Genomic DNA, 144,179 nt, shown 5'->3' with positions numbered 1-144,179 from the left:
TTTTGTGCCGAAAGTAAAGTTTCTTCCCTGTTTAACAGCTCCAAAATTTGAATTAATTTTTTTTTCTCGTGAGCTGCTCCAAATATGAATTTTATTGCTCTAAAACTAAGATTTTGCTGCTCCAAAATTCGCTACAAATCTTATTTGAGCTCTTGCACCCCTGAGTACATCCTGTTAATTAACCACAGTGTGAGTAATCAGTAGTCTTTCTTGAATGGTTAGTAATTGGGCTGGCTCACTATTTCCTTATCTCAGCATCATTCCACATTACAGCAATGTGGTGGGTTCGACTTCCACTTCCATCATCATCATCATCATCATCATCATCAGCCTGATTATACCCACTGCAGGGCGAAGGCCTCTCCCATATCTCTCCACTTAACCCGGTTCTGTGCTAGCTGCATCCACTTGACCCCTGCGAACTTCTTAATCTCATCCGCCCACCTAACTTTCTGCCGCCCCCTGCTACGCTTTCCTTCCCTTGGAATCCAGTTTGTTACCCTCAGCGACCATCGGTTATCCTCTCTTCGCACTACATGTCCTGCCCATGTCCATTTCTTCTTCTTAATTTCCACTAGAATGTCGTTAACTTGCGTTATTTCTCTGACCCACTCTGCACGCTTTCTATCTCTTAATGTTACCCCTACCATTTTTCGTTCCATAGCCCTCTGGGTTGTCCTCAACTTAAGTAGAACTCTCTTGGTTAGCCTCCACGTTTCAGCCCCATAGGTGAGTACAGGCAAGATGCAACTGTTGTATACTTTCCTCTTGAGCGATACCGGTAAGCTGCTAGTCATAATCTGCGAGTGCTTGCCAAATGCGCTCCATCCCAATCTTATTCTTCTTGTTATTTCCTTTTCATGGTCCGGATCTGCGGTTACTACCTGTCCTAAGTAGTTATATTCGCCTACTACTTCCAGTATTTCGCTACCTAATGTAAACTCCTGTTCCTTCTCGAGGCTGTTGAACATTACCTTAGTCTTCTGCATATTGATTTTCAAGCCTACCTTTCTACTTTTCCTGTCTAGGTCATCAATCATTATTTGCAGTTCATCTCCCGAGTTGCTTAGCAAGGCAATGTCATCAGCAAATCGCAGATTACTGAGGTATTCTCCATCTACCCTTATCCCTAACTGCTCCCATTCCAAGTCTCTGAATACTTCCTCTAAACAAGCTGTGAATAGTACTGGGGAGATTGTGTCTCCTTGCCTAACACCTTTCTTTATGGGAATTTTGTTACTTTCTTTATGCAGAACTATGGTTGCTGTGCAGCCACTATATATATCTTCCAGCACTTTCACGTACGGCTCGTCTACCCCCTGATTTCGTAATGCCTGCATCACCGCCGAGGTTTCAACTGAGTCAAATGCTTTTTCGTAATCAATGAATGCTATGTATAAGGGCTGATTATATTCCGAGCATTTTTCTATCACCTGATTGATGGCATGTATATGATCGATAGTAGAGTACCGTTTCCGAAACCCTGCTTGATCCTTTGCTTGATTGCAGTCTAAGGTTGTCCTGATTCTATTAGCGATTACCTTAGTAAATACCTTATACGTAACAGACAGTAAGCTGATTGGTCTGTAATTTTTAAGGTCCTTAGAGTCCCCTTTCTTGTGAATGAGGATAATGTTTGCATTCTTCCATGCTTCCGGTACCGTCGATGACACCAGGCACTGCGTATACAGGGTGGCCAGTTTTTCTAGCACGATATCCCCCCCGTCCTTCAGCAAATCTGTAGTTATCCGATCCTCTCCAGCTGATTTCCCCCTTTTCATAGTTTCTAGTGCTTTCTTGACCTCGTCCTTCGTCACTGGTGGAACGTCTGACTGTTTTTCCCTATCGCCAATCTCATTACGGTCCTGACTACTTTGGCTACTGTAGAGATCTGTATAGAACTCCTCGGCTACTTTGACTATCTTTTCCATATTAGTGATGACGTTGCCCGCCTTGTCCCTTATCGCATACATCTGGTTTTTGCCTATGCCCAATTTCTTCTTTACCGCTTTAAGGCTTCCCCCGTTCTTTACAGCATGCTCAATTTTCTCCATGTTATACTTCCTTATATCGGCCACCTTGCGCTTATTGATTAGCTTTGATATCTCGGCCAATTCGATCTGGTCTGTTGGATTGGAAGCTTTCATACTCTGCCGTTTCTTAATCAAATCTTTCGTCTCCTTAGACAGCTTACCGGTATCCTCTCTAACTATCCTACCGCCTACTTCTACCGCGCACTCAGTAATGATATCTCCGAAATTATTATTCCTTGCCTCTAGGGTAATGTCGCCATCCTCAGTTAGAGCTGAATACCTATTCTGTAGCGAGATCCTGAACTCTTCTGCCCTCCCCCTCACCGCTAATTCGTTGATGGGTTTCTTTCTTACTAATCTATTGCGTTCCTTCTTCAGATTTAGGCTAATTCGGGACCTCACCATCCTGTGGTCACTACATCGAACTTTCCCGATTACCTCTACATCCTGCACAATGGCGGGGGTTGAACACATTATGAAGTCGATTTCATTTTTAGTCTCTCCGTTAGGACTTTTCCATGTCCATTTTCGGTTCTTCCGTTTGCTGAAGAAGGTATTCATGATTCGTAAGTTATTGCGCTCTGCAAACTCAACTAGTAACTCCCCCCTGCTATTCCTAGAATCAATGCCATAGTCACCTACTGCCTTGCCTCCTGCCTGTTTTTTCCCTACCTTGGCATTAAAGTCGCCCATTAGTACAGTATACTGCGTCTTTACTTTTCGCATTGCCGATTCTACATCTTCATAGAAGCTTTCAACTGCCTGGTCATCGTAACTACATGTAGGTGCATAGGCCTGTACAACCTTCAGTTTATACCGCTTATTAAGCCTAATTACGATGCCTGCAACCCTCTCATTAATACTATAGAATTCGTCTATATTACCCGCTATATACTTATTGACAAGGAAACCTACTCCTAGTTGTCGCCTCTGTGGTAAACCTCGATAACACAGTACATGCCCTTCCTTCAGTACAGTATATGCCTCATTCGGCCTCCTAACCTCACTAAGCCCTATGACATCCCATTTCATGCCCTCTAGTTCCTCTAACAGCACTGCTAAACTAGCTTCACTAGCTAGGGTTCTAGCATTAAACGTTGCCAGGGTCAGTTTCCAATGGCGGCCTGTCCAGCGGAGCCAGGCTTTCTTAGCACCCCCTGCTGCGTCACAGGTCTGACCGCCGCCGTGGTCAGTTGTTCCGCAGCCGCTGGTGACTGAGGGCCGGGGTTTTATGGAGCTTATCATAGGAGGTTGTGGCCAATTACTGCACCAGGGTGGCCAACTCCTGTTCTGGTGAGGGAGTGCGTTGCCGGAGGTGTTCATCGGCATCAGGTCGCACCCCAAACCTGTATATGCAATTCCATCGACACGCGGATTTTTTTTTTTTTTTTTTTTTTTTTTTTTCATCCGGTGGAGAATTGCGCGGCACCGGGATTTGAACCCCGGTCCTCTTGCATGCGAGGCGGATGTTCTACCGCTACGCCACCGCTGCACTTCCACTTCCACTTCCAATTTTCTCAAATGTGTACCAGCTATGGCCCAGCCTGGTGCTTGGCTTACCAGGGCTCATGGCTTAGGAAAGGAGGAAAAAGGAACTGCATGTGGGCTTCTGCTGCACGAAGCGGACTTAGGGTTGTCTAATGGTAAAACGAAGCGAGAATTTTGGTTCATGACCCTTTTCCTGAAGTGAACTAGAATACCTCTCCCAAGCATCTTATCCCAGAAGAGCCCAGAATCAGGCAGGGAGAAATCTTGTACCCACCAGCACCAGGATTGAAACCGGTACCTCCTGAATGTGAGGCAGATTCTGTCACAAGGCCATCATGTCTTGGTGGGGTAGTAGCCCTTGCTCGGGTTCTTGTTCTAATGGTGTTCAACGTGGCTTTGGAAGATCTTAAAAAAGCTTAATGATCGTTCATGAATTCAGAAAGGCCTTGGTCAAAGGTGCGCTGGTGTATGCAGTACATTTTCGTCTTTTTTTTTTTTTTTTTTTTTTACAGGTGTCATTCCGTGATGATTATGGTTAAAGGATAATACTAAGTTTGTTCTTGAAAGAACTGACCAAGCTAGAAAAAATTTCATTGTAAGAAGACATCAGTGCTCAGCATACTTACCAATGTTCTTAAAAAAAAAATAATAATATACACTGAGACGAGCTGTCTGAAAATTTTCAGGAACCTCATAACTGTGCTTTTTATTTCTTAAACTTAGCCATTGTCAAATATGTTAAACTAGCATGTAGAACAATGTTTCTTTAACACTGATAGTCTTTACCTAAACACACTCACACACACACACAAAAACTGGATTGGTGAAATTTTGTGTTTTGCTCTGCACAAATTTAGTTAGGCGGCAACAAATTTCATGGATATATATTTTATAGACAAATAATGGCATGAAAACTAAAAGAACAGTGGGCAATTAGATTATGTACTGACCAAAAATATTTTGTCATTTTTGTTTTCTTGGGGTATTGTACTAAACTTAAATCTAAAATATTGGACCAGCCAAAGACACTGGAACACAAAAAAAAGAAATGCTGCGCATTCAGAAGGTACCAGGTTTGATTTCAGGTGCCGCCAGGTACTCAACAGTTTTCCAATTGGTACAGGATTTCCTCCGACCTGATGCTTGGCTCTTTTGGGGTGAAATGCTTTGGAAATGGGTCTCAGACCAAACAGTGTTGTCCCATGTACTTCTTTGTATTGAGTTCCCATGTCCTTGGCTTCCCATGTCCATGTCCAGCAAGTTAAGTTTGCACCAACTGGTCTACACTATGTAAAAAAATAGATATCAGGAAGCACTACAGATATGTCGCAATAATACTAGCTGTGCCCCCCCCCCCCCCCCCCCCAACAGGGTAGGCACCTGGATTCACCCCTGGTACCGTGGTAAATATGCTCTCAATGACCTCATTGGATTTTCTCCCTGTCCATTGCCCGGACAGACTGTTTCCATATTGGGACATAGATACATGTTTTAGTGAAGGCCTCCAGAAATTTCAACAACCTTGTCTTTAAATGTGTGTCAACATCGCACAGTTCACGGCATTGCTTTTCGCCTCCATTGTAAAGGGACTGCCGCAACCAGGATTTCATCCCGTGTCCTTGGGTTTAACAATTGAGCACTCTAATCCTGTGCCACCGCAGTGGCTATTACCTATGTGGGGACGGAATCAAGATGATGAACAAAAGCTGCAAATCGCCTCCAAGGGATTCCTGTTTCAGCACACGCGCCAGACAGGGAAGGGCCTGGAAATCAGAAGATTGCAATAAATGCCGGCTCCTGGTAAAGGTAAGACATGAATGATCCCGCTGCAACGCAGAAGGAAAGTATAATGCTAGTAGCTGTCGCATGGCACTCACATGGAAACATTTAATGTTCTATCAGTAAAATAAATTGGCCTCAACTAAAAAGAGCAAATAACATTTGCCCCTAGTGTCAGCAGTGCATTTGCTGTTTGCAAGATAACATATAGGAAAGCGTGAATATGATTTGGCAGTGTAAACCAAAGAAACACGCAGATGAAGAAATTACAAACTTGGCATTTCCATGTGCGTTCCTTTCGTCCTTGGCCTGTTCGCACAGCCAAACCACACTGCAGTGGTGTGCCAGCTAGCCCATCAAGACATGCTACTGGAAAGCTCTTCGAGCAATTATACAATTCTATTTCCTACCATGACAGGCCTACGTGGGCACTAGTATCTCCATATGGGACAGACTGGTTCAGCCTAGTCCCACCTTGTGCACCTGAATGCCCTCTCACTGTATTTGACAGCTACTCGAAAATATGCACCAGCATTCATTTTGTTAACGCGCTACAGCTGAAAGAAGCGATTTCACCAGCTCTAGTCAGGAATACAAAAAGGATCTATATAATAGCCACAGAAATAGCACTGTCACTGAGTAGATTTGCTGGTGAACATTGAAAAACGTATTTTTTTACCGTGCCCATGAACAGCAATTACCTTGTATGGTACACAAGACAATATACAGTCATAACTAGAAACAGAATTTGAATTCACCTGGAGTTGATGCAAAAATGTCAGCATTAATATTATCACGCTTAGCTAAAATGTTATACAACAATTGTAGTCGTATGACCGGGTTAGTCCTATCTAGTGGTTAGAACAATCCGGCAGATATGTACTGGCACCCCCACCCCCTTCCCCCTTTTCTACTGCTTTGGCTGTGACGGTGCTGACCGAAATGCATGCCCAGTGCCAGCTTCAGAAATAAGGTCACTTCGATGTCATATAGTAGCGCTCTTGTGGAGCAACCTGTTTTTGCCAGCACACACTTTGTACCCACCTTTCATGAGCCACAAGGCATTCATGGTGCAGGAGAGCCCGTGAGCAGAAGCTGCGACGTAGCCAAGATCCCAAAAACGCTGTGCAGCAAGAGTATTTCGGCACACACTGAAACAAAAAATAGAAATGGTTGCTCTTGCTAAGACAGGGCTATTCGGGAGCAAAACGGAGGCGCACTCGAAAATGAGCCGCCGGCGACCGATCGAAGCACGGATATTGAAGGGACTGCTTCCTGGCGCACGCAAAAGAGCTTCGTAGATCCTCTACGAAGCCACCGACTCACAGCAAGATGCCGAAAAAAGAATTGAGATCACTTAGCAATAACGCATCGATGCAGCAAAACTTTCCAGACAAGCTGTAACGTAAGAAGAGCGGCGCCATGAGCTCTCCTAAGTTGGCGAGGAAAGTACGGGATGCCGCCGTAAGTGGTTTGCGCTGCATTTTCGCTGTACTTACGAAAGTCTGAAGAAACTTGCAAGGATGGGTGCCGCCCAGTCTATTTTGCAGAATACATTCCAGTCTGGTCAATCTGAAACAACGCGGCGCGAACAAGCCTCCCGCTTGCTTGTACCACTGCGCGCCAAAATTGAAAACGGGGGAAAAAAAAAAAAGAAAAAAGAGCAACTGCGGCTGCGGAGGCGGCGATGAAAAAAAAAACGTCTGGGTACGAGAGTACACGCAAGCAAAAAACAAAAATAAGCAATTTATTACGTCACATCCGCCAGATTATAAACAAATTCTCCTCGCCTACCTTCTTTCTTCTCGCGCATGCGCAGCTTACCAAGATCGCGCGGTGGCGACCGGCGGAAGGCGAATATCGAGGATCGGGCCCCCGATAGCCGGCAATGGCGGCACAGAAACACGTGGTACGAAACTACGGCAGAAACATTCATGCGCAGAAATGAATTGGCCGTAATAAGTTAACACTATATTTTTACTGAATATTGTTAATTTCTTTAAATAGGAACCCTTTCTTGTAAGGATATTCAAGCAAAACCTACCATCCCCCCTCCTCCCCTCCAACACACACTGTGATGGAATACGCAACCTTCAACCAAACAGCACGGCCACCGGCCGGCGGGACTGGCGGGGATTTCAAACAGCAAAAAAAAAAACTTTTTGTAAAGACCCACAGTGCAAGGTAATCCGGCGCTTTCGTTCGCCAAGAGTGGTCGTGGACCATCGTGGATGGCGAAGCCGCGCAGGTGGTACATGTAGTACACACGTTCAGTCTCAACTAGAGTAACAATTGAAGACCACGACCGCCGCTACCAACGGATACAACGAATTGCGGCATGAAAGCTGAGAAATTAATGACAGTCGCCCCATACTGTGTATGTGCCAGAGTTTTTTAGGCCAACCAGCTAATCATTTGGTATATAATACAATTCGCTATCTCAGGGTCCGAATGGAAGTTGCAAACCTAATTGGATTTCCTATTGGAATTTTGAGTACCATTTGGAAAATCCGAATGGAATGTTACACGCAATTAAAACTATTTGGAATGCCCAATTGGTATTTGCAGAACCATTTGGCTAATCCAGCTGGACTAATCCATTAGAGAGGTGGTATCCAATATTGGGTCCAGATGTGACCATTTGCAGGTCCCAATTGGCCCCAATGTTTTTTTTTTTTTTGACTAGGCAGGACACATCTCGAGCATTGAAGACAAGCGTGAATGTTGAAACAGAATTTTGTCAGCGAGGAAATATGTCCTGGAAACATACTCGTCCGTACGTACATCGGACGTACACCTCGTCTCTCATGCGGATATACAAAAACGGACGTAGTCCGTACGTACATCGGACATACACCTCGTCTCTCATGCGGATATACAAAAACGGACGTAGTCTGTACCTCCGATGGACGTACGAATACGGATGTCCAAAACCGGAGGTTGTACGTATGTCCGACAGACGTACAATTTCGGCAAAGGACGTTCGGCTCTAGCTCGGACGTACAACGGACGTCGGTGGTTGCTTGGGGGGTCTAGACAAGGCATATCACTTAAAGAATGTTGCCAGTGTGCTACAGCGCCTACAAGAAGCAGGTCTCAAGCTCAAGCTTGCAAAGTGTTCATTCTTAGCTCAAGAAGTTGAGTATCTTGGCCATGTCATGAATGCAAATGGACTAAGGCCGACACCAAAGAAAGTAGAAGCTGTCGTTATAATGCTCCGAGTCCGAAGGACATCAAGCAACTTCAAAGCTACCTCGGACTAATTAATTTTTACAGGCGTTTTCTGCCTAACCTCTCGACAGTGCTTCACCCTTTGAACCTCCTGCTTAAAAAAGAAACTGCATGGAAGTGGACAAGCGTAGAGGAACAAGCATTCAGAAAAAGTAAACCTCTGCGCATGTACTACAACACTGATTCCTCAAGACAAATTGTTCTCAGTTGCGACGCCTCACCGTACGGAATTGGAGCAATCCTCGCACATCGAGATGAAATGGGGAACACCCCATTGCATTTTGCATCGAGAAGCCTTCCAGCAGAGAATTATAGTCAACTGGACAAAGAAGCCGTTGCCATGCTTTTCGGTGTTACAAAATTCCATCAGTACTTATGGGGTCAAGATTTCGAAGTGATAACCCAGACGGCCATAGACGTCCGACGGTCGACCGACGGACGTCCGTTTTCGGACCTTCGGACATCCGTCGGAAGTCCGGTTATGTTCGATATACGTACAGCGGACGTCCGTCGGACTATCGTTCGTGGATCCGGATCGCGTCCCACGGACGTCCGACGGGCAGCCGGAGGCGGACATTCGGACGTTTCCCGGAACATGCTTGCAGGGCCCGCTATTGGTGTAAAAATTTGCCAATAACATTCGTGTTAAGCTCAGCAAGCATGTGCCATGGAAATTTCAGTCACATACTAGTGCTCAATGCCTTTGTCGTGAGTAAAGCAGACAATAGAATATGCAACAGGTTCAAGTTTCCTGTTGTCTGCTTTACTTTCACACACAAAGCACTGAACAGTAGTGTGCAATTAAAACTTCTATCAAAGAGGCACATATGCTAGCTGAGCTTTACACAAATGCACCATTCCTGAAAACATGCTAAGTGCATAGGCATACCAGCATGCGAGGTTGTAAAAAAAGCATTTTTTTTGCTTTATTGCAAAAACTGCATGCATAAATAGTCTACACTAAAAAAATATCGATGTTAAGGAATGGCATGGTAAAATGCAGGCCAACTGGAGTATTAAGAATCTACTTGAATAATTTTTTTTAATTATCCTTGGCTGTGACAGCTCTTCCCTTGGGGAGGTGGTGGAGGAAAAGGTATTTATTGAAACCTAATATTTCGGAATTAGCGAGGAGATGAGCGAGTTCTCTGTGGACGGCCTCCGCAGGCCAGGATTACAGGAGCAGTTACTATCCTGTGCATTAGCTCGATCAGCTGTTGCTGGTCTTTCAGGCCTCAGATGGAAGAGCAGGTTGGGCTCCTCCTGCAATAGAAGGGAAAATGAAATTCAAGTTATCTGTGCTGAACTTTGATTACACATCTCCAAGGGCAACTGCCAGTTTCTCTCAATTGCTTTTTCCAGATGGCACTGTACGCATGCATCTCCATTCAGAACTGTCACATACTATATAGAAAGGTCATATAACTGCAGCAAAACCCATGCAGAATAAGGAAAGATACAAACGTAGTTTGACCAGAACCTGGCATTCAGTATTTTAATGTTTTATGTCGTCTTTTTGAACATGCCACTCTGACCAAACATGGCATGTTATGCTTGCTGCAATGCGCCCTCAGCAATGCCCAAGACATGGAGTGCACATGCAGAGAAACTAAGCATAAAGGATGCTGTATATGAACATAAAGTACAGTCAGAGCATTGCAGTATTACACAGGTACGCATTGGCGGCAGAAACCTGCATTTGAGCGGTTTAACAGGCAGATTTCTAAAGTCATTGTTCCTGCTCTGAAAAGAAGTGATCAATAATAACATCATTTAAAATTGTTACCTTTTTATTCTGTAAACTGCACATTTCGCTGGTTTCCATGTACCCTCTACCGAAGACATTCCCTGGGCGTGTCGGGGGTATATCGACATCAACATCTAGGCTACAAGCGTCTAGAAAGCGTCTCCTTAGAGCAGCTGCGACGAAGTAACTTATCTGATAACATGCAAGCTGCTGCAGCAGAATAAAGATAGACATTTGACATGTGGTTAAAGCCCAATGTGGAAGCATAGCCCGCCGCAGTGATTGCGCAGTGTTCATGCTTCTACAAGAGTTAAAAGTTATTTGTTTACCCACAGCGCTATATGTGACATTACAATAGCAAGGCTTATAGTTACACAAAACACAAAAAGCTGACAACCACAAGCTCTTGATGTATTACCGGCAGCATGCAGCATAGATGTTAGTTACTGAAATATGGTTGCATAATTCTGGCAACCAGCTGTGCATGTATGTCATGGATTTCTCAACTACGGACAACAAATTACAAAAAAAATAATGGTATTTTGAAATGCAGCCAGCTGTTTACAAGAAACATTGTAGCTTTTTTATGGGGAAGGTAGTGGGCGCCAAAGAAACTGCCCCTGTAAAGGCGCCTAATTTGCCCCTATGTAATATCGGGGACAAGTGTGTGGACTACACAAACTGCAATCAAAGCACATAACTTTCACATCGACCAGGAAACTCGGACCATACTTGTCGATGTGAAAGTTGAACGTTAGTTCTTTCATGTGTGCAAGAGAAATAAGGTCACAATTCGTTTACATCGCGATTCTAGTCCAAAATCTAGACATACTGTCCAGAGACTTTCGCCCCCACAGTATAAGCCACCACTTGGGTAAGAGATTAGTAAAAGAAGTGTGTAAAAGACATTAGTGCTGTTGGACAGCCATAGCTAATGGTATTGACATTGGAGTACTGCCTTAAGGCGGGGCCTAGGGCATTACAAAAGCAAGAGTTAGTGTCCGCTGGTCCTCATTTGAACGAACAAAAAGAGGGGGGGGAAGAAATCTACCTCAACTACATGTTTTGAGTGACACCAAGCCGCAGTTAGTATTAAAGATATCACACAGTTTTGTGGAAGATTTGGGAGCGCTTTGCTGCTTTTTTACAGGATTGGACAAAAGAGCTCACCATCTTCAGAAAGGCACATTATATAAGAAATGAAAATAGTGAATTTACTGCATCTGGCCACAACAACTTGCACACGGAGAGGAAGATGAACGGAAAATTTTATACATAAATGTACGTATTTACAACAGGTGAAACAATGACCATGATCTATGCCGAAGAGGAAAGAGATCAAAATCTAGCTCAGAACGAGTTCTCCAGGCCGCGGGGCCGTTTCATTAACTTCGGGACTCCGCCCACATTTCTCATCCCCAATGACAACGAACTCACACATGACTGGCTAACAAACATTTTGGCATGTCTTTCCACTTTCATAAGTTCTTCACCCTCTCCCTAATACAAGCAATGCAAAAGGGACAACAAATTCGTTTCACAACAAACGGAATTTAGAGAATGGACCTCGAAATGATTGGCTCACTAGGTCACATGCCAAACTCTCTTCCCTAGGAAAAAAAAAGAAAACAAAAATTAGACCCCATCAAAACGGTGTCCCACGTGCGCAACCATTGTTGCCCAAAGCTTGCTTGCATCCTTGGCGGCTCCTTTTACAGGGCAATTATTGCAATTATTGGCATCCGAGGCAGCACCATTGCGGACCACATCAGAAGAGCCAACCCACATCCTCCCGCTCCGCATCATACTGTCACTGTTACACACTTGCCCTTTTTCAACGCCGCCATTTCCCACCATTGTTGACATCCAGGGTTGGAATCCTCAACGAGACCCCACTCAGCGCGCCTGCACTGAATAATTGTCACTTTTATGGGCTCCCCAACAAGGAAGAGGGCCTCACACTTCAAGCTGACAGTGTTTTTTCTTTGAACGATAAGCAGTTCTTCCAAAAGAGGTGCTCGTTTCAAAGCTGTGCTGCCTCCGGGTGATGGGTCCAGTCAGCGTACTAAGGACCCCTTAGTTGTATACTGTTCGTAAAGCTCCTTAAATAAAAATGAGCCCCCTACATGACACAGCAACGAGAACAAACTGCCTGTCCCCGCGTCTTCGAGTGCGACAGCAAAGTCCTCGGAAGAGGGGACTTCTTTCCCTCTCTGCCTAAGTTTCCGTTAAGCACTGTAGCTGCTGTAGCTGCCTCTCTGCGCGTCTCTCCCGCCTCCTGTCCGAGGGCAAGTGGGAGACGGCCGCAGCTGGGCATTGAACAGGTGACCCAAAAAGAGCAGACTAATAATGGTGCCTAGCATACCCACCGATCCCTTACAGAAATCATTAAAGAAATGAAAGCAACACATCAGATAACGCTACAATGTTTCTAAGTGCGAAGTCGACAACTCCAGGTCATATAAATATATGTACATCTCCGCACATTAACTAGACAGAAACAGTGCAGAGTAAACTAATAATTCAGTGTCTAGCAACACTATTAAAAGGGGATAAAGGCCACGGGGGGCTGCGATTATTAGTACCGTTTTGCCTTTAAACTACAATAACATACTTGTTGCAAGCTTAAAATCAAAGATTCACACCTGTCCCACCCACAACAATGGAACACACATCTGACTCAAGTCTGCAGAGAAAGAGCAAGCTAGACTATTGCAGACGCACCCTTGGTTATTTTTCTTCATTTCTGAGGGTGAAGAATCTGACTTGTCAGTAGCATGCATATGAATAAGAATCCTATGACAGTAAATGCATCAGATTTTCTGGAGTGGCTTTTCTTTGCTGACCACATATGAGGTGAGCTATAATTTATCCAACTTGGCCTAGGTTTATTCTATGAATAACAAAGCTATAGCAGGTACACAGTCGTGCACTCAGGCTGAACATGCGAGTGCGTGGCATGCACTTTTTGAGATGCCACTGCATCCATCGCAGCTGCACACCGTAGCGAAGAGGCAGACAGCATGAAGTACCAGCCTCTAGTCCCTCTACCACCACTGGGGTCCCAAACTAGGGACCCCTTGTTTTTGTCAGGACAGGCCCCCTCAGGGTCCGCTAGTGAGTAACCTCCTGTATTTGTATGTGATGGCAATGTTTTCCACCACCACCCACAATACGCAGCTGCGCATCATTGCAGATGTGCAGCAACAGCTCCTGGTCCTTCTATGCATAAACCACTTTGCCTTGATGCATGCCTGCGCACCATAGTAAAGAGGCAGACGACATGACGCAGCAGCTCATGGTACCTTTACACATGAGCCCCCCCATTGTACTTCGATACGCACCATAGCAAATATACAGACTACGCCACACAGCAGCTCCTGGTCCCTCTATGCATAAGCCATTTTGCCTCAATACGCACCTGCGTACCTGAGCGAAGAGGCAGACGTGAAGCTGCAGCTCCTGGGCCCTCCATGCACAAGCCACTTAGCATCAATGCACGGCTGTGCACTGTAGTAAAGAGGCGAAGGACGTTAAGCAGATCCTGGTCCCTCTACACATCAGCCATTTTGCCTCGATGCGCATCTGCACACCATAACAAACAGCCAGATGTGACAAAGAAGCTCCTGGTTTCTCTACACATAAACCACTTTGCTTCAATGCACGTCTGCACACCGGAGCAAAGAGGCAGATGACGTGAAGCTGGAGCGGCTGGTCCCTCTACGCACAAGCCACTTAGCCTTGATGCATGGCTGTGACGGATGCATTGCTATTTTGCAAACTGCATGCCACACATTCCCATTCAAGCTAAGAGTGGACGACTGTGTAAACGTAAAATACTGGTTATTTACTTCAATGGACAATGACAAAAAGTAACATGGTGGACAATGTAAAAAGAATTTGCTGCATAAAGTTTGTTGAAACCAGCTCTACATCCTACATGTAAACAAGCTAAAACCTTAATGTCGAAGGGATGTCCTGTGTGTTTAAAATCGTCACGCTCAAACAACTTCAACACTGACAATCATGATTCAATATTTTAATAATATAGATAATGATACAATACTCACTTTTAGCCATACCAAAGAAATGATAATGCAAAGGGATGTTGCTGTTTTTCCCCCGTGGATGACAGTTTTCCATGCTCAAAGTGCTGCTTCCTGTTGGCCTACGAAATCGGCTACAGCAAATGGCATCTGAAAAATTTTTGGAAGCCTCATGCTAGTCTTCAACGAGAAAAGCATTGCCATACAGAAGCAGAACACAAATACTTTTACAACACACTAAAAGCACCAACTGCGGTGCTGTTTTTAGGATGACTAGGTACAGGTTTTGTTGTAGCAAGCCAAATGTTAGCCTTCAATAAGGAAAGCATTCCCATACAGAAATAGAACACAAAAACTTTTACAACACATTAAAAGCATCAATTGCACAAATGCTTGTAAGATGACCAGGTACAGGTTTCTGCTATAGCCCACATCATGTGACCAGCGGTTATCAGAAGCCTTGTATGTGAGCATGATGCCCTAGATTCAATTTATGGCTATCACTGTATTAACAAGCATGGGTTTAAAGCTACTTTAATATGATAATCTAAGAACATGGTAAGAGCTTTCAGTGCGAGACATAAGCTCAGTATCATGGACTATAAGGTGCTGCATGGCTCTAGTGTAGCTTTGGCATTATCTCGGTGTCAATAATGCAGTGAAGTTCTGAGGAGCCTTTGAATATCTGTAAGGACAAAGCAACAACAATTTTGTTTTCATCGCACTTTTGCTCAACTCGTGCTCTTTTTTTTTTTTTGAGCCCGCGGCTTGCATGGCCTTTCAGTATGCCTGTTTTGCATAAAAGAAGGCGTTGCAGGCACCAGAGCTCACAGCCCAACTGTATCGTGGCGGCGGTATGTCAAATTCGTGCCAGAACAGCGCAGAACAACGGGTCAAGAAAAAGACAAGTGCTGACTTTTTTTTTTCTCTTATCTCCTTGTCCGGTTGTTCTGCGCGGTTCGGTCCCACATGCATAACCAACATGCGCAAGGTGCTGTCCTGGTTTGTCAAAGCTGAAGGAGAGTACTAAACCTTTAGTTATTTAGTAGCTACAGCCGTTCCTTCTAGAAACTGTAGTTGCCGTAAAGCTCGAGAGAGAAAGATCAGCGGCTGTCCATTAAAAAAAAAAAAACGTCGCGACGTTTTCACAAGTGTAGGCATGTCGCACGATAGGCTCGAGGAGTGCAAAAGTTTTCTCGTATAGTTTTTACAACTCAGTACGTTGCGCATGGTTAACAAATTAACTCCTTTAAAGCTCGGGCAGGCACTCCTTTATCAGAGACAGAGAAGTTGCGCGGCTTACTGGCGCAGCGTCCAGTAATGCCGAAAAGATGGCCCTCAGACTTGAGGCTGCACTTTAGTTAGTCGGCGCGGAGCCATCCTGTCAGTCTCGCCTAAAACACTCGACCGTTCAGCTGCTGTACAGAGCTGTTTCCTTACCCAAAAAGCTCACCACTATCGGTGCATCGAAAAGTTCCACTAAAGAAACAAAAGTACGGTGAAATACTTACTTTGGAATCGGCGGGTGAACAAAGTGTGCCAGCCGCACCAAGCCACAGCAAAAACAATGCTAGCAGTGCATTACAGCAGTAGGTATTTGTAACTGCGCAGAAAATGCAGAACACGAAAACGTGAAACCATCTTCCATGAATAAACTTCAACTTGTCAGGTGGATTGGCTTGGCTCATTTCAGATTTTTTTGAGAATAGGTTCGGTTTCGTTCTTTTTGAGCTTGCTGCTTGCTGCGTCTATTCAGCCACTGATTAAAATTTCACCGAAGCATGATAGAAAAATGTTTAATGGTCATTTAACTTTCAATCAAAAATTTTTGATGGAAGAATTCAACGATGAAACAGGCGGAAAATAAAAAAAACTGTTTAATGGAAACGCTTTCTATCGCATCGATTCGCTCTGGCATCATATAATGCAGACTTGACGGCATTACTGATTTATACGCAGTTCAGACGAGCACGACGACTACAAACTATATCATAGCTGTGTAAAAGCAAATCCAGTGGCGGACGTACGGCGGCTGTCCGCTGGGCGAACGGATTCGACCATCCGCTTTCGTACGTACGCCGGAATTCCGGCGGACGTCCGAAATCGGCCGCCGAGTTGCGGCCGAGTTCGGTTGTCCGTCGGACGTCAGTGGCCGTCTGGGAACTGATCACAAGCCTCTTCTGGGACTCCTTGGGCAAGACAAGCCTAGAATTCCTGATAGATCATCACCCAGAATGATACGCTGGGCAATTACTCTGTCAGCGTACAAGTACAAGCTTGTGTACCGCCCTGACATCAGCAACGCCGACGCGCTGAGCCGTTTACCGCTTCCTACGGAGCCCGGCGCAGTGCCTGCTGAGATTTTCATGCTTGAAAATGCGTATCCACGACTTCTTTCGCCATTGCCAAAGCCACAGATCGTGATCCTAAATTTACGTCGTGCGCTACTTACTGGGGATGAGCTGCCAAAAGGAATTGTGAGTGGGCGATATTTCAGAAGAACCGCACAGAGTTTAGCGTGCACGAAAACTGCATTCTACGAGGAACGTTGTACGCGTCGTCGTTCCCAAGCAACTAAAGTTCTCGACCTACAATTCATGAAACCCACCCAGGCGTGGAGAAAATGAAAGCAGTTGCAAGAAGCACTCGACAGCAGCATCACAAAGAAGGTGCAACTCTGCAAAACCTGTCAAGAACATCAGAGAATGGGACGGAAAGCACAGTCGAATCCTTGGCCATTTCAAGGCCACTACTTCTTCGTCTTAGTCGACGCCTACTCTAAATGATTAGAGGTGGTTCCTGTTCGTACGTCTTCAGCGGACGCCACGATCCGATGCCTGAGAAACATATTTGCAACTCATGGGCTTCCAGACATCATTGTCTCTGACAACGGCACCGCATTCACCAGCGAGAAATACGCTGACTTCTTAAGCATGCGGCATTCGACGTATCCTGATCCGACCATCCAGCGTCCAACGGTGCAGCGGAACGTGTTGTACAAACAATTAAGGGGAAATTGAAAAAAGCGGCTCCTGGAGACTTCCAGACAAACATTGACAGGATCCTACTTTCATACAGAACCACGCCACACGCGTTTACAGGATCCCCTCCTGCAGAGCTTATGGGCAGGCAGCTACAAACTCCCATTCAACGAGTGCATCCCGACATGAGAGCACGCATGGAATTCAAGCAGTTAGGGCAAAAGGCCTGCGCTCCGACAGAAACGCACGGAGAAGCACTTTGCCTCCAGCAGGAGAGAGCGTCTTTGTTCGGAACTTCCGACCAGGCCCATCAATTGGTTTTCCGGTACCGTCAATTGTCCGTTCTTCGTCTATTCAGGTAGAGCTTGAAGACGGAACGCTGTGGAATAGACACGCGGACCATGTGCGACCGCAAACGACGCCTGCCATTACCTACGAGGATCATTTTCCGGCATCAGCCGCGACAGCGCGGTCAACGAGCCGCCGCCCCCGTCTTCCCCGTATCCCTGCTCGAGTATCGAGCCGCCGACAAAAGCATCGGCGCGCTTTCAAAGGTCAAGCGGCATCCCTCGGAACGCCAGCTTCGACGGTCTTCGCGGGTCCGGAAGCCTGTGGATTGGACTTTAGAAGACATTGTTGTGTGCTGTGCTGCAGGCTTCATAAGAGAGGGAGGAGTGTTCCCGCCAGAGCGTTTTCTCTACGGCAGCCGAACCGGTCTGCGTGGGGGAAGAAGCGGGAAGGGAAAGAGTTAATAAACGCTCTCCCCGCGTACAGCAAGGAGGGTCAGTTTGTCTCCCGCTAGCAATGTGTACAGTCTCCTTCCTGGGCGCCTCATCCCGCGCCCTTCTCAGGGCACGTTGGTGACCCGGGCATAGACGTCTTGGGGCTCGGCCCCTAACAACCCCATAACAGGTGGTTTACTAGCACGGATATACATGCAATGTTTACAGCTCATGTTTAGAAAAGCATTGCCTCCTGTAGCTTTGTTATACCATGCCTTGCCACGTTTAGCTAAGTACTTAAATAGTTCCTTGGGTTTTCATTAGGATTAAGGAGGCGTAATTATGTCTTTAGTGCCACTGTGTCATATAGGATGAAGCCAACGACCTTCGATCAAAGCGCAGCTTGAAAGACTGGCAGCTTAATACGTGAAAAAAAAAAAAGAAAAAAAAACTGGGCATTGAAATTGCGGAGTGGTCTATCTATCACTGTGGCCAGCAAAGTTAATCTTTTTACCTCGGCCTGTGTCTGGTGGCCCTTACTGGCGGCAAGTTTTTCTTGGAGTGATTGCTCAAAGGAGGTTTCAAAGCCACCCCAGCGAAATCCCGCTTAGAATGCTGGTTGTAATTCTTCCGCTTAAAAATGCCCGCTGCATAGAATAATAAAATTACATTGGCATGACTTAGATGGTTGACAAATAAATAAAGATGCCGTGTAAAAATGGAGGTCGCAGTAAGAGCAGAAAGTATGCATCGGATCTTGAAGCGATGTCTCAAACGCGGCTGATTAACCGCGCGGCGAGCAGACGACACGCAGTGAGCGGACTTGGATGGATGGATGGATGAATAAGGCTGAACCCTTTGAATCGGGCGGCGGCGCCACAGGCCGCCTAGCCGTGAATAGTAATATATAGTGTGGACCTATTCTTGCCTTCCTTTCAGCCACCAATCAGCTAACCTTCGTTTGGTTATTTCTACCCTTTTAAAGTCTATTTTCCCTTCATTATCCTTAAACCCCAATGCTTTGGCTAAATCTGGCCCGTTGCCTTGAACTATAGGGCGGAGCCCTTTACAGGAAATTATTAAGTGTTCAGGCGTTTCCTCATCCTCCCCACACACCCTGCACAGCGTGTCTATCTCTTGGTACTTGACTCGGTACGTCTTAGTCCGCAATACTCCTGTCCTAGCCTCGAACAACAATGGGCTGCCCCTAGAATTATCGTAAATGTTTTCTTTGGCTATTTCCTGCTTGAACGTTCGGTACATTTCTAATGCTGATTTAGTCTCCATCCCTGTTTTCCACAGACCCCTCTCTGTTTCCTTAACCTTTTTCTTAATTGATGATTCCTGGCTGGTCCCCCTACTGCTGTCCAAATATTTGCTTGCCAATTTTCTTGTCCGCCTTCTCCATCTTGTGTCAACATTCCTCATGTAGAGGTAGCTGAAGACTTTCCTAGCCCACCGCTTTTCTCCCATTTTTCTCAATCTTGTAAACGTTTGTCAGCGCCCCCTGGATCTCCCGCTCCGGAGCATCGCGGAAGGGCTTCAGAGCGCGGTCCGCCGCACACTTCCCCTATTCTAGCCGCTGTAACCGCGGATGAGCGGGCGGAATGTTACGCATGTGACGCACCGCTCACACAGTGCGCACGGAGTATAGCGTTTGAGGGTGTACTACGTAGGACTTGGGTATTATTTTGTACACTCTCACAAGACCACCTAGAAGATGGGAGCAGGTGTAGCTGCCGTCTCCATTGTAAGCGTCTTCTGGGTGATCGTTGGCGCTATCGTCCCATGGTTCGTCCGGAAAGGCTCGCATCGCAGGCGAGTTGCTGGCTCTTCAAGGGTTGTTGCGGCAGTTGATGCTTATGTCTGTTTTGACGCCAATGTTTTTATTTGCAGCCTTATTCAGGTCATGATTGTCACCACGTCAATATGCTGCTACCTTTTGTAAGTAGGCTTGTGGATCCATCCGTGACTGCCGTCGTAAAGCGCGCTTTCTTGCCCCGCACAGCTGGCTGTGCACCTACATGTCCCAAATGTACCCCATGGTCGGCCCAACGCTGAGCAACGGCACTGTAGTGCTCATGGAGCGCTATTGGCCAAGCAACGGGTCCCAGGCGTGATGGGTAAGTGGGCGAGGCTGTTTGCGTAGAGCGCTTCGTGTCTTTCCGCTATGAGCCCAAAGCGAAATCCTCTCGTGCTATATGCACTAGTTCGCCGTGGCTAGAAGGGAGGTGTGAAGCCCGCCTGGTTACTTTGTTGCTCCGCCGCCTCGTCACAGCAGAATTGGCGGACAATGCCCTGTCGCGAAGTTGTAGTTTCTTACCTTAACTGTCGTCTGTGCGAGTTTTATAAAGAGCACTTGAGCCTACGTGGGCGCTCTGCCGGTGCGCTACCGTCTTCAGAACAACTTTTGTCCTGACATTCAGTATTACCAGGGCCTCCTCTATATTTTCTGTACCTGGGAAAAGGAACGGAGAAAAAAGGGAGCCGGCCGTCGGCGCTAGTACGTCCTTTCGCCGCCACTAGAGTAGAATCAAGAGCCCAGTATACATGAACTCGACAGTCTGGTCAAGTAAGCCTAGTTGTCGGGTTCACGTATATGCGCAGTCGGGTCGAGTAAAATAGGCGGCGGAGCGGGTCGCGTTAACTCGCTTGACCCACTTATCTAGAAACATGTAGACGCTGTCGAGTCAGGAGCCCTCTGCATTCGTGCCTTATCAAGTATGATCAAAACATTTTTGAAAAGGACCCCTGAAATACTTGTCGCTCTTTGGTTTGGTAAAGCTTTATTTCCCACAGTAGGGGTCCTGAAGGACACTCGGCTAGGCGCCAGGTGTTGAGGGCAGCTCCCACGTCGGCACAGAGAACCCGAAGCTCTCCGCCGCCGCGCGGGCCTCCTGAACAGCCCTAAGCTGATCGTGTAGTAAAGCACTTTTTAGCACTTTGTCCCAATGTTCCTTGTTCTTGGTGTAAGCGTCGGTCGATGCACAACCACACAGCATATGGTTCAAGTCTACACCGTCACTGCACCATTAGCACACGTCCGTCGTAGTCTGGGGCGATGTGCTTCATGCGCCAGGGGTTGGGGTACGAGTTCGTTTGGAGCAAGCGTAACGTGACTGACCGGTTGCGGGTTAATTTCTTATTCGGGTGGGGAAATGCTCGTCTGCCTAGGTAAAAGTGCTTAGTGAGCTCGTTGTACGTGAATAATTGATCTCTGTACTCGATATGTGGACTAGCGGGGGAAACCGAAGGGACGCGGTCGATGAGTCTTCGCGCCGCCTCGTGTGCGATCTCGTTGAGATTCCGCAGGCCGCCCCCTAAGCTGCCCCTGTGTGCCGGGAACCATACGATGGAGTGATCAGTGATGTTACTTCCGCCTAAGATCCGTAGTGTCGTCTTATCTATCCCGCCCTTGGCGAAAGCTCGAGTGGCTGCTCTAGAGTCACTGTATACAGTTGTGAAGTTAGAGTCTTTTAGAGCTAGTGCTATCGCTGCTTATTCTCTGGCTTTTTGGTGTAAAGTGTGAGTGAGTTGCGCGTATGCCCGTGTCCGTCGACTACTGCTACAGAGTAGGCATGCTTTCCCGGTGTGTACGCTGCATCCACGAAAGCTGTGTGGTCGGGGAAACTCTGCCGCGTCCGCAGCGAGGTCTTTGGCGCGGGCGAGTTTTCTTCCTTGATTGTGGATCTGGTGTACGTGGAAGGGGGACACTGATTGCTTCTTGCACAACTTTAGGTAACTGCAGGACATTGTCCCTTTCTGCTATGGTGTTCAGACCGAGCTTGAAGAGAATCTCTCTGCCCGCTTTGGTGCTTGATAGGCGTGCAATCTGTGCCATGTGCTGTGCTTCGATTTTGGCAAGGGTATTGTGCACTCCTAGCTGTAAGAGTAGTTCAGTGGAGGCATTATCAGGGAGCCCCAACGCTGTCTTGAAAGCTCAGCATATGTGTGCTTCAAGCCTCCTCTGTTCTTTTTTTCAGTTGAGCATTGCAGCCACATATGTGATTTGACAGAGTACAAATGCGTGGACCATTTGAATGACGTCCTCACTCAGTCCCTTGTGTCTATTCATGATGCGCCGAAACATCCGGATCGCATTTGCAATCTTGATCGTGATGCTGTTGAGCATCGCCCAGTTGGAGCCGTTGCTTTGGATGATTAATCCTAGAATTCATGTTTTGTCAACCGTAGGTATGCGATTTCCATCCCTGTCGTGTAACTCTGTGCATGGTGTGTAGTGTCGGCGCCAGTCGTTGGACGGGCGCCCTGGTCTTGGGGGGTGGTGGATCGGATTTTCTAGAAGAGCAGCGAAGTCCCATTGGGGCAAGATGGGCCTCCCGTGATGGCTTCTTGCATGCAAGCTTCAAATTCCACATCGCTGCCATCGGTGCTCCAAATGGTAACGTCGTCTGTGTATACGCTCCACATCAGTAATTTCACCCAGTGCGCGAGAAAGCTTTGTCATCGCCAAGTTAAATAAGAATGGTGAAAGTACTGAGCCTTGTGGTGTTTCCTTGTCGCCCAGATTAATGCTCTGAGACGTGCTCGCCTATCCGGAGAGTGGCCGTTCCATCCTCCAGAAACACCTTGACGTAGTGGTAGAAGTGTCGCTCTTTGCAACAAGCCCATTTTACATGCATGTGTCATACTCCGCTACTGCTGTGCAGTGCGCTCGCGAGTCATTTGTTGCACCGATGTAGGAGCACGTGCCTGCTCAAATGCAAGGCTTCTAAAATTGTTCTATCACCGTTCACTGCCTGATCCCGCGTTCACTCCCTAACGCTTTCGACTTTTAGAATTGCCGCCGGTGAGAAAAAGTTAGAGCTGCTGTCAGAAAATGCGAATATATACCGTTTTTTCATAATTTGAGAATTTAAAGCAGGTTAAATTGTGATAGTAAAAAACAGCGCTCCCTGCCACATACTTCCTGCAACACTAGTCTCTGTGTGCGGGCAGACGCAGTGATTAGAATCTACAGTCTGAGTGTTGACCCTTAACTTCAGCCAAGTGGTACGCACGAAAAATGTGCCGTTCTGTCATTGCTGTCAGTTCAGTAACGATCTGCATGCAGATATCACAGCGCAAAGAGGATTATTTTTTTAAGATCAGTGAATTGTGAGTCAAAACAGCTTTACTCAAAAAAAAAAAAGAAAGCATTTATTGTGGAGGCTATAACTCCATGTCAGTGAAACGTTCTCGATTCTTTAAAAAGGAAAATACCTGATGATATATATATATATATACACATACATATGTACATACGAAATAAAGATGATCGAGGAGAAGTCGCCGTATACGCCTCCCTGACAGTTTCACATATTTTTGAGAAATGGGTTTTTTTGCGAAATGTTTAACTGCGTTATGCTTGTCGGTGACATTGAATGCGTAGTTGCAGACAAGAGGATGCAGGAAACGAACCGATATAAGGGTCATGTGTTTATGCCTGTGCTCGTCGCTGCAATAGCTCTTGCACATTAGCAGTTTTCATGCACAAAGAGCAGGGATGGCGTACTCGCCTAATGTGGTAAGTGGCTTAATTCTGCAGTACCATTGGCGGCTGGTATTTCATGGAAGGACAGCCCGGCATCTTTTTTCTTTCCATTCTATTTGCACAATGGCACACAACAGTATGACATACTGAGGCATGCGGGGCACATTTTTCAAAAAGCCTGAAAAATAAAAGTATAAGGGGAAGTTCAAGCTTCACCTTAAAATTTGACGCGATAGCCCCTTTAACTCTTTCCCTACCGTGGGCAAAATGGCCGTTTTCTGTAGGTTTCAGTAGATGTCTTTTTCTGTAAAAACTATCACGTCTAAAATTTTATGCAATACACGAAAAGGAAGCTAAATAAATTTGCTTTTTAGGCATACAACTTTGAATATGAAGTTGTGGGTTGTAACTCACAATATAATTTCCCAAAAACCAGATTTTAGAAAAAAATTGAACAAATCTTGACAAAATGCACTTGTAAATGAAACAACAAAAATTTAAAAATTTCTCGAGATATGCAAAATGCAGAGCATTATATCGGTCACTCCCTGTGAAATAATAAAAGTGCAGTATTGCATAGTTTTCTTGATGAGCAATCAACGAGGACCGCTGCAGAGCGGTTTCCTTCTTGGGCAAAACACCACTCCCTGTTTTGCGGGACGCTAGGGAATGAGAACAACACAAACAAAACATCCAAAGCAGTCCCAGACGCATGCAAAATAGGCCAACAAAGTGTGGCCGCCAGCTGGTTTGAATCGTCATTGGGGTCAGAACTGGCAGCATCTTCAGAGTCACTGCTGCTTGGGTCATCGATAATATCGGTCGTAGACAGTGCGCAATCGTCATATTTGTGACGTTTCGATGCGCGCGTCATTGATGCGGATGCCGCCATTCTCGCATGCGACTCAGACGCTGGCGCAGTGGTTACGGCGCTCGGCTACTGTTCCCAAGGACGCAGGATCGAATCCTGGCCTCGGCCGTCGCTTTTCGATGAAAGCGAAAAGCAAGGTGCCCGTGTGCTGTGTGATATCAGTGCACGTTAAAGAACCCCAGGTGGTCGAAATTTCCGGAGTCCTCCACTACGGCGTCTCTCATAGCCTGAGTCGCTTTGGGACGTTAAACGCCACAAACCAAACCAATCCGCGACGCTAGCGCGTGCTCGGAGTGCGTTCAAAAATAGCCACCTCGCGGGAAAAAAATGTAAACAGCGATAAAAACTAAGTTTCAGTTATTATCCGACTATGCGCTAGATAGCGAAGCGTATTCATGAGCGACACAGAAAGGTTCAAAACTTGCTCCCGAAGTCATCGTTAGCGAGCCGAAGTGCGACCGCCGGTGTTCCGGGCTGGTTGCGTCGTCAGCAGGGTCGGAACTGCATTCTGACTATAATTGGCAGCATCTTCAGAGTAGTTTCTGCTTGTGTCATCGATAACATCGATCGTAGATAGTGCGTAGTCATCAGATTTGCGACATTTCGAAGCGCGCGTCGCCGACGCGGATGCTGCCATTCTCGCATGCGACTGAGATGCTGGCGCATGTTCGGAGTGCCCTCAAAAATAGCCGCTTTGCGGGGAAAATGAAAACAGTATCAAAATCGAAACTTCGGTTATCAGACTACGCACTAGATAGTATACAGTGTCCGTGAGCGACTCGGAAGGGTTCGAAATCGGCGTGTGAACTCATTGTTAGCGGGCTAACGATGCTCAATGGGCACGGTAGGAAAAGAGTTAACACCACCTCTTCATTCCGTGAAATTTTTATATTTTGGTTTAGGTTGCTTTGGGAAAGGAAGCTAGGTGCAGTGTTGGTGGATGCCTACACTTACATTAACAACATACAGTCTGAGCCTTTGTCAAAACTGTAGAGCCCAGGGGGTCTGCTTCTGAGCCGTGTAAGGGGTACTGATTTATTATTGGAGGTCCTTACCATTGGAGAGGGTTGTACAAAAAATCTTGCCATTAAGAGATTGGGAATACTGGAAATTTATTACGAGCTGCACAAAGTTGCTCTTAGAAGCAGACCCTTTGGGCTCTGCTTCTTTCCAAGACTTTTTATTCCCCTGCTTCTCGCTGATTTTGGCATTACAACGACAACACCGACGCCAGCTTTTCTGCGACACGTACGCGTAAAACACGAATGCAAATTTCTCACTGTCAGCCTGGCTGGACAGACTGCATGCGGAACACGGGCATGCAATAGCCCTGAGAAAAGCACGAATGCAATCAAATATAAATGTTTCACATTGGCGGCACGATCGGACAGACTATGTGCGGAATATGTACTTACAGAAGCTTGAGAAAAGCGTGAATGCATATACGTGAGCAAGCTTCGTACTGCGCGCGACCTATCTCCGTCGAGTATACAGCGCCGCCTGGCAGCAGCTTCGAGCGGCGGTGGAGCCGGCACCCGACGGCCTGAGGAGAGCATTCTCCCAGGCACAGAAAGTATAGAGGAGGCACTGATATGACTGAATGTCAGGCGTGAATGACTCCATGCTTCCAGGCGGCACTGGCGTCACGCGGTCTACAGCGCCATTTCGCGGTCGTTCGCACACCCGAAGCACCTAGCTGCTCGCAGCCTCAAGTTCGCCATAGGATACAGACACCATCGGAAGTGACCCGCATGATAATTTTAAGGTATTAATTGTGCCCGCAACCACCTTCGTACGTGGAGCTTTCTGTGCTGAGCAAGTTGGCAGTGTATTGCGCCGCGTCGCCCAATGCGACTGCCGAGTGTCAGCAGTGGTGAACTGTGCTGTGTTTGGGTGTAGTAATCACTCAAAAAAGGGTCCGAGGACGAGAACGCTGTCCAGGTCACTTTTTTTTGCATTCTCAGAGTTGTTACCAACCAGTGTAAGAAAACTGAAAAGCTGACAAGACGAAGAGTGGAATGGTTTCGGCGTATCAATCGCAAAGGCTTGGACAGCCCAGTTATATATATAAAAAAAGAACGCCCGACACTGCGGCAACACATTTTTGGTAGCTGTAGTGGACTACCTGCACAAGCTTTACCGACACTGGTCCAGCACATTAATAAAACACTTTCGCTGCAGTATTTGAGCTGTAAAACAGTCCATAAAAAAACTTTCCGCACTCACAGCATGAATGCCACAGCGAAAACGTTTTCCATTCTGTGTCCACTATGCTACAAATGAACGAGCCAAGAATTCGGTCTTCGGTGAACTAGTACGCAGCAGTTCCGTTAGATCAATTTGTAGTTCCTCACTCAAAAGTAGATCGGAGTGGCAATATTTATAGTCTAGCTACATGAACAGCCATGCCGCAAATCCCTTACCTTTCAGAGAATGCCGCGTCGGCCGTCTGCAAGTACCTTGACGCATGGTTCTTGCACCCACCCACTCGTCAGAAAATTGTTTCCATAGATTTATAAGCATTTTAACTGGTTTCATGTCGCAAAACTTGTTCCGTGCACAAGATAGTCTTTTATGTCGGTGAATTCAACTCATGGCAGCAGTCCCACTTCTCGCACCACGTCGGAATCACTGTAGTAGTAAAGGTTGATATCGCTGAACAGCCAAACCTTTTCAAAATACCAGTGCTTCTCTGCTCCATGTAGATCACGCGCATATCCACAGAGTCTCATATTTACGGCGACACGTGCAAAACAATCTCGCCGCATATCACTGTCGCGCTACTACGCAGCAACTACGGCGTCTGCTACGATGACCGTGGCAATGGCAGGCTTCCCAGTAGATGCCAGCGCCCTTGTGGATGACGCAGCAACTAGAGAAGCACTGAGGTTTAAAAGTCTCACAAAATGAGGGCGTTCTCTCCCGGCGGCCGAATATAGTGTAGCATACTGTCGAGACCAATTTTTTTGCGCTTTCAACAAGCGCTTTTCAGGGGAAGCATTAAAAAAGGAACATTATGAGAGCTCTTTCTGTTGCCCTCGCAGAAACATTTCATTGCTGTTCTCAGCTTTTGCTACTGTGGTTGTTGCATACTTGTCTGTGCGTGCCCAAATAAAAACCTGAAATGAGAAGACCACATGCTCATGTTACCAAGTGTATGTGGATATGAATGAATGCACATAGTAGTGCGTGCACTGCTACCGTTTTGAAATCTGTGGGTACCTTGCGTTCATCATGCAGCCCATTCTGACTTCCCTCGTAGCATTATTTGGCAGCTTGAAAACACCCATTACAAAATGGGATTAACATGTCCTCTTTTGGTATGCAGGCACAGGCAGAACATTGGAGAGATTCAATATCAGATTAGGATCTAGATAAAACTGAATTTAAGACAGGAACAGGCTGAAAGAGCTATTTTGCGATGCCAGTGGAAGCTATAAAACAAGTGTTTATTTTAATTGTTTTTTTTTTCCAAGGGAATTCACATTGGCTGACTAGTTGCTTTGGAAAAGCTTAGAACAACCTTGCATGCCAACTACAAACCTGTCTGAACGAGTTGAAAAGGTAATTGGGAATACTTCTTACTGATACGGCGATGGTAAACACTGACAGATGTTTTCCCGTGGAACAAGGCTGGAGCATTTAGAGCTTATTGCTATGCACCCCAAGTTTAGCTTTCATAGAACCTCTTGAACTCTTTTTTTTTTTTCCAAAATGAAAGTTTGAGTTGGAAAAAGGTCAGACAAGGCTAAAAGGAAAAGTAGCAGGGAGGAAACTCCATGGCTTTGTAAAAGAACAAATTCCACAGGGGAAAAAAAAGGTAACTATACTAGGGGACAGGATATGGGTAGGTAATCATTCTCGACAGGCATCATGCTGCTGGGTATGGCATAGTTCTGCACTCAGTGAATGTGACATAGAATGAGGCTAAGGGTAATGAATAGTATAGTATGAATGAATGAAAAGTATAGTCACAAACATATTGAGCCGAGTTTTGGTAGGCTCATAGGGTCTTGAATTTTGACCACCTGAAATTCTACTGCACACAGGCGCTTTCGTCTCCATTGTCCTTCGGTCCAGCAGTTGAGCCACCACCAGAGCACCAGAGGCAAACGGCTGGCTCAGTTGCGCTGCACCCTACTAGTTTTTCATGCTGCAATCGCTCTAATAAATTATTAGTCTTCTACACAGGTTCTTCTGCCATCTCGGCATACTGGCCTTGGACGCGCAAAACATGCAGCCAGAATTGCAACTAAGTTGAAAACTGCCATATGGTAAAACAGGTCTGGCTTCCCAAAGGTGTCAGTCAAAATGGTCACCATTGAACAATTGGGAAAGAGCCAGTACTATCAAATATCTCAGTTTGTCAGGCATTTAGGGATGCACGAGTGCTTCTTTTTTTTTTTCTTGTTGCACTTTGCAGGCTGCAGACAATCCTAAGTGCAGTGCTTTTCACACCTACCCTTCTAGCCACCCTAGTAAAAAGTCTTCACAGAGCATCTTCTGTGTCTTATGCTTACAGACCAAAGATGAAGACCATGCAAGTGCCTCCAAGACTGCTATGCAACCTTCAAGTGCCTTCATCTTGTTAAATAAAAATCTTCGATCATTCAACAAGTGTCAAAAATGCCTGCTCAACAAGCGCCCTATGTGAGCCAGCCACGTAAACAGGGCTGTTGGTTTTATTCAAAAAGTATTTGTCTGATGAATACCGAGTGCATGCAGCTGTTTCTGATGAATGAGAAATGTCCAAGATTATCACGATGAGATTAAAACCACTCTTTCGTTCAGCATCGCCACAAAGACAAAGTGCATATTTGCCAAGCATGATTTTTAACGTTAATGGCTGTCTCACCTGCAGAAACTAAGCTAAAAGTCACGAGCATCTCTCGGGCGCTGTTTGGCAGGTCGTGTTCTTTAAAAATGCAATATCCGATCAAACTACTGGAAAGCTCCTTCATAAATATGAATATTATTTGACTTAAAAAATGTGGTACAATGCCTCATACCTGTATTGTATTACTTTATTGTATACAGTCAAACCACGATATAACGAACACGCATATAACGAATTATTGAATATATCGAACTCTTCCTAAATATTTTTGTCACACATGTATTTTTAACTTCCCATAGCGAACGCGGTTCGGCATAAAACGGATATTACGAACTTTTATTTATTTATTTATAGATACTGCGATCTGGTACAGATCATAGCAGGGTGGGAAAACCAAAAAGAAATAAAAGCATATAAACGCACTGAAATTCATAAAATTTGCAGGCACTTGTCAAACATTAGTAAAGAACTCTTAGTTACAGTCTCGCTATTAAGTTTATTCCATTACGTAATTGTCCTCTGAAAGAATGAATGTTTAAAACCGTTATTTCGCGCGTTCACAGGGGTTATTGTTAGTGCATGCCTTTGTCTCATATTATAACCTGAAGAGTAAGTAATATAATTGGAAGTGTTAATATTATAATGACCTTTTACGAGCTGGAAAAGAAACTAATCGGCAGATACGATTGCGCTTAGTTACAGAAGGTAATCCACTACGCTTCACAAGCTCGCTGACAGACGCACGGCCATATGAATTAAATACAAACTTAACGACCTTATGCTGTATGCGCTCAAGTTTGAATGTTAAGGTGAAAGGGTCCCATATAATTCCGGCATATTCTAACAGTGGACGGATGAGGGAGTTGTAAGCTAATAGGCGGACACTTCGCGACGCAGGGGGCAGGCTTCGTGTCACTGCGTGTGTGTTGTGCGGCGCAGCAAACGTTCAGGACTACCTCGCAGGCGCTGACAGTGCCACAGATGCCACGACGGCATTGGGAGTTAACCAAAAAAATCTTTGGCCTCCGAGATTAGGTGATCTCGGAGGCCATGCGAAATCGTTTGCATCTCACAATCGCCGACAAGGCCGCTGCTGCAATGGCGCGATCGAATGTTGCTTTTGCCTTTTTTTGGTTTGGCGGCGATTTGTGACACGCACCGCTTACTGAACAGTGTCAGCGTTGTCAAACAGTGTTTACTATCGATGGCAAGAGCGACGAGTGGGAGGTATGTGGTCTGGGCAGTCTGGCCGAATTACGGACTCCGCTCACAAGTTTGTGAGCGTGACGTCAAAATTATGGAGCTGTGACGCAGCCTTGAGACGTCAATCGTGACGAGTATGCGAAATCGTCGAATTACCAGTGACTTTTAGCGTGGCTCCGCCCCGGTAGTTCTGGGGGGGAATTCTGAATCCTCGGCAAACGCTGTTGCCACAGTTGGCAATTGTTGGCAATTGCAGTGCGGGAAACGAGATCCGACACACGACCCTCCACCACGGACTCCTCGTGCAAGCCACGGTGACAGTCACTCCTGTGCTTCGCAGTCAGTTGACTTCGGCCACATCGGGCTCCGTTCCCGATATTCCGTTGATGTTTTGATGTTGATCGTTTGGTCTGTATAAGGTACACAAATTGTGATGTTAATGCTTCCTTTGGTGTGTTCAAAGAAAATACTTTATTCAGAAATTTGTTATAGTGACCGAGGAGAGGACGAGCTGTTCAGCCAGGTCTGGACAGGGATGTGTAGTATGTTGTGTTTTGCGCAGCAGGCTGTGTTTGTTAGTGGCACATTGTTGGATCGTTGTCAGTGTCTGTTCATGTTGAACGGTATCTCCCCCCCCCCCTTTTCGACGGGAAAGGCAAACACATGACGCAAGCTTGGTGCGCGATGCCGGAGGCGAGCTGGTGAATCTGGTTAATTTCCCTAGTCCTATTATAAACAAGGGGCCCACCAGTGAGGTGTGCAGATTACCTTGAAGGCGAAGAATGTGTGCTACTTTTGAAGTGCCATCATGGAGTCTGTGTAGTGTTTCATAAAAGATGTTCATTTTACACACATTCCTCATTCTATTACCTTTCCATGTTGTGTGCATTATGTACAAACCATTTCAATTGAAAGGCCAGTTTGCACAAAAGATGCTTTTTCTGATTATTTGTTGAAAACAACTTGGAAAATAAATTTCAAGGTCAAAAGTAGGTGACAATTATGTAAAGGGGTGCTTATCACATGTTTATGGTGTATGAAAGAGCGCTGAACAAGGGTTGAGGGGAGCCTCAGTTTGCAAGCCGAGCCCACATTTCGATTTTGGCTAGCAAACCAAGGTTCCTCCTCAACCCTTGTTTAGTGCTGTTTTGTATTGAGTAGCCATCTTATTTCCCTCGTTCTACCATGTTTATGGTGTAAAATATTTTTGAATGCTCATTTTTTAGCTGCCTCTACTGTCTTCAAGCTGCTCAGCAGTCCCATTGCATTTTTACACGTTTTATTAGTGTACATAACATCTGCTCACACATTGCCTTAAGAATGTATGTGTGATGCTTATTTTATTTTCACTAGAATTTTGTAATCATTCAGCAATCATTGTGGGCACTGCAGCCTAGTATTTGTACACCATTCTCCTAACAGCTGTTACAGCATCTGATCTCTAGCAGTATACCATCCAGCTGGCATTTTTACCTCTGATATGTAAGCGTTTTGCACACTGCACCATGCATACAGTACCTATTTGTATAGGTAGCTTCAATATGTTGAAAGAGAATGGCTTCTTTGAGCCCAATAATTATTCTGCAATATACATGTCAATGTTGTATGGTCATTGTACATCAAGGTAAGTGTGCTGGTATGTATGATGTCTCTTTCTCAATAAAAACACTCGAGTGAAATACAGCGGCCAAGAAATAAGTGCTTCTACTGAGTATATGTGGCAGTAAAAAATCTTTGGTGCCATTTTCTGATTCCAATAAGCGTCATGGACATTTATTACCTTGCTGTAACGCTACACTTTTCGGTTTAAGCATGTTTACCACACAGCTAGTGACCACAGCCAACTGTGCCAGGCTGCAAGGTGATAGCAGAGAAGGGACAGCAAGTTCGGTCTGGGATGACTTGGCATTGGTGTAAGCAGCCATGACTCCAGTGGGTAGCCACTGTCTCCTGCATAACCAAACAATGACATCCACTTAAGTCCGCCTTTTACATGTTCTAGTATACAACCAAAGATCCATACCAACTAGCCCACAGTGAGGTGGTAAACATTCACAGGAATGTTGGCAACGTGTCACAGGGCTGTCCAAGCAAGCATCATTGTAAGGATAGCCTTGTAGCTTCACAGTGATATAAACAAAAGGCAGTGGCTAAAGGTACGTCGGACGGACCCGATCAATGGTCTTAAAGGTACGTCCGACGGACCCGGTGCGTTTCTTTTCGGGATACGTCTGACGGATCCGGGAAATATATTTCAGAGGTACGGCGGACGGACCCAACGCATTTTTCTCCGATACGGGCCTTGGGATCCGTCGGGAAAGCCGGACGGATCCGAGATCCCCAGATGTGGTTGTAGCAACAACATGGTAGCCATATGTAGCCACATCGAAGTTGGCATAAAGTGCACATGCGAGGTGCAAGAAGTATGTACTACATACTGCATGCGTGAAATGTGAAATTACAAAGAATAGTACAGTGGCAAGAATAGTGCCTAGATGATAGGTTTACGTGAGTTGGACCGTGGCAGGAGCGCAAGCGCATGTAATCGCGGTGTTGACGGCCAGCCCGCGGCCCGCACGCCCGCTCGTTTGGTCATCATGTGGATTAATGTCTACGACGGTCGTTGTGTAGTTATGTAGTTTTGATTCTTCAAAGTTTCCTCACTTCCATCTGTGATGTGATGCATCACGTAACGCATCGCTTTCTGCTCTCATTGAGGTTTGGTGCTGCAAGTTCTGGAGCTGAAAAAGCTGGGTACCGCCGTCGTGTCTCTAGCCCAAGCATCGCGTCATTCGTGTTTGTTGTACAACTGGAGGTGTGGTTTGTGCTTACCGAGAGATGCTGTGATGTACGGATTACGTCCTGCAAGAGTGCTGTGATGAGTGCGCCGATGTCCGGACGGACATCAATGTGTCCGTTTATGATAGGCGATGTTGCACGTGCATGTCAGTGTTTATTAGGTGCAGTGGTAATTTATTTACACGCGCTGTGCAACATTCAGACGAAAATAAGTCATCGACAATTTGTTAGCCTGCACTACAGAGCTCAAAACTCAGAAAATGGGAATGCACATGATGCAGTTTTCGCATGTTGGAGTGGACCGAAAAATAAGTGCCCAGCCCACACCGCCGGGATGCGCATTACTACAGGTGAAATGGTTCAGGTTTCTGTAAAATAGCTGCCTGGCACAGCACCTTCCTAAATGTTCAGGCTTTGTACTATTGTTGAAGGTCACTTTATCATTAATAAAGGAACGAATATGCTTTATGTGTTAATGACTAGTGCTTTTTCAACATATGTTCATTTTTTTTTCCGTTTTTCCTTAGTTTCCTTTGTTTTTCATGCTAGACAAAAACAAATAGTACACTTTTAAACTTGTCAGTCCAAAGCTGAACATGAATATCTGCCATCCATGTGACAGCTTTAATGCTAGAAAGGTTGACATGTATAGCATGTATGTACACGCTGCGACATCTTAGCGGCACGTTCGGCTACTTGCCCCAAGGTCGTGATGTTTAATGCCAGTGATGGCAGTCGCACTTTGGTGCAGGTGAAATGCAAATGCTTCTGTTTCCTGCAAGATGTCAATGCAAAGTACAAAGCCCGGGTAGTCAAATTAGTCTGGAGCTCTCCACTACAGTATTCTTCATAGCTACATATGTCACTTTAGGATGTGAAACCCTACATGCCACAGGTAGGCTGCATTGTTTTTTAGATTTTGTAACCTCTCATCTATGTTTTGCAACATTTGGCTAATTTTAGTTCTTAGTTCTCAAACAGTTGTTAAAGATGAAACCGAAGCAGTTCTTGGCATGGTTTCCTGCTTGGATTAATTTGCTAATTGCAGTTCTTTGAAACTTGCATCAATGCTGGACAGTTCAAATAGCAGGCAGTTGAATTACAGAAATGATGTGGATCATGCATTTCAGTTCTGACAAATGGAAAGTAACGGTCCCCTCCTTACATGCATAGGTGCCCTTAGACAAATACATACTCGGGTGTGTGATGGTGACGCATATCAAGGGTCAACAGAAGGCCATGTGGAGCCACTATGATATTCCTCATGAAGGCTAAAGTAAAATTATACAACAGCTGCTCTACCATGCAGAAAAAAGTTGGTCGTTTAGTGTATGATTAACTGACCATGAATAGCATCTTACTCAGAGTATGATGTGATATATAATATCTGGTTTAGCATCCCAAAATAACTACGGCTATGAGGAACACAATAGTTGAGGGCTCCGGTATAATTTCGACCACCTGGGGTCTTTTACATGCACTGACACCGCACGGTGCATGATGGCCTATTGTTTCTTCTCTACTGAAATGCTCCTGCTGTGGCTGGAACCAAATCTGCATCTTTGGGTTCAGCAGCCAAGTACTGAGCCAGCACAACGGGGCCAAGTATCAAAATGCATGTCATTACATTTCCTTCTAGCCTGTGGTTTCCTTCACAGAACTAATGCATACAAGGAAAAGTAAATAGCAAGAAAACACTATTTTTATTGCACATTATATTCACATTTCAGCAAACATTCTCTAGGCAAAAATTTCTCATAATGTTTGCATGGAAACCATAAACATCTTACAAAAACAAAACAATGCACTTACTGCACTCCAATTATTAATGGGCAAGGTTGCATCTATGCTACTACACTGCACTTATTACAAAACCACAAGCCCCATCTGCTTTGGCCAATCACTTGATGAAACTAATGAAGACAGATGTCGCACACCACAGACTGGTCGTCTCGCAACATATCTCTGCATATGTTGCATTTCAATTTCATGCCTTTCCACTTAGCTTCAACTGTTGCCAGCATTACTAGTCATCCATCTTTTCTGAAATTCCTTTTTACGCTGTTGGGATCAGCATCCTTGTTAACGATGGTCTCTGGAATTTTCGATGCTATCATTTTCACATCTTCCTCATCTGGAAGAACGAAGGAAATGACAAGCTTTGAGCAGACAAAAAATTAGGGAGACTCCTAATCTCCACCTGTAAGGGTATGGTGCGCCAGCGTTAATGGTTCTTGTCTGCAGATCCCACTGTGGATTCCCGTTAATTTACATGCCCTTTGATACAAACATAATTACTAATTCCTTAATTCATGTCTCTGTTATCTCAGATATACTCATTAGCATAATGTCGTAGGCTGCCCTGTTAGGTGATAGACAACCTGGCATAGACCTCTGTAAGCCTCACGTTAACCAAACTGTACAATCATGCCTCCATGGCCTAGGAGTAACCTTTCTTAATCGGAGCTGAAACGTCCCAGAACATATTTCAAATATAACTTTGTAAGCTTGACTTACAGCTCCTGCCATGTCATGTGACCTCGTGACATTTGGCTCGTGGCACTTTTGGCTTGTGCACAGGGTTCATCTGTTAAATACTGGTTAACACACATGAAAAATACATTTTCATACAAACTGATGGCAAATGGTCAAGTGGTGCACTGCAGATTCTGAAATGTGTACCTATATGCATGCAAGGATCGCATCATCACATAACATGATCAAGAGTTCTATCAGTACCTGTAGTTACATAGCATTTCAATGCCCATTAAAGGACCTCCTCAGACAATGGTTGTTGTTACCACAAGACCTGTTCTAACAGCGTACTGACACCATTCCACTGAGCGATGGACATGTATATGCATACCCTAGTTAGCTCATGATTGTGGATCTCATTTATTTCTATGACTTCCAAGGAGTTCCTGTCGTCAGAAACCCTACACTTTATGAAATCGGGACAGTTGTCTTGAAAGGTGATGAAAAGAGATAACCAGGTTACCTTGACGCAATGCTAAATTACAGAGGGTGAATGTGCTGCATGAAGATACCAAGAAGCTTGTACAAAGAAAAGTGAGAGTGAAATGGCAGGATTTTTGAAACATAGAAATAAACTACAAACTATACTTGTCAAACCTGTCATTGAGGAATGGAAATCATGCAGTAATCAAAAACACAACATGGAGGACATTTTAGGTCATCTTCACAAAACACATACCCACACCTCACACACAGCTTCATACTTATGAAAGAGGACAAACCAATATGCAAGGAGTGTGGAGATGAACTAACAATAAACCATATCTTACACGTGCGCCAGAGTCGAGAAAATAAGAGGCAAAACATTTTGTACAATTTTGCAACAGATCCCTTTCCATCCCAGCATGATCCTAGGAGAGACGTGCAAATTTCCTGCATTTTTGGTTTCCTAAAATGTTCCTAAACAAGCTACATCCTAAAAAACATTTTAGTCATTACACACAAAATAAATACATTAAACCTTGTTCTTGGTGCATGGCAGCATTAGTCGCTTATGCACCATAAAAATCAACACAATGCTGTAAGGTATACCTTAGTTAGCTCTGTTATATGAGACAAGCTTTCGGTCTGGTGTGGTCCTTATTCACGTGACAGCGCTGTCATGAGGGTCTATGTCCCAGCGATCGGAAAGTGACCTATTCCAATAATTTTAAAAACTGAAGGCGATTCTACAGATTTCTAAAGACTGGAGTGCTCAACTGTTTTATCAACGTCCGCCTGCTTGGACAGCCTAGAGTGAAACTGTTGAAGAGAATACAGTTTTGAACATTTAACGCGTTTCTGAAGGCGTTGCTTTCAATTACGGGGCCCACAAAAAGCAGCTGAATGTCAAACGCCGCCTAGGTAGGCTTTCTAGCAAGACAGCGGTGTAGCGTGGAAAATCGCTCCGCCAGTCCATCGCTGGCGCCGCTGACTTGACAGGCGAACTGTTCAAACTTATAGCTGCTGACCACACCTGAAACACTGAATTGCGCATGATCAAGGCAGAATAACACTGAGCACTGGTAGCTATCGATTTCGCGCCCAATATGTGAAAATATGTCCTCTCTTCGGTCATCGATACGTACACGGTTGAACATTTATGCGCCTCGGGGTAGGCCAGCCGTGGGAACATGGATGCGTGGTTGTAGCAACGATCACTTGCATGACACACTCTGCAAAATTCCAAGAGTCAGCTTCTGCAACGAAATGTGCAGCGCACATTTTCTACCGCATACCTAAGTCCGGCGACGCATGCATATCTCCCGCGTGCTCGAGCATGCGGGCGTTTAAACTGCATGTACGCAAAATCGAACGACGAGAAAAAGATGCACGCTGAGTACTTGTCTAGACTTCCTCTAAATACCAAAAAACATTGCTGTTTGTAGGGAAATGGATCATTCACGCATCTGGCTTTCCGGTTGTGCATCGCCGATGCCTTCCAACTTTGGCCGCCAGGGGCGCTGCTCATCGTAATAGTAATAAAATGGGAAAAAAAGGTGTCGAAGCCTGTAGAGGTAAAGAAGGGGCTTAGACAAGGATGTCCCCTGTCACCTTTGTTGTTCATGCTGTACCTGCAAGGATTAGAGGCTAAACTAGAGGGGAGTGGACTCGGCTTCAACCTTTCTTTATTCAAGCAAGGAGAATTTATCCCACAGTCATTACCAGGACTAATGTATGCAGATGATATAGTACTGATGGCTGACAACAGGGTAGATTTGCAGGAGTTGATGGATATCTGCGGTACAGAGGGAGATAAGTTAGGTCTGCAGTTTAGCAAGGAAAAATCGGCAGTCATGATTTTTAATGATAATGAGGCCGGCGAACATAGGATACAGGAGGACATGCTGGAAGTAGTGGATAAGTACAAGTATCTTGGGGTGTGGATAAATACTGGAGCTGAATACCTAACGGAGCATGAAAAATATGTGGCAGCTAAGGGAAGTAGAAATGCAGCCGTCATGAAAAACAGGGCGCTTTGGAATTACAATAGGTATGAAGTGGTGCGAGGGATTTGGAAAGGGGTGATGGTTCCTAGTCTGACTTTTGCCAACGCAGTCCTGTGTATGAGATCAGAGGTCCGAGCACGGTTGGAAATTAAACAGCGCGGGGTGGGTAGGCTTGCTTTGGGAGCTCATGGGAATACGCCAAACCAAGGTGTGCAGGGTGACCTGGGATGGTCTTCTTTTGAGAGCAGGGAAGCTGGCAGCAAGATAGCGTTTGAGCAACGATTGAGAAAAATGGGAGAAAAGCGGTGGGCTAGGAAAGTCTTCAGCTACCTCTACATGAGGAATGTTGACACAAGATGGAGAAGGCGGACAAGAAAATTGGCAAGCAAATATTTGGACAGCAGTAGGGGGACCAGCCAGGAATCATCAATTAAGAAAAAGGTTAAGGAAACAGAGAGGGGTCTGTGGAAAACAGGGATGGAGACTAAATCAGCATTAGAAATGTACCGAACGTTCAAGCAGGAAATAGCCAAAGAAAACATTTACGATAATTCTAGGGGCAGCCCATTGTTGTTCGAGGCTAGGACAGGAGTATTGCGGACTAAGACGTACCGAGTCAAGTACCAAGAGATAGACACGCTGTGCAGGGTGTGTGGGGAGGATGAGGAAACGCCTGAACACTTAATAATTTCCTGTAAAGGGCTCCGCCCTATAGTTCAAGGCAACGGGCCAGATTTAGCCAAAGCATTGGGGTTTAAGGATAATGAAGGGAAAATAGACTTTAAAAGGGTAGAAATAACCAAACGAAGGTTAGCTGATTGGTGGCTGAAAGGAAGGCAAGAATAGGTCCACACTATATATTACTATTCACGGCTAGGCGGCCTGTGGCGCCGCCGCCCGATTCAAAGGGTTCAGCCTTATCCATCCATCCATCCATCCGTTACGCCGCCAGCTGGGAAAGAACGCAGAGGTGAGGTGCATCTATGAGCGCCACATGTCAGTGACCGATGCGCAGCGGATACTGAGCGAGCATCAAGACGCCGGATTAAGCAACAGTCGCTTGCTAGTCCTACACGTAGGAGTAGCGGACATAATCGAAGACGCCCAGCCGGAAACAATCGTGCGGACAATCCACCAGCTCATTGCCTCATACAAGCAACAGCTTGTAGTCTGTTCTGTCCCAGAGATCGCGACACGCGGCAAAGAGGTAAAGGCAAGAGCGATGCTCCTAAACGCACAGCTCAAAAGGCTATGTACGGAGGCGAAGGCCGTGTTCGTCGATGTGTCTCGCGTACTCGAGGGCGACAGACGGCTGGCGAGGGATGGAGTTCACTACCTGGCCGACACAGCAAGGCAGGTAGCAAAAGAGGTGGCATCCGTGGTTCGCCCCTTTTTTAGGTTTACACCAGGCACCGCGGAAAGAGAACCACAGCTACATGGGGCCGGCCTCAAAGCGAGGTCGCCCCCCTCGAGGAAAACAGGGGCCACCCCAAGACAAAAGGAGCCCTGCCGACAGGAGCACCAGGGAGTCGGACCAGGCACACAGCCAGATGAACTTGGGGAATGCAGACACCCCAGCCTCTCGCACAGGCGCAACCCAGCGGGACACAGCTGCAACGATGGGACCAGCCAACCAACGGGGTGATGCTACATTCACACCAAATCGGTCTAGGGGCGGGGCCTCCGCTTTACACGTGACCAGTGACGTCATGAAGTAGGGAAAAAAAAAAACAAAAAAAGCTTTGCTCTGGCGCTGCGGCTACTGCGGCTGCGTGGAAAGCCTCGCCGAGCTAAGTCGTCTGCTTCAACTTTTGAGCCATAACGGCCGCTTGTGTACCCTGCACTCGTTGTGGCAAGCCAGCAGCGGGGACTTAAAATTCCTTATGCTAGCATAAGCAGTCTTTTCAGCTATTTATTCACTTTTTTTTTGCAAATCTTCGCCGAAAGAGCGCACGAATCTCGTTCAGTTTCACACTATAATATATCTGCGGCAACAGAAATGTGAGTGATGATTATACAAACTTACTATGTGCACTCGATGTGAGCTTAGAGATATTGTTCTTGAACGATAACTTTAATTGTGATCATTCGAACCGCGCATTTGCGGAGCTACGTCGATCATCAAAATATATAGGCTTATCGATCTATACCTGCATATCGCGCAACTTGATTCTATGCAGCTAATAAAATGGCACATTTTTAGCTAGCATTTAATCCAAGTGGCGTTTCGTCGGCATTTACCGCGATCATGCACAGAACCTTCATGAAGGGGTCGTCATTGAATTCACCAGCTGGCACATATATATATCCATTTTACTCTTGGGATCTTAATTTAATATTTCATTTTATACATATATTGTATACGGTCCTATACCTAATACCCCTTGTCCGTTCTTATGCTGTGCTCATCATATTTTCTTCTAGCTGCAGCTCAGGTGTTTCATGCAGTCTTCAATACCATAACCTGGGGCGAGAAAAATGTTTTGCTTCTACTTAATTAACAATATTAATTAAACTGTTAAGAAAAAGAAATAAAGAAAATAAGCTAACTATAACAGTAATGTTTACCATGTCTCTCACAGCAGCATTCATCAAAGCTGCATTTTTATTATGCCTGCTCTCATTCGATCATACCGTTCTAATTTAAACAATTCTATTTTTTTTAACTGGACAAAACCCTTTACCAGCTAGTTAAGCTCATGGGGCTATTCTGGACTTAACTGGCTCTAGCTGGCTCTAGCTGGAACCATCTGAGGATTTTTCCATAAACTATACCCTAAATGGTGAAGATTTTTGCTTGATATAGTTAAAAAAAAATTCTCAGAACTGAAAGCATAGCCCCATGCCCTTCATAAATTTCGCAGAACATACAGTACCTGCAGCTTTCACACCATGCATCAACTTTTCTATGCAAGTAAAAGCAATCGATACATTCATTTCCTCCAGGAAAAAATGAAGCCATGTGCAGGAATTAAAAGACAGAGATCAACTATGCATGCTATAAAAAATACATGAAAAACATACTCTAATTTCCAGATATATAGTCTGCGCTGTCTGTAAAAACCAGCTAAATAAAGGATAATCCGCACATGGCATACAGTGCGTGTGACTCAGGTGTATACATAGCAATAATGGCATAACATGGTAAACACTTTTTTTTTTTTGAAGTATTATGATGCTTTTAAATGCACACCGTTGCCATCAGGTTGACCGCACCCACGGCAGGGCAAAGGCCTCTGCCATATGCATCAGCTAATTAACCGTGTCTTGTGCCAGCTGCACCCGCCTAGTCCTCACAAACTTCCTGATCTCATCTGCCCACCTTTCTGCCTCCCTCTGTGACGTTTGCCTTCTCTTGAAATGCAGTCAGTTACCCTATAGCAACCATCGACTAGCTTACCTGATTATTAAATGCCCTGCCATGTCCATTTCTTCTTGGTTTCAACTAGAATATTAATACCTCACGTTTATTCCTGACCACTCTCTCTGCTCACTTACTGTCTCTTAGTATTAAACCTAACATTTTCTATATCAAAACTGTCTGCATTGTCTAAAAGTTATGTTGAAACCTTTTTATTAGCCTTCTCATTGCTGCCCAATAGGCAGTACCGAAAAGATACAGCTGTCACATATACTATTTATTTTTTGAGGTATACTACTGGGCAGCTGCCAATTATGATCTGAGAGCTTGTACCTGCCAAATGTACTCCAAGTCAATTTTATTTTTCTAGTTATTTGACTGCCATCGCAGAGACAGGCGGTTGCTATACCTGTACTTACAAGACATATTTCCTAACCACTTCCAGGTCCTTGCTACCTATTGTAAACTCCTATTTGCTATCCTAGCCTGTTAAGTGTTACTTTCATTTTCTCCATATAAAATGTTAAGTCTTATTGTTCTACCTTGCCTGTCTAAATTCGTCCCATGAGTTACTTTGCAAGGCACCATTATCAATACATCACAGGTTACTGAGGAATCGTCCTATACCCTTCAGTAAAAAGAAAAAAAAAACTGCTGAATTATTTGGTGAAATGAGAGATAGGTCAAAACTGTGCCTTTCTAAGCCAATGATTGTAATGGTGTCATTTGTCGTGCAGGTGCCTTCGTTTAGGGAGAGGCTTCAGAGATGAACAACTGGTGAACTTTGTACATGCAAGCCAGAACTCTCTGGCACAGAACTGGCTAGCCTTCTGAAAGCATAGTAAAAAAATAATTCATTTCGGAAAGAACTTCCTCGTCATGACAATGATAAATAATTGAACTGCACTTTTCCCAACCTTCCAGAATTTTTCTATGCATTCTGAAGACCCTGTAGGAACTGCTGGCTCAGACACTGCAGCCCCAGAGGTTTCTGTTGAGTGTTTCTTAACTGTTTATGGTCATGGTATGTTGACGCGGTCGATGCCCTCGCATCAAGCTCTGTTCGTTGTACTAATGGGGACGAAACTTTTCAGGCCTCGTCATGGAATCGAAGACGAATGTATATGACTGGTGTCAAACACATAAAAGTTGGACCCGCATATACGCATGTATGTGACATGTATGCGGCACTTTACAGAAAACAAAATATTTTCTCATGTCCTGCAAATTTTTGCCGGCGATGAATATATACATATAACCGCCTTTACAACATATATATATTAACAGTATATTCAATTAACATCATTAAGCTGCTGTCAACATGCACCATTTTTAATATTTTCTCCCCGCGCGTTTCAACAAAGAAATACTGAGTACTTCCGAAATACCGCGAAATACCGAGTGTATATGCACACACACACACACACACACACACACACACACACACACACACACACACACACACACACACACACACACACACACACACACACACACACACACACACACACACACACACACACACACACACACACACACACACACACACACACACACACACACACACACACACACACACACACACACACACACACACACACACACACACATATATATATATATATATAGGGCCCCTGATATATCATTCTTGAATCTATATGAATGTGCATGCAGATTTGATTTGTATGTGTATATATATATATATATATATATATATATATATATATATATATATATATATATATATATATATATAAGTTACAGGCGGTTACAGGTGAAAGGCTAAATTCCTAACGCTAGTTGAATGAAAAAAAAAAGAGAAAATCAGCTAGGTATAACCATCATCAATTTTAAAATCTTGCACATATCGCGTTGTCACTCTTCCAGTATTCTTCGCCGAGGATGCAGATTTTTACAACTTCTTTCTCTACCCGGAAAGGCCCGTCCATAAGAATTTTTCGGTCATATGATGAATCATCATGGAGAACATGGAGGCGGCACGCATTTATGACTCCCGCGCGCGCATACACACGCACGCACACACATGCACGCACGCACACACTCTCTTTCGTGAGCACGCAAGTAAATTTTGCGCAATCCTTGCTACAGTCGAAAAGCGAAATTATTGCTCTTATGTACAGCATAAAGTTCACATTACAGCATTGCACAGTTCGCCTTAATGCTGTCGTGCTGCAGCTAAATGGCACAAGAAAAATCGAGTAACGCTTGCATGCGTATACACATACATATATTACTGGCTAGAAGTACCGACACTGTGACAGGAACTTACCTTTGGGTGACGCATCGAACTCTCGTGAAGTCCGCACAGCTACTTTACGTTGTCAGCCGAGATATCTCCAACTTTTTACAATCTTCGCATTTCAGGTATGATGCTGAGGTAGCGTCGCAAAATGAGCTCCTGACGTTCAGGAGCGTCACTCATGGTCGCGAGGAAACAGTGGAACGGATAGAGAAGATCGAGAAGCGCGCGCGCGAATCGACCGTCGAGAACACCACGCGAAGCGCGCTTTTTTATTGTATGTATTTTTTGCCGACGCCATGACGTCATTGATCACGTGAAAAGCGGTGGTCCCGCCCCTAGACCGATTTGGTGTGAATGTAGCATCACCCCAACTATAGTGCCTAGAATATACTGGCTAGTGTGCCGTGCGGAGGGCTCTCTCAATGGGAGGAGGTGTCCGCGCCGGCGATGCCTTCCAACTTTGGCCGCCAGGGGCGCTGCTCATCGTAAAGGTGCCGTCGACGCCGTCGGTCGCCGGCGCGCCCTTGATTTGCCGGGGGGACCAGCCAGGAATCATCAATTAAGAAAAAGGTTAAGGAAACAGAGAGGGGTCTGTGGAAAACAGGGATGGAGACTAAATCAGCATTAGAAATGTACCGAACGTTCAAGCAGGAAATAGCCAAAGAAAACATTTACGATAATTCTAGGGGCAGCCCATTGTTGTTCGAGGCTAGGACAGGAGTATTGCGGACTAAGACGTACCGAGTCAAGTACCAAGAGATAGACACGCTGTGCAGGGTGTGTGGGGAGGATGAGGAAACGCCTGAACACTTAATAATTTCCTGTAAAGGGCTCCGCCCTATAGTTCAAGGCAACGGGCCAGATTTAGCCAAAGCATTGGGGTTTAAGGATAATGAAGGGAAAATAGACTTTAAAAGGGTAGAAATAACCAAACGGAGGTTAGCTGATTGGTGGCTGAAAGGAAGGCAAGAATAGGTCCACACTATATATTACTATTCACGGCTAGGCGGCCTGTGGCGCCGCCGCCCGATTCAAAGGGTTCAGCCTTATCCATCCATCCATCCATCCATCCAGCTGCGCTGGCCGAGCCATCAGTGGGTTCGAGCGCTTTGGACGCGTCTACGCTGTTCTTTTGTTTTAGTCGTTCTGTTTCTTGCATTCATATGAGATAATTAAATTTGCAACGACTAATGATGCTAAAAATAAAGCATCAGGGCAGGGAAAAGACATGTTTCGTGTCGCTCTGTCGGAGTGGCTACCGCTCAGGACTAGGTTTCTATGTTTGGTGTGCCATCGGACCCTGCGCAGCTTGCGTAGTGGAAGCGACTGATTAAAAGACAGGACCGCAAGTTGACTTCAACGTGTGTTGTCTGCGAAAAATATTTTGAGGAGAGCTACATCGAGAGAACGTTCAAAGTGACAGTAAACGGCATCGTCAACGAGCTCGCTATAGATAGACCACGAATTAAGCCCGAAACCGTGCCAACGCTATTCGACCATTATCCGAACCATCTTCTGCCTAAGAAGACATCGAAAAGAAAGTTGAGGAACCTCTGTGACCAACCGGCCACTAAACGACAAAAACGCAGTGCCGTAATGCCAGTGGTGCAGATGACAGCCATGCACGCACCGTCAAGGATGTTTGACAGTGCTTCCAAGGAGCTGGCAGCAGAAGAGCCGAGCGAGAACTCATGCCCGCAGCAGCAGACGTGCAGCTTTGAGCCTCGGGATCCGTTTGACTCAATTTACATACCTGCGACTTGGACCAAATTAACCGAAGCACCTGCTGGATCTGTAGCCTACGCGCGTTATTGAGCCTAAAAAAAGAAAAAAGAAAAAGAACTTTGTCACTTTGTACATAGAAAAAGTGATAACTTTTGGAAGCCTGAACGCAGTTCTGTGGACACAATAGTGTATATTCTCGGAAAAGAAAAAAACAAGCGCGTACAATACAACAATATCTAAAGCTGAAGATATAGGTAGAGTGCACTGGAGGGTCTTTGTTCCGAATGTGGCCTGCAACCAGCTGATTCAGGAAGCACATATCATTCATGGGAATATATTTTGCAGAAAAAGTGTCGCTTGACCGTCAACTCTGAAGGGGTTAGCTGCGCTTAATGCAAATACCAGCGGAGGCTTACACAAGATGCGCAGAAAGAAGGAAAAAGCATGCAACTAGCCAAATAAATGCTGCAACATTTCTCGCGCTCTGAGAAGAGCTAAGAGAAAACTGGCATGGAGCGCAGAACAAGTGGCTCTATTGAAAGCGCAAAATGAAGAGCTAATAAATGAGTCTGTGGTTCAAGCTTTTTTTTTTTTTTTTTTTTTAAATCCCGCGCGTGACCTAGACAATTGTGACCGTACAACAACCGCTCGGCTGCTGAAACCGCGAAGCCGAAACTGGTGAAGAAAGTACAATTAATTATAAATTACTTAGCGGTGGTAAGCGAGAAACCACGTGGAAAATTATACAGGAATATCTAGCGCATCATTAGCAAGTGAAAAAAAATAATACCACCAAAAATTGGCATCAGACTACTTTAAAATTATTGCGGTGTCATATGTGCGGCCTTTCTCCAAAACCTTTAGCGGTGCATTTCTATATTTTTACTTGTTTATTGTTGCTGCGCCTTTTTGCTCAAATTTTACTATATTGTAAACTTTGTAAAAAAAAAAAAAAAGAATCAGTGATACAATCACCACTTTTGTTTCTTGCCTTTCCTTCTGTTACAAAAGAAAGCACACCGCATAATAATCATTTATGTATGAAGCAACAATTAAGTGACTTCCTAATAAAACAAATGAATAAAGAGTAAGAACAAAAACTGAAGTCAGATTCAGACTGCTTGTGTTCATTGTCGCATGCGATCTTTGAAAACATGCGCGCGTGCAACATATGTTACGAAAAAGCAAGATCGCCCTTCTTTTCTGTAGCATATATGTGACGCTATAAAACGTCACTAACCTGATATATATCACCTTAGCAATAAGCATCACTGAATTGCAGAAACGTCGACGTAACCTATCCGAAAGCATGAGGCCCGTATACGTATTGACGTTCGTAGCACTTGACTGCGGCATCGCGATATACCATGGACCATAAGAAAAGACCGAAGAGTAAATAAAATTCAAAGTTGGATTAATGAACAGTGTAAAATATTAAGGGTATTTTCTGATACCTGTGTCACACGGACAATAACAGGCGTCGTCGATCCGTTCCGGGTTAGATCGCGATTGAGAATATAGTTCCCATAATTCGGGACAACCACCTGGGCTGACTGAGCGCTCACTCAGAAGGAAGATGCATACGATACCTTATATCCGCAATCGCGATGCGTGGATCGCAATCGAGTGGCTCTAGATCAAATAAAATCGTCATCGGATTATTTCATAGCAATATATTGAATCCGGCCCGGACTCGATCGTTTAATCAAAGATTAACAAACTATTGCAACCAACGTGTCAACTTTAGGTGGTTTTCTCAAATTTCTTCTCTCGCTGGATATCAGGAAGTCAATATGTGTTCTGCTTAAGACCTTATCCGGTTCAGCTGAATAAATAAAACAGATATATAGCAGACATGGACCAGACAGTATTTGTTAAACGCTTCCTCGAGCGCTATTTGAGCGTATGATTTTCTCCGCACAGTACTAGAACGGTATGAATGTCTTCCACCAAGACTGTTTTTAAACACAAAGTGCGCTTAAACTGTCAAGAGACAGGTTTCGCAGTGAAAAGCGCAGCACGCTATCCGGACCTATATGCCGCCTATGCTGCCGAGGCCGCGAACGCGGAGCGATAGCACCTTAGCTATTGGTAGCGCCGCCCCGCGGTGGCGGCGGGAAGGCATCACCGCGGCGGACACGCCAGCGCGCGCCCTCGGCACACTAGCCAGTATATTCTAGGCACTATACCCCAACCCACGGTCAACGAGACTACAGTGGCTAGAATGATAAAGTGTGATTACCGCCAAGCGGCGCCTATGGGGAGCATTGAAGCCGTCTGGTGATGCTTCCGCTAGATGGCGCACCTTCTCGCTTACACGTCAGGTCGGCGCATGAAACGCGTGCTTGAACCCTGGAGTGCGCACGGGATGTGGGCGCTTTGCGTTGTTTTTTGGTGAAAATTCTCCTCACGGTGTATGATGAGCCGGCGACAAAGTCATTGTTTTGTACCTCGTTACAAAACCGAGTACAAATCGTACTAGATATAGTTGTTCGGTGTGCGAAATTATTGAAAGGCGCAACGCTGCTGTTTTGCGAGCTGCTTTGGAAAATAATTACTGTCACGTCAGCTTTGGCACGTTACTTATGGCACAACTGCTTTGTTAATTGATAGAACGAGCGTGGGTGGCCCCTTTGTACGGCGTATTCCGGACCATTTTTCTGATTGTGCCTTGATATGAATGTGTCAAAAACCGTTTCAAGGAAAATTTCAACAGCCCTTAGGAAGCCAGGTGCACCGACTACATCATTCGGAGGCTTATTCCAGTCCAGAATTGTTTTAGGGAAAAACGAACACTTAAATACATAATGCGGCATTGATAACTCAATCTTTTTCGTGTTGTCTCGAATACGCTACAATGATTGTAAATGCTGTACAAGAACTTCAGCCAGCAGATTTTTCTTCGGGTTGCTAAAGTCTTCCACCCAATACGGTCGCGAAGTTCAGAGCTCTTGATAAAAAAATGATAACTGCCAGTTATTTAAATAAAGCCACTGAAAAACAAAAAAAAAAGAAAAATGGCTGTAATTTAGAAATTTTCCCAATGCTTCAGCGCCTGCTAATCAATTATAAAATGAAATTTCGTTGTGCAGCAGAGGTGTTTTTTCTTGTCTCACAGAAGAAAAACAGCCAAATTAAGCAGCCCAGGCAAAATGAGTAGCGAAGCAAGACAGTAACTGCAAAAACAAAATTACTACTATCCTTAAGTGATTCTTCAGCTGCTCACCTATCTATTCGGAAAGGAAAAACATTCACGGTAAAAAAAAATTCAGGGGTGGTTTACTAGCATGGATATAAATCCAATGTTTACAGCTCATGTTTAGAAAAGGATTGCCTCCTGTAGCTTTGTTATGCCATGCCTTGCCACGTTTAGCTAAGTACTTAATTAGGTCTCCTTAATCCTAATGAAAACTCAAGGAACTATTTAACGTCTTTAATGCCACTGTGTCATCTAGGATGAAGCCAACGACCTTCGATCAAAGCACAGCTTGAATGACTGGCAGCTGAAAAAAAAGAAAGGAAAAATACGTGAAAAAAAAAGAAAGAAAAACTGGGTACCGAAATTGCGGAGTGGTCTATCTAGCACTGTGGCCAGCAAAGTTAATCTTTTTACCTCGGCCAGTGTCTGGTGGCAGTTACTGGCGGCAAGGGAGTGATTGCTCAAAGGAGGTTTTAAAGCCACCCCGGCGAAGTCCCGCTTAGAATGCTGGTTGTAATTCTTCCGCTTAAAAATGGCCGCTGCATAGAATAATAAAATTACATCGGCATGACTTAGATAGTTGACAAATAAATAAAGATGCCGTGTAAAAGTGGAGGTCGCAGTAAGGGCAGAAAGTATGCATCGGATCTTGAAGGGATGTCTCAAACACGGCTGATTAACCGCGCGGCGAGCAGACGACACGCAGTGAGCGGACGTGCAAGCGTTTGTAAACGCCCCCTGGTTCTCCCGCCCCGGAACATCACGGAAGGGCTTCAAAGTCGGCAGCGCGGTCTGCACACTTCCCCTATTCTAGCCACTGTAACGAGACGCAGCCTGTGATACAGGGTGCGTTCCAATTCTTAGACGTCTAGCAAGACTGCTTCGTAGACGTCTACGTAGACGTCTACAGGTTCGCGTATTGGAACGCGTCTACCTGTTTACGCCTAGCGTCACCTCGCGGCATAAAGGTTGAACTAAACCGTTTTAAGAACTATTATAACGTTGTTTTCTTTAAAGATTTAAGACAATACAGGTGAAAATCACGTTTTTAACGGTTCGCAGATTTTTTGCAGCAACAATATTACATGTGTAATCGCCACAACGTAGATAGACTGTTAATAGGTTAACTTGTAGCAGACCGACTTCTCACGCAATGAGTCCTATCACGAATTGACGGAAGAGAACGTTAGTCTGTTTTTCCTTTTTTATTACTGATGCTGAAGTGTACATGCTTCTCAGATGTCTCATTCACACAGCTGTAAGAATGAAAACATGCAAAATACTGTTAACTTGAGGGGATTAAGGACGAAAGGTGAAACCGGCTACAGCAAACGAAAAACTGTGCCGTTACACCACTAGACGAGGAAACCAAAGACAACTCGTTTTAATAATGTACAGCCACAAAAAAATCTATGCGCAACAAGTCGGCATCGTCAGGCGAGTTCGTTCTTCCGAGATTAACGTCTGAAAATCCGCGGAAGAGTTTGCCACGGCTACTACAGCAAGATAGAAACACACACGTGCGCCGTACAGCAGCCGTCCTGACTCCCGGCGAGGTGCCCAGAAAGCGACGAGTTCGTCGATAACATCACGACTGACGAAACTCGTCAAGTTAAAAAAGAAGACCAACAGCATCCAACGCACGCTTTCCTCTTAAGCGCGGTAAAACAATCTGCAGTGCTATGAATCTTACGACCATAAAGACAGCTAAATTAGCCTCTAGCTAGCGCATACATTGACGTAACAACTCACGTTTGAAAGATCGTTCATATGCATATACGCCGGCGTTCGCAAAGAGCACGACCACCGTACAACTACTGCAACAACCGCACAAACGACTCGCTCAGCGCGAAACGCGCTCTGTCCGCCATGTTTAGACAGCAAAGTAGTCTGCATCGATGTTGACTTCGGCGAAGCCGTCTTCGCGAGACTGCTTCGCGAGAATTGGAACGCGTCCCAAGATGGCGGCTGCTCGCGTAGCCGTCTAAGTAGACGTCTACGAGGGGGTATTGGAACGCACCCACAGACAGCCAATGTATGGCCCACTGTCTCGGCGCAGGGGGCGAAGAAAAAGACTAGGAGGGAGCGCGCGCAGCCTCCGCAAGCCAACCTCCTCTGACGCCGCTCCCTTCTCTCTCTTGCGCGCAATGATTCTTGGGAATTTAGCCAACATAGTTGCCAGACTCAAAAGCAGCAGGGTACATGGTATTTTTTAGTGACTTTGGGTGTCCCCGCGGAAAGCCTACCGAAGTGGTCTGCCGAAAGTTGCGCGTCGCGTCGTAAGACATGTTACTTTGTTTACAATTGTTGTATTGTACTCAGTGTTTATAGACACACTAGTGAGAACTGCAGGTGGTCTTTTCATGTTTAGTTTCGTTAGGGAGACTACGAATTCGACATAACGTTGCACGCCTGGGGAACTGGCTTCAGCGTAACAATGTGCATTTGAGGTCTGCATTTCCTAAATGAATCAAACGATTTTCGTCTCGAACAATACATGCACCTGGCCTGACAAACAAACGTTTCGTTTCTCGAGGAGTGCGCATAACAGCTAGGATACTCACCGTTGGAGCGACAGCCCCGAGAGGTATATCCGTGTAGGTATATCCGGGTAGAGAACCCAGCCATACTTCGCGAAATACACGGGTGCACTGCGCGGCGGCGGCACCGCGGCAGCCCCCACGGGATCAGCCCGTCTAAAAGTCCAAAGTTCCATCTACCGCCTGCTCGCAGCGCGCGCCTCGGGTTTCTAGTGCAGGCGTCGCGTAGCGAAGGCCACGCGAAGGCATTCCTTCAGAGCAAAGCGTGCGAAACCGCAACCGAAACCAGCTACCGGCTACCGCTTGCTGTACCGAGCCGGCCATCATCATCATCGCAACTTTTTTCTTGCCTCTTATCTTTTTCTTTGCATTTTGGCGAAATCGCGGGCAGGTACGGAAAACTGCCGCGGCGTTCGTTGGAAATAAGGTTAGTATTTTGAAAATGCGCTCTGGTTTTTATTTCTCGATTTGTTTAAATGCATTGTGATAGTTTGTGATTTTTTTCCTCTGCCAGGTTCTTCTAGGCATAATTATTTGTTCTGTTTCGATTTAAAAAATTTGGAGGACGCTTAAGCTTCGCCTTCAAGAGTGGAACGCGATAGCGTTATTACATCGCAGGGGACGCTTTCCCAGCAGAAGCGCTAGGGCGCAGCGATCACGTCAGAGGCGTCCGGCATGAGACGCTGCACCTAGCAATCGCGCTGTGAGCGGAAAGAGGAGCCGCGTCGCCTAAACACCACTGGTCACATGACGCACGCTGGATGTTGGAAGGGGAGAGAGCAAGAAAACTTATTAAAGGCAAGGGTATTGGGGCAGCCTCGCACCGATACCCGCGCGGCCCGAAGGGGAGAAGCGGGTGAGCGAAGATAGTGATCTAAAGAAAGGAAAGACGCTTGATTTTACAACCCGTGAGGGTGCACGGCGAAACGTCAGGGGCGAGTGGCGCGCCACGTGTCGGGGCAGCGCCGCACATGGAAGTTGCTTTTTATTTATGAAGTGCATGCCGGGATTTATCGCTCACGGCCAACGCCGCCGACGACACCGGCTTTTCTGCGACACGAGCTCCTTAACGCTACTGCGTTAAAATGACGATAACATGCCTCAATGCGAGCCCAACCTAGTTGCACGTTTATGAGTTCATATATAGTGGTTTGTTGGTATCGTCTTTGTGGCCTTAAGCTATTGCAACCGCGGAAGGACAAGGGACAGAAAGAAATGGTACAGCAAGGGGTGCGGAAATTTAATATTGCAGTTGTCGTTGTTGTCTAAGTTGATGGCACATACCTATTCACGCGCTCCGTCCTGTCTGTTTTCTTCTTTGTCCTTCGTGCGGTCGCAATATGCGTTAAAGTACTAACCACCAATTAGCCCCCCATTCCCTGTTATCTTTGTGTTCGTCTTTAGTCGCGATCGAATGTCTGGTCCTACTAGTGTGGTCTGTCATGCTGTTGATGTCTTCTCATCTTGGCCCCGTGTTTTGCTACTCGTCCTGATAGTTTTGCAAATGGCAGCGTCTAGAATACCGCCAACACCACCTGTCAGCTAGGCTGCGTCCTACAATACACCAAAGGAAAATTTCTAGTGCCTTCTCTGATGCTTTGCTCTGGGCGAGAGTTGCTCGCCCTTGGATGTGGATAGGTCAAGAAAGCTGTACATACAGTACAGGAAGATGATAAGGGGGAGGGGAAGAAACCGTAATGGCATTCATGGTGAGCTTTATCATACTGGTCGTATTTATATGCTGTGAGCAAGAACGTTCTGATGCATTCTAGCAATGCGAGGAGGAGAAAGCTGTCTTGTTGAAAGGTCAGGACATTGATTGTGGGAAGGTGCTGCTGAAAGGTTTGTGATGACCAGAGCCTGTTTAATTCATCAGCAAGCCTCACTGCACCATAATTACGACATGACATGAACGGCCAACACTGCTAAGTTGCGCTGACATATTCATGCGTTGTATGCATGCACAATGTCCGTCATTTTTGGTTGCTGAGTGGGCTTACACATATTTTTGATGTGATACCCAAAGTGTGCGCTCTTTTTTTTTTTGCCTTCTGTCGTGCAGATGTCCGTGCTTAGGCTAGACATGACCACCTCTCTTGCATATGCTCTGGTCGACGGCTGGCAGTGATGCCCGTTTAGGTAATTTTTGGGTCGTCGAACATCGGATCTTCACATTTGGATGAATCCACCGTCAACTGGTTACAGGAGAATGATTCTCTCCTTGCTCCTCCAGGAGAGAAACCTAGCACATCTAATCTGACCCATTTCATGGCACCTGCACGCCCTTTTTTTGTTGACCAAAGGTGTGGCCGTATATATGAAATAAATAATTGAAGCAACAAATAAATTTCGGCAATCTGCAAAATATGCTTGCACATTTAATGCCAGTACACTTAACCTAGCGATTACATTTCCTGACATTCTGTGAATTGCAATGCATGTCTGCTAATTATTACGATTGCTGTATGTGCTGTACCAGTGTACCTAGGCAGCTGTTTTCCCTCTTTGTGGTGAAGTTGCCAGTCTTCTGTTAGAGCAAACATTGTGTTACCTCAGAATATTTTCTCACATGCATCAGTGCATACTTTGCTTGAATGATTCAGTGCACCCTTTTAAAGTGACACTGAGGACAGCTCCATTGAGTCATTGGTCTCAGTAAATATTTGATTATTTCTCTCATTATGGCTGTGTTGTCTGGCAGCAATTGTGGCATATAGTATTTATTGGTGAGAAAATTGAAATTGGAAGCCTTCCCATGAGTCGATTCATGATGACCTTGCTGAAAAGGACGTGTCACTGCCACATTAGAGTGGCTCACAACACAATCTATATTGCAGTAATCTGCACCAAATCCTCTGTGTGGAAGCATGCATTTTACTTGCAAAATTGGCCGGTAATGTCAGCATCTTTGTTCTGTTTCTTGGTCTTTCCATCCTTTTAAAACCTCTGCTTTCATTTTAAGTGGTCTCTTTAATGGTTTGTGGGGTTTAACGTCCCAAAGCAACTCGTGTGGTCTCTAAGATTAGAACACTGTATCTTAGCGATACAGGAAAATTGCTTTCCATCCTCCTTAGTGTCCCTTCAAAGGAATCCGACAATAAAACACAATTCACAATAAGTATTTCAATATGTATTGCCATTTGTCTACTTTCTGCCTGTGGCTACTTGGAGCTTGTTTTACTTCACAAAAGGAGCTTTTTTTAACAAAATAAATACAGTGTAAATTTCACTGGATGACTAATTAACCATATTAACAACTCCCTCTTGTGTAAACTCTCTGAACATCTCAAATGTGTTTCGTCAGCACTTCATTACTTCTGGGCTATGGCATGTGGTTTTTATGGTAGGCAACCACCTTGGCAGAAATGTTGCTTTGTGAGCTGCGTCGATTAGTGTCTGCCCAAGACTTGGACATCATTTAGGAGTATACACGGTCAGCAGTGGGACGGTGTACATCGGACTTGTGTTGGCAGTCACTTTTTCAGAATTGCTGCGTTGGAACCAAGGACCATATGGCATTACCTTGGCCTGCATGCATGACAACAAAACAAAAACAGGACATAACTCCGCCTAACTGACAGGATTAAAATCTCCATGCAGGCCTTGTGCTCAACACGTCACTAAAAGCAACAAGCACTGTTTGCCATGTCAGTCAAAGCAATGGTTCTAGCAAAACTACTTTCGCTGTGTAGTGTTAATATTTTTAACAGTGCAAATTTACGCAGTTTTGTTACTCTTGCAATGATATATGTCCATATACCTTTTTTATCCCATAGCTGCAGTTGGCTATCATGACAATTGGAGTATTTTGTGACCACCCGAGGGTATTGAATGTCCTGAAATTGAGATGCATGTGTGTATTTTGACACTACACAAACAATATGCAGTCCGCAATAAATGTTCCGTCTTGCACTGGCAAGCAGACTGCTTAAATCTTTGAAAATGCAACACATCATTAGCATGATTGTGTGAAACAGTATGAAGGGATATCAGTCCATATCTTTGCAGCTTTCACAGCTGGCCTGTTTTCCCTAAGGCAGAGGAAATAATTACTTGGCAAACTTTGTTTTTGGTGCATGCTGCAACTAGTCGCAAGGGCAATGACTGGACAAAGATGGAATCACGAACGCAGCACTGTTTATTTATTGCTTGGCACTAGTCTACATGCTTGTCTACAATGATAAGCACAACAGGGCAAGTAGAAATAACATCGATCGAATAGGTTGCCGTGGGATGTTTTCTGAAAAAGGAAAAAAAAAAAAAACTACTACAGGAATTCGACACAAGAACTGTAAAAGAAGAGACATCTGGGCGAGTTGGTATGGTGACAGCGCTTGTCCTGTCCGTTCTTCTCCTCCGTGCACGTCTTTTGCGCTGTTTTTCTATCATGACAAGAACTGTCTAGAGCTAGAGCAGCTGGATGATAAATACGGTGCAAAAATACCAGGACTTTCACAGCTTGCGCTTGGAGCCTTCAACTTTAGGAGCAAAACTAGAGGCAGGACTGCGTCAGGAGATGTGGAGAGCACTTTTTCTTTGCGCGGGCGGTCTACCTCCCGGCCCTCCTAAGTACAGAAGTTTACTTGAAAATCTACCTGGGTTCCACAGTTGCATGACTAGTCCAGTAGGCCGCCAGCGAGTCGCTTGAGAGCTGTGATGAATAGCTGGCCTTCCCGGTTGAGGTTCTATTTCCCGGTTAGTCCCGGGCTGGCTACCGCACCGGAGCTTCATAATAGATTAGCTGTGCCAAGCTGCCTGCATCAATTGGACACCGAATTCCGTGTTTGTACATCCGATAAAGGCAACGAAAATGGCAAAACAATTGCCCTGCGGATACACTAACCGACCTCTTGAAATCCAGGATAGAGCGGCAATTTCGTACAAATTACTGGCTCCAACCCGCCTTTTTATACTGGTATTTCGAGGTGATTAAAGTTTACCACTGCTACTAAATAGTGGTGTCGAAGTCGAGGACGAGGACAACGATAAAAATGACAGCGAGATTCCATTCAACTACGCACTCGATCGGAGACGAGTTTTTCGCATCCCATGTGTTGCGCTACTTGCGCTGTACACCTTACTTCCGGATGATCCAAAGGCAGTGACTGGTATAAATTTCGGGAAATGCAAGTAAGTACATGGAATGCTGACCACACCAGTTACTTGCAACATACTGCAGGCATGTTCCATCGACAAGGACGGCTGACGCGCATTGCAGAACTAGCGTCGCAGAGTCCACAGGTCGGAGATGGTGCTATCTGTAACTAAGAGAACGCATGGGAATATCACAGCTTGCCGCGTGACGAACAGCAGTACGCGAGGCCGAAGCTCAAGGAGTATTATAAGTGGAAAGGAACACAAACGGCCACACGGCTACGATATTCAAACTATGATGCCAAGAAACCCGTTCGCCACCATCGCCACAGCCATGTCCGGCTTGCGAGCGATCACGGAGCCGGCGACACCAAACGGCGACGAGAAGCGGAAAACATTTTACAAACAAAACATTAAACAAGGTTTACGTCACATCCGGCAAGTTATTCCTCCTCACTTCTTTCACCTGGCGCATGCGCAGAAGCGACGGAGCAGGTCTAGGCACTATAGCCCACGTGACGACGACGTTGGTGTGTTTTGTTCACTCATGCGATGGCTGAGCAGGCTTCAAAAGACGCTGAATTGGAATGGATAGCAATCGAAAAATCCTTCAGAGAAGATGACGCTGCGGAGAAGGTAGAGCGGTCGACGCGAATTAAAACCAAGCTTGCTAGCAATCCGTTCGTACCACTTGGTGAGTGCAGACGCGAGTCATCGATTAACCTTGTGAGAAATATGCTTGCTTCTTACAGGACTTGTGGCGACAGTGGCGGCTTTGGGTTTCGGTTTGAGGAGCATGGTCAGAGGTCAGTCAAGACAGTCCCAGATGATGATGCGTACTCGAGTCGTCTGCCAAGGACTGACGTTTGTAGCCATACTCGTGGGCATCGCGATGGGAGCACGCGGAGCGCAACAGAAGTCCCAGTGACCTCCTGCATGTTGAAGCTGCTGGTAATGGTAAATGGCACTTTTTAATGTCACATTGCTTTGTATTTTAAGCGATATGGACTACTGAATATGGCGTGCCTAGAGTCTGTGAAAGGGTGCTGAGCTTCGTCGAGTTCTGTATCGCACTGTAATGAAGGTACTCTACTTTCCGCATGCTAAACGCCTGTGCTTTTTACCTGTGCACGGAGATGTTTGCATGATTGGAATACTGATCTGTTGCCTAGGGTCGGTGCGATCACTTGTTTGATCATCCCGGAGCACAAAACTACCTCATTCCCTATGAGATGAGTTAATGTTATTTAATGTTAAGCCTTGTTATTTTAATGTGAAGCAGGCGTAAATTTTTTATTTTCAAGTATGTGTGCCCAGTCAAGTGGCCCATCTTTCATGGTGTTCCATAGCGCAGCTAGAACACAAGCGCTAAATTTCCACTAAGGTTTCATTCGATGCTCACAAAATTTATACATGTGAGATTAAACAAGATACTTCACCGGTTGGCACACTGCCCTGAATCCAAGAATGCCATATCTTTTTTGTCAGCGACAATGACGGACTGCTGACACAGCTTTCAGGACCAGCTCTTTCGATTGCAGCGGTCTTGTCAATCTATCTGCATTTCTGCCAGTCACCTCGCATTCTTTAAAACGAGGCTTGCATTTATGATTACAGCAGTGCTGCTACAAATTGCTGGAACCGCTATCTCTCACTTCCCTATGGTGCTCGCTTCATGGTGCTTTTCCAGAGTGTTAGAAGACGCTTTTCCATTCTTGACATCGTGTTGATGGTCTTTCACCTTCTGAATTCTTTTTCACCTATGTACACTTGCCACATCCTTGGCAAGAAGTTTTGTAGACTACCTTGTCATCTTTTTGAGATCCTTTACATCGACCAGTTGGTTTTCGAGCTTGCTTGAAACATGGGCCACTTGGATTTTGTAGTCAGCTTTATAAAGCTCTGCTAATGCTGTTAACAGCTGTGCATTTTTTTATTTTCTCTAGCTGAAGGGACTGCAGCGTGAAATTCTTGCAAATATAGCACTTGGCATTCATTTCCTGTTATTCTCTATGCAGTTAATTTCTTGTGTTCTTCGCTTGAAGGCCCGATTAAAAAACAGTGTTGGTGGGTTGCTGTAACGATAGTCATGATCCTGTTTGTTGTTTGCTCAATGAAGGCGTTCAGTGGTTGGTGCCTCATTTTTTTCTTCAGTGATGAGTGAATTTCTTTTGCCAGCTGGGGTTTCATCGAACCCTGAACATTGTTTTATCATCCTCGGTAGCCTGTCAAGTGCACTGCCTCTTTATGCTATGCCATTTTAGAGTGGGCAAAAATGATTTTTAATACCAGTGTTCTTATTTTGCTAGAATGATCTATAGTGCTGTATAATTGCTGAGAGGAGTGTTGGCCAGGCTAGGACAATGGCAGCTTTTAAGAGAGGGATAACAAAGGAGTTTCTGCAGCGGTAGCTGCCAACAGCAAAGTTGTCCAGCGTTTATTCTTGGTGTGCATCAGAGGCTTGTGGCTCGAGTGCCTGCTATGGAGATGCACCCCATGCTTCTCTTAGGACTTCTAGTTCATAATGGCTAGCTCTTTTATGGCAAGAATATCTGCCTTGCCATTGGAGGTGCTCAGCCGTGCAAGCTCTCTGATAGTCATTTGTTGTTGTGTGCATTTTTGGGTGCATGCTGCTTGGGATGGGGTCCACTTTGATTTTTGACCTGATCTCAGTTAAGAAGGGACTCATGATGACACTGTGTGGGAACATCAGTTTAACTGTAGCCATTTGGAATTACACTTTCTGACAGGTTCCTGAAAGACTGGTCATTCAGGATCAAGGGGTTTTGTGCCAGGCTAAAATACATGCCTGCTATAGCATGCATAACGTGCAAACTTAACTTAGTTCTTTCAGTATGGTGACTGCACTTTTTGAGATACATTTAAAGGGGCAATATGTTATAGCTCTTCTGCGGCTGAGCGCACAAGGAAGCGAGAATCCTTATCCATAGAACTATCGTTTGGCACTGCCTGTTCAAAATACTCTCCGCTCAGGTTTCCCATCACTTAGTTGTTGCCCACTTTTTTTTTCTCGGGCAGATTTGCCAGTAACCGCATGAACCACAAAATAAATTGGCTCTGGACTTGGTAGAGTAGAGAGAGCTACAGGCCCGTTGCTACGGTTAGGATTTGCTTGTGGCAAACAATGTTATGCTGCTACTGCTGGTTATGTTTAAACAAAGATACATGATTAAGCACCACTTTCAACTTTATTTATCCCAGTGAAGACTCTTCGGTGGTCAGTTTGTTTCCATACAGTTGATGGCGTAGTTTGACTCGGCAAAGGTTCGCTGAAGGACATTGTGCTAGATTGCATCTTGTTCAAGTCCTGTTGAAATTGTTCTTCAGCAGCTTGAAGAAACGCAGGGTCTCTCTTGGGGGTCTTTGTTGAAATCACCAGTCATGACTACCAACTCCTTTAGTGCAATAGGCATCCTGGTAGTTCAGAGCAGTTTCGTCGGTGACCTGTGGAGATATATACACACCGGTCACAACGATTCCAGTTTCAGAAAGTTCGACACATGCAGTTTCGCCATGTTCATCGAATACAGACGCAGACGGAAGGAGACATGCAGCGCTGTCTTTGACATAAACGAAAACTCCAGCGTTCCGTTTCTGTCCCACTCTCCTGGCTGCAGTGACGAGTTTAAAGCTGGTAATCAACTGTGGAGCATCTTCAGCGACTCCAGTCTCGGTAAAGACGAGTACGTGAGCAGCCATAAGTATCATGGTGAGCAGCCATGGTGATCATGGAGCCCCTTACATTTTCTCAACTACAAGGCCACAGGGTAATGTTTCAATGGATCCCTGCCCACTGCGGTGGTTCATGGAAATGAACAGGCCGATGCTGAAGCAAAAAGTGCCCTCGGCAATGGCCTCCAAACAGCTGTACCTTTTTCAAGAGTGGATACCACATGTCTTACGAACTATATGAAGAATGTTATGGTAGCTTACTGGGCCCAGCCAGACGCCCGACACATCCATCTCAGTAGACTCGATTGAACACTGACATTTTATGCTCCACGAGAAATTCTGCGCCATCATGCTGCTTGCTACATAAACTTCATTTAAACGTTGATTTCACATGCAGGTACTTGCATTTAACCCTTTCGCTGTCACGAACGTACCGGTACATTTTTGCGCTTCGCCCCCACAGTGTCACCGATGTACCAGTACGTTCTCTATCGTAGAGCATGTTGTCGGGCTAGCTGGTTCTGCATAGTATATAAGAGAAATGCGCAACAACTTAGACAGGACACAGGAAGAAACACATACAACAGTTCACGAGCGCATATGTTTTCTATCGTGCATTCAAAACTTCGCGCCTGAGCGCAAAGCTGGCGCGCTTGGATATGCTGCGCCATTTGTCAAATCTTTCTACAAGTTCATATTTTCGCCCTGCATTGTATTGATTCATATATACTGAAGAGTATGGAGCGACCACGCCCACCCCCGCCACATTCCTTGCTGGGGACGGTCGCTCCGTGTGCGCTACTCTATCGCGCTAATTGATCTTGCGGCACGTGCATTTTGCGGCACATGCGTGCGGTTACGGGTTCAAGGGTTGTTCTGCCATATTCCGCAGGTTTGCAGGTTTTTATTTTTATTCTGTTTGCGTGTCTGCTACGGCGCGTCATGTTCAGGGGCTCGTGCCATTGCCTCTCGACACATGACTAGATCGCTGCTTTCGTTCTCTCTTGCCGCGCTCTTGCTTGCGGCTAGCAGCAGAAAAGGAGGTTGTTTTAGCCTCTTTCCATCTCCCTCTGTCACCTTGATTTCACAACGTGCCATTTCTCTCCATTGTGCGGGCCATCGAAAGTGCACCCTCCGTGCGCGCGGTTACTTTCGGATAGCTGACCGCTCGGGACCCTCGACTGCGGACTGGAGCGATGGCTCTTGTAAGGTATCGCTAGGCACCCCCGGATTAGCGGCTATGTACTCAGTACCTCGTGGTAGGTTTGCTTGTAGCATGAATTTGTGCTAGCTGCATGCAGACGAGTAGGCGCCGCGGATCACCGGATAAAGCAGGGAATGCCATTAGAGTGACGAGTGTCACCGGGCGGCTGACAGGCGATCGAGCCCCAAGAGGGGAAAGTTAAGCTGCTTTGTGCATACCTGCAGTATGCTTTTCATATGAGCCGACACGACACCGCCGTCGCGGTTGAAACGTCCGTTCATAGACACGCCGCGTCCAGACAGAAAGGTGACGTTCGGCGCCGGGGGAAGAGTGATGGGGAACGTTGAACAAAGGGGAAGACGTCCGCGGGAGGACCGGTTAACCGGGCGTCTTTTCGGCGCGCCGCCGCTAAGCCGGAGGTCACAAACTTTACAAGTTCTAGGAAGAGCGGGGGCGAGAGACGGCGGCGGTCCGCTAAAGACCCTGCTCATTTGCTTTGATGATCTTGACGCGAGAACGCGGCAAGGTGTGCAGTGGAATGTGGACAGCATGTGACATTTTGTGTTTCGTGTTTTTCTTTCTTTCGTTGTGGGGAAAGGGTTTCACTCACACTGCTGAAGTTGCACGTGGCCACGAACCAATCATGTTGAAGTTCGTGGCGATTGGACGCAACTGAAATGTGGGCTGGACACGGAGGGCTTAAAACCAAGCCCGAGAGACCAGTCTGATGTTCTGAGCTATGGCTTGATGTGTACATCTTCGGCTAGGCCGAGCTAGCCAGATCCATGTATATTTTGCCTAACCTTGCTGTAAATATTGTAAAGTTTTGTATATAAACTTCAGTTAATCTCTTTGTAACTCTGAAGTGTCGTTATCCATATTTCGTCGTCTCTGATCAACGTCTTGGACGGGGCGCACCTGTGGTGCAATTTGCCACGTCTTCAAGTCACCGAAAAGAACCTAATTTCGAGAAGAACAACGAAAATTCACTGCTCTTTTGATTATAAATACAAGTCGAGCTTGGATTCAGTGTCTAGAGAAGTAACGAGCAGTTTTTTTCTTATATTATCCTCATTTATCTAATTTATCATGAGGCTGATAATGATGATGATGTTAATTAACAACACCTACAGAACACTGAAATGTGGATATTCCGTTGACTATGTTATTTGTATAGCAATCATAATCAAAATTAAATCGCTATGCTCGTTCCCAGATATGCTTGTTCCCTGAAACCAAGCCGACACTGGGAGTGCGTCATGGCCAGAAACACCCACAGCGAAAGGGTTAATTGGACAGGCGGACTCCCCGAAAAGTTCAGCTTGTGGCATTCCCGAGACTGTGGATCATATATTATTGGTGCGCCCAGTGTATGCACGTAAACGAAAAAATTCTAGCCACTTCCTTGAAGCGTTTGGACAAGAGGTCTCTTTTGGAGGAGTTGCTGCTGGGTGCTTGTCAGGACAAAGGGAAGGGTGTCCAGGCAGTGCGGGCTCTTTGCCGTTTTTTATGTGACACCGGACTTGACTCGCTCTTGGTAACGCAAGTTGTCGTGCCTGTATATATTTTTATATGCCTTCTCCCACCCATCATGATTCTCTTTCTTCTCCCCTTCCCCGGTGCAGAGTAGCAGGCAAGCTTTTAATCATTCCGGCCAACCTCTTTGCCTTTCCTATCATAAACCCATCTATCTATCTTGAAAATTGCATCATATTGCCTCTCTGCTGCCAAGGGAGGACCAAGTGTGGTGCCATATTGATCCCATCAGTGTCTTCTGTCAGATTCATTGGCAAGTGCCTGGTACGGGGTACAATTCCCCTTTTGCGGAGCTCTACTTTTCAAGGGCAGCCACCAGTCAGCACGGATTTGACTCCGGTGCACCGCAGTGTGGGCCTTTGTCCTGTGGACGCCTGTGGCCATTATGCGCAGATTGAACACTACCGCTGTGGCTAACAGAGGGAGCTCGCCGCAACACTTTGTTGTCCTCCAATCACGAATGTCACCGTCCTTCCATGGTGAGCTTGTTGAGGAAGTTGAGGATTGGCTAGACCAATTCGAACGTGTTGCCAACTACAACAGTTGGGATGGGCAAAGAAAGCTGCGTAATGTCTACTTCGCTCCCCAAGATTTGTGGATGTGGTTCGTGAACCATGAAACGACGCTTACTTCATAGGACCTGTTTCATCGCCAGCTGTTGGTGACCTATGCTGCCAGCGACCGAAGGGATCGTGCAAAATCGGCTCTGCTATCTCCTCCTTTTTAGGCAAGCTGATCCAAATATGGTCGAGAAGAAAGTGCGCCATATAATGCGTGGGGTGAAACAGGAACTATTTGCTGGGCTTGTGCGCAATCCATCTAGTGCCACAACAGATTTTCTAGTAGAGGCCACCATGATAGAACGAACGCTATGCAGTGATATAACCTCCAGATAGCATGCACTTCCTCCAGCATATCAACCTGGGAGCGAAAAATACAGATGACTATAAACAAGCTGTCAAATTGGGCAGACAAAGATGGATTCAAATTCTCTCCACAGAAAACTGTAGCCATTCACTTCTCACTAAAACGAGGCTTACAAACTGATCCTACATTGTACCTGAACCAAACTCCACTGCTAGTCAAACAAGAACATAAATTTTTTAGGTGTAGCTTTTGATAAAAAACTAACTTTCCTACCACATATAAACAACCTGATTCAAATTCTCTCCACAGAAAACTAGCCATTCACTTCTCACTAAAACGAGGCTTACAAACTGATCCTACATTGTACCTGAACCAAACTCCACTGCTAGTCAAACAAGAACATAAATTTTTAGGTGTAGCTTTTGATAAAAAACTAACTTTCCTACCACATATAAACAACCTAAAGAAAAAAAGCATCACAGGCCCTAAACGTACTGAAAGTATTGTCAAGAAAACGCTGGGGATCTGACAGAACTTTTCTATTACATGTCTGTCGTTCTCTGGTGTGATCAAAGATGGTTTATGGGTGCATAGTGAATGGTTCAGCAAGGCCATCCTATTTAAAACGAATAGATCCAATACACAATCCTGGTTTACAGTTAGCATCCAGTGCTTAGCAAACCTTTCCAATAGCCAGCCTCTATGTGGAAACTGAGCGCTTTCGTTTTTCATATGCTCTTGATACTACTACGTCTAAACACCAGTGCCAACCGCGAGAACGATTGATACATTCGCAAAAGCGCATCAGAAGCGTGCAAAGCGGTTGCCGTGATGGCGAACCTAAAAAAAAAAAAAAAAAAGCCAAACAAAATGACGTCAGTCACGCTGGCCAATGGGAAGTGCGAAACGAGGGGCGCGCTCCAGCCAGTCAGCGGCCTGGAAACGACTTGTGGAAAACCCGCGACGGCGGTTGTTCCCAAGGTGACGGCGACCAGCCTGCTGCTTCACCCACGCGCGGGAATTCCGAACAAATTTCAACCCTTTTGGGCTGTTTTCGAGGCCACCGTGGCATTTTAAAAGTCGATTTTATAGTATTTCCCGGCTGAATTCAGCGTTGATATTGCTATGCGATGACGACGACGTAGTGTGTCCTCTTGCCTCGCGGAAGGGACAAGGTGAAGAAGTGGGACTGGCTCCGCGTTGCTGCTCGCTGCTGTGCCAGTTCTAACTGTGCTGTAAATATACTGTAAATACATCGAGTTTCCACGTAACATCTTGGTGGAGGTGCGGCCGTTGATCCCGGCATTAGCCTCCACCGTAATACAAAAGGAGGTTGATAAGATGCTCACTCAAGACATCACCGAACCTTCGACAAGCCCTTGGGCGTCCCCAGTTGTTCTGGTTAAAAAGAAAGACGGCAGCTGGCGCTTTTGCGTCGATTATCGCCATCTCAACTGTATCACTAAAAAGGATGTGTACCCTCTCCCCAGCATTGATGATGCCCTAGATTGCCTCCATGGAGCTAAATACTTTTCTTCAATCGATTTATGGTCCGGGTAATGCAGATCGCTGTTGACGAGCAGGACCGTGAAAAAACAGCCTTTGTCACACCAGACGGCTTGTACCACTGTAAAGTCATGCAGTTTGGTCTCTGCAATGCACCGGCGACCTTTGAACAAATGATGGACTTCGCGAATTTAAATGGACAACCTGCTTGTGCTACCTCGACGACCTTTTCTTCACACCTTGAACGCCTTACCAGTATACTCGATGTATTCCGTACAGCCGGCCTTCAGCTTAATTCATCAAAATGCCAGTTTGGTCGCAGCCAACTCACCATTCTTGGACACATGGTTGACGCCTCCGGAGTATGACCTGATCCGGCTAAAATTCAAGCCGTCAAAAGACTTTCCGTGTCCCCAGTCTTCGAAGGATGTGCGCAGCTTTGTCGGCCTCTGCACTTACTTCCACCGCTTTATCAAAGATTTTGCCCGTATCGCTCGTCCCCTCACCGACCTACTTAAAGGGGTCGTGAAACGAAAATATAGTTGCCCAGCTGCAATTTTCCTTGCTTCGGTAAACATTAGGCATGCTGATTCCAAAATATCTCGTTGAAATATTGCTTCTGCATTTAATAATACCATTCTGAAATCACAGCATTTTTGCGTTCCTGAAGCGACCATGCGACCCTGTAGGCCGGAATTAGAAGTACTCGCCTACGTCATGTTTAGCTGTTTGGAAACGCAGATATTAATCATTATTTCCCATAAGATAATAGGTTTCTGTTAAAGTTAGGAAATAAAAAAATAGTATATCAATTATTCGCTCACGCGAACGCATTTCTTCAACAATCTGTACCCGGGCAGTCTTTCGTTGCTGTCACGTGACGCGCGGTCGGCGGCGGCGGAGGAAGACGGGTGGTGTCTGCTTCTCGCTGCGCGCTGGAACAGAGCGAGAGGTGATACTCGAGTTCATTTGCGGTAACGACGACTAACCTCGCTCCGCCGGGTACTCCAAATGACCATGGTTCCAATCTTATTTGTTGTTGTTTTCTTTTTTGTGAACATTCATGATGGAGCACAACAACGTCTTGAGCAGTCTCATACCACCGGTACAACTTGGTTGTGCGGCCGCTGCTGTATTTTTTTTTTCTTTATTCTTGGCGTCATTAAAGATACGATGTAAATACGGTTTCAGGTCGAAGAAATCGACAAGTGTGTTCAATCCGAGTGGTGGGTGGAGTGTTTCAGGAGCGGGCGCCGCGGCACGTGAGCTTCGCTTCCTTTATTTCGGCTCGATGACCTGAACTATGGCACTACACGGAAAGCGGGAAATAGGTAAAAAAAGGTTGGTACAATGTACTTGGGTGGCCCTTTCACCCAACGCGTTGTCGCAACTTTGCTCCCCCACCTTCCCGGCGCCTCTTTCGTAACCTTTTCTCAAAAAAGAAAAAAAAAAAAAGACTTCCTACAATTTCTACAGTGCTCAGACTTCGCCTCTTTTTCCTGACAACGTTAGGTTCTGGGTTTAGGCGTGTTGTGCGGGTTTGAGTGCTCGCTATGCCAACCGTGTGCGTCGCGAGATTGCAGCACAACTGATCCGAGTGGAAGTAACGTACGCTTTCACAAGTTTTGGCACACCGATTGGGTTCATGTGTTCGTACTACTTTCTACTGGAATTCCGAAATGAACCTCAGCGTCATTCGAAGCCTCGGCATGGAAACGAAGAAAGCTCACCTCAAACGATGCGTCGTACCGACGCAAAAAAAAAAAAAAAAGTGTAGGCAGCTGTCCGAGGTAAGTTCGCGTGATAAAAGTAGTAAAAGTAGTTGCGATTTGTAGCCTTACAGATATGCCTATTTGAGAACTACTCGAATCGCAGAAGCCGGCAGTTCTATTTGATTGTTTCCCGCCAGACTGCCCTCATAACAGTAATATATGCGCATTTTGATTTTTTTTTTTCCATTTTGAACGATACCGTGAGGCCAGCACAACAGGTGCCCCTACCAGCATACCATACCACCCAGAACAGTCCCCTTAGTTCCACTTTGATCACATTCTTTCCACAGCACTCATCTAGTCCCATAGAATCTGATGCCTTAGACTCCAAAGAGGAGGATCTTGTTGAGCAGAGCTCAGAATCCTTCACATCATTTAAAAAGACATTTCTAGGGTAAAAATGTTCACCTCAAAAGCTTATACGCCCCATGTCCTTGCATTACGATGGTGTGATTACCAGATCAACCATCCAGGAGAAATGCATTCACGCAAATGATTGGAAAGGCGGATAGGTTGGCTGAAAAGTTTAATATCTGACCTGCTACTCTACAGGCAAAGAGGCGTCATTGAATAACAAAGTCCTCTGAGAGAGGCTTGTAGCCAAAACACTTCAGAGAAGTAACTCGAGTTATTGTTTTGCACGCATATACTGGGACACACCACTAGTACACGCTTCACAGTCTCCGTAATGTCACATGTGAAACATTCTGGGCAGTCCGCCTGTCCAATTAAGTATAACTATTTGTGTGTGAAACCACATTTAAGTGCAGTCTATGGAGAAAGCATGCATAATAGAATATAATTGGCAAGTGTGCATGGATCCACTAAAGCACTATCTTGTGGCCTTGAGCACAAGCAGATATAAGGAACTCAGTGACGTGTAGTGCCAAAGGCTGGTAACGATGTGGTGTTGAAAACTTCCAAAAATTTGTAATGCAGGCTTTCAAACTGTGAATGTACACCACTTCTGAAGTGGTTTCCTACAGATGTGGAAAGCCTCTTACCAAGGAGCCACAAGCTCAGCAGCGGTTTGTGGAGAATTATGCCCTAAAAAAAAAGTGAGTCGTGTTCTGAGCGGGCATCACCACAGTTGTAGGCGACGCTTGTGGTGATACAGATCTATCTGTGTATACATGGATATAGTTCTAATATTCTCACCAGATATATGTCAAATTAAGTTGCTTGAATCTACTAATTGGTACCATGGATTTCTTCAGTATCCCGAGAACATGCAAACGCACCAAAGGTTGAGTCATTACACACAGAGGTTGGGTGGGGTGATATGGGAAGTCGTAGCGTGATAGCATTTGTGATTAATGGCAGCGGAGTGCACATGAAAAACTGCTGTTCAGCTGCTCGTCATCAGTGGTTGGCAATGGTGTTGTGCAAGTAGTCGTATATACACACAAAGTGGTTCGTGTGACAATTATGTAGATATATTGGGCAGGCACGTGACATTCTGATGTAACAGCGCAAAACGTGGATGGGAGCACAAGACGAGAAGACGACACAATGTCTCATCGTCTTCTCATCTTGTGCTCCCGTCCACATTTTGCGCTGTTACCTCAGGATGGAAAACCAACAAGCCCAACCTGCTATTCTGGCTAACATGCCATTGTTTGAGGTGCATTGCGGCAGCCAAGGTTTATCCCAAGCACCTGCACTTCTATGTACATGTTAAAGAGTACTGGGAGTGGTGCTCATATGGGTGTGCACCATTTTCCTGGCTCGGGCGATCAGATTCCAAGCGGGCTAGCACACACAGCCCAATGCACATGTAGCAGAAGTTTGGACTGTCGAACCGAGAAGTCTTCAGTTCAATTCCTTCCCTTATATTTTTCAATTTGTATGAGTATCCTATAGTATGTGCTTGTGTGATTAAATTGCGAAGGTGTACATATCACCTGCTCTCCTGACCAACCTCACTCTGCATAAGTATTCACCAAGCAGTTTTCGTTCCATCAATATTCACAATATTCAACACGAGCAGCTACTCAGACAGCATCAGTGTAGCATTCTTGGAGCTTTGCAAATCTGTTACATTGTTTACTAGCAAAACATGCACAGTATGTAGATATGTGCACTAGGACGCACAAGATGCAGCGTCAATGTGGGCTGCCCTTACGTCTACAGCTGCCCTTTAATCCTGTTGCATTCTAGCCTGCAGTGAATTCAGCAGCAAAAAATTTCACAATTAAACCATCCCAACTTTATATTTCCAGATTTGACCCCAGCACCGATGAAGTTCATTGTATTACCAGCATTTTGGTGGCATATTCAACCAGCAGGCCAATTAACTCAGTGTCATGCAGGTTCTAGTGCAGATGTTTCCATGCAAACTATGGGTATGATCATCAACGAAGGAGGCTTTACTATACATACCTTTTCAGCACACTGTTTCATGACTGGTTAATGTCTGGTACATTTCAAAGGATAAGGCACATATTGTATGCATGTCTACTTAATTGCAGATTATGTTGGCTTGCTTCTGAATGAGACTGCAAAATGCTACAAACAGTGGCCACCTTTCAAAGCAGCTTTTGCAGAAAACCGTTCGATTTTTCTATTCCCTATGAGCCACTATTTTTCGAGGCCGTGTAAAGGTGAACGCGGCAACTAGAAAATCTAGGTTTGTCAGTGCCACAAGGACCGCCACTTTGTAGTACATTTGGGCATTCTCTAATGTTACTAAATGAGTGTTAAAGAGAGACATGTTGCTTTCAAAATAATTTATTGTTTGGCCACAGGTTCATCAGTGCATTCAAAATTTTTAGGCTAGAAGGCAGTTGACCTAGAGCAAGACATCTTTTATTTATGGTTCTTCGCTGTCTTCCTTTCTCCTAAATATACAAATGAGTATAACAGCTTCACAATTATGATGTGTTGAGGTCAGTGCTAAAAAAAAAAAATTCCACCCATCAAAGGTATAGGTGGGGAGTGAGTACACAAAATTCATTCTAAGTGAGCCTATATATGTCTTGTAGATTCCAAGGGAAGGCAAGCGTAGCAGGGGGCGGCAGACACTCGGGCAGGCAGATGAGACTAGGAAGTCAGCGGGGATCGTATGGATGCAGCTGACAGAGGATCAGGTTATTTGAATGGATATGGGACAGGCATCTATTATGATGCCTCTCCCATTATGATGTATTTGCGGTCAGTTCCAAAAAAAAAGAAAAATTCTACCCGTCAAAGGTATAGGTGGGGAGCGAGTACACAAAATTTATTCTAAATGAGCCTATATATGTCTTGTAGATTCCAACGGAAGGCAAGTGTAGCAGGGGGCGACAGAAACTCGGGCAGGCAGATGAAATTAGGAAGTTTGCGGGAATTATGCACCTGGCACAGGATCGGGTTATTCGGATTGATATGGGAGAGGCATTTGCCCAGCAGTGGGTGTAGTCAGGCTAGTGATATCAACAAGACTAACAACTGGATGAGTTGGTACTGATTCATCTTAAAACCAGCCAGAAGACGAAACACGTGAGAAGAGAGGAGCACAAGACAAAGTTTGACTAACAACTGAAATGTTACTGAAGGAAAGAGGCAAAAGAAGATTCGCACAGAAATGCATGTGCACGAAAACCCCAAAGCAGTGAAAGTGTGGAAAACAGAAAGGGTCTAAAAAATAATCTAAAAAAAGCAAATTCCTTATGGTCAAGGACCACTCGTTACAAAAGGGAAGCCACAGATCCAAATCCAAAGGCACACTATACTGCAAAGGCTAAAGACGAGTGTGTGGCTAAGACGTCGGTCAACAGTCTTTTGGGGCCTTTTTTACATGTGCATCTCTGTGCAAGTCTTCCTTTGCCTCTATCTTTTAGTAAAATTTCAGTTATTAGTCCAGCTGCCCTGCAGTTCTCTCTTCTCATGTTTTCTGGCCTGCTTCAGAATGAATAAGGTGATGACTCTACAAACCTTGTGCAAACTGGAAACCAGTGTAACTGTCAGATGGAAACCTTTCCCTTATTTGGCTTGCATCACAAATAGGGAGGACTTTACTGTGATGTCTGCCGAGGAATCCCCAAAGCAAGTGTGCAAGCTGGCTGTAGCAGATGTAGTGGTGCCTCCTGTTGACAAGAGAAAAAGCAATATTCACTTTTCAGCATAGCAAAATGAAAATGTGGTTTAGGTCTTTTACAAATTTGAAGGTTATTCATGCATCTGTACAATTCCCATCTAACAGAAGCTGTACAGTGTAACTTTCACTGTGAATTTATTCTCCCTGGAAGTATGGCAAACTTTGAATTCTGCTGCAGGTGATTGAGAGAGAATGAGACCCACCAAATGTTAGAACTGCCGTGCAATCACAATTTGCTACTGCAGCAAAATAATGCCTGAAGGCAATGCAGTTTTTGACTGACAAAACCTGGCAGTCGTCTTACACCCTGTATGCTAGTGTTGTGGCCGACGTCAATGTGCACGCTGATATCATTCGCATAGCACAAAGATGTTAAGTATGCGACTTATGCGTTAAGCAGCTCTCTGCATGGAGTCATTCTATTCGAAGGAGCCATAAACGACAAGTCCACTTCTGTCAACGGCTCTCAGTTGTTTCCCCACAAAACGCCACGTGCCAGAATTTCTGCAAGTGCCGCAAAACTACTCTATAACTTCATTTGCTAACTGTAAAATTTCCAACACTTACTCAAGCTGTGGAAGTTTCGGTGTACTGGCCTTTGGAAGAACGCCTTTCTTTTTTTGGGGGGTTGCCACATTTCAGCACATGTAAGATGCCAGTGTCGAAGAATTTTGGAGAGGTTTACTGTGAGGAGGTATTGATGCTATCAGTGAAGTCAGACAATTTTTTAAATTATATTTGCACATTATGCAACACTGTCACCTAATGCAAGTGGGTAAAAAAAAAAACTAGCAATTAAAACTTTGAGTGCTGGTATGGTGATTGTTCTGGCAGCAAGTGGGGACATGCTATAACAAGAGTTGTCGGGCTAGTTAGTGATCTTCTGTAGAAGCCAGTCCTACTCTGTGTGTTTTTCTCTTCTGTGTCGTTTTTTAGTGCATTTTCCCATGGCTTCTGCAGGAGACAGGCTACTTCACTACATGCAATTTCACTTAGCACAGACTCCTCCGAAATGAGATTGCTTTTGTACTTATTTACTGCATTTCTTGTGGCATTCCTTATATATTCATGTTTTGAAGTGCGGACAGTTTCTTTCTTTTTTTTTTTTTTTTTGTTGTTACTTCACATCAATGTGTATGCCCTTTCCATTTAGCAAGTTCACACTATCAGATGATGCGTGTTTTCTCATTTACTCTTGCATGGAATTAATCAAACCAGTAATCTGCATGGTGAAACGTCGTGCTCATGCGCACCTTCTGCGAAAATAAGAAAAATATGAAAACCAGCGATGTTGTGTTAGCGCTAACGTGGCGCAATATCGACACTGTAGACAATGTAGATGATAGCAAGTAAGTGGCGTTAAAGGGGAAGCTTTCTTTTATTAGCACTGCCTTCCGCAATAGATTTCATTACAGCGTTTCTTGCTCGAGAAAATGAAAATCAGGCGGCCGCTTGCGCCTTTCGCTCAAGGTTCCTACTTTGTGTTCTCGACTAGCAGTCCATGATCAAGAAGCATTTGGAGTAAATGCGGATGATCTGTAACACCCAGACGGCTGCTTCAACTACGTAGTCACCGCCGGCCCCGGAATCTCGCCAGATGCTCTCCAGAGCAGTCGGCATCGGCACGCACCACCCGCAGCTGCACCTGTTCGAAAGCTTCGGTTAGCGATTGAGCACTCTCGCAACGGTCGAACGTAGGCTAGGCTGCAAGACTCGGACATACATACCAATGCTATAGTGCTCTAGACCAATGCGTAGTTCCGAAACGGCTGGGATCGGGAGGCTGGCGGTCCGGGCTTCTGCAAGCCGGAGTTGTGCCGCGGTCACCGCGGCCTCTCGACACAAGTGTTACTGTACCGGTCGCAGGCTCCATCTTCGCCGACCTGGTACCCGAAAAGTTGCGTCGTCGTAAGGCTCAAAGCCCACGATGTAACCATGTTTTAACAGTAGCGACTATATAGCCATAGCAGCGACGCTGGAACCTGGGACGTCGGTACAGTAGGTGGTGTTCGTACAGTCGGCATGGACGTCGGCCATATTAAAAAACCCTGTGAGCGTAGAGTAGGGCACAATTATAACCTCTAAAATACACCGAGCTCGGTCAACTTTGGCTCAGCAGGCTCCGGCAACGGGAGCTTCTCATTGGCTTAGCGCTATGACGTATCTGTTGAGTTGAGGAGGACGCGCGCTAGGAAACCGAAATTCTGTTTTTGTCGCTATTAAATCTACGCGGGCGATGAAACGAATCGAGGTATATTATATGATGCAGGATAAGGATTCCATTTAGGCAAGCCGTGCAAAATTTCCGGAAAATGTTTCACGACCCCTTTAAGAAAGACACCGCTTTCACGTGGGGCCCTGACCAGCAAGGTGCATTTTCAACACTTATAAGCTTACTGACGTCTTCCCCTGTCTTGGCTCATTTCGATCCCTCAGCTTCCACTGAAGTTCGAACAGACGCCTGCAGATATGGGATCTGTGCAGTGCTGGCTCAACGCTAACATGGCAACGACCGCGTCATTGCATATGCTAGCCGCCTTCTCTCCAACGCGGAACGCAATTATTCGATTACTGAGCACGAGTGTCTCGCCCTTGTATGGGCTGTCGCTAAATTCCGACCTTACTTATTCGGTCATTCTTTCTCAGTTGTCACTGACCACCACGCGCTTTGTTGGTTGTCATCTCTGAGAGATCCCTCCGGCCGTCTTGGTCGGTGGGCTTTGCGCCTTCAAGAATACTCCTACAACGTCATTTACAAGTCTGAGCGCCTTCATCAAGATGCCGATTGTTTGTCTAGCTATCCTGTAGAGCCCCCTGATCTCGGCGACGCAGAGGTGATTCCCTGTGTCTTCGCTCTTTCCAATCTCACCAACATAGCAGGCGAGCAGCGCAACGACCCATCTTTAAGAGCCATCATTGAAGGCCTGGCATCTGGAAGAACAGATTCTTCTCTCCAGCTTTTTGTTGTACAGGATGGTATCCTCTACCGCCGTAACTTTCATAATGACGGTTCTCCCCTCCTGTTGGTGATTCCCAAAAAGCTCCGCTGCTCTGTTATTCAAGAACTCCACGACCTGCCCACAGCTGGGCATCTCGGTGTGTCTCGCACTTTCGACAGAGTACGGCGTCGTTTTTTTTGGCCGGGACTATACCGCAGCATCCGGCACTACATCGTAGCCTGTGAAACGTGTCAGCGGAAGAAAAAATGGTCGCGGTCACCAGCTGGCCTTCTCCAACCTATTGACGTGCCCTTGGAACCATTTTATCATGTTGGGCTTGACCTTCTTGGCCCCTTCCCGACGTCACGGTCGGGTCACAACTGGATCGCAGTGGCAACCAATTATGCAACACGCTATGCCATCACCCGAGCTTTACCCACGAGCTGCGCTACGGATGTCGCTGACTTTCTTCTATACAGCGTCATTCTCCATCACTACGCTCCTCGTCAATTAATCACCGACCGCGGTCGCTACTTTTTGTCCCGAGTTGTTGAAGACATTCTGCGTTCATGTTCTACGAAGCATAAGCTCGCGACCGCGTACCATCCCCAAACCAACGGTCTTACCGAGCGCTTCAGCCACCCACTTACGGACATGTTATCTATGTATGTATCACCGGATCATCAAGACTGGGACCTCGCGCTGCCATATGTGACCTTTGCTTACAACTCTTCTAAGCACGACACGACGGGTTATTCACCCTTCTTACTGCTCCTTGACAGGCACCCCGCTTTACCTTTGGACACGTTGGTTCCGCCTGCTGGCCGCCCCATAACTACCTACGCACGTGACGCCATTGCGCAAGCCACTGAAGCGTGCAAGTAGCCCGTAGTCGGCTCCTCGCCTCTCAGACTTCTCAGAAGTCTGCCTACGATAGGCGACATCGCCACGTAACCTATGACCCTGGGTCCTTGGTTCTTTTGTGGTCTCCTGCACGCCGCATTGGTCTCTCGGAGAAACTTTTGTCCCCCTACAGTGGCCCTTATCGGGTGGTGCGCCAAGTCACTGACGTGACGTATGAACTTGCCCCTCTTGTGCCCGCGTCCTCCTCCTCTCGCCCCACTACTGACATTGTCCATGTTTCGTGCCTGAAGCCATACAAATTCATGCCTTCTTTACTAGTTTAGCATCGGGACGACGCTTACACCGCCGGGGGGTCTTGCTATGCAATGACGACGACCAAGTGTGTCCTCTTGCCTCGCGGAAGGGACAAGGTGAAGAAGTGGGACTGGTTCCGTGTTGCTGCTCGCTGCTGTGCCAGTTCTAACTGTGCTGTAAATATACTGTAAATACATCCAGTTTCCACGTAACAATATTTTGAAGGTACAAACATTTCGAAGTGCGATTTTCTCAAAATTGTTTTTTTGCCTATGTTCGCCCATTTTAAGACCTTTGTCCCCCCTTAAGTGCTCACTGCAATAACCTCTGGAAGTGCAGTTGAGCCACTGATAGGAAACGTTATACATAACATAGTAATAGTCGCAACACAAAACAATTCTATAAAATTCTTCTGCAGTCGCATTGGGATTAGGGATAATGAGAGGGCAGATACGAGCTTGAACCATGGAAATAAAACAGATGAAATGCCATATAGAGATTACATGAAATTAGTGCACAGCAAACTAAGAGCCAAGTGGTAAGCAGCTTGGAGAAATGAAACAAATAATATGCTGCACTCTATTAAGCCAATATTGGGAGAATGGAAATGCTTCATCAAAGTAGTCTTATGTAGTCTGCCAATAGGCCACACACATCTTACGCATAATTTTTTACTAACAATGAAAGATAAACCATTATATGAATCCTATGGTGAGGAGCTCACTGTATTTTAATTGCATATACAAAGCTCGAAGATCTGAGGAAAAAATAATTTACCTTATTTTACAGCCAATGCATCCCATTTTTACAGCCAATGCATCCCATTTCACCCAGGACTACTTTTACGAGAACATGCATTTGTTCGTTTTTCACAAGAAATTCAAGTTTTTATGCCAACTATAGTAACCTAGACATCTAACCCTGTGTTTGGCACATGATAGCCATATTTGCTTATGCACCATAAAACCCCATTTAATTAACTATAACCATGGCATGTCTGCCATGTTGCCGGCCGTCTTTGCTTCCGGCTTCAATGGTTCTGCTGATACCTTAAGGGAGTTTGTTTGATAGAGAAGAGCATTCAGCTACAGGGTATGACATCATCGTCGAGGCTTCCGTCATTCTTGAAGAAGTTAGCCAAATTTTCCCTGAACTGGCTGTGCCTGTTGTGCAGCCACTGCCACCAGGCGTTATGCTTCAGCAGCATAACGGGTACAATGGTCCAAGGGCGAACACCACTGTGCCTCATTCAAGCGAGCAGCATAATAGATACGACTCTCCCAGACCCAGAGTGGACACCCCTGCACATGATCCAAGTCTGTGTCGTCCTTCTCTTCTAACCAACGCACCATTTCGAAAGGCTCGTGACGACCAGCCCCCTCCGTTACCACTATGGTGAGGCCGGTCACATGTTAGGGTACTGTCCACACCACAGCTCTGGACTTGGTGGCTTTCATCCGTGTGCATCATGTCCTCGGAGTGGTGAATGCCCACGCGAAATTGAGGAGTACCTGTTGGTGCATGCGGATTTCACAGATGTCCCATACTACGAGTTCTGCATGATGTCTTCCTGTTATCCCGAGCCCATGTCACTCCACAAACCACACTGGCCACTCACCGAGTCCCTGCTCCCCGAGTCATCGGGAAAACTAGGAACAGTGAGCTGTGGAGGTGAGGCCGCTGACAAGTGAACTGCAGAATATCCTCCATCACGCTTCTTACGAGATGACACCTATTAGACGAGGCCATGTAATGAAGAACCTGGGTGCGCAGCTTTGGACATACCGGTAGTTATCGACAATTTTATTATTACCGCGGTAGTTGATACAGGGGTGGACTATTCAATCTCGGAATCACATGGCGGGGGGAGACCTCATTACCCCTGCTGGCAGATGCACTGTGAGGGTTGCAATTGACGAATCTGTGTATGTTGGCGACTTTGTTGGTCTTCCCCACTGTTCGCGAGACGTCATACTTGGCGTCGTACAAGCTAACAGTGCGATGATTTGCTAAAATCACGCGTGAAGTTTTCTCAAGTCAAGCCATTGCGAGATCCAATCAATGCCCAACGTGATGGTTCTGTTATTGTGCAGCATCATGGTCTTGGTAGAAAGTACTCATCATGTGATGTAATGGCAGAGAGGAACATGAGCCTGCTTCTTGGGAAAGGGATCTGCACTGCAAGAGGACTTGTTCGCTTTCGGGACGGTTGTGCGACACTCTTTATTACGAATTTCGGGACAGAGTTTCAGCACTTTGCTAGAGGGACGGTCATCGCATATGTCGCTGATTCTATTGGGCTAGCGAACATCTGTACTCTGGCTTGGCCAGCAGGATGCGATGCAGCCGACATTTTATCTACTGTAGACATCAATACCAATTTGTCGGTGGTTGGGCAGTGGCGACTCCTAGAGTTGTTTCGCGATTTTGTTGCATGCTTTGTAACGTCTTCGAAAGTCGGGCGCACCCCAGTAGCCAAGCGCCGCATTATGGTCAACGCAGAGGCTAAGCCTATATCCTAGCACCCATACCATGTTTTGTCAACAGAACGAGAGGCTGTTTGAAACCAGGTGCAAGAAATGCTTAACAACGACATAGTGCAGCCGTCTACCAGCCCCTAGGCTTCGCCTGTAGTGTTGGTAAAGAAAAAAGACAACGCCTTGCTTCTGCGTCTATTGTCGAAAGTTAAATTAGATGACAAAATGCAATGTATACCCGCTGCCACGCATTGACGAAGCATTGGACCGGTTACACCATGCCAAATATTTCTTGTTGCTTGACCTTAAGAGGGCTACCAGATAGAAGTGGACAAAAGGGAAGTGTACGTCACCCCCCAACGGTTTTTATGAATTTAAAGCGTTTCCTTACAATGAATGATGGACACTATTCTCTCTGCATTGAAATGGCAAGCGTGTCTAGAGTGCCTAGACGATGCCGTCATTTTCGCAGCTAGTTTCGAGGAACATCTCGACCGGCTGCGAATGGTGAAAAGATCTTGCCTTATACTGCATAGACCTCCAGCATCCAAGAAACCAAGATGTGTAATTCTGATTTGGCACTGGAAAGAATAAAACTCAATTGCTGCCTCTGTACTGAAGCTCTACCATTATCACTGCAACCCATTATGGAGTAAAAGATTTCCTCAAGCACACTGTTAATTTTTATTTCAGGAGTGTTTTATGTTGTTCTATATATGGTGTGTGCTTCAGTAAAAAGCAATTCTCCCTGCAAATCACCAGGGATCTGCTTTCAGCTGCCGCAGTGTTTTGAATTTTTCACTAAAACTTTCATTGATAAGACCTTTTGCTGTAACATCTTTGAGTGTGGAAACCAAAACCGCTCCTTCTTGGTCCATTTTGGGCCGATTCTATGTACAAGTAAATAATTAAGTAAATGTACAGTGTAAGAAGAGTCTCAACACGAGGACATAACATTAAATTGTGCTCAGTCCTGAGCAACGTCCTAATTCGTGGAAATGAGAGAGCAGATTTGTGTGCTTCACAAGTGGGGCACAAGGGAAAGGATTCCTTCTAAAGACTGGATGAAGTTAGTGCACCGGAAAACGGGAATACTTGAATAAGCTATACCTGATAACACCAAAAACATTTCATTAAAAAATTTTGTCATTTTTGTATTGGACACACTCACCTTAACACGCTATTTTATTTTTTCACAACAAAAGAGACCAGCATACCAATTGTGTGGAGGAAAGAAGACCGTAATCCACCATTTATGTTCAGGCAAAGTGCCGGAGATGTCACGAAAGTCCTAGCTTGCTCATAGGCGACAATTGGTATTTGGTTGCAAACAGGCAAAGCAAAAGAGAAAAAAAAAAATGCAAAGCCCACGTAGGCATGAGATAGTGATAAAATTTAATCATACCCAGTTGCAGAACTCATACTTTTTTTTCACACAACATGGCAGCAATATGAATATGTGGCTTGGTATTATTACATTGATTTATTACTCATTCAACTATTTGAGCTGTTACTGTCCTTCACTTCTTCCATATCTCGTTCAGCTGGCTGCATTGGTGAACGGTTTTACTGGAGCAATGATGGTATCTAACCTGCATTCAGGCACCTGTTGAGCACAGCCTAAGCATGTCCCAAGGTATACACAGTCTTCACATGCGGACTTCATGCTTCTTGTTGGAGGTCCCTGTTACGAAGGTTCTTATTGCTAGGAAATGTATTGCAAATTTATTTCACAAGTACTGCCAACCTTATGTAAGGTCTTTGGCAGGAGCTGATGGACAAGCAAAATACACGTGCAAAGAAAGAAAATACAACGAAAATACAGAATCAAGCAGAGCTTTTGTAACAACAAAACTTTTAGTAGGTAAAAGGTGTCTACAAACGAGGTCAAGGTGCCTGGAATAATATCAAGACCTCAAAACACAAAGCTCTACCATCAAATAAAGCTTGTAAAAAAGGCAATTGCAACACACAAGAGCTAGCAAATATTGGACCATAGATATAAGAATCATTCTAAGGACAACTTAAAGGTGCGTGCATTTACATTTGTACACCCCGCAGCACAGCTTAAAGGGGTCATGACACCAATTTTGTAACACTTGCATCTTACTCCGGATATGTCAAGCGACTAAACCTCAAAGCTGCAGATATTCCTAAAAGTAGTATTCTCGTTTCTTCGTAAATGGCTTGCTCAAATGACAACCGGCGTAGCAGCTCGTCTGCTGCATGTTCTGTGCACGAGCAGCACTTACATGAAGTGGTAAGCTGATGAACAAGCCGCAAACTGAGCTTTTTGATCTGGCACACTGGTGGCCGAGTACAAGAGGCGCACAACCTTGCCCACACTGAAGCATGTCTCAAAACATAAGATGCGCAGAATGTAGACTGCCGTCTTTGACAGCTTTCATGTGTGTTCCGGTACTACCCTGCAAACTATGCATGCTTCACCAGCTTGGTGCGGCATCTCCCAACTTCTTAGCATGTAGTTCGGTCAAGCAGCACTTTTAATGCAAGCCAACAAGCACCCAAATGGCACTTAAGCCTTTGTTTTACACTGTGACTTTGTGCAGTGTGAAAGGCAGTCGTGCTTTATCTTGTCCGCTGATGCGACATATTGTTCTCGGAGCGTGCAAGCCAGAAGCTTCCCTTTCCTCCGGGCCTCCAGCATAGTGGCTGGGTGGCCTTTTCCTTTCCATGCCATTGCTCTTAGAAGTAAGCACGGGTGGCGCTTGCCAATGCATCTGTGGAAAGGATTTATTTAGCAGCGGTGGTGTGTGAGGCAAGTGGGGAGCCCTACAGGAGAGGGTTCGATACCCTCACCGGGGAAATGTGTACTCTTTGTTTAATGTAATTTGTATTAGAGGCTGAGACCAACCAATGGGGCCCATCTAGCATACTATGAATGGGGCCGCTGAGAGTGACTGCCCATATGTCTTCATTGTTTGAGTGTGTAAAACGGGATTCAAGAGAGTCCAATCTGAGCTGGGGCTCCATGTGTAGGCATGTACCACGGTTCTGCTTAGGCTCTAACCATTTAGGTCGATGAGCAAAGTAACGCAAAGTTTTTCTTTTTGTATATTAATTTCTGCTTCCAATTTTACTCTCTCTACATATGTTTTGCTGTAAATATATGCTCTACTGACATCACCTTCAAGTACGCTTCCTGGTCTCCTCCACGCCCAACTACATGATAGGAAGGGTTTAAGAACCTTCTGAAAAGGAACAAACAACATAAATTCTACTAACACGTTAATAATACAATTTCCGTTTGGTCATGTGGAGCACACAGTACAAGCAGAAAACATAAAAGTAGTTGAATCTTATATACACTGGGTGTTTGAAATATGAGGTCAAAGGCGGGATAAACTTGCGCACATTACCTCTAGATTACATGCGCAGGACAATAAGTCAATATCTGGGTAACAGCAACTTTGTTACTCACTGTGAAAAGCATTGGGATAAAAAGAAACACCCCCTTAATGACAGTACGAGCAGTGGAGCTGTCTTATTATTACTGAGTTTATTCATGGGTCTCATTTTTCCACACTGGTTTAAACATGGAGAACACCGTCAGCAGCCGGATATTTCACCCGCCGGTAAAAATAGGTACAAGCGTCCCCTGGCCTGGCGCTCTGCTTTTCTAGGGGTGTGCGCTTGGAAGAAGCTCCGTAAACCCCGCTGCGCCCCCCATCCCTGGTGGGCCCAAACCCAGTTTTGAACCTCGCAGCCTGCAAAAGTGGTTCATATTTGTCTTGCAAAGGTACTTCCTTTGAGCCTCACCTGTAGTCTCGGGTGTGGCTACCAGCCACACCTGAGGGGGTCCTTTGTATTGCACCGTTACAATGCCTGTTCACAATAAAGGGCTTGTATGTTGAGTGACAATACCGTGCATACTTTCGCGATACAAAACATTCGCACAAATATCTTAATGCAGCTTCAGGAAGTGTAGACCAGCACAACACGTGTAGTGTGACTGCCGGATCATCTCATCATCATCATCATCATCATCAGCCTGATTATACCCACTGCAGGGCGAAGGCCTCTCCCATATTTCTCCACTTAACCCGGTTCTGTGCTAGCTGCATCCACTTGACCCCTGCGAACTTCTTAATCTCATCCGCCCACCTAACTTTCTGCCGCCCCCTGCTACGCTTTCCTTCCCTTGGAATCCAGTTTGTTACCCTCAGCGACCATCGGTTATCCTCTCTTCGCACTACATGTCCTGCCCATGTCCATTTCTTCTTCTTAATTTCCACTAGAATGTCGGTAACTTGAGTTATTTCTATGACCCACTCTGCACGCTTTCTATCTCTTAATGTTAAACCTACCATTTTTCGTTCCATAGCCCTCTGGGTTGTCCTCAACTTAAGTCGAACTCTCTTGGTTAGCCTCCACGTTTCAGCCCCATAGGTGAGTACAGGCAAGATGCAACTGTTGTATACTTTCCTCTTGAGCGATACCGGTAAGCTGCTAGTCATAATCTGCGAGTGCTTGCCAAATGCGCTCCATCCCAATCTTATTCTTCTTGTTATTTCCTTTTCATGGTCCGGATCTGCGGTTACTACCTGTCCTAAGTAGACATATTCGCCTACTACTTCCAGGATTTCGCTACCTAATGTAAACTGCTGTTCCTTCCCGAGGCTGTTGAACATTAGCTTAGTCTTCTGCATATTGATTTTCAAGCCTACCTTTCTACTTTTTCTGTCTAGGTCATCAATCATTATTTGCAGTTCATCCCCCGAGTTGCTTAGCAAGGCAATGTCATCAGCAAATCGCAGATTACTGAGGTATTCTCCATCTACCCTTATCCCTAACTGCTCCCATTCCAAGTCTCTGAATACTTCCTCTAAACAAGCTGTGAATAGTACTGGGGAGATTGTGTCTCCTTGCCTAACACCTTTCTTTATGGGAATTTTGTTACTTTCTTTATGCAGAACCATAGTTGCTGTGCAGCCACTATATATATCTTCCAGCACTTTCACGTACGGCTCGTCTACCCCCTGATTTCGCAATGCCTGCATCACCGCCGAGGTTTCAACTGAGTCAAATGCTTTTTCGTAATCAATGAATGCTATGTACAAGGGCTGGTTATATTCCGAGCATTTTTCTATCACCTGTTTGATGGTATGGATATGATCGATAGTAGAGTACCGTTTCCGAAATCCTGCTTGATCCTTTGCTTGATTGCAGTCTAAGGTTGTCCTGATTCTATTAGCGATTACCTTAGTAAATACCTTATACGTAACAGACAGTAAGCTGATTGGTCTGTAATTTTTAAGGTCCTTAGAGTCCCCTTTCTTGTGAATGAGAATAATGTTTGCATTCTTCCATGGTTCCGGTACCGTCGATGACACCAGGCACTGCGTATACAGGGTGGCCAGTTTTTCTAGCACGATATCCCCCCCGTCCTTCAGCAAATCTGTAGTTATCTGATCCTCTCCAGCTGATTTCCCCCTTTTCATAGTTTCTAGTGCTTTCTTGACCTCGTCCTTCGTCACTGGTGGAACATCTGACTGTTTTTCCCTACCGCCAATCTCATTACGGTCCTGACTACTTTGGCTGCTGTAGAGATCTGTATAGAACTCCTCGGCTATTTTGACTATCTTGTCCATATTAGTGATGACGTTGCCTGCTTTGTCCCTTATCGCATACATCTGGTTTTTGCCTATGCCCAATTTCTTCTTTACCGCTTTAAGGCTTCCCCCGTTCTTTACAGCATGCATCATCTCAAGGGCAGCCATATTGGACTTCTAGTGGCACTCCCTATAGACTGGGGGAACGATTTCCCCTCGTTCCCCTTTAAAGTCAGCTTTCCCCCGCGGTAGTGACTCTAGCTATCGTGAAATGGCGTCAGCATTAGTGGTTACCATTAACTACCGAGAGATGGCGTCAGCGTCGCTGTAGCTGGGGAGTCGCGGGAGCCTTCCCCCCTGCGCACGCGGAAAGTGAGTTCTCTTCGGCATCGGGAACTGGACGCGAGCGGACGTCTCCTCGCAGCACTCCGCAGTCACCGGCGAGGTGAAGCCTCGTGGGACTTATCCCGCTTGCCCGTCTTGTCCGGCCTCAGAGTTTATCCCCTGCCCTAGCATGGGCGAACATTCGCCTGTAGCCTTTCTGGTGAGTCAGACGACCAGTATTCATTAGCGTGTTTTATTGCTAGCTGGTGGTGTTGTTACTGCAGCAATAAATGCCTGTTTGTTGTCAGCACGTGTTGTTTTTTTGTTCCAAAGAGCAAGGCCCGCAGGGGTCGGCGTGCGCTAGGTAGCGCACTCGATCACTGGGTGGGGTCGGCGGTTTGGACCGTCAGCCGCGACTAAGCGGGGGAAACGTATTTATCCTCCTAGTAAAACCCCACATCTGGCAGCCCAACGTGGGGCCTGCTCTTGGAACATTGAACGACTGTTCGTTCGTGGCAAGGGACGTTCTTTGTCCGGACACGACAAGTGCTAGGCCTAGAGTCAATTTTGATTGCTAGGCCCTGCGGCATGCTTTCTTGAGTGCGAGGTGAATTTTCTTCAGTTTGAAAACTACATGGTTCACACCGAGGGACCGCGAGGCCTAGCGCCCGCGTAGTCGCCAAACCTGTAGCGAGTGAGTACGGAAGTCGCGTGGGTGGTCCGAGTTTTCTGTACATGTTTTCTCATCGGTCTCTTTTGCGGCTCTGGGAGTCGAGTGGCCTGGGGCCACGGGTGCCATGATGAGCTTGCTGGTATTGCAGCTCAGCACCAGGCGTTCAGACACCATCCGGGAAGGTGGGCGCCGACCGCAAACCCGCTTCGTGCAGTGAGCGGAGTAGGACCAACCCATTGTGCTGATGTCTCCTCGCGGCTGTGTGCATAACCCTTTTCCGGGTTGTTGTTTTCTTTATTTTCTCTCTCTCTCTTGTCTTTTTTTGAAGGTGGTCTTTGTTCCTAAGGCTTTCGTAGCTGCCTGCACCACTCCAGAAGAGACAACCGCTGGGTCCTTGGTGTTGTAAAGCTGGAACACATTGCTGCCCACTTGTTTTTTTTTTTTTTTTTTTTTTTTTTAGTATCCTCGCATGAACTGAGCAGTCTCATTCAACTCAAGAAAGGGCTTTGTTCACTTGAACTTTGCGTTTTACTGCTGCATGACACGTTTTGCTAGCGAGTTTTGTACGGAGCTACGAGGCCCGGGCGGATGCCGGTGCTCCCTCCCATGACTTTCGTTAAAGGCATGCGGAGAGCGTTCTGGCAGTTATGCAAGTTCACTGGAGCCACCCCGGCTTACTGGCCTCTGCACAATCGTCTCGCTGCTACCTGCTGCGGCGGAGCTGCCTGTATCCTGTTCAGCGCATCCACCTGGAGCAGTCGTGGCGAGACCAGTCGGCAGTCACATCTGGTTACTGCTATCCTGGCCTGCAGCTTTCAGCTGGACTCATGGGCCCTGTGGACACATGGTCCACTTCCCGCAATCCCTGGTGTTGTGCCATGCCAGCACCTGGCTCGCTACTCTCTCTGACGCCGTCTGCATCTGCCATCCAAACAGCGGCGCCACCTCTACGGACTCCCGGCTGCAGTTTTTGATTGGGCCCGCTGCGTACCGAGCTGCAGACACTGCAGCCCACGTGACATGCCAGCCATCCTGCGGAGACCTTCATGCTACCGTCGGCGCACCGCGGAAGTCTGCGAGGACGTCGTTAGTACTACCTCTGCTGGAAGGTCCTGCCTCAAGTGCAAGTTCATGATATCTCCATAGCATGTACTTGCAGGTGCGTGGGTCAATTTAAGGTTGGGGGAATGTGGGGAACGATTTCCCCTCGTTCCCCTTTAAAGTCGGCTTCCCCTGCGATAGTGACTCTAGTTATCGCGAAATGGCGTCAGCATTGGGTGGTTACCATTAACTATCAAGAGATGGCGCCAGCATCCCGGTAGCTGGGGAGTCATGGGAGTCTTCCCCCCTGCGCACGCCGGAAAGCAAGCTGGACGCGAGTTGACGTCTCCTCGTGGCACTCCGCAGTCGCCGGCGAGGTGAAGCCTCGCGGGACTTTCCCACTTGCCCGTCTTGTTCGGCCTCGGAGTTTATCACCTGTCCTAGCGTGGGCAAAAATTCGCCTGTAGCCTTGCTGGTGAGTCAGATGACCTGTATTCATTAGCGTGTTTTATTGCTAGCTGGTGTTGTTACTGCAGCAATAAATGCCTGTTTGTTGTCAGCACTTGTTGTTGCTTAGTTCCCAAGAGCACAGCCCACAGTGGTCGGTGTGCACTCGGTAGCGCACGCGATGACTGGGTGGGATCGGCGGTTTTGACTGTCGGCTGCTACTAAGCGGGGAAAATGTAATTATCCCCCTATTAAAACCCCACAAAACTGTGAAAGTATAGGGTGTGGAGCACTATGTCGAGGCACCCCATTCTCCGTCCCGTCTTAACAGCATCATTTGTACTGCTTTTGTCAGGCCCAGCTCTGACCCCAGCCGCATCATGAAAGTAGACGATAAGCTCATAAAGCTTACACCACGGGATGCCGCACCTTACTGCAATAGTGCAACCTACGAGCGCGGTGGATGGTGGCACTCTGGTCGTCTTGATTTTCCCTAGTTGTCGCTAAGCCTAGATTGCTTCGCATCGAAGCCACAGCGTACAGCCCTTTGTAATTGATCAGCAGCGCGCTATAGTAAATGGTTTTGTTTATAGGGTTTAACGTCCAAAAGCGACTTGGGCTGTTAGAGACGCCGTAGTAGAGGGCTCCGGAAATTGCGACCATCTGGGGTTCTTTAACGCACATTGATCGCACAGCATATGGGCGCTTTGTTTTTCTCCTCTAGGATTCTATCTTGCACAACACAGTTGAGTGCCCTAACCACTGTAGTGGGCCTAGGCTACTTGATCATGACATTTCAATGATTATTTTCGACGATGCCTTAGCAACATACAGGGTCCTTCAAAATATGTGCGAACACGGCGAAGCGTGCCCGCGCTCCGTGAGCGTCAGCGCATCCGGCGCGGTCGCGCATCGAAACAATGGCGCATGCGCACGCTATGTGCGCATGCGAACGCTTCGAATATGTGTGAATATGCGAATATGCGAATATGTGCGAACGCTTCGCCGTGTTCGCACATATTTTGAAGGACCCTGTACATTTGAACACCTGATAGGCTCTGCAGTGGAGGCAGCTGCTATGCAGAAACTCCGTATGGGTCAGCATTTCTCCAGAAGCATTCATTTTTGAAATTCCTTTTCCCAGGGCTTATTATTATCACAAGAAAAACAAATTTTTGGCATGGTTTTCTGACAGTGGCGCCAGGGACGGCTAATGTGACTGTGTTTGCAGCGGCAAGGCAGCACTGCTGTTGGATGATGGTGGCGTTCGCAGCAAAGGTGGATATGTGGGCAAGAACTAGCTCTGGTAGTACCCGTATACCAGAAAAACATGGCTCACAAGGTCATGACGGGCAAGACTTTATATGCTTTGGTAAATTTGGCCCTTCTTTGTTTTGCTCAAAGTTTCTTTTGTGCTCCCTGATCCGCTGATTGATGAAGTGCCCAGTTTGTCCAACACGTGTGGCCACACGACGGGGGGATTTCATACACGACCCTTTCGGCGCACTTGATAAACAGTCACCTAGGCTGGGCTTACATGCCGGAAAGCATGCTGAAAGAAGTAAGAATGGGAAGAATAGTGGTGGTTTCATCTGTTCTTCAGAAAGGACCCAAGTATGGACTTCAACCACAAGTGACACCGCATTAATTGATTGCCAGTAAGGCTGGGTAAGAGAAGTGGGAAGTGTGCCTTGTTGAGGCTGTGTACTGTCTGGACTGTCTTTAAGGTCTTTAAGGACAACCGCTTGAGGCTTCTACAAGCGAATAAAGAGGGCTGATTTGTGGTTCTGTCTGAAGAGAATTTCTCAGAAAGAGCAGCAAGGAAAATTGAGAACAGAGCGAGTGAATTGTCTGAGGAGTTTTGTTTGGCCGGTCTTGGTAAGCAGATTGAGCAAAGCAAAACTATGCTTTGAAAGTGTTCTTTTTGTTCAAGGAGTATAGACACCAACTTTTGAAGCGTCGGAAGGAATATGATTGCTTTCCTGGTTATACAGAGATGCTCCCTAAGCAATCCCAACATTGCACGCTGCCGTGAAGGTATTTTAATTTGATTTTAAAAACAAGCCAGGCATTTACTCCGTTTTTCAAATCCCATCGACCGCGACATCTCTGTGACGAAAACGTGTACATAGGCAAACAACATGATGTCATCAAACAACTGTGACGTAGAGTTGGCAAAGCAAAGAGCAGTGACGACACAGGATAGCTCACTGTGCCTGCACCTCTGGCCATGGCCGGACTCGAACAGCGGCACCGCCGCCGCCAGTTCTGGCCGTGCCCTGAGAAAGTTCTACGCTTCTGCTCGCTTTACTCGATGGCTTCTTTGTTGGTGCATGTTACAATTACTTCTCCGGTGTACATATGGAGACTGCCTGTTATACTCTGGCCCCAACAGCATGCCTGCACAAGTGCAGGGTTTTCGGCAATAGTGCCTCTCGATGGCGCGCTGGGAACGAGCTGCGTCGCTCCCCGCCTACCCTAGACGTCTCTAGCCCTAGCTGGTTTCACATTGAAGCGGCAGCAGACAGCTCTTCGGAAAGGGCAAACGCTGGGAAGCCCATCTCTTAAAATATTTTCTTGCTTTGCACGACGCCTTCAGCAGCGGAGCTAGCAGACGTCAGATGTGTCGCACCGGGCAGCAGCTGTAGAGGAAAAAAAGAGTTTGTTTGTATCACTGTAATTACTTCTATCAGGACCTCAGTATTGGCCAAATAATCCTCGCAATTTAATCGTGATTGATAGTCCTTTGTACAAATATTTATGTAAGCGAATAAACAGCGATCCGCGATAGCTAGATTACCGATAGCGGAGGCTATGAGGCCGCTATGACTTGGGAGCCGATCGCAGCAGCTACGGCTTTACGCACCCAGATTACCTTGACTGTGCCATGCTTGGACGGCGGCATGCAGCCCTGCTGCGTCGAGACCAATTGGCACGTGAGCACGGGAGCCATCGAGAGAGCTTACGGGTTACGGTGGCTGATCGCGTTGTTGAGACACACACTGCGCACATTTCCGCACAGCCTCCGTTTTGTTATCATCCGTCCCAGCTGGACTGCCTTATCGATAAGACACAGCGCCACCGTTGCGTCACCCGAGTCATGCGTCACCGACAGTGGCTACAAAAACAGGCTGCCCGGCTGGAAAACTTTTCTTTTCCATTCCGCTTCGGAAACGAGTGTGGCGCTAGTTTGCTCGTCCGCTACCACTGTTAACCGAATAAACAGTCGTTAAGTTTTTATATCAGGGTTCGTAACATCCCACGGCGCCATTACAAAAACATTTTTTTAAAACGCCAGCTTGGCTCACAGCGCTGGCCAATCGGACTGAGAAAGCAGCATCTTCACGGTTCAACATGTCCTACCAGTTGACATTTCCTGCGCGTCAACCCACCAAGCTTTCGTCGCTTGAGTCGCAGGCCCCAGCAATGTCAATAGCGTCCACGCTATTGGGCGAAACAACGTAGCAGTAATTATACTACGCTGAAGCACTGCTCTACGACGATATTATCTTGGACGTGCGACCGCAAGCAGACGAAAAACGCGACCCGAATGCGTCATCAGATTCTGTGTTTACACTATCACCAACCTTGCCAGTAAGGGGCACTCGTGTGGCATTCTCGTATCTTTGACGTCATCGCGCGCTTGTGCCCGGAGAGATCGAAACAGAAACTGGCCTTGATAAATGCACTGATAATAAATTAATTGAGCTGGCGACCATTATGTCTTTTATTGTGGGCACGAATCCAAGAGAAGGAATGGGGTCGCTCTCATAGTAAACAGAAGAATGGGCAAAGCAGTGCTAGGGTACAACCCCAAAAACGACCGAATGATTTCACTTCGGATCCAAGGTCACCCTTTCAACATAACAGTTATCCAAGTCTATGCACCGACCACTGCTGCTGAAGAAGCTGACGTTGAGAGGTTTTATGCGGACCTACAATGCCTTTTAGACCGCACCCCATCATCAGACGTCGTTTTTCTCATAGGAGACTGGAATGCTAAGGTCGGGAGTGAAGAAATATCCGGAATTACAGGCAAGTTCGGTCTTGGTGAGCCAAATGAAGCTGGGCAGAGGCTAGTAGAGTTCTGTCAAGAAAACAACCTGACCATAGCGAATACTCATTTTCAACAGCACAAGAGGCGCCTGTACACATGGATTTCACCGGACGGTCTGTACAGGAATCAGATCGATTATATTATTTGCCGGCAGAGATGGAGAAGCGCTATACAAGCAGTAAAAACAAGGCCTGGGGCCGATTGTGGCACCGATCATCAGCTTCTTGTTGCCAAAATTAAGCTTCGATTGAGGAAAGCGCAGAAAACTAGAAGGCCTTTCAGGTATGATCTGGATCAGATTCCATTAGAATATGCTGTGGAAGTGAGGAATCGATTTCAAGAATTAGATCTAGAAGACAAAGAGCCCGAAGAGATGTGGACTGATGTTCGTGATATAATACAAGAAGTTGCTACTAAGGTAGTTCCAAAGCAAAAGAAATGCAAAAAAGCAAACTGGTTATCTGAAGAGGCTTTGCAAATAGCTGAGGAAAGGAGGATGGCAAAAGGTATGGGGGAAAGAGAAAGATACAAGGTTCTCAATGCGGATTTTCAGAAAATAGCAAGGAGAGATAAGAATGCCTTCCTGAACATACAGTGTCAAGCAGTTGAGGACAACAGCCAATTAAGGAACACAAGAGCTCTGTATAAGACAATCAAAGATATCAAAGGAAGCTTCTGTGCTAAGCTGGGCGTGATAAAGGACAAACGAGGCAAGGACCTCACTGAAGCCTCAGAGATAAAGAAGAGGTGGCAGGAATACACAGAAGAACTGTACAAGAAGGACCCGGATGTGCAAACCCAACATAGGACGGTTGTGATTTCTGATCTCGAGCCGGGCATCCTGAAGAGTGAAGTTGAATGGGCCTTAGCCAGCCTTGCTAAGAACAAAGCTAGCGGAATTGATGGTATTCCAGCTGAGTTGCTTCAAAACCTCAACCACGACGCTGTTAACACACTGCATACATAATGTCAAAAGATTTGGACAATCCTGCAGTGGCCACAGGATTGGAGGAGGTCAGTTTACATCCCCATTCCAAAGAAAGGCAGTGCCAAAGATTGTTCCAACTACCGCACGATCGCGCTTATTTCGCATGCTAGCAAGGTGATGTTAAAAATCCTGCAAGGTAGGCTGCAGCAGTATGTGGATCGGGAGCTTCCGGACGTGCAAGCTGGGTTTCGCAAGGGCAGAGGAACTAGAGACCAAATTGCCAACCTTCGCTGGATCATGGAAAAAGCAAGAGAGTTCCAGAAACCCATTTACTTCTGCTTTATTGATTATGCGAAAGCGTTTGACTGCGTAGATCACAGCAGATTGTGGCAAGCTCTCCAAGAGATGGGAGTTCCAATTCACCTCATCTGTCTCCTCAGGAACCTTTATGAAGGGCAAGAGGCCACAGTCAGAACTGGGCATGGTCTTACTGATTGGTTTCCGATTGAGAAAGGGGTGAGGCAAGGCTGCATACTGTCGCCCTGCCTATTTAACCTATATGCAGAGTGCATTATGAGGAAGGCCGGTCTGGACGAGTCTTCAGCTGGAGTGAAGATTGCTGGAAAACGTATCAACAACCTTAGATATGCGGATGATACCACTTTAATGGCAGAAAGTGAAGTGGAACTCAAGAGACTTCTGATGCGCGTACAAGAAGAGAGTGAGAAGTTTGGGCTTAAACTAAACATTAAAAAGACGAAGATCATGGCGTCTTGCCCTATCAAGTCCTGGAGCATCAATGGACAAGAAGTGGAAGCTGTGACAGATTTTCTATTCTTGGGCGCCAAGATTACCTCGGAAGGAGACTGCAGCCATGAAATTAGGAGACGCCTGCTTCTGGGAAAGAGAGCAATGGTTAGCCTTGACCGCCTAGTAAAGAGCAGAGACATTAGTCTACCAACCAAGATCCGTATAACCCGTGCTATGGTCTTTCCAGTTGTGATGTATGGATGCGAGAGTTGGACTGTGAAAAAGGCTGACCGCCGAAGAATTGACGCGTTTGAATTGTGGTGCTGGCGAAGACTCTTAAGAGTTCCTTGGACTGCCAGAAGATCAAATCAGTCGATATTGTCGACCATAAACCCTGACTGCTCATTGGAGGGTCAAATTCTAAAGTTAAAGCTCAGCTACTTTGGTCATCTGATGAGAAGAGAGGAGTCGCTGGAGAAAGATTTGATGTTGGGAAAGGTTGAGGGTCGCCGGAGAAGGGGTAGGCAGCGAACGCGATGGTTAGATGGCATTCTCGAGGCATTGCAGATGAAGCTATGTGATGTTAAGAAGATAGTGAGAGACCGGAAAGCGTGGCGTGACATGGTCCATAGGGTCACGAAGAGTCGGACACGACTGAACGCCTGAACTGAACTGGGGCTTTTTGGGTTGTACTCCCCCTGTATTGGTCCACTGTGGATCGATTAAAGAAAAAATGCTGGAACAGAAAATGTATGTGTCTATACTCCTTTAAAAATACACGAGCCAAATATGCCTTTCAGAACTATACTTATTTAAAAAGAGTTGTGGCAGAAGCAGCCAAGTCTGTACTTGTTGAAACATGTACAAGACCTGCTTCAAACGAAAAAATGAGATAAGTTTGCCAATTTCTAAAATTTCAGTCTTGTGTTGGTGGCACGTTTTGTTGATTTATATTATTCTGTTCCTCACGGGGCCTTTACTACTGTTAGAGAGTACATCTTAAAAAAATGACCGTGTTTCAGAACGCTGAAGGTAGATAATTTTTCAGACTTTTTAAGTTTTATCAGAAAACTGGCATATGCATAGGCTCCTGTGTTGCATCAGCTTTATGTGATATTTTTCTTTCACGAATGAACAAAGTTATGCACCAGGTGTTGACTACTATGAGTCTTTAAAGACCATATTTTGATCATTTTTAGTAAGGACAAAAGTTTGAACTTGTATGAATGTGTGCTTGGTAATGGCTTACATGCCTGAGGGTCATATGTTAGTTTTTAGACCTTAGTATTGAGTTTTGTAAAGATCGGGTTTGTTGGAAATATTCTCCTCGTGCAGAAAAGGGGCATATTTCAATCTAATAGCATTACATTGCCTTGAATCTATGCTCGGGAAATTATTCCCAGAAAGCCTCCAAATGAAGAGCTGGCTAAAGTGTTCCTTGAAAAGAGGTGATGAGGCCAGTGGTGGTGCCCGACATGCACATGCTGGCACACAAGGTTGGGAGCAGGCCCCCCAAGAAAGGAGGCATTATAAGCACGTTCGTGCAGTTCGCCAAAGGGGTCCCTGCTTTGTCGGCAGCAGATCTGTGACTACTAACGATCAACCCTTTCTTTTATATATTCTTAAACTGAAATTTGCCGGTGATAAAGCTTGCTTGCTAAGCGATCATTTGGTCAAATGCTTGCATGTGGATCACGTCAATTAAGACAGCAGTGAATGCAATACAGCCTCGCGAAGGAACAGCAGTTTACATTAGGCAGCGAAATACTGGAAGTAGTAGGCGAATATGTCTACTTAGGACAGGTAGTAACCGCAGATCCGGACCATGAAAAGGAAATAACAAGAAGAATAAGATTGGGATGGAGCGCATTTGGCAAGCACTCGCAGATTATGACTAGCAGCTTACCGGTATCGCTCAAGAGGAAAGTATACAACAGTTGCATCTTGCCTGTACTCACCTATGGGGCTGAAACGTGGAGGCTAACTAGGAGAGTTCTACTTAAGTTGAGGACAACCCAGAGGGCTATGGAACGAAAAATGGTAGGGGTAACATTAAGAGATAGAAAGCGTGCAGAGTGGGTCAGAGAAATAACTCGTTACCGACATTCTAGTGGAAATTAAGAAGAAGAAATGGACATGGGCAGGACACGTAGTGCGAAGAGAGGATAACCGATGGTCGCTGAGGGTAACAAACTGGATTCCAAGGGAAGGAAAGCGTAGCAGGGGGCGGCAGAAAGTTAGGTGGGCGGATGAGATTAAGAAGTTCGCAGGGGTCAAGTGGATGCAGCTAGCACAGAACCGGGTTAAGTGGAGAAATATGGGAGAGGCCTTCGCCCTGCAGTGGGTATAATCAGGCTGATGATGATGATGATGATGAATGCAGTTACATGTACAGTCATGAGCAATATGAGAGAGAACAAACGTTTTGCACAAAATATCGGTATTTCTCTATTAAATATGATGGCGACCTACGGATATTATGCATCCACAGGAAACCTCTTTAAAAAAACTAAATAATCTGTTCTTGTCAAACAATCAATAAATGAATGCTCAAACTTTGTTATTCCTCATGACTGTACATACACACTGAATCCAGAATTAGCTTAATTACTAATACTTAACTCTTTTGTTACTGATGATTGAGGCCTTAAATTGCCAATTTCGACATGTTGAAATCGTTTTTCTTTCGGCTAGCACCACCCAGTGGTTAGTATAGGCTCTGCACTTGTAGAACCAGGTTAAATTCTTCCGCTCTGGCGATGTTCTGATTTTAGATGGACCTTTTCAGAACCAATGTGTATGTGTTGCTGCTGCGAAAGGGAGCGTGGCGGCCGCGCTTGAAAAAACCTGCCACTCATGTAATGAGCATTAACATGAAATTTTTGTGAGACTTCCAGCAAGTCAAATATTGAATCATATTGTCGGCTTTATTATCTGACAGTGTTGAGTGGTGATAATTACCATAAAATGGCACCAGCTATTCACTGGTGAGTTTTGACTCTTGAGTCCTGGTGGTTTTATTCCACGCATTCCTGAAGGTCCGCACCATGTCCAACATGTATACTCGGCCTTTACAGCCAGTTTGCAGCAGTTTTGGTGCTTCATGAAAAACAAGGAACTGCTTCCCCGCATGACACGAGAAATGAGGCTGTTTCCACCTGTAATTTTTTTCATGTAGCTGAGAACGGCGCTGTACAGATGTTTCTTTTTTTTTTTTTACACAGGGTTCACACAGTGTTCTCGGGTCACCGCTCTTCAAAATGTATATTCTAAATTTTTTTTATTATTAATGTGTCTGTAAATGTTGTGCCTTTTCTGTCTTATTTTTATCAACTCGCCACAAAAATTAATTTTTTCGATTTTTTGTTTTTTTGTGTTCCCTAAATTTTGCTTTGTAACATGTTTTTGGAAAGAGCATTTCATTATGTGCAGTCGTGTATGCGGAAACGTGTGCTGCAATGTTATTTGTACTGGCAAAAAAATATTTTCCGAGACCTATGAAAAATGGCCATTTTCTCGCGGTAAGAAAAGAGTTAAACAATTAAGGGGCACTTGAATTAAACGAAATCATCAGCCTATCTATGCCAGTGCTTATAATGAAACTTACATGAACCCATCTTTTAAATTTAAGCTCTTGATTGCCCTTCACGTGCCTTTCATCCGTCTTGCCCCAAGTTTAGTTCTAGGATATTTTATGCACATGATATATACTGAGTAAAAATGAAGTAAGGAAAGGATATTAATAAAACAAATGAATGATTTTAGAGACATATTCACGCAGCACCTTGTCAACTGCAGCTTAAATGATCTGTGAAGTGATAGTGAATGTAGATTGGACATACAAAACTTATGCACGCAACCTTCCTTGCATATACCTCAGAAATCACAAGTGTGTGCTTTCTTGGACGCTTGGCAATTAATTACAAGGAATGATTCGTGGATGCTGTGAAGGCTGTGACCTGTAAAACACCTATTGGAGTTTGATAGGACGAGGCCCATCAGCCATACAAGAAAGCCAGGGAGGGCAAACATCAGTTTTTCATGTTTCCTGAGACATACTATTAAAGGTGATGCCTTTCTGCACATCAGCTACTTTTAAATAATTCCACACATTCTTGAATGTTTTTCTGCATGTCCAGTGTGTGAGTATTGCAAGTGTGCATAAGTACTCGCAAAGTAACCAGGGTAGAATGTGGTGAAGATGGCTACACAGTATCAAAGAAAACAAGGGTTGAGGGGAAGCCTTAGTTCACATGCAAATATTTCAACAAGAGGACTTGTCTTGGTCTCAGACTTCACCTTTGCGCTAGCGTCCCTATCGCGTGTTGGCCTCTGAGCGCCAAGTCATTGCTGATAATGTGGACGATATGCTTCGCCAGGTGTCATACAGCCATCTAACAGTCCTTGGGCTTCTCCGGTTGTTTTGGTCACTAAGAAAGATGGTCCCACCCGGTTTTGTGTCGATTATTCTAGGTTAAATAAGATACGCGAAAAGATGTCTATCCTCTGCCACGAATCTATGACACCCTGGACTGCTTGCAGGGAGCCGACTATTTCTCCTCGTTGGATTTGCACTCTGGCTACTGCCAGGTGTCGATGGCTGATGGTGACCGCTCGAAAACTCTGTTTATAACACCCGACGACTTATACGAGTTCAACGTTATGCCCTTTGGCCTTTGCAACGCCCCGGCTATTTTCGGGTGCCTGATGGACACTGTTCTCCGTGGACTCAAGTGGCAGACCTGTCTGCTATCTAGATGATATTGTAGTTTTTTCTAGAGACTTCTCACTTTCTACGCCTGAACCATGCCTTCACGTGTCTCGCCAACGCTGGCCTTCAGTTGAATTTGAAAAAGGCCACTTTGCCGTGCGAAAACTCGCCATTTTAGGCCACGTAATTTCTAATTGTTCTATTCTATTCTATTATTCTATTCTATTCTAACTAGAATTCTTCACCACGAGCACCGGAGCAACTTTGTGGCTTTCGTTCCTGCTTTTTTTTTGCTGCAGCGCCTGTGGCCCGTTCCATCTGTTTTCTATTCAACACAACCCTAGTGGAGGAGAAAGTGTGTGGCCACTCATGCCTTTCGTGTTGCCGCGTGCTTTTTCTTACTATACAGAAACTACGCCTTTCGTGGAAGGTTTGCCCTCTCCCCTCGAACTCTGTATCTTTCCCTCCCTCGTCCTCACGAATTTTTCAGCGCCGATCCTCCCTCGCCCTCGCCTCACTGAATCAAATCCTCACAAGGTGAGGGTGAGGACGCCCTCATGAGGGTTCACCCTCGGGAGGATGCCCATGTCTGGAACTTATAAGGCCAAAACAGGAGCAGATTGTGCTACCCAAGGACAAAGTTTCTTGCTCTTTTGAACAAAGTAGAGATTTTCTTTTTTTTTTACCGCTTGGCAAAGGACTTGCCATGCACCAATACGCTTGAAGTCAACTGCTCGTCGAGCGTTGGCTTGAAGCAAACCAGTACTAAACTGTTCAGAGTGTGTTAACGACAGCTACGCAAAGCAATCAGTGCTTTAATTGCTGAAAAATTCATGCAAACTTTTCTCATCAACCACGCAAACAAACCAGACGCACAAGATAAGCCCTCCAATTAGGTGCACAAGCCATCCAGGAAGTTCATCAGGTTATGGTGCATATGAGCTCAGTATCTTTGACGAGGAAGAAAATGTCCAACTACAAACTACTTCTTCACGCAGTCTTTAATGTCTCTTCTGAATTATTATTTTTAATAGAAGTTTGTACCCAGCTTGGCTGAAATAAATGTTTAATGTTTGAAACGCAGTAGGTATTATTAAAGGCAGACACAACAAGGATGTAACGCGGCCACAGTATCGGTTACAAACTTGCGTGTCGACTTTTGTCAAGACGCATGCTGCACAGTGCAAAAATGAACCACCACTGATTAGCTAGCCATTGTAGCTTAGCCCAGTTTGTTGCCTTAATAAGTGACCATTGCAACAGTGGACAGCCATCTTTATGTAAAAAACATTTCTCTACTGTACTAACAATAAGGCTTTCCAATTGCAACTCTCCGATTTCACGCTGCTTCCTTGAAGCGCTTCGAGGCTTCGAGTGAGCCCACAATGTTGTTGGACCCATTTCTCGATCTCGAGCAGCGCTAAGCAGCACAGCGTCCAAAGTAGCATTCATTAAACCGTAGTTTCTTGCTGTTGTCGCGCATGGCAACGGCTGGACAAATCTCCTGTGCATTCCAAGCAATGCTAGGGTAGAAGACATTCATCTGCTCCGTGCACAGCTCAGCATGGTTGGGGGCCTACCAGAAAGCAGTTTATAATGGAAAGCGGCTGGGAAAAGAAGCACCTTGCGAGTGTCTTTCCAAGGTGATCTGAGTAAAAGATGAATTCTCTACAGCTCGCATCAACGAAACGTGCTTGCGTCCCAGTGGACCGATTGAATGTTAGTCCGTGTGATATTTGGCCTGAACGCATGTTTGTTGACGTTACAGGCTATGTTGTGGCGACGCGTAAAATGGCTTTGATTCTCAGAGGACTTTTTTTACACCATGTTCTCATGACACTATAAACCAGAAAAGACTGATACTTTCGCATGGCTTTCACCGAGGCAGTGTTATCAAGAAATAAAGGTATGCCGTGTATGCATATGCTATTAGCTTGGTTTGTTCAGTTTGACATCCCAATGCGACTCGAGACTTGGAGGAATGCGGTAGCGGGGGACCCCGGACAAGTTGGACCATCTTTAACATGCTCAGAGTATCTAGAGCTGGGAAGCTAGGTCTGAGTGCCTTACAACGCGCAGTTAAAAAAAGAAATTTAGCAGGGGTAGAAGTGTTGCTGCATTTGCTCCATTCTGCTCCACACTGCTTTCCCTGATCCAAAAATGAAACATTGCTCCAAAACTGCTCCAAACTGGCTGCCTCGATGTTCCGCCATCAAATTTAGCAGAACACGGGAGCAGTGTCACAGCACTGGGGCAAAGATAAAACGAATCTTGCACTGGGCTTAATACACAAAATTTTTGTAAGGGAGCAAAGCATGGAGCATAATAAATAATTGTTCACAAGTAAATTTAGTATGAGTCACAATAAGTGATTGGAGGGAATTAAATGCAGAAAGAAAAAGATGCACTGTGTATGTGACATAGCACCTCCTCCCAGTCTTTATTGCTGGTGGAGAGAGAAATGAGAGCAACAAACAAAGCAGATAGCTCAAACTCCTGTTACCCATTAGGAAACTTGCACTCTCAAGCCTCTTTGTCAATTACAAGCTTGTCAGGCCTACGGCATACAAAATCATACTTGAAGTGTTGTGGGTTTGTACGCTAAAGGTGTTAATCATTAGGAAGCTTTTCAAGTGTGTTAGATACAGGGCCTATGCCAAGATGTTAAAAATGAGCCCCTGCATTGCTCTAGCAAAGACTGATGAACTATTGGCAGGAGGCAGTAAAAAAGCTGAAGGATAAAAAGGCTGCCCTTTAGTGCCATTAATCTTTCCTGAAGGCATTACTGGCCAGTGCTCAGGAATTTATCAGCACAGACCTAAGGTCTACTTGATTTGGCTGCACTTTCTGCACTAGTCATGCCGAGAGCGTGCAAATGGCTTGCAGCACTAGTTCAGCTAGTTGAGGTTTAATTCAGGTGTAGCGCTCTGAACTATACATAGTGCAGAGCTAGTTCAGCCAAATCGAGTAAACCTATAGGATCAAAAAGTGTATGCGCAAGATAGAGAGTGCAAATGTCATGCCCATTAATCTGAGCTCTAAATTAGGGGCACTGCTTGAGCGCATCGAAGGGGTAGACTCAGCGTTTGAATCTAGCAAGTCAAAATAGGTCAATACTTTAGGTCAGACTAGGTGTTACGTTCTGTTTGCTGCTAGTCTGTTCCAAGTTGTTGCTAAGGTCAGCCTGTGTTATATGCCTTTACATTGCTTTGGCTGTTTGTCTTGTCAGAGATTAGAGAGGGAGAGAGGACTAAGAAAAAGTATAATAACAGCACAGTGAACCACACCTGGCACACCAAAAAATAAAAAAACAGTTCATGGGCCACCTCGCATAGGAAGTGATAAGGCCAAATACAAGGGTCTATTATCCGCTCTAGCTATTTCTATGCATTCATTAAGCACAAACAGGCTATCATCTAAGCGCCGACCATTTCTAAAGCCGTTCTGAAGTTCTCCGAGCATCTTCTTACTTTCTACCCATGATTGCATCTTCAATTTCACTGCCTGCATGGCTAACCTGTACATAAGAGATGTTATGGTAATCGGCCTGTAGGATTTTATGTGCATCCTGTCTCCTTTTTCTTTATAAATCAAATTCATTTTACTCTGCTGCCAGCTGTCCGGAATTTGCTTATTCGTTATGACTGTTTCCAAAGCTTTTAACATTTCCTTACTTCTTGGACCAATCATTAATCAGCTTGATCGGAATGTTTTTAGGAATTTTTTTTCCGCCTTTTTTCAGTTTAGATAGGTCAGTTCTAAGCTGCTTTGTATCCGGCTATCTTGTGTTGCTCCCTGATCTGCTGAGATTAGCCTATCGTCGCTCTTAAATGACTCTTATATAACTGGTGTAATGTAGTTCACAGTGTTGTCTCCCTTTGAACAATTTCCCTCCTTATCTTGAATCCGTTTCTGCTTTCTTTGATTCTTTTTACCTAGTCAGCTTATATGGTTCCAGAATTTTCTTGGTCCGCCTCTAGTGGCATCGCGGATATCAGCCATCCAGCGATTGGTAGACTGCTTGATTTTACTTTGGCCGTGGGCCTGTACATCGTTTTTTTTTTTGTCGATACGATTCCCATTTTTGGTCTATTTCTTCCTGATATACCTGTGCTTTCTTTGCTTCTTGGTGTTCCCTTGAAGCTGCCCGTCGTTGTTCAATGACTTTCCTTATTCCACAGCTCCATGGCTTCCACTTTCCATTCCAGCGGTTTTCTACTTTAACCTCTTTAATTTTTCTCCTTATGACTAGTTCTACCTCATCATAATCCCAGTCTTCTATGGGGCTTTTCTTTATTGCTTCCTCTATGTCTGCTGCTATCTGCGCTGTTTGATCGTTTAATTTTGTGTTTATTTTTTGTCTAAGTTCCATTTCTCTTTTCTTCAAGGACCCTATCTCCAGGGCCTCATAATTTCCTGCATAGTAGCGCCACGTCGCGGTGAAGCTTCCAAGTTGGTAATAGATTTTCATATCTGGGAGGCACCGTTAATGCGACTCAAATGTTCTTACACTGTGCACAGGCAAGGGTGACTTTTTCCTACATGCTGTCAGGGGGGCATAAGAATGCTCACAACGCTTATATAAGCTTGGAAACAGGAAGCATACCTTATTTCAGCTGAAAATCATACCAGTTATTGCAAATTACCTCCCACTCAGCCGAAAAATACTGATATTGGCTGCCCCAGTTGCAGTCTGGACGGTCGCCATTGGAATGTTTTTCCTTTCCTGTGGCTTGTTCCGTGCACGCACACATATCATGCTAAATGCTCGAGCAATTCATGCAATGGCACATTCGGAAGGACACGTAAGTAGCATCCCGAAGATAGCTTCTCATGGACATCTTACCACACACGCAATGTTCACTGATACGTCTTGTGTCGTCACGAATCAGGGGTAGGAAACGTCCATAGAAACCCAATTTCCTGTAAATAAACTTTGTGCGATTTGAACCACCACCAGCAAGAAAGGAATACTTCCCGATGCTGGCACCTTAGACAAGTGCATGCGTGCACAGAGAATTATAAATATGTTTCCTCCAGGTGACGCCGAAACTAGCAAGTTTCCTACCCCTGGTGCCATTTTCTATCCAAGTGCTCCCCCACAAGGTTGTGTTCTTCATTATATTGCAGAGTGCGTCCTAAGCATTTTGTTTAAACCGAGTGGGCATGCTGAACAACAAGAGAAGCAGTTTTGTGGGTTGCATTGCATTGCTGTTGGGTTGTGCACTGACTGGAGTGTCTTGCATTTCAGGATTTCGCTCGGAAGGAGTCGTGACCACTTAGAAGCGGTATTCTGCACGTAGTACACCTATGCTGTATGCGTAAAGTGTGTGTTGCTTTACAAAAAAATAAAGATTAGGGCGGAGCATATCACTATTGTGTGTTGCCTGTTACTTTCGAATGGGAGGGGCTTCATTTTATCACACACTGTTCTTAGGAATTGAATGAATTTCTTAAAGATAAAATTAATGAAATAAGTGAAACAAGATGCATTGACTTTTCAAAGTCTGACATAGGAACACATGAGGCAAGTCACATTCTGAGACAGGCTTACAAAGCATGCACGCAGTGATGCATGGAGTAAAAAAAATAAAAAAAATAACTAGTAGGGAGCGTGACGCCCCATTGCCCGTGCGCAGCATGTGCAGGCCAACCTCCTCGGATGCTGCTGCCTTCTCTCTCACTCGGGGCCCTTGTGCGCACTAAATCTTTGTGCTTTTAGTAACTATGCATGCTTGGGCGGGAAGCCTGCCGAAGTGGTCTCCTGAAAGTCCATGTTTATTGTACAAATGTTGCATTCTAATCAAGACAAGTCCACTAGTCGAAACATTGGCTCGACCTGCAAACTGATGCTTCACCCCTTTGCCCGTGTTCAGCACCGTGTGACCATCTCCCTCTCGTTCTACCTGAATCAATGTAATTAGGCACACATGAGAATTGCGAATGAGAGTGCATCAGGAACACACCTTCGAGTGAACATTACATGTATGGGAAGTGGCTATGATGCATTTTCAGTTCTCCATTTCCTAAATGAAACGATTTTCATCGGAAACAATAGATGTGCATGCCTTAGTCGCCAAAGGCTTTGTCTCGAGGAGTGCGCTTTTGAAGGAGACCAGCAGTGCACCCTAAGCTGATTTTGAACACATCATGATCAAATGCTCGGAATTCCACCCTCCAGCCACTTGGCAACTCTCCGACCTCAAGCGATGGGAGGCTGCGGTGTCCAGTTCTGACCCGGCCGTTCAAAAGCGGCTGACGGACTGGGCTTTGGGAGTCGCTGGGAAGCACCAGCTTTCGGCCACAACATGCAGCCAAAAGCCGACCCGTCATTAGGATGTAATCGCTTAAGGCTCCCAATATTGCATAAAGTAGAAGAACAAATGGTAGCGTAACTCCCATAGATGGATGGATAAGGCTGAACCCTTTGAATCGGGCGGCGGCGCCACAGGCCGCCTAGCCGTGAATAGTAATACATAGTGTGGACCTATTCTTGCCTTCCTTTCAGCCACCAATCAGCTAACCTTCGTTTGGTTATTTCTAACCTTTTAAAGTCTATTTTCCCTTCATTATCCTTAAACCCCAATGCTTTGGCTAAATCTGGCCCATTGCCTTGAACTATAGGGCGGAGCCCTTTACAGGAAATTAAGTGTTCAGGCGTTTCCTCATCCTCTCCACACACCCTTCGCGCAACTTGGAAGAAAACGCGTGCAGCTGCCTACAGCCAGGAGCCCCAAGCTCAAGTTTGTCGGCGCGACGCCAGCGCCACAGCGGCGAGCCATGGAAAGTCGGGACGTCGCCGGAGCAGACGCTCTGCTAGTTTTGTTTGCACGTGCGGCGGCAGAGTTGCGCGAGGCACAATATTCGCGATGACTGAAGTGGTCCCGCCAAAGCGAAGTGGTGGTACGAGGTATTGTTGTGTCGTGGGCTGTCACAACAGTACACGGAACACTAAAGGACGTGATCCACCAGTAAAACTATATAGATTCCCGGGCAAGTGGTACGAGAAAGAAAGGCGGCAAGCGTGGGTTACTGCAGTAAGGAGAGTCAAGTAAGTACTGCCGGTTTTATCTCGCTTAATGTTCTGGCTGTTGCAGCCTTTTGCTTTCTTTGTCTGCACCCACTCAACTTAGTAACGGAGGGCATGAATGCACGCCACGACTGCTGTAACTATTGCTCACATTCCCTTCTTCCTGTAACAGTGTTGTAAAAGTGGAGTTAGGGTTGCGTGGAGAGAACATCGCGTTTTGATAACAAGTATTTTATAAGCCATCGCTACTCGCAGTTTTCTTTCATTCTCCAGTAAACATATGTCCAGGCTGTTAAATATGCAGGATGGCGTTCGTCCAAGGTTCGTCTTTAAGGAACAGACGGGGCTGCGGGCGAGGGACGCCCGGCGCTTTCGATGTTTTTCTTCGGCCAGTTCGCGCAGCGCGTTCAAAACGATGTTTCGTAAATTTTGCGTTATTACTACAGCGTATATATTGTCGAAGGCTCAGCTGCATGCACTTCTTGAGAACGCTGTTTATTCATGTTGAAACTGATTGACGTGTAATGTAAGCTTTTTCATTTTTTTCTTAATTTACTTCTTTTTTTTTTTTTTTTTTTTTTAGAATTGCGCAGACAAATTACTTGGTTTTTCAGTGTTGCTACCTTTCGATTTGTGCACATTAGTCTGAACATACTTATGCAGTACATAAATATAAAGACTAGGGTCCCATAATCAGCAGACTGCACAGGGAACCCCGATGGATCGTTACAATAAAAGAAAACAACATAATTAGCTAATGGTTATTTATACAAAACAAAGGTAATAACACATTTATTAGACGTATAATAAGCATAAAAAATCAGCAATTCAACAAATACATCTTCAAGTTATTCTTAAATAACAAGATTTTTTTCACACTGTTTCACACATAAATATTGTTGCACTTAACAAACTACAACTATTAGATTAGCAGAAACTTAATTACATAACTGAAAATTAAAAGCCATTATATTTTTTCTTGTCCAGTCCTGACCGCACTGCGTGGGAGCCCAAGGCACATACACGAATCTGCAGTACTCATTTTGTGGGAAACTGCAGGAGTGATGTTAGCGAACATCCTGCCTACATCCCAACCATTTTCCCACCAGCCTACAGAAAGAAGGCACCTGACCAGGAAAGGGCACAAAGGTATGAAAGCAAAGGTGAAGCTTAAATTGTAAACTACAAGCATGGATATCTTGTCAGCATACCGAGTTCCCTTATTGATGTACAAAATGAGTAAATGTTCATATTACATTTATTTAAGCCATACCCACTATTATATGATTCCATGGCTGGCATTGATCATGCTCGAACTGTGCAATGCAGGTGGCAAAGGCGTTTCAACCAGGCAACCTCGTCCAGGCATCTCGATGCAGCAGCTGAACATCTGTCGCCTGCCACAAATGATGTAGAGACGACACAGGTGTCAGAAACGTCTCCTTCAGAGAAGCTACAGCTTGACCAAACAATAGTGGATTTCACTGACGCCTGTCTGGAAACAAGCACAAGCCCTTTACCCCACAGCACCAATGCTTCAGATCCTTTGGTGCATGCATGTGGCTCAAGAAATGATGGCCAACACACTACAAAGAGTGATGCTGTAAGGCCATCCTTTAATTACAGGGGAATGTAAACAGTGCATCTGCCTCTGCTATCACTATTTCTTTTCATTAATGCTCTTTCAACTGACTCATGCAGTGGTAAAAATTCGACTAGTGTCCCATTTTTACCCCCCCCCCCCCTTTTTTTTTCAGACAAGCCAGACAGAAGAATGTGCAACTTCAGGCAAGCTGAGCATACTTCTTTCGGCAACAAATGGCACCGAGGCATCAACACAAGTCAAACACAAAGAAATGAGCAACAAGGTTGGCCTGTTTTTTTTTTTTTTTTTTTTTTTTTTTTTGCAATCTTGCCTTAAGGAAAATCATGTGAAGTGTTTTCTTCCAGAAACTGGAGGAGGCTCTTGCCTTTACACTGTGACATTGTCTTGCTTGTAACAAACAAAGAAGACATTGCAGTTCACTGGCAGTATTATGAAACATTAATTTTGAATTTCCTTTTTCTGCCTAATTTACTTAGTTTTACATATCATGGCAACATGAATTTTCTTTTGCAATGAATGCTTTTAGTTGCAGTATAGGGAAAATATTTTTAATTTGTTATTGCATCTTCTAATTGCCCTTTCTTTTTCATTTCATCTTAATGCTTTCTTGTTTGTCTTTCTCCTGAAGGTCGCAAGCACAGATGGAAATTGGAAGAGGAGCTGCGGATTTCGTGGCTTTGAGTCCCTAAAGGAAAAGGAAGAGGCACTACAAGATTTGTGTGGTGTAACGCTGCAAGTCTTTTACCTTCTCTTGAACTTGTTGCCTCTACCAAAGTACAGATACAATGCCATATCAACTGAAGACAAGCTTTGCTTGTTCCTCACCAAGCTCCGACTTGGGATAACATACAGTGCCTTGGGAGCAATGTTCGGCATCACAGCCACAACGGCATCAACTGTGTTTAGGAAAACACTCAGTATTTTAAGTGTTTCTCTGAAGAATTGGGTGTTTATGCCATCACGGGACATAATCAAACTTTCTCTGCCTGCCCCATTTAAAGAGAAATATCCAAATTGCACGCTAATAATAGACTGCACTGAGATCCGAACAGAAATGCCCTCGAATCCTGATTGTCAGCACATGCTGTATTCTCATTATAAGGGGGGATACACTTTAAAGGTCTTAATAGGAATAATTCCCAACGGCATGGTAAGTTTTATATCCAAGGTGTATGGAGGGCGGCATACTGATTCATTCATCAAGACTCGGGCTTTTTGCAGCTTCTCAAACCAGGCGATTTAGTTCTGAGCGACAAAGGGTTCCCAAGCATTCGTACAACCATGGAAGGCAAAGGTGCTGTGCTGCTCATGCCTCCCTTTAATTCAGGAGGAGCTCAAATGTCAGAAGGAAATATGGAAAAAACGTACAAGATTGCTTCTGTACGCATACATGTAGAAAGGGTCATACAAAGGTTGAAGATTTATCATATCCTCAGTAACAGAGTATACCTCTAAGCCTGGTGCCGCATATGAACAAAGTCATTTCAGTTTGTGCTGCTCTTGTGAATATGCAGGTGCCAATTATTAAGGAGTAGAAGTGTTTAGCTTCATGCTGTGCCCATGGAAGATTTGTGATTTCATGTTAGGAGAAAATGTGTTACAACAATGTGTGGCTCGGATGATGAAAGGAGCCAACAGTCTGGGCGCCCAAGGTAAACATAGCGGATATCTTTTTTTTATTGTTTTTGTAGCTGATATTGGCCAGAATTAGTTGTGTAATGAGTTTAGAGAGAAAGATAATTAAATGAAAAGTGGAAGCAAAACAATGGGCTGACCATAAACTCATTACACGACTAATTATGGTCAATATCAACTACAAAATAATTTTAAAAAAAACATCCCATACATTTACCTTGGACTCCCAGACTGTTGGCTCCTTTCATTGTATTACAATGAGCCCCTCACTTCCCCTTCAATTTTCGGATGATGAAAGGGTACATTAAAGCACCAATGAGTTTTTGGTGACTGACTCAATTTTTGTAATGATGTCTTTCACACTGTTGATGCATGCATTTATTGATACATTCAGCTGTACAAAGCTGTCAAATTCTGTAATGAAAGCACTAGTAAAAGGCAGTGTGCAGCACACATCACAACACAAGTTTATTGCACTTCAACATGCAAGCACGCTCGGCGCTTGTGAAACACTTAAATGACAAATGATGACCAAATTGCGATGAAAACAGAGCATGTGTGTCTATCTGACAAAAAGGTTACGACAAAAATGTCCAGTTCACTAATGATACACAAAAAAAAAACTTTTGTGCAATATTCATTTCGTAACTACTGTACTTTTGAAAGCACTTTGATTTGATAAAGCATGAAGGTTATTTCTCCCTCAGTGCCTGTATTGTTTCAGTGAGTGAAAACACATGACAATACCATATGTTAACAATACATTTTGTTGACATTTCATTCCTTATGAAAATGCTTTGGGCTGGTAATTTAGATCACAACATATTGAAGTGCAAGATGTAGTACCTGCCACATGTTTTATTAATGTCTGTTCTACTGGATTATACTTAGCGTGTCTAGTAACCCCTCAGGTTTCATGATTGCTCGTGGGTATGTGACAAATGGTGTGCATGGAAGATATCCGCAGCATATAGTTGTGTGAGATGAGTGTCGCCAAGTATGAGTGAAATCTCAGTAACTTGCATCACTGCAAGGACCTTCATTGTACTAACATCATCACCCTCCGTTCACTCCATAACTCCCCTTTTTTTTTCCCTTTCTCCAGTTTATAGTAGACAAGGGTCTTTACGGCCGGCCATCCTCTCCATCTTCGAATAAATAAATTTCCCTCTCAGAGGTACTTTGCTCGGCTGCTGACCGTGGCCGCAGTAGCCTGTGTACTGTGTGTTGTCAGTGCAAGTTAAAAAATGTCGAAATTTTCTTCAGCCCTTCACTATTGGTGCCCATCATAGCCTCAAAAAAATCCTATCAATCCCTGTACTTAGTCTGCTATCTGAGAAGAGAGCAGTGCTGTCTACATAAAAATCAAAAAGAACTTTGCCTGTCGAATGAGGCCTTGGAGAAAGCCAAACACTGCTGATGCGGTAGTGTATTTAGGAATTGATTGCCTTTTCTGCAGGTTCGAAAGAATGATGTCATGTAGGTGGCAAAAACCATGAGTAGTAAGCGAGCTGGTCAGGGTTACATGTCAACCTTGTCATTGTCTTTTTTCACTGAATTCCTTCATGATTTCTTAAGAGTTACTACAACAAATGGCGATGTTGCCATATTGTGTGTTTGCACAATTACTAGTATTAGCTGCTACCACTTGAAGTAGATAAACTGTTCTTTGAAAGTAACCAACAGATGCAAGTGACCAACTTGCATCCGTCAAAGCATAAAACGTCAAAATTTTTACAGATGCATGTGTTCAACATGTCACAGCAGCCAAAGAAGCAGACACTTTACTTTATCAATGACATGAAAGACTCGTATAACAAAATGTGAAAGATGTATCTTACACAAATGCTAATTATCACAGCTCTAAATGTCTAAAGGAGTAAAAAAGTAAAAAGATGTATCTTGAACAAATGTTAAATATCACAGCTCTAAATGCCACAAGGAGTGAAAAAATCAAAGCTGATTCTTCTTTATCTCTCCTCACTCAGTAAATTTATCACTTTGTGTTTATCTGATATTGCACAGAACCAGAATGCAGAATTTGTACTTAGACAAAAAAACTTGTGAGTGCTGGCTTAAAGAGCAAACAGAAACTGCGAGATGAACACTTTTTCATCCTTTCAATTAATCAGAGTTGCTTCTGAAAGTCTTGTGACAAGTAGCAGCTACCACACATTTCTGCTTGCCATCAGTCAAATGCCATCGCGTATAGCAAACCACAACATGCAATAATGAAAATTGTAAATGTTCACAAAGCTCCAGTTGAAAGCGAAATGAGCACCTGACAATATCATACCTACTCTAGCGGGCAATGATGTCTAGCATGATGCTTAAACAAAATAACTGCCAAAGCAAATGAGGCCACTTAGATCACCCAGACTAGCAGTTGTGCAGCGCAATACTTGTTCATAAGCCAGGTACAGCCACAATTACAAAGAACACAAATTCTGTTAAAAGGGCAAATAAAAGTACCAAATGCATAAATATTTACTGGTACAGGACAACTATAAAATGTTCAGTCTACAAATAATTCGACTTGAACAAAGCAAAAATCGTAAGAACATAAATATTTAGAAAGCCAAATATGCAAAGCAGCAAAAACGTAAAAAAAAAAACAAAGCATTGCAACCTAGAACAAAGAATTAATAAGGAACTTGAAATAAAAGTATTCAATTTTAGGTATTAGATTCCATAGGAAGGGCTCATCTCGAATGACCTTAACCATTACAGAATGTTTTGGGGTGTAGACATACAACAGGGCCCATCGGAGATTGAGAACATACAATTGCACCTGAATTTGGGTATAATATGTATGTGTCTTCTTCAGTTCAATGATGTCATCAATGAATGTCAAGTACGGAAGGTAGCTGCTCCTTTCCTCGTAGTTTATGAATAGCTGGTTTCTGTACTTGTACGTGCATTTAATTTCAATTAGCACTGTTTCTCCATTTTTCTTTGTCAGGCCGTCTGGACTGCAGCATATCCATGGCTGCTCCGGGAGCACCACAAGTCCAGTCTAGAAAATGGGGAGTTGGAATTTGCTCTTAAATTGAAGTGACCGAAAATGGGAAAGTGGGCATGCACGAAGTAACTCATGTCATGTAAAACAATATAACTTACCTGCACAATACGTACGCCGAGCTTTTCTTGAAGCTCTTCACGTGCTGCGGCTTCTGTCTTGATGCCTAGTGAAATATATTTGCATGTAAAATGTCAGTGCAAATGCATTAGGAAAATTTTTTTTCTTTCATTTATTATCTCTTTTATTTTATTCTTACATATTCCTTTGTGCCCTGATGAAATAAACAGCATTATAAAAAATTAGCTTTAAAACTTCAGCTTTTTCTCGTAGTGCATCTTTGCCACCAATAAAATTAATGCATTTATTTATACATTCGATGGTGTTTTAGAACATACCGTAGTGCATTGCGGCACTTCTGTAAAATGATGGTTTGCCCAGCTGTACAGCAGCTCTTTTCAGATCATCATCACTGTTTCTTGACTTGATCGTGTGTGCCTTTGTGCTGCTGATGCGAACAGAACGCTCTTCATGCCACCTGAAAAATGTCGAAATTGCAAGCATGAAGCCATGTAAGGAATATGTGCTTGCCACCTTATACTATATTTTGGTTACATACCGTGAGCAATTTGCCTGACCCAGTGTGAGCAGGCACAGGTCAACAGGGGTACCTTGAAGGGCTACCCTTCTATTGTAGGTTTGGGCCTTCTCAGGACTCAGCTCTACTACAAAATCTCGCACTTGTGCTTCTTTGGTATCTATAACATTAAGATACCTGTAAACAGGTCTGTTCAGCATAGGCTGCAGTAAGTCCCTCAGGACTTCTTTTTCTAGTGTTGTTGACACTGTTTCCACAATTCTGTTCAGTACTTCAGAACAGATCATGTCGTCAGCATTGCAGTTTTGCAATGCCACTATTTCCTTCAGAGGGCACACAATATCGGGGTAGTTTAGCAGAATGCTGGGATCTGCAGGCTCTGCATCTGCTACCTCTGTGTCCAGGGCTGTTATAGAAGATAAGATAAAAACAGGTGCACATCTTAATATTTCATTCAATTAAAGCCCAAAGTTAACTTCTAAGGTGTGGAACACTGGATATTCAGTGTTAGAAAAAGAGGAAAACTATATTGCTGCTGCCTGGAAAGCATCTTCAAAGTATTCAACACTGATACATTTAGTGACACAGTGCGGTCTACCGCATTAAGGGTTTCTTAACTCACAAGGGAAGAGATCCAATACATCCTGGTTCAGGCGTCTCTTTGGCTTGCCACTTGGCTTGCCCCATTTCTGGGGCTGGCTTGTGCATGAATGAACTTCCTCTTTGTTAGCATAGAAGCACACTGCAGCAGTGTGCTTGCATTGGGCTTTGATGCCGGCTTTGCAGGTGCATTTTCCTTTTTCAATAAAAAACTCCCGCTTTTCTGGGCATGACCAGGACAACTAAAAAAGAAGAGAGAGGTAACGAAAATTGACCACTGTTTCGTAGATGTAACTGCTTACTCAAACTTGCTCTTGGTGTTTGCAAAACAGCCCGACATACATAAAATATGTTCCAGCCTGCGACATGACAGCACACATTTTATTTTAGCCCGCATCTGTGGCACAATGTTTCGGGAGCGTCAACAAAGCGAAAGTACAAGCAAGAAATGAATTTACGTCTTCATAATGTAACATAATATTATTTGTACAACGTTTCGTGAGTGTGTTGACATCCACGCAAATTACGCTAACATGTCGCATGAGCGACGCAAGCGCGCCTGTGGTTTGGCACCACTCACATGAAACACCACATTCGCGCCACACTTGTTACCAGTACAAAGCTAATATTCTCACAGAAATTAAGTACAAGCATGGCTTAAGAAGTGAAATAAATTGGAAAAGCAGTACGCCTAGTTTCACAGAAATCGAAGTTCATCTGCTTCACGACTCAGTGAGCGCCGGGGTTATATGTCACAGCCCGCGAAGCATGTCTCATACTTATTCAGGCTTTCCAGCCAACTGGCATTTCTTCGCCGTGCATAAACGTTTTCTCCGCTACGTATACTTCCTTCTCCGGGCGTGCAGAATTTGCTTTAAGAACCAGTATGTGCACGGTGATCAACCCTTAGCGTGAGCGCAAGTGTATGTGTCTATCATGTTCGTGCATAAAGTTAAGCGGCAGACGACGCGAAGCACCACCACCAGATCATCCTGCTCGCAAGCCACTTAGCTTGGATGTGCGGCCATGTGAAACGCACGAGCGCTCTGAACAGCGCGGCCTCACGCTCGCGTGTTAATCATAAGAGTGGATCACCATGTACATCGCATACAACGACCGACAACTACGATCGAGTCGCTTTCGAGTACTATCAGCGCTTTGAAAAAAGCGCTAAGAGTACATTGAAAAGTGTAATTAAACATTACACTTACCTCTAGGCACACGTCGTATACGATGTTATCATTCACTTGGGAAACACATTTTGCAACTAAATTCGCCTCCTTGTCGTCAAGCGTCTGTTCCACCGAGTAGACGTGGCTGATCAGCTTCTCCCCCTTAATTAAATTTGCTTTTCGGAAGAATGTGTCAATTCGAGCGATCTTCTTGAAGCCGCAATGCAGGCGATACATCGTGACAGCGCGAGCGCGTGCACGTGCGAAGAAGCGCACCAGCAAGAAAGCGTGGGGAAAGCACCGCGCGCAGTGGTCGACGTCCCATGTTTTACTTTTCGTCCTCAGGTGGCGCTGGACACTAGGCGCAGCAGCGCCGCTCAGCGATGCTTTGGTAGCAGGGGGGCGCTGCAAGCGCTAGTGAAAAGCGCCCTCTTCGGCGGCGTCCCAATAATTGGCCGGGAAGGCCGGTTCCCCCTCCCATTGAACAGCTGCGCGAGTGGCTCTTGAAAGGGGTCAGTTCTGCACGTGCTGGGCTGCTGCAGATCTGTTTGTGCAGTCGCGTGCTTTCCCCTTGATGCTTGAACGCTTACGCATGCGCATTCTTCAGAGAATTAGAAAAATCTTTCAGCGCAAACGTGAAAAAAAAAAAAACTTGTGGGTAATGTCCCCTCCGTGAGGCAAATTGACGAAAACGCCAATATGTTAACGGCGCTTTTAGTGCCGCAAGTAATTAAGTGGCAAAACAGTTTACAACGTGGAAAGTAAATCTTTTTTACATAGCCATCTTCACAATGCAAAATTTTATTCGATGGCTCACGAAACTTCGCTGACTTAATAGATTGGATTTTGATATTTTTTTGTGCTAATAATATTGAAAATTACCGTTATTTTAACGCAAATTATGAGTCCCGAAGGCGATATGCGGGGCTGAAGAGAAAGACTAGCCCAAGCATCCTTGGCCGACCATTTACGTGTGGCCGACGTTCGGAAAATGGTCGGCAGCCTACTTAGTCGGCTAGTAAACCACGGCAAGCGGTCGGCCCGGAGGTAGCCGCCAGCCATTTCGGCAAGTAGTTCGCAGCGGCCTTTGGCCCGACTTTTTGGGCGGACTAAATGCCGGGCACGGCGCCAGGTTAATGGCAAGAGTGCGGCAATGCGTTGGCCCGACTGTTGAGGCGGTACATTGAAAAAAAGTTATGAAGAGCACGACTGCTACTTTTTTTTAAATTTGCCTGTTACTTGGCTTTGGTTTTTCGCGATGTTATGTAATTTGCGCTTAGTATGGAACAAAATGATACATGCTATTCAGTGTAAATGTTTTGTTACAATTATTAATGCTATTGTTTGTTTAACTTGTCGCTCACATTTTTAGTGAACCTTATAGCTGTTAGTAAAATTATTTACCGAGTTCTAAACAGCAAGCCACAAGGTGACCGCGATTTCATGTGTAGATCATGTCATTATACTGTTTACTTATTACGAAGCGCAGCTGTAGGTGCTGTAACATCAGTTATATTTTGGCGCACAAGCTCCCGTACACCCCATTTAGCCCGTATCACTCACTGAAATGCGTCCGCTATATGGCAGGGCACTTGAGTAGACGCAACTTCGCATTGTAAGGGAGGAGAAGGCTATTGTGTAAAATAAAAGAAGCGGACAGAAGAGAAAAAGCACACGGGGGCAGAAATTATGCGTAGGGCACTGGAAAGCCTTGGCCGCGGCGAACGCTCCGGCAGGCAAGCAAAGAGACAAATTCTAAAAACACTACTTCACAGCAGGAGAAGAGAAATGCGTACACTGAGGGAGACCCGGACGAAACAAAACCGACCTCACGCTCGGACGTTTCGAAGGAAGGGCGGAAAAGAGGGGGGAAATGGTGGGAAGGGCGGGCAACTGTGTCACCCCCGCAGCTCGAAAGTTGGTGGCTAGCGTTCCTGACTGGGCGAGAGAAGAGATGTATACACGCCGACTTTGAAGAGAGCATGCAGTTTTGTGGTATTTGTATACTATTTTTGAAGGAGCTCTTTTCGAACAAAGTTGTCTTACGATCAAATACATGAAGAAAAAAAAACGAAGGAAAATGATTATTGTCCAGGTTATTAATCGCATACTTTTTTTCTCAAAACAGTCTGGTAAAGTTAAGAGCCGCGAGAAAACGGGCCAGTGTCCTTGTCATTTGGTTTTGTTTCTTTGCGTGTGGCCCATTCATCCTCTTTTACGACCTGCCGGGGGTGGGACGGGCGGCTCTTTTATTTATTTTTTTTTTTCGGAGGTCGGAGGGGCGCATTTTCGCAGCGAGCGGTCCGATTCTACACCGGAAACTACCCCCCTCTCTTCCTCCGCTTCTTGTCAACAGTTCTTGGAAGACTCGGCAGCTTGTGCTCGTGGGTGCGTGCGTGCTTTCAAGTTCATTGCAGAAGTGTAGAGCGCGACCAAGAGACGATCTCGAGCGCGCGAGGACGCTGTACGTGCGAACGAAATGTTGGAAATGTAAGCGCGTTTTCCAAAGTTGCGCGTTATAAGTTAAAATTACAAGACAGTCAACTTTGTTACCTGCAATAACTAGGCGCTGGACAACCAGACCTCTTTTTCATTCGCATTTATATACTGTCAGGACAAGTGACTGTAGTAGTTTTCAACCGCTGTATCCTTTCAGTAACTCCGCCAAGCCATCCTGAAGTAACGCGCTCCTCCGGCGCGTTTGGACACAAAAAATCGAAGATGCTCCGCTTTTTCTGTTTTTTTTTTGTTCCTTTTTTCTTTTTGCTCAAAGAATGGGAGTGTGGTTTAATAGGAACGAAACAGTTTATTTTTATTTATTTTATTAGTATTTCGCTTTTGTTTTACAGATTGTTTTGAATTATGGCTTCTATATTTTCTTGCTTGTTACTGTCCACTCCTGGTCCGCGAGAGACATGTTTTCTCAACGTATCCTGCATATCAATATGAGTTTGAGACCCCTATGTTAGACAGAGTGATTGAAAATTAAGAATATTTATTGAGAGCTACACGAGGTACGCGCAATGAAAGAAGCTAATTGAAAAGAATTCTTTCCTGAAGCAGCTGCCGCAATTTCGGGTTTTTGTTGTGGCTTGCAGACTAATAATATGGAGAACTTTTAGTTTTAAGGCGTGAACATGTATCGGAAGTGATTAAAGCGAATTATCTGTCGTACGTACTAAGCCGAGAGATCGCTTGTAGAATAGCCCTGCATATGGAACGAATGCTGAATAGGTCCAGAAACTTAAGACTTCTGCTTGAAAAGTACCGGGATAAGAGAGTAGAAACGATCATGACGTCATAGGCGTGAACTTCAACCATTTACATAGCAGGGAACCAAAGAAATCTTATTGATAAACATGGAAATAGCAAAGCACACTGGGACAATAAATAATGTTTCAGTAAAACAGCAAACAGTACCGAACATATAAGGTAGCGGCAAGAAATATATAATGCAGTGAGTTTCTGGTCACACGTTGTATATCAATAATGCGCAGCTGCAACAGGACTCCCTCGGGAGCTCTGACCCCCTAACAAATTTCCAGACAGTCGATTGCTCGATCCTTTGTGCTCACACATATACGCGTGAGCCGCAGGCTTGCGTCTTTCAAGACAAGAACCCAGTTCAAATCAATTCGATGTACAAGTGACCTTCCTGAGGTGGATGTGCCGCGTCAACAACCTCCGGATAAAGCTTTGCTCTCCAAGAACTAACAGCTGGCTATATCTAGGTGAGACGCACTAGCATGAGGAACAGTAGACAATGGGGTACGTCACCGAAAGAATACGATCGACCGCGTTCCTATTCTGCCAAATGATCAATCCCGCGGACTTCACTACACGTTGTTCGAACGCTTCGCGCGGCCTTCCACTGTGCGACGAAAAAGCTCACGGCGCTAGGCAGCGGAATGTCCAAGCTGCGACGCAGTCCTTAAGGACACGTGTGTGAGACTCGACCTGACCAAAGTTGATACTGTGCGGATCAATATGCCAGCTGTAAAGCCTGTCTTAATTTGGTGGGGATCGAATACGCCACACTCAGTGCGCCACCGAAAGTCTCTTAGAGCATGCGGGAGATTGGGTGCAACAGGCGTCTCCCACTTCGCATACGTTTTTCACATATGTATAGGGGCACAGAATAGCAGAGCGCTTCGCAGATATTAGATACTGCTATGGCTATCCATGCTCCGTCTACAAACATCTCCTCTAACTATGCGAACACGTGCGCCTGTTTCCCCTGACCAGGAAAAAAGCCAGTATAAAAGTTAAGGCCGCCCAACTTAACCTATGTGATCCACTAACTCGGATACCCAATAGCGCACAACAAAGGGCATAATGAAGACAAGGCGGAACCCAAATAGGCGCCACCACCTAGCTATAGTGAAAATATAATCAAAGTAGATTGACTTTGCAAGAGGAATACACAAGAAAACACGAGCTAAGCCATGCAGGGTCATATCATTGGGAGGCTGGATCAATAAACAATCAAGGAACACAGATATGAGAAAGTTGGCACCTGTGTGCACTAGGCTTTATCAGAAGTTTCGCGCATACGTTAGTTAGCTATAACTTTAGGATGAACAAGATGTCCGAGATTATTGAGTTAATAGTCTATCCCGACATCGGCACGAAGCCGTGTGTGACGCATGCACGTATGCACGCACTTACGCACGTCTGCAGTCGCACAGAGTAAATTGTTCCACGACCTTACACAGTGGTACGATGGAATAGTTAATAATATTTGAAAGAAGGAAATAAAAATTAGGGGAACGCTCAAGCTTCCCCTTGACATTCGACGGGATACAACGCTTTCTCATTATTCTCTCTATCTCTCTATTTCGGTGGACAACCGCAGTTAATTGTAAATTGGTTATAGGAAAGTAAAGGCGCAGCATCTGTCACAGATCCCGGTGGGAACCTGGACCTCATCTCCATATTTACTACCACATTCCGAATATTTCAGACAAAACTCGACGATACTCAAGCGAAAACCGGGTTAGCGAGGTGGCTTTTGGACCAAATGAGCTGTAACGCTTCGCATATATACATATATGCTGCACTCTCGATAGACGAAACTCGGGTATATTGCCGACATGAGGGAAATGGAACAGCCTGGAACAAATATTTGCCCGCCTCAGTTAAAACACGGGGATTAGGAAAGCTTTATTCCTGATATATCAATATGCCGAGGCCGACTGTCTTTATCCAGAACACAAATGTGGTCCGGATAGTTTTCAAATAAAAATGAAAGGCACGCAAAGAGCCGATCGCCCGGACGATTCGCCTGTCGAACGTATACTTCCTGCGAACACAAGCATTGTGCAAGAAGTAACCTATGGTTCTTTTGAGAAAATTCAAAGGGATTGCGTTTTGAGAATCCCGCGCAACATGACGAGGATCGATCGGCTCCTGCACCAGTGGCGGTCTACATTGTTAAATTCTTCAACGTCAGCCTCACACGCAGAAATATGGTATGAAATGCCAGAATATATATAAAGTTCCTCGAATCCCCTTTTCCCCAGCCGCGTATTCACTACTGCTATAATATATCATTAAATAACATTGTGCATATCAAAGTAAAGTCTCCTGATATACAGCAGGTTTCCCCTCTACGTTCCATGAGGCAGTCGGCTTAGCAGGAGAAAAGTGGAAAATTCGTATCATTGAAAGAGCTATTTTTATGCAACATTGAGTTATACCGCGTGCATGATATATATTGACACTATATCATTTGAGCCTGCTAATAGAATTATACATTGCGCAACAGAAGGTGAAATTAACTGTTATTTATACATATTTTGAAATAAAGCTTTAACCGCGCGCTAATTGAGCCGCGGCGGGTATGGTACACTCTGTAGTTGATCGCGAGTTGTCATGAACTTATGCTTGAATTTGTGAACTGGTAGGCGCTGATTGTCTGTTTGAAGCATACTTAATACTAAGTGCCTAAGATTTGCGCGGTAACTGCTATGAACCTACGAATGTAATTGTCCATTTTTTTTTATGGTTAAATGGTAACCTCTGAATTTAAACAACCTCATCATAAAGTTAACCTATAACGTAACCCTAAGCAAACCCACGGTAAACCGAAGAGATCACGTGCCTTTAAGGTTTATATGTTAACCGTCAATTACTTTTGCCAGTGCCCTCGAAACCTATCAATCCTAAACGCCCTTAAATTCGTTTCGCAGCCTCCGTGAGTTTACATTTCGTACGGGGTCAAGAAAAGAGGCGGTGGGCTTTTATGAGCTTTCATCCGGATCCAGTGCACTTTGCCCTGCGACCTTCTACTGATTTTCATGCATCCCTAAAACAAATGGACAAAATATATTTTTGTCAGAAACTTGCAGCAGTTACTATGTGGTTCAGTCGGTATTTACCAGCTTGAGCTCGAGGTCACGGGCTTTAGTCGAGCTGCAGAAGCCGCATTATGATGGAAACCAAACGCGAAAACGGAAATGTGGTTTGCGATTAATATGACAGCCCTAGGGGTTCTAAATAACCCACGTACTGCTTTGGGAAGTATAAATCCGCATGGACTATGTAATCTCTGCAAAAGCACTCATAATATACAGTGTTCTGCAACTTAACCGTCTTGGAAAAGTTTCCAAGACGGTTCCGATAAAGTTGCTGAACACTATATACGTAGTCAGGTCTTGCTATTTTGGCTAAATGAAGCTGCAGGTGTTCTACTGCCCCACACTTGGTTTATGTGGAAGATATTCGGTTGAAAGAACATTACATACATTCACTCCAAGCCATATTTTTTTCATGCAAAGAACTACAGCCGCCGGTATCAAGACGGGGGCTCTACAGAAGCCGTAGAAAAAGGAAAAGAAAAGAAAAGAAACTACCTCGACGCTTCTTGAACGACGAGGGAGAGGGGGGGGGGGGAGGGGGCGTGAAAAAGAAAGAAAACTGCTTCTCGCTGCGCGGGACCCGCTGCCCCCCATCGGTCCATCTCTTCTCCCTGCGGCAAAGCGGAAAGAACCACGGGGAGGCGAAAGGCATCGAGGCACCCTACCGCGGGGGGGCGACAGGAATGCCGAAGCAGAGAAATAGCGGCGAAAAAAAAAAAAAAGAAAGAATTGCATGCACCGCACACAGGAGATTCTCCCTGCTTTTGTAGCTTCTCTCCCCCCCCCCTCCTCCCTTCTTGAGGTCACGTGGCCAAAAGGCGGGAAAACACATCCCGCGCGAGCTAAGATGCGCGGCAGCGGCGGCACCACTCAGTCGACGGCCAGCCTCCGTGAGTCCGTGTGGGCGGGCGCGATGCCTACTGCCTAATTTTATCGTCCGCTTTTATTTCGCGCAAATTCAATCTGTCTCAACCTCCTGCAGCAGTCAGCGTTTGAAAAGAGCAGCTGATGATTGCAGCCGCTCTGTACAGATTCTTCGTGCCGAAGTTCACCAAAACATGCGTAAGTACATGATCTTTCGGTCTTGATCAGAGGCGCTTTTTGCTAGATTCGATATTATACTGGACATAATAATGTATTGTTTTGGAGCATATGTTCGTCTTGTTATATACTCCTTGCATATTTCTTCATATATATATATATATATATATATAATTGGTGTGGGCGCTGAACGCGCAGGAAGACTTGCTGAGCCGTTTGGAAACAAGGCTGCGGCTGGCTGCGGTGGCAGAATTGGCTAATTTTGCTGCAGTCTGGGTCCTTGGGTATCTCCTGTCCCAAAATGCTCGCCTTTTAATATGGAGGGACACTCACTATACCGATCAGGTAAGTCCAATTAGCACATATTTTGTTCGATACAATATACTGCAACTGTTTCTGGAGCGCGTATATATATGCGCATCTTATTACTACGTACATTTTTTTTTATATATAATCGATGTGTGCGCATTTCGCTCTGATTGCGCAGGAAGACGTGCTGAGCCGACTTGGAAACGATGCTGCGGCGGTGGAATTAGCTCTTTTCGCTGCAGTCCGAGGTCCGATCTCCTCTGCCCCAAAACGCCCGTCTTTCACTTCTTCACATCGAAGTGCATGCACTGACATGTATACCGACCAGGTAAGTCAAATTATCGCTGATTTTCTTTTATACGATAATGTACTGCAACTAATTATGTATTGTTTTGAGACTTATGCGCATCTTGTTACTGTAAATGCATATTTTGTAATTGGTGTGCGCGCCTTGCGCTGATCGTGCAGGGAGGCGATATCAGCTGGTCTGGAAACTGGCTTCGACAGTGGAAGCTCGTTTCGCCGAAGCCCGAAGTCCTTGGTCTCCTCTACACTAAAACGCTGGTCTTTCGCTTCTTCATGGCGGTGCACTTGCCGGACAGGTATTAGCGCTGATTTTGTTCTATCCGACTCACATCGATGGGACGCATATGCAACCCAGTTAAATGTCAAATGCTATCACTGATATAAATATTGCAGCACCCTTCGCCATAGGAGCGATCAGAAGCTGTACTAGCATCATCGCTACTGCCAAGCAAGCTCGTGCCAGGACTGAGTACAAGATTTATGCCGTGTTTATTATTATTATTTTTTTTCTGCTGTAATGATGTATATACGTGAAAATTGATGATTGAGTGATGCGGTATGCTGGCAAGGTAAGTGAGCCAGTGCGTTCATTTTGTGGATTTTGGAATTATATATGTGATGCACACAGATCTGAGCCGTTTCACATTGATTTTGCTCTGTGCGCTTGCATTCTGGGCAAGCAGTTGTATTTTCATCGTGCGGATTATTTCCTGGTGCTTACATGCTCATGAGGTGTTCAGCTAACTTGTTTCAAGCTTTAAAAATTTAGAACGGGTTCTATAAGCTTCTAAGAGTTGGGCTGTCTAAATGCCGTCTTGGCTGATGAGACAATTTTTAAAATAATGCTCGGTTGTTAAATAACGAAAATAAATCAGGTGACGGGGAGGGCGCTGCGATCGTCATGGAGGACAGACGTGCTCATATTAGCTCCGTCGCTAATTCCCGCTTTCGCAGTGCTAATTAGTTTGGATCGAGAAGCTTTTAATACCACCGTGTTCGTGAAGGTATCCGCCATCATCCGATACCTGACTTTTATCAAAGGTGCGTCATTTTCGAATTAGCGGACTTACTGATTCAGCGCCAAGAGGAGACGCTAGGCCGAAGCGAACCCAGGACTCGCTAGGCCTAGCCGGCCGTACTTCAGCCACGACATGGAGGATTCCGCCACCACTTCGGTGCATAACATCCAGATTTCCCCGATGAGCGTACAAGTAGCAGGAGAAGAAATTACCCCCGAGGAATTTCAACGCTCGCCCGGATGGCTGCACATCGGCGGGCACAGGAGCCGACCACGCCTGCAAGGAACGCCGAGTGAGTCTACTTCTCAACCTGATACACCGAGCTCTTCTCAACCTGATACACCGAGCTCCCAGAAAAACCCTAAATTCATCAAGAGCGTTAGGGCCGCAGTTATTCGGGCGGCTCGCATGCCCGCCATGCCAGCGGAAGAAATTAAGATCGTCGTGCGTCCCCGCGGAGGGCTCGATATTTACAAGGCAGGAGCTGCATGCGTCACTACTGCCATCATGGTGGCAGCAGAAATTGAGGTGCCAGATCGAGCTGAGGATACAGCGTGTCCCAATGCGCAACAGAACATAATGGTGATCAGCACTCCGAGCGAAGAGCGGGCGGAAAAGTATGCTCGAATTCAAGCTATTAATGTGCAAGGCAACACGTACCAAGTGAGTGCTTATGGAACGGCCGCCCACGACACAGTCAAGGGCGTGATCAGGGGCATATCAGTCAAAGACAGCGAAGCTGAAATAATGCAGCAGGTCGTAACCAAGTACAACCCCCTCGCCGCGGGTGCGAAGCGTATCGGAAATACGACGACAGTCATCGTAGTGTTCAATGGTATCAAGGTTCCTAAGTATGTGCGATACGGATAGACGCTGTACCCGTGCAGTCTCTACAAGAAGCAAATAGAAGTTTGCAAGGTATGCGGCAAAATCGGCCACAGGCGCGACGTGTGTCCTACACCAAACGCACGTGTGTGCCTTTCATGCGGTGCTTCTAATCCAAGAGAGGGCCACACATGTGTCCCCAAATGCAAGCTCTGCGGTGAGCAACACCCCACCGGGGACCGCGTCTGCAAAGCCAAATACAAAATTCCATATGTCGTGCGGCGACGGAGATGGGAACGCCGTAACGCCGAAGAACAGCAAAAGGAAGAAGTCGAACGCACTAACGCCGAAGAACATCACAAGCATGCACTCGACTCAAGCTCGTTTCCACGTCTCGGACGCTCTCACTCGCGCAGTGCTTCCCGTAACGGATCCCGAAGGGCGTCGCGCAGCGCGTCGCGTGACCGTGACTCATCTCACAGGAACAAACGCGACGCTAAGCGTTCGCGCTCCCGTGACAGAATCAGTTGGGCGGACGCAGCAAAGGGCGAAGTTAAAAGCAGCAACGCAAGCTCTAACAGCGCCACTACTGGCCGAAGCACACAGAGCAGCTGGCAGGAATGGACTACCAGCCCCTACTACAAGGAACTCGAACAACTCCGTGTCGCCAACGCGACTCTGTTGGAAACCACGCGCCGGCTTACCCAAGAGCTAGCCGACGTCAAGAAAGAACTACAAGCACAGCGATTTCAGCCAACCATTGGCCCAGCTCAGTCACCCGAGACGCTTACACCCTCCGTTATCCCCGAGAACACCGACACGCCATCCCATCAAGGTGGTACACAATCAATGGACATATCACAAGACGAGCCCGAAGGGGAGAAAACCACTGACCCAACCCCCAAGAAACGAGCGCGCACCTCATCACGACAACATAAGGACCTAAACCAATTGGAAACTCAGCTCGAAACCAAAATTGAAGCGCTCACCAACACCTATGCCGACACGGCTGCCGTCACGGACCAACGCCTGGCGCGGCTGGAGGAGCTAATCACCACGTCCTACGGAACCATACAGGAGCGCTTCGACTTCATTGAACAAACCCTCAAGCCCATAGTATGCAGCCCCATCTTTGCTGCGCAATTCGCAAACCACCCATATTTCCAAAAACAGACGCAGGCCTCAACTCCATCACAACCATGTCCCAGCCCCAAGCCACAATAGGAACGCTACCGGGCCTTACGGTCTGGCAGTGGAACTGCCACAGTTACAACAACAAGAGAGCAGTGCTGCAACAACACATCACCACGGTAACCAAGAAACCTGACATCATTCTGCTGCAAGAAACGGTGACGGCGAACCCAACCCTCGCTGGGTATCGCGCTCACGTTAGCCCAGCGGAGGGACGAGGCGCCTGCACATTCGTCCGCAAAGGGCTCCCGTTCATTGAACATCAGCTCGGACACGGCCGCAGCAGGGTGGAATACACCTTCACCGAAATCATTCCAAGCAAACAACGGAAATACAGCCTGTTCATAGCTAACATATACAGTAACCCCAAGCACCAAACACAGAAATTCAAGACCCTGCTACACACAGCCAGCACCCAAGCCAAAGGCAACACTTTGCTGATTGGAGGAGACTTCAACGCCTCCCATCGAGCGTGGGGTTACGTGAAAGACACGGCAAAGGGACGGGACCTACTACAGGATACCCTGGACCACGACTGCACCCTGATCACGGATCCCAATCATCCTACCCGAATCGGCAATTCCGTAGCACGAGACACCACACCAGACCTTACATTCATCAAGAACGACCACACTGGCAAAGTAACATGGCGCAACACCGGCGTTGACCTGGGCAGTGACCACTACATCCTCGAAATTACGATTCCCAATCAATTCCGGGGCAACACCATTACACACAAATGGACGGATTGGGACGGTTTCCGTAAGGGACGACCAACCACACCGCAAGACATCACAAACATTGAAACCTGGTCGGCAGAGCTCCGCGATGCAGTGCACTCGGCCACCAAGACCATTGAAACGGACGAGGACATCATAGCTATGGACAGCCGTCTGGCCCATCTCATCGAGGCCAAACGCTCGATACAGGCGCGCTGGAAGCGGCAACGGCTGAATCGCAAATTGAGAAAGAAGGTGGCCGACTTAAACAGGGCCATTCAACATCACTGCAAGGTCCTGTGCCGTCAGCAGTGGAACGAAGTCTGCAACCGAGCTGACGGGCAACTACATCGTGGTTGCACATGGAATCTATTTCGGCACCTCCTAAACGAAACTAAGACCAAGTCACACCAGCGCGATCGCCTGGCCTGCCTCATACACACCGCCACACAACAACGAGGAAAAGACGCCGTTATCAAGGCCCTGGAAGCCAAGTATCTGCCACACACGTCAACGGAAACCCACCCGCCATACGGGGGGCTGCCGAACGCGTGGCTCGACCGAGACATTACCATGTCAGAGGTACGGGCAGCGCTGCACGAGCTCAACGCCCGCTCAGCAGCCGGCCCCGATCTTATTACCAACAAGATGCTACGCAACCTCGACTATGCATCGATCGAGGCCCTAACCCGCTACTATAACGAATGCTGGCGTTCGGGCAAGCTCCCCCGACAGTGGAAAACGGCAAGAACAATCCTAATCCCGAAACCGGGCAAGCCATCGGATATCGGCAACTTGCGTCCCATCTCGCTCACGTCCTGCGTGGGCAAGGTGCTTGAGCACGTGCTTTCCAACCGGTGGCAGGAGTACCTGGAAAAGGAAAACCTATATCCGGATACGATGATCGGCTTCAGGCGCAGACTCAGCACACAAGATGCCATGCTACAACTTAAACAAGAAATAATCGACAACAAGACACAAGACAGCAAAGTAATTCTGGGACTTGATTTACAAAGCGCATTCGACAAAGTCAAACACTCAGCCATATTAGCACAAGTATCGAGACTCAACATGGGGGTAGCGAGCTACAATTACATCCAAGACTTCTTGACCAACCGCACGGTGGAACTGCACGCCGGAGACCTTAAGTTCCCCGAACACAAGCTCGGAAGCACGGGTACCCCGCAAGGTTCAGTCATCTCGCCGTTGCTCTTCAACCTTGTCATGATCGGGGTAGCGAGGGCAGTAGAGGGGACCGGCGTCCGGCATACGATCTACGCCGACGACATTACCCTGTGGGCGGCAGGCGGCACCGACGCCAGCATTGAGCAGCAGCTCCAAGAGGCTGTTACTGCCATCGAGCAACACCTTAACGGCACAGGCCTAGTGTGCTCGCCCGCCAAATCCCAGCTGTTCGTCCTCACACCATTACAACGGGGACGGAAACGCGCTCCCCCTCGGGAGTGCGATCACATAAAGATCGTGGCTGCATCGGGGCAGCGCATCCCCGAAGTTCCCAATATCAGGGTCCTGGGCCTGCTACTAAACAAGAACGGCCGCAATGACGAGACCATCAACAAGATTACCACCAAGGCAATGGACGCTATCCGGCTCATACACCGAGTCTCGACACGACGGGCAGGCATGCGTGAAGACAGTCTTCTGCGCCTCGTCCAGTCGTTCGTGATCAGTCACATCGCCTACGTTGCGGCCTACCTCAACTGGCAGGCCGCTGACCGGACAAAGATAAACACGCTGATCAGACGGGTTTACAAGACGGCGCTGGGATTAATGGGGACCACGAGTACGGCTCGGCTCTTGCAGCTCGGCGTCCATAACACCTTAGAAGAAATAGCCGAGGCGCAGCTCACGGCGCAAATGGAGCGCCTCTCTACCACCAAGACAGGCCGCAGTATACTGACGTCCCTGGGTTACAATCCCCGAGCTCCCAGTCGACAATCGTGCGATATCAGCGATGAGGCGTGGGCCCACATCCACGTGGACCCCATCCCGAAAAACATGCACCCCGAGTACAACCAAGAACGGCGGCAGGCGCGGGCCAAAGTCCTCGTCGAGCAACACGCCCAGGACCCGCACGCCCGGTTCGTGGACGCTGCAGAATACAAGCGAGAAGGATTCGTGGCAGTGGCCGTTGCAGCGGCTACCGGCATCAAAACAACGGCAGCGAGCGTGCGGTGCACGGACGCCACAGACGCCGAGGAGGTTGCCATCGCTCTGGCGATCTCGGAGGCCGAGTGTCGCACCGTGCTCAGCGACTCGAGGAACGCTGTGCGCAACTTTGCCAAGGGGCGAGTGTGCGCGCCGGCGGCCGCCATCATCAGTAAGCTCCAGCTTCAAGACCGCGGCAACACTATCCGCATCAAGTGGTTCCCGGCGCACGCGGGAGATTGTGCATCCTCACCGAATCACAACGAGACGGCCCATTCGGCGGCGCGAGCGCTTACCTTCCGCGCCCCCGAGAAGGACCGTTCCGAATGGTGGTTCGAAACAAGACAGAATGACCAGTTACGAGGAAGTGACAAAATTTTACCGCCTAGCTCGACGGACAATGCCGCCGCCTCACCCGGCACTTAGTCGGGAGGAGGCGGTCATCCTAAGGCAAATGCAAACCGGGTCACTCCTAGCCCCGGCAATGCTACACGTCCTCCACCCAGACATCTACACGAGTGATATGTGCAGTGTGTGTCAAGTGGGTCCGGCGGACCAATGGCACATCATGTGGGACTGTGCCAGGTTCCCGACCGAAGCTGCATCCAGGACATACCCGCCGGAACTTCAAAGTGCTGTGCAGAATACAGACAAGGACATGCAACTATGGGCCGTCCAGCAGGCCCGGGGTGCGCTCGAAAAGCACAAGCCTCACACCCACCACAAACGGGTCAAATGAGGTAGTGCAGAGTAGGGCTTAACCCCGGGTAGACGCTTGGCCAGCGTCACGACGCGTTAACCCGTCGTTTGCCGGCTCTCTAATAAAGTTATACATACAAACATACAAAATCAGGTGACTTATCGTTAAATATCCGGTCGCTTTTGCTGTAAAAGTTCCATCTAGTTTGAGAAAATTAAGCTGTATTCTACGGAATAAACTTATTGTAGGTTTCATGTAAATATCGCGGAAACTGTTTGTTCTGCCGCGTTGGAATCCCTCATACGCGTTCTATGACAAGCGCGGACACTTGGTTTTGCTAGAATTATTAAATTGCAGCATTAGCATGCAAGAACGCGCTTCGGGAGGATAAGGTTTGAGTGCGCTACAGTTGCAAATTGCAACATCATGACTCCAGCAAAACAAAGTGATCGCGCCTTTCTCGCGGATTCACGGATCCTGATTACCTATTGCGGCTTTGCGCTAATGCGTTTTCAGTAGGGTCGCATGAAGTCAAGCGCATAAAATATATTGATGTGATAGTGCAGTTGGTGGCAGTGAGCAGACATTATTTTTTCTACCTTTTCACCCTATATTTGCCTGCAATGTAAAAGTGTAGGCGAAAAGGAAATTTTTAATTAAAACACTTTTCTTCATACAGCTGACCAAGATGGAACCTGCCGCAGATCCGACCAGTCGCAGACATCAAGTGATCGACAGGCTGCCAAAAGAAGGAGACCAAGCCTGAAGCCCATCTTCCATATGTGGCACACGCGCAGTCATATATCCACGCTTATTAAAAAGCAAATCGCGAGCTTTTTCTGAACGCTGTTGACAAATAAATTTTTCACCAAATACTGCAGCTTTTGTTTCTTCATGGCATCAGAAAAGCTACTGCTTTTCTTGATGCATTTGTATGTGCTACCCCGTTATATATGAATGGGCCACGATATATTAAATGCATGGCATGATACCTGCACGAGGGGCGATGCCGGCCACTAACCGGCGTCGGGAAGCAACCGGCCGACGTATGGTCTTTCGTCAGCAAAATGCTAGGGCAGACGAGCGGCCGACCATTCAGTAACGCTGGCAGACGGCAGGCCCACGTGCGGCAGGTGGTCGATCACGTCGGGCCAAAAGGTCGGGCCGTAGTCGATTGCCGAAAATCGGCCGACGTTAGGTCAGTGTCAAAACCCGACGCCGGCCCTCATTCGGGTGCCGAAGGTCGGCCGGCCACTTTTCGGTCGGCGAGAAAGGTCGGCCCTACCTTTTGCCACACACTTTTTTTTGTACCATTCACCGAATATGCCTACCAACTGCTCGCTTATGGTTAAAAGAAAAATGTAAGCTTGATTAATAAGTACCATAGAGAAAAGCGGTTGCTTATTTGTTTCATGCTATCACGGCGTACGCGTACCCTCACGACAACCTATCTGCAGAGCCATCGATCATAAGTGAATGCTCACTGATGTGGATGACAAACGTTTTGACTTCAAAATTCTTTTTTCGAAACTGCATACGGCCGCATGAACATTCGTAAGTAAATAACAATAATGGAGAAATGCTTAACTAAATGCTACGATTCCGCTCAAAAGTGTGGTAAATAAATATTTCTGCAATAAATAATGTCATACTTTTTTAATTGGATAGAAGTCTGGTCTAGTTGGAGGCCGTTCATGGCAAAAAATTATGGGCGCGTCTCCTCTTTCTCTGTACTCGTAAACTGTGCGACAAGGAAGTTTCATCGCGAACATTTTTTTAGCATTCATGGCTATGCTCTCCAAAGCAGCAGTTTACAAGCAGTGGCGAATGCACTTGCACGGCTAGCATTCTGTGGCACTGCAAGTATGGTGCTGTTGTGTGATTTTAATAAAAAGAACCAAGAGGGGCCATTGCACCCCTGGACACAATAACCTTTTTTTCCCTCTCTGAACGCCTTGGAATGCCGGCCAGACTCGCAGCGACCAGCAACATCTCTTTTGTGCACCTGCGAGTGAGACGGCGCGTGCATACAATGAAGGAGAGGGTGCCAACGGCGCGAGCAGCGCGCGTACCAGTCGGGACGTGGGTGGTTCAATGCGCTCCCCCGGCGACGTCCCCGACCAGTCGTTCAGAAATGACCGCCAGAGGAGGAGGCGGCGCTGGTGTAGTGGGAGCAAATACAAAGACTCTAGAGGGAAAGCTGCCCGTTCACCCAATGCATTCGAGGGGTGACCGCGTGATTGCCGCCGGATGGATGGATGGATGGATGATAGTGGCTCTGCCCTTTGAATCGGGCGGCAGCTTGCGCCGCCTAGCCAAGAAATTAAAAGAAATATATTTATCTCTTCCCCATTTTTAGCTTCTAATTCGCCGTATCTGCCCCCCTCCCTTTTTTTTCCTCTCTTTATTCTCTTGACTTTTTCCACCAATCCTCTAACCTCTCTTTTGTTATCAGAACGCGTTCCTCATCCATTCGTCCATCTTCCCCAGCAAATCCCAGCGCTCTCTCCAGATCTGCCGCTTTTTCCGCGGGAAGGGCAGGACGAAGTTTTTGGCACCTTAGAACAACATGTTCCGTTGTTTCCTCTTCAGTTCCGCACGCCGCGCATAATATATCTACTTCCTGAAATTTTTTCCTGTACGTTTTTCTTCTGAGGGCCCCTGTCCTAGCCTCAAACAGCAATGAGCTCCCTCGTGAGTTGTCGAATACACTTTCTTTCTTTATATCCTGTTTTCGAGTTCTATACATACCCAATGCTGATTTTCCTTGCATTCTTTCCTCCCACATTTTCCTTTCTGCCTCCTTTACCTGCTTTTCAATGCTGCTGTTTTGCTGCGGTGTATCTCCAAACTCTAGGTACTTAAATCTGAGCTTTCGGGTTCTGTTAGTCCATTTCGTATTCAGGCTTTTCATGAAGAGGTGCTTGTACATTTTTCGTGCCCACCTTGATTCCTCCATTTCGGTTAGTCTCTGATCATATTTTAGTTTGCTAATTGCCTCTCTAATCTCAAATGATGCCCAGCCCATATCTCCCTGGACTCCTTCATTAGGTGTGTTGCCATGTGCTCCCAATGCCAATCTACCTACCTTTCTCTGTCTGATTTCAAGGCCTGACTGTACTTCTGATTTCATGCACAGGACTGCATTTCCAAAAGTGAGTCCTGGTACCATAACACCCTTCCATACCCCTCTAACAACCTCATACCTGTTATAATTCCAGAGGGCCCTGTGTTTCATAATATCCGAACTCCTTTTCCCTTTGTCTATCGTAATTCCTTCATGCTTTTCTAGGTAATTTTTTCCTTCGTTGATCCATATGCCCAGGTATTTATAGCTCTCCACATGTTCAACCTTGGTGCCTTGTATTTCCAGCACGTCCCCCCTTTCATCATTAAATACCATTATTCCTGATTTTTCACTGCTAAATTGCAATCCCAGCTTTTCGCCCTCTTCTCCACAGATCTTAAGCAGCTCCTGCAACCCATCCCTCTTATCTGCCAGCAGTACAATGTCATCCGCGTACATCAATCCTGTTACTTTCTGCGCTCCCTGCATATAGCTTGCATCGAATCCCTTATTACTTTCCTCCAGGCGCCTTTCCATTTGGCTCATGTATATCATGAAAAGCAGCGGTGACAGTGGGCACCCTTGCCTAAGCCCCCTTTTTATTTTTGCTGGTTTTGTTGTTTCCGTCTCCCATACTATCACTGCCTCATTATCTGCATACACTTCTTGTATGAACTGAACCAGGTTTTTATTCAGGCCATATTCCTTCAACTGGTCCCACAGTTTTTTCTGATCTACACTGTCGTATGCCCCTTTAATATCTAAAAACGCTATCCATAGTGGTTTCTGACTTGCAGCTGCTGTTTCTATACACTGGGTAACCACAAATAAATTATCCTCTAGTCTTCTGTCCTTGCGGAAACCATTTTGTAGTTCTCCGAGGATATTCCCTCCTTCTGCCCATTCCTCCATCATTACTTTTACTAACTGCATTGCTACCCTGTATATAACTGATGTAACTGTGATTGGCCGATAGGACTTTATGTTATCTCTGCTTTCCTTGCCTTTGTATATTAGTCTCATCCTGCTTAATTTCCAATCTTTTGGTACTTGACCGCCCTTTATTGTTTGTTCAATCAACTGTCGCAATTTTACTTTGCTTTTTTGTCCTAATCTGGTAATCAATCCCATGGGTATGCTATCTGGTCCTGTCGCTGTTCCCAAGGGGACCTTCCATTCTATTCTTTCCCATTGTCTTGCTGTCATCTCCTTGTATTCTTGCTCCTCGTCCCTGTGGTCCTCATTATTCTCCATTTCTTCTGCGGCATTCACTTCCAGACTGGCAAAGGCTGTTTCTATTGTGCGCCTAACATATTCCTGTGCTTCCTCTCCCTCCACTCTTTTTCCTTCCTGTGTGGTCAGTGAGTGTTGGACCCCTTCCGTCTTTTTTGCTTGTAGCCTTATGTAGTTCCAAAACCTCTTTGCAGCATTTTTATCTTTTTTACTTATGTCCATCATCCACTGGACCCCAGCTTTTCCTATTTTGATTTGGATTAAGGTTGACGCCTCCCTTTTTCTCTCAAGGTACTCCTCCCATTTGGATTATACTTCCCTTGGTGTGGCTCCCCTCTTCTTTGCTAATCTGTGCTCTCTGGATGCCTCTTGACGCCTCGTTATGGCTGCTTTAACTTCAGCATCCCACCAGCTTTTTGGTTTATATTTTCTCTTTCCTCTTCTAATCTTGCCCTTTTTTAGCTCTCTTTTAAATACTTCTACTAGGTCATCGTATGTCCATTCTCTATTTGGTTGTTGGTTTACTATGTCTTCAATGCGCTTTGACCCTTTTTCCAACTGCATATTATTGAGTTTCTGGTTGCTTTCACATACCTGCATTTTTGTTGCGGCCACTGTCCCGCCAAATTGGAGTTTAATTCTTTTGTGATCGCTTCCTAAGCTCTTCGCCCCTTCTTCATCAATTTCCATACCTACTAACCTGTCATACAGCTTGTGGGACATCAGACAATAGTCGATTGTGGAATGAGAGTTATTTCTTTCCCATGTTATTTTTCCCACTTATTCCTGTTCATTGGTTGCCAGATGAATTTTACTTGCTAAATCTGGCACATGAAGATGGTTTGAAGCTGGCAACTTAGATCGTGGGAAGATGGCGGCGTGCAGTTAACCGACGGCGGGCGGCTACTGTTCAGAAGGTGCTGTAAACAACGGCAGAATCGTCGCGTGTGGAGCATTTCTTGTGATATGTTGCGTCGCGCACCTACTGTAACATCACATAGGTGTCCTGATTCTTCTGAGTTGTTATCGCAAGGCCGGCTATCCCTGCGATTGTTCCGCGCTTCGCATGCATTTCGTCCGTCGAGCGCACATGCATCTCCTCTGTCTCCTCTGTGCCCGATCACCTGAAAATATGTCAGAAATTTGCTTTGGCGCAAGACGACGACCACAGTATATTAAAAAAAAAAAAACAGTGATGAATTCCACAGCAACGGCCCTTGATGGCTAGTGCTGCATAGTCAAAGGGTGCTCGTGTGTGTTTACTGTTGATCTGCTACGTCTGCTCGCAAACATGGTTTCCAATTGTTCTACATCATTCCTTTATGGCCAAGAAGGTGCCTGAAAGATTATATAATATGCTTGAAACTTGAAAACAATGTATAGAAATTTCCTACAGTTGTGTTATCGGTAGCGGTTTTTAAAACTTTTGTTCAAACCTTTGTTCATTTTTGACACAGTGAGCAGAAACTGTGCTGGCCACGATGATAAATTTGATGATGGTTATGGTACCAGGACTCACTTTTGGAAATGCAGTCCTGTGCATGAAATCAGAAGTACAGTCAGGCCTTGAAATCAGACAGAGAAAGGTGGGTAGATTGGCATTGGGAGCACATGGCAACACACCTAATGAAGGAGTCCAGGGAGATATGGGCTGGGCATCATTTGAGGTTAGAGAGGCAATTAGCAAACTAAAATATGATCAGAGACTAACCGAAATGGAGGAATCAAGGTGGGCACGAAAAATGTACAAGCACCTCTTCATGAAAAGCCTGAATACGAAATGGACTAACAGAACCCGAAAGCTCAGATTTAAGTACCTAGAGTTTGGAGATACACCGCAGCAAAACAGCAGCATTGAAAAGCAGGTAAAGGAGGCAGAAAGGAAAATGTGGGAGGAAAGAATGCAAGGAAAATCAGCATTGGGTATGTATAGAACTCGAAAACAGGATATAAAGAAAGAAAGTTTATTCGACAACTCACGAGGGAGCTCATTGCTGTTTGAGGCTAGGACAGGGGCCCTCAGAAGAAAAACGTACAGGAAAAAATTTCAGGAAGTAGATATATTATGCGCGGCGTGCGGAACGGAGGAGGAAACAACGGAACATGTTGTTCTAAGGTGCCAAAAACTTCGTCCTGCCCTTCCCGCGGAAAAAGCGGCAGATCTGGAGAGAGCGCTGGGATTTGCTGGGGAAGATGGACGAATGGATGAGGAACGCGTTCTGATAACAAAAGAGAGGTTAGAGGATTGGTGGAAAAAGTCAAGAGAATAAAGAGAGAAAAAAAAAGGGAGGGGGGCAGATACGGGCGAATTAGAAGCTAAAAATGGGAAAGAGATAAATATATTTCTTTTAATTTTTTGGCTAGGCGGCGCAAGCTGCCGTCCGATACAAAGGGCAGAGCCACTATCATCCATCCATCATCCATCCATCCGGCGGCGAACCAGTGATACAGTGTACTAGAAGGTTTTCCAGTGGCTCGAGCGGAGGCGCATCCTATTGTGCGCCGCGTACCTGCTTTGGAAGAAAGTAGCGGCGGCGCTGTCGTCGTCCGCACTTGAAGCGAGTGTACGCGCCTGCCTTCTGCTCCTGCAGTTGCGTGCGTGTTGTTGGCGTCGCGGAATGTTGCTTCGTGCGTGCGTGCCTCCCAAGCTGCGACGATGCCTCCCAAGCGGCGGTTAAATCACTGTTACGCGCCAGGCTGCACAACTGGCTACGCGAGAAACGCTGCAAAAGACGAACAGCAAAGGCTTGCTTGGCAGCGAAACCTCCATAGGCTTGACAGGCCGCTTGACGCCGATGGTGCTGTGTGTGAATTGCACTTTGAAGCTCATCTGATTTTGAGGGATTATGTCCATGTGATAAATGGAACGGAAGTTAGAATTCTGAGGGGGACTCCTACGCTTGCACCTGGCGCAGTTCCGACCCTTCTGCCTAACTTGCCCGCCTATACTTGAGCAAGCCCACTCCGACTCCTAGGCCTCATAGGAAAAGACGGCAGCTAGGCTTGCCATGTGATACCAGCAGTAAATCCCGGCGCACTGATCACTGTAATCAAGGACGGCCAAGCTGCAGACTCTGATCTGGGCAGCGAAGAATGCAAAGGCACGGCCGAAGCAGACGGTGTTGTTAGTGTCGCCGACCTCCGCGGACTCAAACTTCCAACAAAATCGTGGGCGCTGCACGAGTTTTTAGATTTTACCGGGGTGTGCTATGTGTACATGTGTACACATAGCACACCCAGCAAAGTGTACATGTGCAGTAAAAATCATTGTTATGCTCTGTGACAACTTTGTTGTTTATTGTTGTTCATAACTGCCAAGCACCACCTGTGCGTACCAAGCAATAGTAGTAAGTGCAGTGCAAATTCCTTGCAATACAGAAACGTAGACGAAGATATTAAACGCTATGAAAAATAATGAAATCTCCCTAAGAAACTAACAACATGTATGCAGTGCAACGGACAGTATTGAGGCGCGTCACCCCCACCCCCCTCACGCGCGCGCACACACACACACACACACACACACAACACACACAATGTTACGACTCTGCTCGGCGTAATTAAATGTCGGCTAGTTCCGAGGCTAGGTACAGAGGGAGGAGCTCTTATGAGTCTCCAAGAGCAATCTTAAAATCATGACAAAGCACATTTCTTTCAAATTAGTAGTAGGAAACAATATTAACCGCCGTTGCATTTCACTTATGGCGAACTTCCTCCTTCATGCGCTCTTGTCTCGGGCGGTAGCTTGACCATAGGCAGGGAATTTTTTTTTTTTAATTTCGTCATTAAAGGCGTTTGGAAGCTAGGATGTAAGCAAGTATTTTATGTGAAGTGCACCATCGGTGAGACGAAATTTACCATACAAAACGTATAAGCGAAGCGAGGAATGTATATTGCAATCAGCTATGCAGCTGAGCCGCCCGCGAAATCGTAGTGCGCGTTTGCAAATACACTTTCTTTTTTTTTCATTTTGCTCGTTCATGGATAAAACAGGATCAGTAATAAGCATGAAAAACTGCAACAAATACCACCGCGAAATGTGACGCGGCTGTCTCCGACCAGACAATTATACAACTATAAGGTCCACCAGCGACAGCATCGGAATATTTTCATATGCACAACGAAGCTCGAAGGAACAGAAAGCGAAAGCGAACGTTTTCGTTCCTTAGTAGTTTTGCATCACTTCGTGGTGGTAAACTTGACTCTCCTAAACAGTCAGAGGACGCGTTGTCCTACAAGCAAACGCCTTGCTACAAGCGCGACGGCCGCCTCAAAAGCTGACGCGCTTTCAAGTGCGGTCGATTGCAGCGCCGCCGCACCTTTCTTCCGCTGGAAGCCTTCTGCAGCGGAGGCGGTCGCGCCACTAGAAAGTATTCTAGTTCACTATACCAGTGAGAAGCTCGTTTCCACTACGGACGGTATAGTGCTCTAGAATATTGGGCAGTGTGACGACCGGCGCCGGAGAGCGGGCCGCTTTTGCGATGACAGGAACCGACTTCCGCGAGAGGGCGCGACGTGCAACAGGGGTGCCAGCCAGGATCGCCGCTCGGCGCTTAGCGGCCGCGGGGATAGCGGCGGTAAAGATGAGGGTCGCGGTTCTCTTTGGAGCTATTTTCACACGCTACGCAATTGGTGCGATATTTAATAAAGAGGCTACTTATTCCAACTTCTTAAACTGATCCCTGCCATTCCTTTACGTTAATCTGGAGACGCCGTGCACGCTTGGGTAGTCCTACGGAGCAGCGGAGCAGTCCGAACACATTTTTCATCTTGAGGCTATTATTAAACAACGTTTATCTTGAATCGCCAGTAATCTGTAATCGTTGTCCTTTACGTACCCTAGCTAATCACCACTTACAGAATTGACAAATACAGTGTGCGAAAATTTAAAGGACTGCGGTTACCGGCAAAAAAAAAAAAAGGAGCGTATACACGACTCAAGCATTTATTTTTTGTTCGTGATTAACAAATACATATATCGCGGACATTTGTTTACGTGCCGCTAACGAAAGGGGGAACCAGCTGTTTAGATGAAAAAAAAGAAAGTCAAGTACAGCTAGGGCAACACTTCAGATAAAATATGAAAAATTAAACCTGTCACATACGTTTACGAGGGAATACGTTCATATATTGGGCACTTGAGTGCGGACGCTTTACTGGCATCAAATGGTACTGAGCAAAAAAAAAAAGCACTTCTAATTGCGCCTCGTATTGGCAGGTATGATGCAGTTCTTGGCGCGCACCGAGAGAGAAAAAAAAATGCGAAAACGATGACGGGCACCTAATGAGCATGCAATTAATATAAGGCCGAATTCAAATGCGGACATTAATGCCTGTTTATTCTTCGAGTGTGTGGTATGAAATGTGAGTAATCGACTGGATATACTCGCACAACTACTGCTTGCCAGACTACAGTCGGGCTACTTGCTGCGGCTACTCTTTGCAGGACTAATCAGGCTATAATTGTTAACAAGGTTGATATTACACGGGGAATACTTCCAAGGGAATTTAATTATTTTCCCTTTGGGAACTTTTGTCGTAGTTCGCTTACTTCGCAAAGAGCGAAGCCGCAAAAACACATGAAATTTAATTACTTCAAGTGTGAGCTTTCTGGTGCTCCAGGTAGGTAAAACTTTTGAACTTCCACATTTTACAGGAAGGTTGAAAAATCTGAAGTACAAAGGCGTCCAAAAGGACCGTACGTACACCCGAGCCAACGTTGTAGGTAAATTTCTACCTAGCTTCGAGCCTATAGCGCAGTTTTTGTTCGTGGCGAGAAACCATGCCGGCCTCACAACCTCTCTTTCGCAGAAGGATGATCTAGCGGAAGCGAATTAGGCGTTTACTATAGCCTCTGCATCGTCTATTTTCCGTCGTTCTTTCTTTTTCAAATCGTTTTTTTTTTTTCATTTCGTATGTGCACCAAAACAGGACTAGAGAGATCGTCTGAGGGCGATGACTTGCATATTACCGGTTGCTTGAGCACAATAAAAACTACCTAGACATTTTTTGGAACAATTGTCATTGTCAAACTATGTGCATTGAGATTAAATGTCTTAAGCATAGCGCGCATCTCTGGGAAAGCTTATGGAAAGAAAAGAAAATGGTTTATTCTTAGATTAGTGTACAGTTTTACAGTTGACTCTTAAATTTCGACGCTTATATATTTATGCGCGTTCGATTGCAGCCTGTTTGTGCACTACTTTCCTCTTCCCAGGCCTTCATTTGGTTCTTTCCTTTTTTTTATTGTATTTCATATATCTCCACTTTTCTTCGTCTTTAGCTGCCTGCCTTCTTCTCCGTCGTGCGTTTGCCGTGCCGCACGAAAATTCCAAACCTTTGTTCACATTCACTTTTTCACTGCTCTGCGTGCTTTCCACCAACCCCTTTCTCCCTCCCTCGACACGTCTCTCTTTTTTATTTTCCTGTGAAACCTTTACTTCCCACTTCTTCCACCTTCCACTGTGTTCCGTTATTTAGTAGCCTTTTACCCAGAGTGGTGTCGTTCGTTTTTCATGTCCTTACTATGTATACACCTCCATGCGAGGTAGCCCACATTTAATTCATTTGAACTGAATACCGACTACTCTTGTGGCTTCAGGTGACGTAGTGTAGACCGCATAGTTTGCGCGTGAAACAATGGAATATACCATTTTGGACTGTTTTGGTAATGGGGTCACTGTGGCCAGCTTTAGTCAGCGCTCGAACGCACGTGTTGCATGTTTGACTTTTTCATACGTCCTGTCTCCACACTGTCATCTTTTCAAAACGAGTACATTTCTGGACGTCATTTAGGTGCATTAGGAATGCTAAAGCGAGCTGTACGGCGAGTGAAGCGTGCTGTGCGCGTCTGAATTTGTACGCCCTCTCCAAGCTGCTTTCCTCAAAGCCAAACTCCTGTCATGTTGCTTCCCCGAGGTGTTGCCGACGGCCAAAATGGAAAATAAATTAGGTGATTAATTGCTCACAGTACTGAGCCTCGTTAACCGGCATATTTGTAAAATTTGTCGCGAATAGCTCAAGGCGACGCGCAAGCAAACAAGAACGTACAGTGCACACGGTATCCGCCGCCCCGCCGCCGCACAGCGCGCATACGCGGGCGCCCGGACGGCTGACACCCCAGTTGCTGGTGGCGCCCTCTGCGCTGCAGCGCCTCCGTCATCGCAAAAGCGGCCCCCCGCTCCCATGCATTTCGCGGCGCGGTCGACACACTGCCCAATCTTCTAGAGCACTATAACTACGGTGTCTAGATGGGTAGGTGTGTCATACCTGAGCCGACCGGCGGGGGTAACGCGTGCCTTTTCTTCATGACGCCGCAGTGGCGCCACCAGCGAAAGCCCGGTTCATGACCGTTTCCTCCGGCCGTCGCCACGCATGACAGAAAGCGACTCGCTTCACTTTTTTCCAAGTGCAAATGAGTTTATTGCAAACAAGCTGTCTTACGGGAATAGGGAAGGGATGTAAACATATTACAAAGGCAGGGGAGCCGAGTTTAAGGCTGTTTTTTTACGTACAGCGTGTTTGCTGCGTTCCCGAGTTTTCAGGCAAGCAACTCCAAACACTGTTATGTCACTCCCTCGTTCTTAATTTTTTTTCATTAAATGTTCCACGTCATCACAAGGCAACGCGAATATGTATTAACACAGTGATCAGTTGTGATTTATGTGTGTGCATGGGCGTAAGCAGACCTTGCGAATAAATAAAATAAAACGAGTGCAAGCTTGTATTGCAAAACGGTATCTTCTAGCTGAACTTTTGAAAGTGCAATAAATGACATGCACACATTAGTGTTTTTGAGTCAGTGAAGTAACACACCCCAAAATGATGCCTATGCGTTCAAAGCACGCGTCTCAATTTCAGGTGTTTTCTTTTTTTTCGCGCGTTTTCACGGGCCAGGTTCTTGCTCTTGACCAAGAAGTGGAGGCGCATGATAGAGTAAAACTTGACGACGCTGTTAGTGATCTCAATCTTATGCTCCTCACAACCGATCATAGGCGGAGGTTTGAGCTGCAGAAAAGAGGCGAAGTCTGCGAGACTTTCTCGCCTCAGTTCAGTGACTGTGAGGCAGTGACTGAAGGTCTCCGAGAGATGTCACGAGACTGTTCAAAGCATCAGATGGGAATATTAAGTTCCCCATGCTTACGTGGGCTGTGAGAGCGGCCACAGGCGGAAGGGGAGCTTCTGGCGATGCCAGCAAAACAGTGGCACAATCGGCACATTTAGTCTTTGAAAGAAACTTTCGCGCCACGTATCCTGCCAAATAGAAAATCAGCCTCGAATCACTTTTTCCTACCGCCAGGCTGCTGTGGTCGTTGTCAAGCTGGCAAGCTCTGAGCATTTCGTGTGCATTCTTCGTCTTTCGTTTCGCGGTCACCTTTCTTGACAGGTAAGCATGGAGCATCGGGCAGGGCAGAAGGCACGGCATCTTTCGTCAATCGGTGAGAACGTGGGAGGCTAACAACGTTGCCTTCTATCATATATTTGTAATCCCGTTCGATACACTCTTGGTCAAATGCCGCTCACACACAACGGAGTGTGGCTTCAACCTCGTCGGCACGATGAAGAGCGCAAGCTCCCACCTTTTGAACAGTTCGGAATCCCGCGGCGCCGAAAACAGCGAGACTTTCAGTCCTTTTCTCGATGACTTGTAGCCGGATTTGCAGAAGGGTGCGAAACAAGTTCTGTCCTTTTTGGTCTTCATTCCGATCACTTCTCACAAAAAGCGCAGCGCCTGCTCCGCTACGGCGCTTGCATGTGGACGATGACAGACAGCAAACAGACGAGAAAACAGGTAGCTAGTGTCGTCTGTTTATTGTTTTAATGCCGGACCGCAAAAGTCTCAGTTTCAGCTACTATTTTGACTGATAACGCAAGTAATAAGTAATGTTTTTAAACAAAAATGAGGTTAACAAAACGCGCGATGCGATTGCGACAAGTAGCAGACGATCCTCCGGTGAGCACCGGGCGGAGAACAGCAGCGCCAGTTTCGTCGTCATGAAGCGGAGGCACGCGGAACTACGCTTTGTGCCCTGCCGGTCGGCACACCTACCCATCTAGCCACCGTATTTCCACCAGACCATCTTTATTGGAATGCTCCGTCGCTTCTGCGCATGCGCCAGCTGAAAGAAGTGAGGAGGAATAACTTGCCGGACGTGACGTAAAACTTGTTTTATGTTTTGTTTGTAAAATGTCTGCCGCTTCTCGTCGCCGTTTCAAGAGATAGGCCGATAGCTGGTCGCCAGTGTCGCCGGCTCCGTGATCGCTCGCAAGCCGGACATGGCTGTGGCGATGGTGGCGGACGGGTTTCTTGGCATTGTAGTTTGAATATCGTAGCCGTGTGGCCGTACGTGTTCCTTTCCACATGTTATAATACTCCTTGAGCTTCGGCCTCGCGTACTGCTGTTCGTCAAGCAGCAAGCTGTGATATTCCCATGCGTTCTACAGATAGCACCATCTCCGACCTGTGGACTCTGCGACGCTAGTTCTGCAATGCGTGTCAGCCCGCTCTTGTCGATGGAACATGCCTGCAGTACGTCGCAAGTACTTACTTGCATTTCCCGAAATTTACACGAGTCACTGCCTTTGGATCATCCGGAAGTAAGGTGTACAGCGCAAGTAGCGCAACACATGGGATGCGACAAACTCGTCTCCGATCGAGTGCGTAGTCGAATGGGATCTCGCTGTCATTTTTATCGTTGTCCTCGACTTCGACACCACTATTTAGTAGCAGTGGTAAACTTTAATCACCTCGAAATACCAGTATAAAAAGGGGCGTCGTTCCGGTTGGTGTTCCTTCAGGAAGAACGTTAGTCAAGTAGTGACTAACGTTCTTCCTGAAGGAACGACTGTTCATGTCAGTTCTAAATCCCGGATCCTAAGACGTGTGTATCGTGGAAGCTGGCCACCTGCCGATAATGCTCAGTGTATACATATGGCTGGACCTTGTTTGCAACATTTCTAAAATGTTTTGTTCCTTGTAAAGTTCTGCATGAAATATATGTGTATAACCTTTATTGTATTTAAAACAGCATTTCGTGCACCAAAATCATCTACTACAGGTCATTGCTCCATAGATTCAAAATAACAATTCTATCACCTTTTAGAACACTGCAGCGCCGTACATTTATGACCTGATTTATCTGCAGCTATTAAAATAACTGCTTTGAAAGGGCTCGTGTTGTTATATACCATTCGCGTAGGCCTGTGTAACTTTGATGTCACAGTTCCTTATTGCACATTTTCTTGACTCCTCCTTCAGTTTAAAGCATCTCAGCAGTTAGTGGCGATGTATGTACCGAACCATCGCGACCCGCCAAAGCTTATTAAGACGAATAAATGACTGAACCTCATTTTCAGTGAGTAGGATTGTTTTATTTTCTCTCAAATAGTCTGTCTGGTAAAAAAAAAAAAAAAAAAAAAAAAAAAAAAATGCACACCTCATTCTCCACTTACCAGAACTACGAACTAAGAAGAGAAAACATTCTCCTCAACATTGTTTAGTCACAGTGGCTGTTGGCTACATAAAGAGCTGCTGATTTCCTTTCTGTTGTCTGGCCAGTAACTTAATGACAGCTTCTGTTCTGGTAGTCTTGATGCCATTGGCACTATAAGGAGGTTCTCACACTGCTTCGCTGTTTCATCACATTCCACATGACAGATACGGTAATGCTGGTAATTCTGCATCCGTTGCTGTAGTCAAGGGTGGCACTGATGAATACGCTCAGTGTTAAGATAGATGTCTCCATAGCTCAGTTGGACGATCCATGTCTGCACTTTGGACTTGGATGTAGGACAAACTGTTTCTCAGGCACGAATGCAGTCGGTACTCAGGCATACTGCCTTTGGCAGCATTGCATGTTGTGTATGAAATGGCATAGTGTGCAGAAGTCCAAAGCATTTTCTGTACAATGTAGCAAATGCTTCACATCTGAAGGACAGTCTGCTGACTTTTTTCGACTATATTTTCTTTGTGGCAGTCGAACACTCCGCGTCCAGATAAAAAAAGTATACCTAGCTTTAGGGGTAAGAAACACGGCAGGACATTTTAAAATGTAAATTTTCGAAATAGGAATGTTGCTCTGAATATCTTTGAAACTTGACAGTAAAAGATGATGTAACTGCCCGCTGCCTAGATAGCGGGCAGTAACGAGCCCACCATTAAAATGAAGATCAGTGATGCAGTGATGCCCAACACACAACCTAAGAGGTATGTACAGCCCCCTTGTTTTTCTAAGATATTTTGTTTTGTTTTTGTTTTTTGCACACTACTGAGAATTTTATTAATAGCGCTGGGAGACGAGCATGTATGCAAAGGGACACATTGTCTTTAGCTGGCTTATGGTGGAAGAAACTATGACTTCCTCATGAGAGAGAGTACGGCGAATACAATAACAATCCTAACACATAGATGCGGTTGTAGCTAATTCACTGCTCAAACTTTTTTTCTTGAGGCGCTCACTGAAGTCATCTCCGCCCAGTGTCCGCCTATTAGCTTACAACTCCCTCATCCGTCCACTGTTAGAATATGCCGTAATTATATGGGACCCTTTCACCTTAACTAACATTCATAAACTTGAGCGCATACAGCATAAGGTCGTTAGGTTTGTATTTAATTCATATGGCCGTGCGTCTGTCAGCGAGCTTGTGAAGCGTAGTGGATTACCTTCTGTGACTGAGCGCAATCGTATCTGCCGATTAAAGTTTCTTTTCCAGCTCGTAAAAGGTCATTATAATATTAACACTTCCAATTATATTACTTACTCTTCAGGTTATAATACGAGACAAAGGCATGCACTAACAATAACCCCTGTGAACGCGCGAAATAACTGTTTTAAATATTCTTTCTTTCCGAGGACAATTACGGAATGGAATAAACTTAATAGCGAGACTGTAACTCAAAGTTCTTTACTAATGTTTGAAAAGTGCCTGCAAATTTTATGAATTTGAGTGCGTTTATATGCTTGTATTTCTTTTTGTTTTTCCCACCCTGCTATGATCTGTACCAGATCGCAGTACCTATAAATAAATAAATAAAAAAACTTCAAAGCGACAGAGCCACGGTGCAAGTATAACAATCATGCCACAAGATGGAAGCGACGCTATGTGATCCCCAGCGGAAGCCTATGCCTTGCTGTTTCACGGCGCCATAAGGCAGTATGTTTGCAGTTGTAAGGATTTCGCAATGTCACGCATACAATATTGCATCATTGGATGCTCAATGCACCTGCATGAAGTGCCCACCAGGGGTGAAATTCTACCGTTTATTCCAATAGCAGCAGGAGCACTGGGAATTTCTGTGTGCATTGCATAAAAGGCTGCACGTGTATAGCTTTATGTTGATCTGTTATATCATGGTGCAAAGGTGCACATGTTTTGCAGCATTCTTAGGTTTGCTAGTAACCTGAAATGCCATATAGTTTCTCAACACATTTTATGTAGTCCTTGTTCTTTAGTTTCTTTTTTTTTTTCATAAGTACGACCTCTGCCCTTGTGTAAAGTGTTCATTTGCAATTTCTCATCAATGTCGGAGTCATAAATATTGCTTGTCCTATGCAACACATCAACAAAAAAATATATAACAACTGCTTCCCCTCTATAGTCTCGGATACAACTTAAGTCTGCAGTAACTGCCATGCACAATTTCTTCGTCACAGAAAATAGTCTGTTTAAGGTCTTTCTGGTTACCTAAATAAGAAGCTAACCATCAGACAAAATTACCAGCTGAAGAATACCATCAATGCTTCTTGCTTGTTTGGTGTACTTACACATCAAAAACTGATTGTTTACCGTTCAGTGGAGTAAAACACATGCCGGGAAACATTCATTGGTCATTGTTAGCAACTGCTGTTTTCTTTAAGTTCTATCCTACTTATACCATCCATGTCACACCCCCAAACCTAGATATTAAAAAAAAATAACTAAAAAAAAAAAAAAAAAAAAAAAAAAAAAAAAAAAAAACAGGCGGCCGACACCACAGCTCTGAGAACTGCTCGCTAAAGAGGCGACATGCCCGCTCCAGGTGGAACCAGACCTCCGTCCATACTCTTGCAAGCACTTCGTGAATTCCCAGGTTTTGACACCTCTCCTCTCCTCTAATGTTAGTGCGTGGGGAGCCCCTGAAGGTGATTTAAATAAGACGAATAATGTTTCATTACAGCTATAGTTTAAAGCACTCAATTGCTAATTTAAAAATAGCTATTAGTTAAATAAGGCTGGTCATATCTACCACAGCTAAGAAAAATATTTTGCCCATAGCAATGCCGCCACCGTCCCCAGCTTAGAGAAAATATAAATTCCTGCAAAACAGATATTCTGTTACTATTGTCATCACAGGGAAAGATCTACAGAAATATGCCAGTATTTTTACTCTTCTCCAGCAGCAAACTTCCCCTTGTTGTATGGCTAAGTACTATTAGAAATTTCATATGTTTAGCAAGAAAGCAGACAGAGTTACAGAAAACACACCCACAG

At 45.7% G+C, this 144,179-nt stretch overlaps 3 protein-coding genes, 4 long non-coding RNA genes and 1 pseudogene across 10 annotated transcripts; 4 read left to right on the top strand and 4 right to left on the bottom strand.

Moving 5' to 3' along the window:
* Positions 1-4,882: 4,882 nt before the first annotated feature.
* Positions 4,883-6,927, bottom strand: LOC146207055 (uncharacterized). The gene is made up of 3 exons (XR_014705130.1): positions 6,800-6,927; positions 6,345-6,451; positions 4,883-5,284 (listed from the first exon to the last, which is right to left on the bottom strand). It is a non-coding gene; the product is annotated as an uncharacterized LOC146207055 (long non-coding RNA).
* Positions 6,928-9,297: 2,370 nt separating this feature from the next.
* Positions 9,298-15,965, bottom strand: LOC146207054 (uncharacterized). 2 transcript variants are annotated; one of them, XR_014705097.1, is made up of 4 exons: positions 15,836-15,965; positions 14,349-14,474; positions 13,700-13,863; positions 9,298-9,794 (listed from the first exon to the last, which is right to left on the bottom strand). It is a non-coding gene; the product is annotated as an uncharacterized LOC146207054 (long non-coding RNA). The 2 variants fall into 2 exon arrangements; XR_014705112.1 differs by lacking the exon at positions 13,700-13,863.
* A 3,594-nt stretch (positions 15,966-19,559) lies between these two features.
* On the top strand, positions 19,560-29,009 carry LOC146207053 (V-type proton ATPase subunit e 1-like). Its single transcript, XM_084594876.1, has 4 exons — positions 19,560-19,845; positions 19,924-19,971; positions 20,036-20,150; positions 28,915-29,009. Exons 1-3 carry the CDS (start codon positions 19,748-19,750, stop codon positions 20,145-20,147), a joined length of 258 nt encoding a protein of 85 aa, XP_084451002.1. The 5' UTR covers positions 19,560-19,747; the 3' UTR covers positions 20,148-20,150; positions 28,915-29,009.
* A 4,605-nt stretch (positions 29,010-33,614) lies between these two features.
* Positions 33,615-37,678, bottom strand: LOC146207052 (uncharacterized). Its single transcript, XR_014705089.1, has 3 exons — positions 37,485-37,678; positions 37,335-37,421; positions 33,615-35,365 (listed from the first exon to the last, which is right to left on the bottom strand). It is a non-coding gene; the product is annotated as an uncharacterized LOC146207052 (long non-coding RNA).
* Positions 37,679-56,850: 19,172 nt separating this feature from the next.
* LOC146207051 (HIG1 domain family member 2A) lies at positions 56,851-101,484 on the top strand. 2 transcript variants are annotated; one of them, XM_084594754.1, is made up of 3 exons: positions 56,851-57,071; positions 57,130-57,328; positions 101,363-101,484. In XM_084594754.1, the coding sequence occupies exons 1-2, from the start codon at positions 56,930-56,932 to the stop codon at positions 57,303-57,305; spliced, it is 318 nt and encodes a 105-aa protein (XP_084450880.1). In that variant the 5' UTR covers positions 56,851-56,929; the 3' UTR covers positions 57,306-57,328; positions 101,363-101,484. The 2 variants fall into 2 exon arrangements, with proteins under 2 accessions (XP_084450880.1, XP_084450801.1); XM_084594675.1 differs by having other exon boundaries at positions 56,853-57,071; positions 57,130-57,334.
* A 1,334-nt stretch (positions 101,485-102,818) lies between these two features.
* On the top strand, positions 102,819-109,001 carry LOC146207050 (uncharacterized; annotated as a pseudogene). The gene is made up of 5 exons (XR_014705026.1): positions 102,819-103,162; positions 104,129-104,290; positions 104,471-104,744; positions 104,899-105,009; positions 105,376-109,001. The product of XR_014705026.1 is annotated as an uncharacterized LOC146207050 (transcript).
* Positions 109,002-109,011: 10 nt separating this feature from the next.
* LOC146207049 (uncharacterized) lies at positions 109,012-110,469 on the bottom strand. Its single transcript, XM_084594551.1, has 3 exons — positions 109,800-110,469; positions 109,503-109,567; positions 109,012-109,398 (listed from the first exon to the last, which is right to left on the bottom strand). Exons 1-3 carry the CDS (start codon positions 109,963-109,965, stop codon positions 109,012-109,014), a joined length of 618 nt encoding a protein of 205 aa, XP_084450677.1. The 5' UTR covers positions 109,966-110,469.
* A 3,619-nt stretch (positions 110,470-114,088) lies between these two features.
* LOC146207048 (uncharacterized) lies at positions 114,089-127,313 on the top strand. The gene is made up of 5 exons (XR_014703307.1): positions 114,089-114,261; positions 119,370-119,516; positions 119,659-119,808; positions 119,949-120,082; positions 127,089-127,313. It is a non-coding gene; the product is annotated as an uncharacterized LOC146207048 (long non-coding RNA).
* Positions 127,314-144,179: the final 16,866 nt, after the last annotated feature.

Source organism: Amblyomma maculatum, chromosome 1 (assembly GCF_055883805.1).
Source record: "Amblyomma maculatum isolate TAMU_Amacu chromosome 1, ASM5588380v1, whole genome shotgun sequence".
NCBI lineage: Eukaryota > Metazoa > Arthropoda > Arachnida > Ixodida > Ixodidae > Amblyomma > Amblyomma maculatum.
This window is presented reverse-complemented; position numbering and strand designations above follow the sequence as displayed.

Coding starts and splice junctions, on each gene's coding strand:
- LOC146207053 (XM_084594876.1), top strand. CDS start 19,748: ATGGGAGCAGGTGTAGCTGCCGTCTCCATTGTAAGCGTCTTCTGGGTG. Junction 19,846..19,923: donor CGGAAAGGCTCGCATCGCAG/GCGAGTTGCTGG, acceptor TTTTATTTGCAG/CCTTATTCAGGTCATGATTG. Junction 19,972..20,035: donor TCAATATGCTGCTACCTTTT/GTAAGTAGGCTT, acceptor TGCCCCGCACAG/CTGGCTGTGCACCTACATGT.
- LOC146207051 (XM_084594754.1), top strand. CDS start 56,930: ATGGCTGAGCAGGCTTCAAAAGACGCTGAATTGGAATGGATAGCAATC. Junction 57,072..57,129: donor CAATCCGTTCGTACCACTTG/GTGAGTGCAGAC, acceptor TGCTTCTTACAG/GACTTGTGGCGACAGTGGCG.
- LOC146207049 (XM_084594551.1), bottom strand. CDS start 109,965: ATGCTTGCAATTTCGACATTTTTCAGGTGGCATGAAGAGCGTTCTGTT. Junction 109,568..109,799: donor AAGTGCCGCAATGCACTACG/GTATGTTCTAAA, acceptor ATATTTCACTAG/GCATCAAGACAGAAGCCGCA. Junction 109,399..109,502: donor TCGGCGTACGTATTGTGCAG/GTAAGTTATATT, acceptor CCCATTTTCTAG/ACTGGACTTGTGGTGCTCCC.